Raw genomic sequence first — 144179 nt, 5'->3', positions numbered from 1 at the left:
TTATAACACACTTCCTGTTTCACGTTTCTCGCCATAATTTTGTTTCCTCGCCACGGCCAAACCGTTCGAGATATCAAAAATCCCCTCGCAAACTTTCATCCTCAATGCCTTGACTTCATGCTGACCGAGTTTCGTGCCGTGTGTTTGAATTCTCTAGGATGAGTATTGCACATTCCATTGCGAGCGTTTTACAAACAAACCTCAATAGCCGACTTCCTGTTTGGCTGGGGTAAAAAGTAAGAGCGTGAGGTATAGATGAAACGATGAGATCAACATGTGTACCGAGTTTCTTATTATTACATGCAAGCGTGTTTGATTTATGGACCAAGTGTTCGGACCCCGTTCCAGGGGGCGCTGTCTAGCCCCCCTGCCACACCCAGGTACCATCTTCAGCCCGGCTCTGATGGCTGTGGGATCTGACCTGTGTGCAAAGTTTCAAGAGTTTTCAAACCCGTTAAGGGCCCCAAAAGCCGCTAAGAGTCTCAAAATCATAAAAAAAAAGAATTTTAAAGTTTGATGCGTTGCCACGGCAACAGTATCAAAGATATCAAGAATCCATTCACAGGTCTTCATCTGCTATGTATTTACATTATACAGATTAAGTTTGAAGCACATCGGGTAAAAATAAAAGGGTGAGTTCAAAGCATTTTGAAAGTGACACACTTCCTGCTGCCAGTTGGTGGCGCTATAACTCTGACTCACAATAGTCACATCCATGTGATCGTCCTCTTACAGCGAACATACTGCTGAAGTTTCATCAAGATCAGTTAATGTATGCTGAAGTTATAACACACTTCCTGTTTCACGTTTCTCGCCATAATTTCGTTTCCTCGCCACGGACAAACCGTTCGAGATATCAAAAATCCCCTCGCAAACTTTCATCGTCAATGCCTTGACTTCATGCTGACCGAGTTTCGTGCCGTGAGTTTGAATTCTCTAGGAGTAGTACTTCAAATTCCATTGCGAGTGTTTTATGAACAACCCTAAATAACCGACTTCCTGTTGGGCTGGGGTAAAAAGTAATAGTATGAGGTATATATGAACGATGAGATCTATATGTGCACCGAGTTTCATATTATTACATGCAAGCGTGTTTGATTTATGGACCAAGTTTTCGGACCCCGTTCCAGGGGGCGCTGTCTAGCCCCCCTGCCACGCCCGGGTACCATCTTCAGCCCGGCCCTGATGGCCGCGGGATCTGACCCGTGTGCTAAGTTTCAAGAGTTTTTGAGCATGTTAAGGGCCCCAAAAGTGCCCGAATAGTCGTATAAATAATAATAATAATAATAATAATAATAAATATAGCTGCGAGCAGCGATGGCGGGCCCAAGCCGGTGGCACCGCAACCCCGGTTCCTTTAGTTACCTAAAGGCACCCGGGTGGCGGTGCCGAAGGCTTTGGCCCTTTCATGATTAAATGTTAAAACGGCTTGCCATACTCTGTCATTTCGACTAGTCAAAATTATGTTACAGATATCTTAAATGATAATACAAACTATCCAAAATGTAATTACGACTAGACAGAAAGACGTTGTTGATATCTACAATGTTAATTCCGGATAGGCAAACTTAGCTTTTAAATGTTAAAAGGGCTTGCCATACAGGGACGTAGGCTCAGAGAGAGGCTCACCATATTCAAACCAAAATATCTGACTTCCTCTTGGTCCGAGCTAATGACTATGTAATAGAAAGTTGTCCGGCTTGAGGAGTACAATGTATATACCGATTTTTGTAACTGTAGATAAAACTAACAACCCCACTTTTGTCAAAAGGTGGCGCTATTTAGTCCTTGCACCATGCCCGTTTCTGAAACTTTGCACGTCTACTGGCTAATAAATGTGATGTATCTGTTGAGTTTCAAGCAATTTCAATTTCAATTTGACTGTTGAAAAGAAGTGCGCCGATTAGATACTCAGGATCGGTATCGGCTCTGACACTGCCATCTTTGACGAGGCTGATTCATATTGTGCATATACTATTCTATGTAAGGCACAAAGGCACAAAAACTTTCTAAAGTACCATAAAGTTTTTGTGTACTGTATTATAAGTGTTCTGAAGCTATTATGTGATATAGAAATTAATATTTAAGTCATTAAATTCAAGAACACGTAAACTTTTCCCTCTCTGCGCCTGTCAGTCATTCTCCATTCAGCATTCAAACAGCACGTCGCATTCGGTTACAGTCAATGATGAAACGATCTTCAAGATGATTCAATGTTAATCCTATTATACTGGGTCTTTAAGATAAAGGTCTAAAGGTCTATATTTTCGAATGAAGAAACTTTTTCTTGCTGGACTTTATTGCTGTAACTTAATCGTGTTACTTTCTACCGGGTGTCAGACGCTGTCGGTTAGATCACAACACTAGAGTCAGAGCACTATAATTGTTCTTCACGCACACAGTAACTGAAATTTAAAACCTTTAAAAGAAAAGGCTCAATAAACTATTGCATAGATAGATAATGTATAATACACTGTTCATAAATATGTATTTCCTTTGTGCTTTGAACTTTTCAATACGGACTCAATGCGCTGTAACTTCATGTGGCTTCAAGCACATCATTCTCCGCTCGGGATGCACATAAGTGCTTTGTGCTGCACCGTATTAGAGCCGTAATATCATAATGCAGTGACGTAATGACAGATTATTAATTGCCTTTCAATTATATGTTGCTGCGTCATTAAACATCTGTCCTATGCATTTCAAACATTTATAGCAGCCATGGCTTTATCTTTTTATGATTTTTGTTATCTTGTTTTTCATGAATGTATTTTTTAAAAATAAGAGCAATGTGTATTATCTATTATTAATATAGTTTATAATAGCATTTTTGTCATAGATTATGACAAAGTAATCATATGATCCACCAGCGAGGAACCAGCAGAACAGAGTGAACATTCTTTCTGTTTAGTTCAATCCTACTTAATAGGAATTTATTTAAAATGCTCGCTCTACTCCACACCATTAATGTCTTGTGCGGACATCCGTATTTTGACTTTCGGTTTTAAGTAAGCGATTTAAAAGCTCCCAAGTCCCAGCAGAGTCACACGTTGATTAACCGGTGGGAATATACACAATAGGCCTACCTGATATTGAACACAAGAGGGCAGTATAGCACTACGTATGACTCAGATTATTATTTTTTTCTGAATTTTACAACAATTCTGGCTGTTTTTGAACGTAAACATAATTCTTAAATGAAAAAAAGGAAAAATTGGGGACGTTATAATATTTGTATAATTTAATTTAGAAACAAATGATGTATAATTACATTTTTAGAAGATATGAGGCTTTTAGTGTTTACTTTTTTGACATTACTTTAATCTTTTGCCATAGTTGCACATGTCTACTGGCTAATAAATGTGATGTATCTGTTGAGTTTCAAGCAATTTCAAGCATGCTAAGAGTCCCAAAAGCATCAAAAAAGAATGTTAAAGTTTGTTTCGTTGCCACGGCAACAGTATCAAAGATATCAAAAATTCATTCACAGGTCTACATCTGCCGTGTATTTACATTATACAGATGAAGTTTGAAGCAAATCGGTTAAAAATAAGAGAGTGATTTCAAAGCATTTTGAAAGTGACACACTTCCTGCTGCCAGTTGGTGGCGCTATAACTTTGACTCACAATAGTCACATCCATGTGATCGGTCTCTTACAGCGAAAACACTGCTGAAGTTTCATCAAGATCAGTTAATGTATGCTGAAGTTATAACAGACATCCTGTTTCATGTTTCTCGCCATAATTTCGTTTCCTCGCCACGGCCAAACCGTTCGAGATATCAAAAATCCCGTGGCACTTTTTCATCCTTAATGTCTTGACTTCACGCTGATCGAGTTTCGTCGAATTTGGTTCAGTGCTCTAGGAACAATAATTTAAATTCCATTGCATGTGTTTTAAACACAACCCTAAATAGCCAACTTCCTGTTGGGCTGGGGTAAAAAGTAAGAGTGTGAAGTAGGCTATATATGAAACGATGAAATCTATATGTGTACCAAGTTTCATATTATTACATGCAAGTGTGTTTGATTTATGGACCAAATTTTCAGACCAAGTTTATTGACCAAGTTAATCTGATTAATAAACTAATTATATAAAACTATTGTCAATTCACTACAATTAAACTAGTTATATGCCTTTACTTATAAAAAATAAAAATAAAAACTTATTTAAAAAATACCAGGCTTGAGAAATGTATTTTCTTTATGCAGGTCATACACACAGCAGTGAAATGGTTAAGCCCCCTCCCCCTGCACACACACACAGACAGCCAGCCAGCCAGCCAGCCAAAGACACATGTAGGCTCAGAGTGGCCATATTCAAACAAAAATATCTGACTTTCCGTGGGTCCTAGCTAATAAGTGTCAATTAGAAAGTTGTCCGGCTCGAGGAGTACAATATACATACCAATTTTTGTAACTCTAGTTAAAACTAACCACCCCACTTTTGTCAAAAGGTGGCGCTACTGAGCCCTCACCACGCCCGTTTCTGCAACTTTGCACATGTCTACTGGCTAATAAATGTGATGTGTCTGTCGAGTTTCATGCAATTTGAAGCATGCTAAGGGTCTCAAAAGCATCCTAAAAGCATCCTAAAAGAAGGGTAAAGTTTGATGCGTCGCCACGGCAACAGTTTCAAAGATATCAAGAATCCATTCACAGGTCTTCATCTGCCGTATGTTTCCATTATACATATGAAGTTTGAAGCAAATCGGGTAAAAATAAAAGGGTGATATCTAAGCATTTTGAAAGTGACACACTTCCTGCTGCCAGTTGGTGGCGCTATAACTTTGACTCACAATAGTCACATCCATGTGATCGTCCTCTTACAGCGAACACACTGCTGAAGTTTCATCAAGATCAGTTAATGTATGCTGAAGTTATAACACACTTCCTGTTTCACGTTTCTCGCCATGATTTCGTTTCCCCGCCACGGACAAACCGTTCGAGATATCAAAAATCCCCTCGCAAACTTTCATCCTCAATGTCTTGACTTCATGCTGACCGAGTTTCGTCGAATTTGGATCAAAGCTCTAGGAGGAGTATTTGACATTCCATTGCGATCGTTTTACAAACAAACCTCAATAGCCGACTTCCTGTTGGGCTGGGGTAAAAAGTAAGAGCGCGAGGTATAGATGAAACGATGAGATCAACATGTGTACCGAGTTTCATATTATTACATACAAGCGTGTTTGAGTTATGGACCAAGTGTTCGGACCCCGTTCCAGGGGGCGCTGACGAGCCGCCCTGCCACGCCCGGGTACCAGCTTCAGCCCGGCTCTGATGGCCGCGGGTTCTGACCCGTGTGCAAAGTTTCAAGAGTTTTCGAGCACGTTAAGGGCCCCAAAAGTGCCCAAAAGGTAGTAAAATAATAATAATTATAATAATAATAGTAAAGAAAAATAATCCTTAGGAAAACAATAGGGCCTTCGCCCTTTCAGGGCTTGGGCCCTAATAATAATCCTAAGGAAAACAATAGGGCCTTCGCCCTTTCAGGGCTTGGGCCCTAAATATAGCTGCGAGCAGCGATGGCGGGCCCAAGCCGGTGGCACCGCAACCCCGGTTCCTTTAGTTACCTAAAGGCACCCGGGTAGCGGTGCCGAAGGCTTTGGCCCTTTTATGATTAAATGTTAAAACGGCTTGCCATACTCTGTCATTTCGACTAGTCACAATTATGTTACAGATGTCTTAAATGATAATACAAACTATCCAAAATGTAATTACGAATAGACAGAAAGACGTTGTTGATATCTACAATGTTAATTCCGGACAGGCAAACTTAGCTTTTAAATGTTAAAAGGGCTTGCCATACAGGGACGTAGGCTCAGAGAGAGGCTCACCATATTCAAACCAAAATATCTGACTTCCTCTTGGTCCGAGCTAATGACTATGTATTAGAAAGTTGTCCGGCTTGAGGAGTACAATGTATATACCGATTTTTGTAACTGTAGATAAAACCAACAACCCCACTTTTGTCAAAAGGTGGCGCTATTTAGTCCTTGCACATTGCCCGTTTCTGAAACTTTGCACGTCTACTGGCTAATAAATGTGATGTATCTGTTGAGTTTCAAGCAATTTCAATTTCAATTTGACTGTTGAAAAGAAGTGCGCCGATTAGATACTCAGGATCGGTATCGGCTCTGACACTGCCATCTTTGACGAGGCTGATTCAAATTCTATATTGTGCATATACTATTCTGTTAGGCACAAAGGCACAAAAACTTTCTAAAGTACCATAAAGTTTTTGTGTACTGTATTATTAGTGTTCTGAAGCTATTATGTGATATAGAAATTAATATTTAAGTCATTAAATTCAAGAACACAAACTTTTCCCTCTCTGCGCCTGTCAGTCATTCTCCATTCAGCATTCAAACAGCACGTCACATTCGGTTACAGTCAATGATGAAACGATCTTCAATGATTCAATGTTAATCCTATTATACTGGATCTTTAAGATAAAGGTCTAAAGGTCTATATTTTCGAATGAAGAAACTTTTTCTTGCTGGACTTTATTGCTGTAACTTAATCGTGTTACTTTCTACCGGGTGTCGGACGCTGTCGGTTAGATCACAACACTAGAGTCAGAGCACTATAATTGTTCTTCACGCACACAGTAACTGAAATTTAAAACCTTTAAAAGAAAAGGCTCAATAAACTATTGCATAGATAGATAATGTATAATACACTGTTCATAAATATGTATTTCCTTTGTGCTTTGAACTTTTCAATACGGACTCAATGCGCTGTAACTTCATGTGGCTTCAAGCACATCATTCTCCGCTCGGGATGCACATAAGTGCTTTGTGCTGCACCGTATTGGAGCCGTAATATCATAATGCAGTGACGTAATGACAGATTATTAATTGCCTTTCAATTATATGTTGCTTTATAGCAGCCATGGCTATATTTTTTTTTAATGATTTTTGTTATCTTGTTTTTCATGAATGTATTTTTCAAAAATAAGAGCAATGTGTATTATCTATTATTAATATGGTTTATAATAGCATTTTTGTCATAGATTATGACAAAGTAATCATATGATCCACCAGCGAGGAACCAGCAGAACAGAGTGAACATTCTTTCTGTTTAGTTCAATCCTACTTAATAGGAATTTATTTAAAATGCTCGCTCTACTCCACACCATTAATGTCTTGTGCGGACATCCGTATTTTGACTTTCGGTTTTAAGTAAGCGATTTAAAAGCTCCCAAGTCCCAGCGGAGTCACACGTTGATTAACCGGTGGGAATATACACAATAGGCCTACCTGATATTGAACACAAGAGGGCAGTATAGCACTACGTATGACTCAGATTATTATTTTTTTATGAATTTTACAACAATTCTGGCTGTTTTTGAACGTAAACACAATTCTTAAATGAAAAAAAAGGAAAAATTGGGGAAGTTATAATATTTGTATAATTTAATTTAGAAACAAATGATGTATAATTACATTTTTAGAAGATATGAGGCTTTTAGTGTTTACTTTTTTGACATTACTTTAATCTTTTGCCATAGTTGCACATGTCTATTGGCTAATAAATGTGATGTATCTGTTGAGTTTCAAGCAATTTCAAGCAAGCTAAGAGTCCCAAAAGCATCAAAAAATAATGTTAAAGTTTGTTTCGTTGCCACGGCATTTTGAAAGTGACACACTTCCTGCTGCCAGTTGGTGGCGCTATAACTTTGACTCACAATAGTCACATCCATGTGATCGGTCTCTTACAGCGAAAACACTGCTGAAGTTTCGTCAAGATCAGTTAATGTATGCTGAAGTTATAACACACATCCTGTTCCATGTTTCTCGCCATAATTTCGTTTCCTCGCCACGGCCAAACCGTTCGAGATATCAAAAATCCCGTGGCACTTTTTCATCCTTAATGTCTTGACTTCACGCTGATCGAGTTTCGTCGAATTTGGTTCAGTGCTCTAGGAGCAATAATTTAAATTACATTGCATGTGTTTTAAACACAACCCTAAATAGCCAACTTCCTGTTGGGCTGGGGTAAAAAGTAAGAGTGTGAAGTATATATGAAACGATGAGATCTATATGTGTACCAAGTTTCATATTATTACATGCAAGTGTGTTTGATTTATGGACCAAATTTTCAGACCAAGTTTATTGACCAAGTTAATCTGATTAATAAACTAATTATATAAAACTATTGTCAATTCACTACAATTAAACTAGTTATATGCCTTTACTTATAAAAAATAAAAATAAAAACTTATTTAAAAAATACCAGGCTTGAGAAATGTATTTTCTTTATGCAGGTCATACACACAGCAGTGAAATGGTTAAGCCCCCTCCCCCTGCACACACACACACACACAGACAGCCAGCCAGCCAGCCAAAGGCTCAGAGTGGCCATATTCAAACAAAAATATCTGAGTTTCTGTGGGTCCTAGCTAATAAGTGTCAATTAGAAAGTTGTCCGGCTCGAGGAGTACAATATACATACCAATTTTTGTAACTCTAGTTAAAACTAACCACCCCACTTTTGTCAAAAGGTGGCGCTACTGAGCCCTCACCACGCCCGTTTCTGCAACTTTGCACATGTCTACTGGCTAATAAATGTGATGTGTCTGTCGAGTTTCATGCAATTTGAAGCATGCTAAGGGTCTCAAAAGCATCCTAAAAGCATCCTAAAAGAAGGGCAAAGTTTGATGCGTCGCCACGGCAACAGTTTCAAAGATATCAAGAATCCATTCACAGGTCTACATCTGCCGTATGTTTACATTATACAGATGAAGTTTGAAGCAAATCGGGTAAAAATAAAAGGGTGATTTCAAAGCATTTTGAAAGTGACACACTTCCTGCTGCCAGTTGGTGGCGCTATAACTTTTACTCACAATAGTCACATCCATGTGATCGTCCTCTTACAGCGAGCACACTGCTGAAGTTTCATCAAGATCAGTTAATGTATGCTGAAGTTATAACACACTTCCTGTTTCACGTTTCTCGCCATGATTTCGTTTCCTCGCCACGGACAAACCGTTCGAGATATCAAAAATCCCCTCGCAAACTTTCATCCTCAATGTCTTGACTTCACGCTGACCGAGTTTCGTCGAATGTGGATCAAAGCTCTAGGAGGAGTATTTCAAATACCATTGCGAGCGTTTTACAAACAAACCTCAATAGCCGACTTCCTGTTGGGCTGGGGTAAAAAGTAAGAGCGCGAGGTATAGATGAAACGATGAGATCAACATGTGTACCGAGTTTCATATTATTACATGCAAGCGTGTTTGAGTTATGGACCGAGTGTTCGGACCCCGTTCCAGGGGGCGCTGACGAGCCCCCCTGCCACGCCCAGGTACCAGCTTCAGCCCGGCTCTGATGGCCGCGGGTTCTGACCCGTGTGCAAAGTTTCAAGAGTTTTCGAGCACGTTAAGGGCCCCAAAAGTGCCCAAAAGGTAGTAAAATAATAATTATTATAATAATAATAGAGAAGAAAAATAATCGCAAGGAAAACAATAGGGCCTTCGCCCTTTCAGGGCTTGGGCCCTAATAAATATAGCTGCGAGCAGCGATGAAGGGCCCAAGCCGGTGGCACCGCAACCCCGGTTCCTTAGTTACCTAAAAGCACCAGGGTGGCCATGCCACTGGCTTTGGCCCTTCATCGCGGATCACAGCTATATATATATATATATATATATATATATACTGTATATATATATATATATATGAAGCCGGTGGCACCGCCACCCTGGTGCCTTTAGGTTTATTGTGCACGACATGCAAAATGTAACCCTGCTTTGACTGATGCAAGCTCTACAGCACAGTTTATAGTAAGAAAGAATATAGTAAGAAAGAAAAGTAAGCTGTTACTCTGAGATGGTTTGGGAAACAAACATTCATCATGTCGCATTGGTTTTAGTTACTTGTCCTCGAACAGAGCCCTAATCTGTTTATATTTCAGTTACACATTCTACATTGATTAAAAAAGAAAAATCAAATGTGTTTTTAATTCATACAGAAATAAAATATTTATAATTCAGCTGAGAATAAAGTTAGTTCAAATTTTAAGAAAAACAAATATATGATCTGAAATATAGCACATTCATTTTTAAATTCATTCAGGTTCAATTACCAAAAATACAATCTTAATTTAATTTAAAGCAAATAATAAATCTAAAATATATGGGTTATATGCATATTTTGTAAAAAAAAGAAAAAAAAAGAAAGAAAGATATATATCCAAAAACACAAGGCCTTAAACTTTAACAAGGGTGCAACTCTTATCACTACAACAAACATAGTCACACACACAAGTCAAGTCACTTACATTTTAGATGCAATATTGACTTTTTAGATGCAATATTGACTTTTTTCTGTTTCAGCAGAGAAAATAGTTAAACAAAGATCACAGCGACCCATCGCGCATCTCAAAGCAATGTGTTTTCTCATTACTGAATGATTCAGCATTTTGAATCCATGACTCGTTCATTAAGACGGTCATCTGGCGACACCTTATGGTGATTTAGGGTTATGTTTAAAAGTATCGTTCTTTACAGCGATTTTTAATTGACTCCTGTTAAACCAATCTCGTAACATTATTGTGTAACCGATTTAATTTGATCAGCCTTACCTAGGGTAACAGCCCTATAGTGTCTTATTATTCTAAATTATTGAATTTATTGATCAAATTTACTAATGAAAAATGAAGCATACATTTATTAAGACTAGGCTGCCCTGCAGATATTAGGCTACAATATGCAGATTTAAATATACCATTTATCAAATAATCTGTTTATTTTTAGGTTACACATTACATTGTTTAAAAAATAAAAATCAAATGTGACCCGCTCTGGCGAAATGAGTCGGAAGTTGCAACCTTCCATTTTAAGATATGGGCCGATTATGTGGAAAAACCATGAAATAACAAAAAAAAAAAAAAAAAAATTTTTTTTTGCTAATTTCAAAGAACAGACATTCAAAAATAATCTCACAGGGTTTCGTAGTCGAGATAATTGAGTAAAGGTATTTAAATAACGATTAAAGTTGTCAAAGCTTTAAATTCGCTGAAATAAACATTGCTCTTCTCAACTCCCCTCGTCACCTCTGAGCATTTCCCGGGTATCCCCTGAAACGTTGAACTCACTGGAGGCTTCTAACCTAAACTGCGTGAGTATATTTATCTGCAAGAAGAATATAGCCTATGTAAGGCTGTAACGATCGCGACACTCAGATCCACGAACCTGTGTCGCGGTGTGAGAAGACAGAATCACGACACCGACACGTCCCTTCAACTCCCGAAGTTATCCTTCACGTCCAGACCCAATGCTAGCTACAACATCTTTAAATTACTATTAGTATTATTTGAAGTTAACATTATAAAATACGTAGACTTACACCACAAAACTTAAATTATTACTATTTTTTTTAAATTGGGCAATTTCAGCATTATGGAGGAGATCCAATTCCCAGATAATTAAATATTTTAATAAATTGGCCTATGTGAACCACACTGCACAAACCAAAAGTAATACTCACCCGATGAAGAAGGGTTGACTCTCTCCAGAACATAAAATCTTTATTTTATTTTCCGTGTTCGCATTTATGAGGAAAAACAATCCGAACGTGACCGTTCTCTGGAAGCAGCACTAAAACTTTCACATAGCTTAAACATGCAAGCACAAAGCCTTTCTTTAAAGTAAATTTCGTTTTAAAATAATTATCTTAATTTAAATCAATGTTTCATCAACCAATTACTAGGATTTAATAATAAGAAATAAATTGCAGACAATAGGCTAGGCCTAATCAACGCGGAGACGCGCGGCACGTGAACTGAAGCTTGTCTCATGAACCGAAAGTCAGCGTATAAGGTATCCTCACAGACATATATATTGAAATGTCTACTTTTAAACACAACCATTCAAAATGAAAGAAAACAGACTGCTCTCTGCTTATGTGGGCTAATCCGTATGAAAACTGAATTTCTCTCTGACTCCTCTTTAATCTTTCTGATTTTAGAACATTTTTGTAAAAGTGACTTTTTAATTATTTATTTCAAAAAAATTAAAAATAAGTTGAGTTTCAGCCTCGTTAAATTGCATTTATATATGTTAATCTATTTGGTCAAATTAAGCTATATAAAATAAATAGTTTATCCCTTAAAATGCTATGGATTTTGAAAGATATCAAAAAAAAAAAAAAAAACGGGCAAAAAAACTTTAAAAGCGATTTTCTTAGGTTTTCAATTGGAAAAAAAGGGCAGACGACCAGAATTCAAATCTGTATATCGTTACAACCATTCAAGGTATGACCAAGGTATCATTTGAAAGCTTACAGTGTCCTCTTTCCATTAATATCAAAATCTCAATTTTTAAATTTGGGTCACTGTGACTAATTTTGCTGGATCAGGTCGGTCACAAATGTGTTTTTTATTGTAGTATTATTGTATACAGAAATACATTATAATTATATATAATATACAAAATATAACCGTGGGCGCGATTAAACAGTGTTACAATAAAACTCAACATTGTGTTTTTTAAAAATAAATTCAAAGAATACAAATCCCGAAATTGCGCTAATTTTAAAATTAAACTAAAACTCATGGCTGCACAAGCATTCATAACTGTGCGCGCCAACAGCGAGGAACCAGCAGAACAGAGTGAACGTTCATTCTGTTTAGTTCAATCCTACTTAATAGGAATTTATTTAAAATGCTTGCTCTATGTATTAGCCATGTATTTCTCCTAGGACAACTATTCAAACAACCCATAATTCTCAACTTCCATTTTAATTGTCGTAAAACTTAGAGCACGAAAGTTGTTTGGCCTGATGTGATCTATAATTGTACCGAGTTTCATATTAATTCACGCAAGTGTGTTTGATTTATGGACAAATGTTCGAATCCCAGTCCAGGGGGCGCTGTCGAGCCGCCCTGCCACGCCCGATGACCAGCTTCAGCCCGGCCCTGATGGCCATGGGTTCTGACCCGTGCGCAAAGTTTCAAGAGTTTTAGAGGATGTTAAGGCCCCCGAAAATGCCAGAGAAGTCGCACACAGCAAATAAAGGGTTAAAATTAACCTGACAGGCGCCCCTCCTCTCACTCACACAGAGAGACACTGAGAGACTGGCAAAATTCTAAGATTTTCTCTACATTCAAACAAAGATATCTGACTTTCTGTGGGTCCTAGCTAATGAGTGTCAATTAGAAAGTTGTCCGGCTCGAGGAGTACAATATAGATACCGATTTTTGTAACTCTAGTTAAAACTAACAACCCCACTTTTGTCAAAAGGTGGTGCTACTGAGCCCTCACCACGCCCGTTTCTGAAACTTTGCACATGTCTACTGGCTAATAAATGTGATGTGTCTGTCGAGTTTCATGCGATTTGAAGCATGCTAAGGGTCTCAAAAGCATCCTAAAAGAATGGTAAAGTTTGATGCGTTGCCACGGCAACAGTTTAAAAGATATCAAGAATCCATTCACAGGTCTACATCTGCCGTATATTTACATTATACAGATTAAGTTTGAAGCAAATCGGGTAAAAATAAAAGGGTGATTTCAAAGCATTTTGAAAGTGACACACTTCCTGCTGCCAGTTGGTGGCGCTATAACTTTGACTCACAATAGTCACATCCATGTGATCGTCCTCTTACAGCGAACACACTGCTGAAGTTTCATCAAGATCAGTTAATGTATGCTGAAGTTATAACACACTTCCTGTTTCACGTTTCTCGCCATAATTTCGTTTCCTCGCCACGGCCAAACCGTTCGAGATATCAAAAATCCCCTCGCAAACTTTCATCCTCAATGCCTTGACTTCATGCTGACCGAGTTTCGTGCCGTGTGTTTGAATTCTCTAGGAGGAGTATTGCACATTCCATTGCGAGCGTTTTACAAACAAACCTCAATAGCCGACTTCCTGTTGGGCTGGGGTAAAAAGTAAGAGTGTGAGGTATATATGAACGACGAGATCAACATGTGTACCGAGTTTCATATTATTACATGCAAGCGTGTTTGAGTTATGGACCAAGTGTTCGGACCCCGTTCCAGGGGGCGCTGTCTAGCCCCCCTGCCACACCCAGGTACCATCTTCAGCCCGGCTCTGATGGCTGTGGGATCTGACCTGTGTGCAAAGTTTCAAGAGTTTTCAAACCCGTTAAGGGCCCCAAAAGCCGCTAAGAGTCTCAAAATCATCAAAAAAAAGAATTTTAAAGTTTGATGCGTTGCCACGGCAACAGTATCAAAGATATCAAGAATCCATTCACAGGTCTTAATCTGCTATGTATTTACATTATACAGATTAAGTTTGAAGCAAATCGGGTAAAAATAAGAGGGTGATTTCAAAGCATTTTGAAAGTGACACACTTCCTGCTGCCAGTTGGTGGCGCTATAACTTTGACTCACAATATTCACATCCATGTGATCGTCCTCTTACAGCAAACAAACTGCTGAAGTTTCATCAAGATCAGTTAATGTATGCTGAAGTTCTGACACACTTCCTGTTTCACGATTATCGCCATAAGTTCGTTTCCTCGCCACGGCCAAACCGTTCGAGATATCAAAAATCCCCTCGCAAACTTTCATCCTCAATGCCTTGACTTCATGCTGACCGAGTTTCGTGCCGTGTGTTTGAATTCTCTAGGAGGAGTACTTCAAATTCCATTGCGAGTGTTTTATGAACAACCCTAAATAACCGACTTCCTGTTGGGCTGGGGTAAAAAGTAATAGTTTGAGGTATATATGAACGATGAGATCAACATGTGTACCGAGTTTCATATTATTACATGCAAGCGTGTTTGAGTTATGGACCAAGTTTTCGGACCCCGTTCCAGGGGGCGCTGTCTAGCCCCCCTGCCACGCCCGGGTACCATCTTCAGCCCGGCCCTGATGGCCGCGGATTCTGACCCGTGTGCAAAGTTTCAAGAGTTTTTGAGCATGTTAAGGGCCCCAAAAGTGCCCAAATAGTCGTATAAATAATAATAATAATAATAAATATAGCTGCGAGCAGCGATGGCGGGCCCAAGCCGGTGGCACCGCAACCCCGGTTCCTTTAGTTACCTAAAGGCACCCGGGTGGCGGTGCCGAAGGCTTTGGCCCTTTCATGATTAAATGTTAAACGGCTTGCCATACTCTGTCATTTCGACTAGTCAAAATTATGTTACAGATATCTTAAATGATAATACAAACTATCCAAAATGTAATTACGACTAGACATAAAGACGTTGTTGATATCTACAATGTTAATTCCGGATAGGCAAACTTAGCTTTATACAGGGACATAGGCTCAGAGAGAGGCTCACCATATTCAAACCAAAATATCGGACTTCCTCTTGGTCCGAGCTAATGACTATGTAATAGAAAGTTGTCCGGCTTGAGGAGTAAAATGTATATACCGATTTTTGTAACTGTAGATAAAACTAACAACCCCACTTTTGTCAAAAGGTGGCGCTATTTAGTCCTTGCACCATGCCCGTTTCTGAAACTTTGCACATGTCTACTGGCTAATAAATGTGATGTATCTGTTGAGTTTCAAGCAATTTCAATTTCAATTTGACTGTTGAAAAGAAGTGCGCCGATTAGATACTCAGGATCGGTATCGGCTCTGACACTGCCATCTTTGACGAGGCTGATTCAAATTCTATATTGTGCATATACTATTCTATGTAAGGCACAACGGCACAAAAACTTTCTAAAGTACCATAAAGTTTTTGTGTACTGTATTATAAGTGTTCTGAAGCTATTATGTGATATAGAAATTAATATTTAAGTCATTAAATTCAAGAACACGTAAACTTTTCCCTCTCTGCGCCTGTCAGTCATTCTCCATTCAGCATTCAAACAGCACGTCGCATTCGGTTACAGTCAATGATGAAACGATCTTCAAGATGATTCAATGTTAATCCTATTATACTGGGTCTTTAAGATAAAGGTCTAAAGGTCTATATTTTCGAATGAAGAAACTTTTTCTTGCTGGACTTTATTGCTGTAACTTAACCGTGTTACTTTCTACCGGGTGTCGGACGCTGTCGGTTAGATCACAACACTAGAGTCAGAGCACTATAATTGTTCTTCACGCACACAGTAACTGAAATTTAAAACCTTTAAAAGAAAAGGCTCAATAAACTATTGCATAGATATATAATGTATAATACACTGTTCATAAATATGTATTTCCTTTGTGCTTTGAACTTTTCAATACGGACTCAATGCGCTGTAACTTCATGTGGCTTCAAGCACATCATTCTCCGCTCGGGATGCACATAAGTGCTTTGTGCTGCACCGTATTAGAGCCGTAATATCATAATGCAGTGACGTAATGACAGATTATTAATTGCCTTTCAATTATATGTTGCTGCGTCATTAAACATCTGTCCTATGCATTTCAAACATTTATAGCAGCCATGGCTATATCTTTTTATGATTTTTGTTATCTTGTTTTTCATGAATGTATTTTTTAAAAATAAGAGCAATGTGTATTATCTATTATTAATATAGTTTATGATAGCATTTTTGTCATAGATTATGACAAAGTAATCATATGATCCACCAGCGAGGAACCAGCAGAACATAGTGAACATTCTTTCTGTTTAGTTCAATCCTACTTAATAGGAATTTATTTAAAATGCTCGCTCTACTCCACACCATTAATGTCTTGTGCGGACATCCGTATTTTGACTTTCGGTTTTAAGTAAGCGATTTAAAAGCTCCCAAGTCCCAGCGGAGTCACACGTTGATTAACCGGTGGGAATATACACAATAGGCCTACCTGATATTGAACACAAGAGGGCAGTATAGCACTACGTATGACTCAGATTATTATTTTTTTCTGAATTTTACAACAATTCTGGCTGTTTTTGAACGTAAACATAATTCTTAAATGAAAAAAGGGAAAAATTGGGGAAGTTATAATATTTGTATAATTTAATTTAGAAACAAATGATGTATAATTACATTTTTAGAAGATATGAGGCTTTTAGTGTTTACTTTTTTCACATTACTTTAATCTTTTGCCATAGTTGCACATGTCTACTGGCTAATAAATGTGATGTATCTGTTGAGTTTCAAGCAATTTCAAGCATGCTAAGAGTCCCAAAAGCATCAAAAAAGAATGTTAAAGTTTGTTTCGTTGCCACGGCAACAGTATCAAAGATATCAAAAATTCATTCACAGGTCTACATCTGCCGTGTATTTACATTATACAGATGAAGTTTGAAGCAAATCGGTTAAAAATAAGAGAGTGATTTCAAAGCATTTTGAAAGTGACACACTTCCTGCTGCCAGTTGGTGGCGCTATAACTTTGACTCACAATAGTCACATCCATGTGATCGGTCTCTTACAGCGAAAACACTGCTGAAGTTTCATCAAGATCAGTTAATGTATGCTGAAGTTATAACACACATCCTGTTTCACGTTTCTCGCCATAATTTTGTTTCCTCGCCACGGCCAAACCGTTCGAGATATAAAAAATCCCGTGGCACTTTTTCATCCTTAATGTCTTGACTTCACGCTGATCGAGTTTCGTCGAATTTGGTTCAGTGCTCTAGGAGCAATAATTTAAATTCCATTGCATGTGTTTTAAACACAACCCTAAATAGCCGACTTCCTGTTGGGCTGGGGTAAAAAGTAAGAGTGTGAAGTATATATGAAACGATGAGATCTATATGTGTACCAAGTTTCATATTATTACATGCAAGTGTGTTTGATTTATGGACCAAATTTTCAGACCAAGTTTATTGACCAAGTTAATCTGATTAATAAACTAATTATATAAAACTATTGTCAATTCACTACAATTAAACTAGTTATATGCCTTTACTTATAAAAAATAAAAATAAAAACTTATTTAAAAAATACCAGGCTTGAGAAATGTATTTTCTTTATGCAGGTCATACACACAGCAGTGAAATGGTTAAGCCCCCTCCCCCTGCACACACACACACACACACACACACACAGACAGCCAGTCAGCCAGCCAGCCAAAGACACAGAGACACAGAGACATGTAGGCTCAGAGTGGCCATATTCAAACAAAAATATCTGACTTTCTGTGGGTCCTAGCTAATAAGTGTCAATTAGAAAGTTGTCCGGCTCGAGGAGTACAATATACATACCAATTTTTGTAACTCTAGTTAAAACTAACAACCCCACTTTTGTCAAAAGGTGGCGCTACTGAGCCCTCACCACGCCCGTTTCTGAAACTTTGCACATGTCTACTGGCTAATAAATGTGATGTGTCTGTCGAGTTTCATGCAATTTGAAGCATGCTAAGGGTCTCAAAAGCATCCAAAAAGCATCCTAAAAGAAGGGTAAAGTTTGATGCGTCGCCACGGCAACAGTTTCAAAGATATCAAGAATCCATTCACAGGTCTACATCTGCCGTATGTTTACATTATACAGATGAAGTTTGAAGCAAATCGGGTAAAAATAAAAGGGTGATATCAAAGCATTTTGAAAGTGACACACTTCCTGCTGCCAGTTGGTGGCGCTATAACTTTGACTCACAATAGTCACATCCATGTGATCGTCCTCTTACAGCGAACACACTGCTGAAGTTTCATCAAGATCAGTTAATGTATGCTGAAGTTATAACACACTTCCTGTTTCACGTTTCTCGCCATGATTTCGTTTCCTCGCCACGGACAAACCGTTCGAGATATAAAAAATCCCCTCGCAAACTTTCATCCTCAATGTCTTGACTTCACGCTGACCGAGTTTCGTCGAATTTGGATCAAAGCTCTAGGAGGAGTATATGACATTCCATTGCGAGCGTTTTACAAACAAACCTCAATAGCCGACTTCCTGTTGGGCTGGGGTAAAAAGTAAGAGTGTGAGGTATAGATGAAACGATGAGATCAACATGTGTACCGAGTTTCATATTATTACATACAAGCGTGTTTGAGTTATGGACCAAGTGTTCGGACCCCGTTCCAGGGGGCGCTGACGAGCCGCCCTACCACGCCCGGGTACCAGCTTCAGCCCGGCTCTGATGGCCGCGGGTTCTGACCCGTGTGCAAAGTTTCAAGAGTTTTCGAGCACGTTAAGGGCCCCAAAAGTGCCCAAAAGGTAGTAAAATAATAATTATTATAATAATAATAATAGTAAAGAAAAATAATCCCAAGGAAAACAATAGGGCCTTCGCCCTTTCAGGGCTTGGGCCCTAATAATAATAATCGTTAGGAAAACAATAGGGCCTTCGCCCTTTCAGGGCTTGGGCCCTAATAATAATCCTAAGGAAAACAATAGGGCCTTCGCCCTTTCAGGGCTTGGGCCCTAATAATCGTTAGGAAAACAATAGGGCCTTCGCCCTTTCAGGGCTTGGGCCCTAATAATCCTAAGGAAAACAATAGGGCCTTCGCCCTTTCAGGGCTTGGGCCCTAACAATAATAATCCTAAGGAAAACAATAGGGCCTTCGCCCTTTCAGGGCTTGGGCCCTAATAATCCTTAGGAAAACAATAGGGCCTTCGCCCTTTCAGGGCTTGGGCCCTAATAATCGTTAGGAAAACAATAGGGCCTTCGCCCTTTCAGGGCTTGGGCCCTAAATATAGCTGCGAGCAGCGATGGCGGGCCCAAGCCGGTGGCACCGCAACCCCGGTTCCTTTAGTTACCTAAATGCACCCGGGTGGCGGTGCCGAAGGCTTTGGCCCTTTTATGATTAAATGTTAAAACGGCTTGCCATACTCTGCCATTTCGACTAGTCACAATTATGTTACAGATATCTTAAATGATAATACAAACTATCCAAAATGTAATTACGAATAGACAGAAAGACGTTGTTGATATCTACAATGTTAATTCCGGACAGAAAAAACTTAGCTTTTAAATGTTAAAAGGGCTTGCCATACAGGGACGTAGGCTCAGAGAGAGGCTCACCATATTCAAACCAAAATATCTGACTTCCTCTTGGTCCGAGCTAATGACTATGTATTAGAAAGTTGTCCGGCTTGAGGAGTACAATGTATATAGCGATTTTTGTAACTGTAGATAAAACTAACGACCCCACTTTTGTCAAAAGGTGGCGCTATTTAGTCCTTGCACTATGCCCGTTTCTGAAACTTTGCACATGTCTACTGGCTAATAAATGTGATGTATCTGTTGAGTTTCAAGCAAGTTCAATTTCAATTTCAATTTGACTGTTGAAAAGAAGTGCGCCGATTAGATACTCAGGATCGGTATCGGCTCTGACACTGCCATCTTTGACGAGGCTGATTCAAATTCTATATTGTGCATATATACTATTCTATGTTAGGCACAAAGGCACAAAAACTTTCTAAAGTACCATAAAGTTTTTGTGTACTGTATTATTAGTGTTTTGAAGCTATTATGTGATATAGAAATTAATATTTAAGTCATTAAATTCAAGAACACAAACTTTTCCCTCTCTGCGCCTGTCAGTCATTCTCCATTCAGCATTCAAACAGCACGTCACATTCGGTTACAGTCAATGATGAAACGATCTTCAAGATGATTGAATGTTAATCCTATTATACTGGATCTTTAAGATAAAGGTCTAAAGGTCTATATTTTCGAATGAAGAAACTTTTTCTTGCTGGACTTTATTGCTGTAACTTAACCGTGTTACTTTCTACCAGGTGTCGGACGCTGTCGGTTAGATCACAACACTAGAGTCAGAGCACTATAATTGTTCTTCACGCACACAGTAACTGAAATTTAAAACCTTTAAAAGAAAAGGCTCAATAAACTATTGCATAGATAGATAATGTATAATACACTGTTCATAAATATGTATTTCCTTTGTGCTTTGAACTTTTCAATACGGACTCACTGCGCTGTAACTTCATGTGGCTTGAAGCACATCATTCTCCGCTGGGGATGCACATAAGTGCTTTGTGCTGCACCGTATTGGAGCCGTAATATCATAATGCAGTGATGTAATGACAGATTATTAATTGCCTTTCAATTATATGTTGCTGCGTCATTAAACATCTGTCCTATGCATTTCAAACATTTATAGCAGCCATGGCTATATTTTTTTATGATTTTTGTTATCTTGTTTTTCATGAATGTATTTTTCAAAAATAAGAGCAATGTGTATTATCTATTATTAATATGGTTTATAATAGCATTTTTGTCATAGATTATGACAAAGTAATCATATGATCCACCAGCGAGGAACCAGCAGAACAGAGTGAACATTCATTCTGTTTAGTTCAATCCTACTTAATAGGAATTTATTTAAAATGCTCGCTCTACTCCACACCATTAATGTCTTGTGCGGACATCCGTATTTCGACTTTCGGTTTTAAGTAAGCGATTTAAAAGCTCCCAAGTCCCAGCGGAGTCACACGTTGATTAACCGGTGGGAATATACACAATAGGCCTACCTGATATTGAACACAAGAGGGCAGTATAGCACTACGTATGACTCAGATTATTATTTTTTTATGAATTTTACAACAATTCTGGCTGTTTTTGAACATAAACATAATTCTTAAATGAAAAAAAGGAAAAATTGGGGAAGTTATAATATTTGTATAATTTAATTTAGAAACAAATGATGTATAATTACATTTTTAGAAGATATGAGGCTTTTAGTGTTTAGTTTTTTGACATTACTTTAATCTTTTGCCATATGTCACAGTCTTCGTCTTCACCTGTTTGTCCCGTCAGCAGCACTACACTTCCCAGGATCCTCTCGTCACCCTATCCCGTGTTCACTCCCTCATCAGCCACCTGTTCCTCGTCATCATCATCTGTTTCACCTGTTCTCACCCCATTATGTTTGATTATTCTGTGTATTTAGTTCTCTCTGTTTTACCCATGATTGTCGGTCGATGTTGTATGTTACCCGGTGTTACCCTGCCTTCCAGCCTGTATTCCCATTAAATGTTACCTTCATTGTGAATTTGGACTCCTCCCGTTCCTTCCGCTTGCACTCCTGCATTCCTGAACCTTACCCCGTGACAGATCGACCGACCTCAAACCAACAAGGATGGACGACCAGATGGAGGCTTTCCTCTTCGATCAGAGTGGGGCCTCTTTGGAGGAGTTCGTGGAGGTTTATCTGCACCTACACCAGGACATATACTGGGAGGAAGATTTCCTGAGACTACGGTTCTGGAGAGGTTTGGACGACCCATTAGACCAAATTCTGCTGCTCGAAGACCTCCATCTGCCGATGTTCGAGTTTTTGGACAGGGCTCTATGGGTCTGTGGTTCGTCCCTTACAGTCACACCAGTCCAGCCCGAGTCCAGTCCTCCCGAGCATGACCTCCCGTTTCGGCGCCCCCGCTGGATGCTTGTCCCCAGAGAGCCCGCGCTCACCGTCAGCCCTGCCGAGCCCGCGCTCACCGTCAGCCCTGCCGAGCCCGCGCTCACCGTCAGCCCTGCCGAGCCCGCGCTCACCGTCAGCCCTGCCGAGCCCGCGCTCACCGTCAGCCCTGCCGAGCCCGCGCTCACCGTCAGCCCTGCCAAGCCCGCGCTCACCGTCAGCCCTGCTGAGCCCGAGCTTGCCACGCTGGTTCCGTCCAGCTCTCCAGAGATTGAATGCTCTTCACCGCTGGTTCCGTCCAGCTCTCCAGAGACCGAATGCTCTTCACCGCTGGTTTCGTCCAGCTCTCCAGAGACTGAATGCTCTTCACCGCTGGTTCCGTCCAGCTCTCCAGAGATTGAATGCTCTTCACCGCTGGTTCCGTCCAGCTCTCCAGAGACCGAATGCTCTTCACCGCTGGTTTCGTCCAGCTCTCCAGAGACTGAATGCTCTTCACCGCTGGTTCCGTCCAGCTCTCCAGAGATTGAATGCTCTTCACCGCTGGTTCCGTCCAGCTCTCCAGAGACCGAATGCTCTTCACCGCTGGTTTCGTCCAGCTCTCCAGAGACTGAATGCTCTTCACCGCTGGTTCCGTCCAGCTCTCCAGAGATTGAATGCTCGTCACCGCTGGTTCCGTCCAGCTCTCCAGAGATTGAATGCTCTTCACCGCTGGTTCCGTCCAGCTCTCCAGAGACTGAATGCTCTTCGCTGCTGGTTCCGTCCAGCTCTCCAGAGTCTGAATGCTCTTCGCCGCTGGTCCCGTCCAGCTCTCCAGAGATTGAATGCTCTTCACCGCTGGTTCCGTCCAGCTCTCCAGAGACTGAATGCTCTTCGCCGCTGGTTCCGTCCAGCTCTCCAGAGTCTGAATGCTCTTCGCCGCTGGTCCCGTCCAGCCCTCCAGAGACTGTATGCTCTTCACTGCTGGTTCCGTCCCACTCACCAGAGAATGTATGCTCTTCACTGCTGGTTCCATCCAGCCCTCCAGAGACTGAATGCTCTTCACTGCTGGTTCCGTCCAGCTCACCAGAGAATGAATGCTCTTCACTGCTGGTTCCATCCAGCCCTCCAGAGACTGAATGCTCTTCACTGCTGGTTACGTCCAGCTCTCCAGAGACAGTATGCTCTTCACTGCTGGTTCCGTCCAGTTCACCAGAGAATGAATGCTCTTCACTGCTGGTTCCGTCCAGCTCACCAAAGAATGAATGCTCTTCACTGCTGGTTCCGTCCCACTCACCAGAGAATGAATGCTCTTCACTGCTGGTTCCGTCCCACTCACCAGAGAATGAATGCTCTTCACTGCTGATTCCGTCCAGCCCTCCAGAGAATGAATGCTCTTCACTGCTGGTTCCGTCCCACTCACCAGAGAATGAATGCTCTTCACTGCTGGTTCCGTCCCACTCACCAGAGAATGAATGCTCTTCACTGCTGGTTCCGTCCCACTCACCAGAGAATGAATGCTCTTCACTGCTGGTTCCGTCCCACTCACCAGAGAATGAATGCTCTTCACTGCTGGTTCCATCCAGCCCACCAGAGACTGTATGCTCTTCACTGCTGGGTCCGTCCAGCTCTCCAGAGAATGAATGCTCTTCACTGCTGGTTCCGTCCAGCTCACCAGAGAATGAATGCTCTTCACTGCTGGTTCCGTCCAGCTCTCCAGAGACTGTATGCTCTTCACTGCTGGTTCCGTCCAGCCCTCCAGAGACTGAATGCTCTTCACTGCTGGTTCCGTCCAGCCCTCCAGAGACTGTATGCTCCTCACTGCTGGTTTCGTCCAGCTCCCCAGAGACTGTATGCTCTTCACCGCTGGTTCCGTCCAGCTCTCCAGAGACTGAATGCTCTTCACCGCTGGGTCCGTCCAGCTCTCCAGAGACCGTATGCTCTTCACCGCTGGTTCCGTCCAGCCCTCCAGAGACTGAATGCTCTTCACCGCTGGTTCCGTCCAGCCCTCCAGAGACTGAATGCTCTTCACTGCTGGGTCCGTCCAGCTCTCCAGAGACTGAATGCTCTTCACTGCTGGTTCCGTCCAGCTCTCCAGAGACTGTATGCTCTTCACTGCTGGTTCCGTCCAGCCCTCCAGGGACGGAATGCTCTTCACTGCTGGTTCCGTCCAGCCCTCCAGAGACAGGATGCTCTTCACTGCTGGTACCGTCCAGCCCTCCAGAGACTGAACGCTCTTCACTGCTGGTTCCGGCCAGTCCTCCAGAGACTGAATGCTCGTCACTGCTGGTTCCGTCCAGTCTCTCCGAGCCCGAGCTCTCTTCTTCGCCAGGCTCGACCAGTCCAATTCCAGAGACCGTCCAGCCTGTGCCGGAGACCGTCCAGCCTGCTCCGCCCTGGCCACGCCCTCAGCCTGCTCCGCCCTGGCCACGCCCTCAGCCTGCTCCGCCCTGGCCACGCCCTCAGCCTGCTCCGCCCTGGCCACGCCCTCAGCCTGCTTCGCCCTGGTCTCGCCCTCAGCCTGCTCCGCCCTGGCCACGCCCTCAGCCTGCTCCGCCCTGGCCACGCCCTCAGCCTGCTCCGCCCTGGCCACGCCCTCAGCCTGCTCCGCCCTGGCCACGCCCTCAGCCTGCTCCGCCCTGGCCACGCCCTCAGTCTGCTCCGCCCTGGCCACGCCCTCAGCCTGCTTCGCCCTGGTCTCGCCCTCAGCCTGCTTCGCCCTGGTCTCGCCCTCAGCCTGCTCCGCCCTGGCCACGCCCTCAGCCTGCTCCGCCCTGGCCACGCCATCAGCCTGCTCCGCCCTGGCCACGCCCTCAGCCTGCTCCACCCTGGCCACACCCCTCTCAGCCCCCAGTTCGTTCCCCCTCCTTCCTCTGTTCTGCGGCGTGAGGTCACGCCTCCCGGGAGGGGGGAGTTCTGTCACAGTCTTCGTCTTCACCTGTTTGTCCCGTCAGCAGCACTACACTTCCCAGGATCCTCTCGTCACCCTATCCCGTGTTCACTCCCTCATCAGCCACCTGTTCCTCGTCATCATCATCTGTTTCACCTGTTCTCACCCCATTATGTTTGATTATTCTGTGTATTTAGTTCTCTCTGTTTTACCCATGATTGTCGGTCGATGTTGTATGTTACCCGGTGTTACCCTGCCTTCCAGCCTGTATTCCCATTAAATGTTACCTTCATTGTGAATTTGGACTCCTCCCGTTCCTTCCGCTTGCACTCCTGCATTCCTGAACCTTACCCCGTGACACCATAGTTGCACATTTCTACTGGCTAATAAATGTGATGTATCTGTTGAGTTTCAAGCAATTTCAAGCATGCTAAGAGTCCCAAAAGCATCAAAAAAGAATGTTAAAGTTTGATTCGTTGCCACGGCAACAGTATCAAAGATATCAAAAATTCATTCACAGGTCTACATCTGCCGTGTATTTACATTATACAGATGAAGTTTGAAGCAAATCGGTTAAAAATAAGAGAGTGGTTTCAAAGCATTTTGAAAGTGACACACTTCCTGCTGCCAGTTGGTGGCGCTATAATTTTGACTCACAATAGTCACATCCATGTGATCGGTCTCTTACAGCGAAAACACTGCTGAAGTTTCATCAAGATCAGTTAATGTATGCTGAAGTTATAACACACATCCTGTTTCATGTTTCTCGCCATAATTTCGTTTCCTCGCCACGGCCAAACCGTTCGAGATATAAAAAATCCCTTGGCACCTTTTCATCCTTAATGTCTTGACTTCACGCTGATCGAGTTTTGTCGAATTTGGTTCAGTGCTCTAGGAGCAATACTTTAAATTCCATTGCATGTGTTTTAAACACAACCCTAAATAGCCGTCTTCCTGTTGGGCTGGGGTAAAAAGTAAGAGTGTGAAGTAGGCTATATATGAAACGATGAGATCTATATATGTACCAAGTTTCATATTATTACATGCAAGTGTGTTTGATTTATGGACCAAATTTTCAGACCAAGTTTATTGACCAAGTTAATCTGATTAATAAACTAATTATATAAAACTATTGTCAATGCACTACAATTAAACTATTTATATGTCTTTACTTATAAAAAATAAAAATAAAAACTTATTTAAAAAATACCAGGCTTGAGAAATGTATTTTCTTTATGCAGGCCATACACACAGCAGTGAAATGGTTAAGCCCCCTCCCCCTGCACACTCACACACACAGGCACACACACACACACAGACAGCCAAAGACAGCCAAAGACAAAGAGACATGTAGGCTCAGAGTGACCATATTCAAACAAAAATATCTGACTTTCTGTGGGTCCTAGCTAATAAGTGTAAATTAGAAAGTTGTCCGGCTCGAGGAGTACAATATACATACCAATTTTTGTAACTCTAGTTAAAACTAACAACCCCACTTTTGTCAAAAGGTGGCGCTACTGAGCCCTCACCACGCCCGTTTCTGAAACTTTGCACATGTCTACTGGCTAATAAATGTGATGTGTCTGTCGAGTTTCATGCATTTTGAAGCATGCTAAGGGTCTCAAAAGCATCCTAAAAGCATCCTAAAAGAAGGGTAAAGTTTGATGCGTCGCCACGGCAACAGTTTCAAAGATATCAAGAATCCATTCACAGGTCTACATCTGCCGTATGTTTACATTATACATATGAAGTTTGAAGCAAATCGGGTAAAAATAAAAGGGTGATATCAAAGCATTTTGAAAGTGACACACTTCCTGCTGCCAGTTGGTGGCGCTATAACTTTGACTCACAATAGTCACATCCATGTGATCGTCCTCTTACAGCGAACACACTGCTGAAGTTTCATCAAGATCGGTTGATGTGTGCTGAAGTTATGATACACTTCCTGTTTCACGTTTCTCGCCATGATTTTGTTTCCTCGCCACGGCCAAACCGTTCGAGATATCAAAAATCCCCTCGCAAACTTTCATCCTCAATGTCTTGACTTCACGCTGACCGAGTTTCGTCGAATTTGGATCAAAGCTCTAGGAGGAGTATTAAAAATTCCATTGCGAGTGTTTTACGAACAACCCTAAATAGCCGACTTCCTGTTGGGCTGGGGTAAAAAGTAAAAGCACGAGGTATAGATGAAACGATGAGATCAACATGTGTACCGAGTTTCATATTATTACATGCAAGCGTGTTTGATTTATGGACCAAGTGTTCGGACCCCGTTCCAGGGGGCGCTGTCTAGCCCCCCTGCCACGCCCGGGTACCATCTTCAGTCCGGCCCTGATGGCCGCGGGTTCTGACCCGTGTGCAAAGTTTCAAGAGTTTTTGAGCATGTTAAGGGCCCCAAAAGTGCCCGAATAGTCGTATAAATAATAATAATAATAATAAATATAGCTGCGAGCAGCGATGGCGGGCCCAAGCCGGTGGCACCGCAACCCCGGTTCCTTTAGTTACCTAAAGGCACCCGGGTGGCGGTGCCGAAGGCTTTGGCCCTTTCATGATTAAATGTTAAAACGGCTTGCCATACTCTGTCATTTCAACTAGTCAAAATTATGTTACAGATATCTTAAATGATAATACAAACTATCCAAAATGTAATTACGACTAGACAGAAAGACGTTGTTGATATCTACAATGTTAATTCCGGATAGGCAAACTTAGCTTTTAAATGTTAAAAGGGCTTGCCATACAGGGACGTAGGCTCAGAGAGAGGCTCACCATATTCAAACCAAAATATCGGACTTCCTCTTGGTCCGAGCTAATGACTATGCAATAGAAAGTTGTCCGGCTTGAGGAGTAAAATGTATATACCGATTTTTGTAACTGTAGATAAAACTAACAACCCCACTTTTGTCAAAAGGTGGCGCTATTTAGTCCTCGCACCATGCCCGTTTCTGAAACTTTGCACGTCTACTGGCTAATAAATGTGATGTATCTGTTGAGTTTCAAGCAATTTCAATTTCAATTTGACTGTTGAAAAGAAGTGCGCCGATTAGATACTCAGGATCGGTATCGGCTCTGACACTGCCATCTTTGACGAGGCTGATTCAAATTCTATATTGTGCATATACTATTCTATGTAAGGCACAAAGGCACAAAAACTTTCTAAAGTACCATAAAGTTTTTGTGTACTGTATTATAAGTGTTCTGAAGCTATTATGTGATATAGAAATTAATATTTAAGTCATTAAATTCAAGAACACGTATACTTTTCCCTCTCTGCGCCTGTCAGTCATTCTCCATTCAGCATTCAAACAGCACGTCGCATTCGGTTACAGTCAATGATGAAACGATCTTCAAGATGATTCAATGTTAATCCTATTATACTGGGTCTTTAAGATAAAGGTCTAAAGGTCTATATTTTCGAATGAAGAAACTTTTTCTTGCTGGACTTTATTGCTGTAACTTAATCGTGTTACTTTCTACCGGGTGTCAGACGCTGTCGGTTAGATCACAACACTAGAGTCAGAGCACTATAATTGTTCTTCACGCACACAGTAACTGAAATTTAAAACCTTTAAAAGAAAAGGCTCAATAAACTATTGCATAGATAGATAATGTATAATACACTGTTCATAAATATGTATTTCCTTTGTGCTTTGAACTTTTCAATACGGACTCACTGCGCTGTAACTTCATGTGGCTTCAAGCACATCATTCTCCGCTCGGGATGCACATAAGTGCTTTGTGCTGCACCGTATTAGAGCCGTAATATCATAATGCAGTGACGTAATGACAGATTATTAATTGCCTTTCAATTATATGTTGCTGCGTCATTAAACATCTGTCCTATGCATTTCAAACATTTATAGCAGCCATGGCTATATCTTTTTATGATTTTTGTTATCTTGTTTTTCATGAATGTATTTTTTAAAAATAAGAGCAATGTGTATTATCTATTATTAATATAGTTTATAATAGCATTTTTGTCATAGATTATGACAAAGTAATCATATGATCCACCAGCGAGGAACCAGCAGAACAGAGTGAACATTCTTTCTGTTTAGTTCAATCCTACTTAATAGGAATTTATTTAAAATGCTCGCTCTACTCCACACCATTAATGTCTTGTGCGGACATCCGTATTTTGACTTTCGGTTTTAAGTAAGCGATTTAAAAGCTCCCAAGTCCCAGCGGAGTCACACGTTGATTAACCGGTGGGAATATACACAATAGGCCTACCTGATATTGAACACAAGAGGGCAGTATAGCACTACGTATGACTCAGATTATTATTTTTTTCTGAATTTTACAACAATTCTGGCTGTTTTTGAACGTAAACATAATTCTTAAATGAAAAAAGGGAAAAATTGGGGAAGTTATAATATTTGTATAATTTAATTTAGAAACAAATGATGTATAATTACATTTTTAGAAGATATGAGGCTTTTAGTGTTTACTTTTTTCACATTACTTTAATCTTTTGCCATAGTTGCACATGTCTACTGGCTAATAAATGTGATGTATCTGTTGAGTTTCAAGCAATTTCAAGCATGCTAAGAGTCCCAAAAGCATCAAAAAAGAATGTTAAAGTTTGTTTTGTTGCCACGGCAACAGTATCAAAGATATCAAAAATTCATTCACAGGTCTACATCTGCCGTGTATTTACATTATACAGATGAAGTTTGAAGCAAATCGGTTAAAAATAAGAGAGTGATTTCAAAGCATTTTGAAAGTGACACACTTCCTGCTGCCAGTTGGTGGCGCTATAATTTTGACTCACAATAGTCACATCCATGTGATCGGTCTCTTACAGCGAAAACACTGCTGAAGTTTCATCAAGATCAGTTAATGTATGCTGAAGTTATAACACACATCCTGTTTCATGTTTCTCGCCATAATTTCGTTTCCTCGCCACGGCCAAACCGTTCGAGATATCAAAAATCCTGTGGCACTTTTTCATCCTTAATGTCTTGACTTCACGCTGATCGAGTTTCGTCGAATTTGGTTCAGTGCTCTAGGAGCAATAATTTAAATTCCATTGCATGTGTTTTAAACACAACCCTAAATAGCCGACTTCCTGTTGGGCTGGGGTAAAAAGTAAGAGTGTGAAGTATATATGAAACGATGAGATCTATATGTGTACCAAGTTTCATATTATTACATGCAAGTGTGTTTGATTTATGGACCAAATTTTCAGACCAAGTTTATTGACCAAGTTAATCTGATTAATAAACTAATTATATAAAACTATTGTCAATTCACTACAATTAAACTAGTTATATGCCTTTACTTATAAAAAATAAAAATAAAAACTTATTTAAAAAATACCAGGCTTGAGAAATGTATTTTCTTTATGCAGGTCATACACACAGCAGTGAAATGGTTAAGCCCCCTCCCCCTGCACACACACACACACACACAGACAGCCAGCCAGTCAGCCAGCCAGCCAAAGACACAGAGACACAGAGACATGTAGGCTCAGAGTGGCCATATTCAAACAAAAATATCTGACTTTCTGTGGGTCCTAGCTAATAAGTGTCAATTAGAAAGTTGTCCGGCTCGAGGAGTACAATATACATACCAATTTTTGTAACTCTAGTTAAAACTAACAACCCCACTTTTGTCAAAAGGTGGCGCTACTGAGCCCTCACCACGCCCGTTTCTGAAACTTTGCACATGTCTACTGGCTAATAAATGTGATGTGTCTGTCGAGTTTCATGCAATTTGAAGCATGCTAAGGGTCTCAAAAGCATCCAAAAAGCATCCTAAAAGAAGGGTAAAGTTTGATGCGTCGCCACGGCAACAGTTTCAAAGATATCAAGAATCCATTCACAGGTCTACATCTGCCGTATGTTTACATTATACATATGAAGTTTGAAGCAAATCGGGTAAAAATAAAAGGGTGATATCAAAGCATTTTGAAAGTGACACACTTCCTGCTGCCAGTTGGTGGCGCTATAACTTTGACTCACAATAGTCACATCCATGTGATCGTCCTCTTACAGCGAAAACACTGCTGAAGTTTCATCAAGATCAGTTAATGTATGCTGAAGTTATAACACACTTCCTGTTTCACGTTTCTCGCCATGATTTCGTTTCCTCGCCACGGACAAACCGTTCGAGATATAAAAAATCCCCTCGCAAACTTTCATCCTCAATGTCTTGACTTCACGCTGACCGAGTTTCGTCGAATTTGGATCAAAGCTCTAGGAGGAGTATATGACATTCCATTGCGAGCGTTTTACAAACAAACCTCAATAGCCGACTTCCTGTTGGGCTGGGGTAAAAAGTAAGAGTGTGAGGTATAGATGAAACGATGAGATCAACATGTGTACCGAGTTTCATATTATTACATACAAGCGTGTTTGAGTTATGGACCAAGTGTTCGGACCCCGTTCCAGGGGGCGCTGACGAGCCGCCCTACCACGCCCGGGTACCAGCTTCAGCCCGGCTCTGATGGCCGCGGGTTCTGACCCGTGTGCAAAGTTTCAAGAGTTTTCGAGCATGTTAAGGGCCCCAAAAATGCCCAAAAGGTAGCAGAAAAATAATAAAGAAGAAGAATAAATATAGCTGCGAGCAGCGATGGCGGGCCCAAGCCGGAGGCACCGCAACCCCGGTTCCTTTAGTTACCTAAAGGCACCCGGGTGGCGGTGCCGAAGGCTTTGGCCCTTTCATGATTAAATGTTAAAACGGCTTGCCATACTCTGTCATTTCGAGTAGTCATAATTATGTTACAGATATCTTAAATGATAATACAAACTATCCAAAGTGTAACGACTAGACAGAAAGACGTTGTTGATATCTACAATGTTAATTCCGGATAGGCAAACTTAGCTTTTAAATGTTAAAAGGGCTTGCCATACAGGGACATAGGCTCAGAGAGAGGCTCACCATATTCAGACCAAAATATCTGACTTCCTCTTGGTCCGAGCTAATGACTATGTATTAGAAAGTTGTACGGCTTGAGGAGCACAATGTATATACCGATTTTTGTAACTTTAGATAAAACTAACAACCCCACTTTTAAGTATATATATGGTGCCTTTAGTGTTATACTGCACGACGTGCAAAAACTTAACCCCCGCTTTTTTAAGTATATATATATATATATATATATATATATATATAAAGAGGGTTATTCTGCACGACGTGCAAAAACTTAACCTCCGCATTGACTGTCGAAGAGAAGTGTGCAGAAGAGCTTGCATCAGTGAGGGCTTTGCAAAATATATATACATACAAACACACACACACACACATATATAAATGAGGTTAGTGTTTTACAATATTAAGGAAAGCAAATGTATTGAAATATAGCACATTAATTTTAAATTCATTCAGCTTCAATTACCAATTTGTAGTTTACCAATTTATCTTACTTTTATTTAAAGCAAACTATACATTTAAAAGATTAGGGTTATATGCATATTTTGTCATTTAAAAAAATACAAAATTGTTATGCAAAAAGACAAGGACTTGCAGAAAAAATCTACAGTCAGCAACACACACACACACATAAACGCAGACACCAGCCCCCCCCCCCTCCCCCCCCTCCCTCTTCCCCACACAGACACTGATAGAGACAAGATACACATCCAAACTGCAATATCTGACTTTCTTTTGGTCTGAGCTTCTTACTGTTAATTAGAAAGTTGATCGGCTTGACAAGAACAATATACGTGGCATGTTTTGTAACTGTAGGTAAAACGAGCAAAGTTAACACATTTTATGTGTCCTTTTTTAGTCATAAAATTATTTTCCTCGCCACGGCCAAACCGTTCGAGATATCAAAAATCCGTCCGGAATTGAGCATCCTCAATGTCTTGACTTCATGCACACCGAGTATGGTGGTGATTGGTAAACACATGCGTTGTAATTTGATGTATTTCTCCTAGGAGATTTATTCAAACAACACATAATTCCCAACTTCCATTTGAACTGTCTTAAAACTTAGAGCAGAGATGGGCGCAGGTCACGCAAGTCTCAAGTAAGTCTCAAGTCTTAACCGTCAAGTCTCAAGTAAGTCCCAAGTATTTTTTTTTTTGGGGGGGGGGGGGGCAAGTCAAGTCAAGTCACAGGCTATGTCAAGTCAAGTCAAGTCTTGTAGTAGGTTAAGTCAAGTGCAAGTCAAGTCACCTTATTATTTTAATTTTACATGCAGAATCTGATCTTAATAAAATGAAAAGACAAGATAAGTATTTGCCAGTAAATTACAATAATTTGCATTGTAAATACTCATGTTCAGTAAAATACACCATGGAATCAAACAAAATTGTAACTTCATAAAATTATTTATTTTTCACTTCTGCCAACAGTGTGTTTGAAATGTTTTAAATTTTCAACATTGAGTCCATAAAACAAATAAAAGCTTAACATCCTACAGACTCTCTGAACACCTTCCTCTCTCTCAAACACAGTTTACAAACAATATTAAACTTTGTTACATTTCTCCTCTCTCTCTCTCTCTCTCTCTCTCTCTCTCTCTCTCTCTCACACACACACACAGTGGCGGTTCTAGACCATTTCAACTGGGGGGGCCAAGCTGGGGCCAGTTGTACTGTTAGAGGGGCCAGTTACATTTAGACCTTATCATTTTCTGCACTGCACTGAATGCATAAATAAGCAAAATACCATGTTTATAATTATCCAACAATTTGCATTTCCATTATATTTTTACATTTGCATTACATATATCAGTCTGTATTTGAATTTCCATTTTATTTTTTTACATTGAATATACAGTATGTATATATATATATATATAATTTTTTACAAATTAATCTACGATTTTTGTGGGTTTTTTTTTTTTTTTTTTTTTTGCAAAAAGATCAGCAAATTATCCTCTAAACTGGCCTTTTTAGGGGGCTTTCCTCTCAGGGTGAATGAGCTTTTTTATAATTGTTTTTTTCCTGACATCTTTGAAAGACAGAAGCAATAATTAATGCATCCTTGGCCAGGATATAATTATAAAATATGACATGATTTTAAAAGTGACCTATAATATCGACTATGCAATACACTTTAATTTATCTAGTGCTAATAAAATTATTAAGCCTATTTGGAGAGAGAGATGTTTTAAAATCGACTATGCATTACACTTTAATTTATCTAGTGCTAATAAAATTATTAAGCCTATTTGGAGAGAGAGATGTTTATAATGTGACAATATGTCAGTCATCGTGATTCGTGTAATAAGATGACTAGGCCTAGACTACTTGTTCTGAGCAGGTGTTGTCAGTGAACAGGCTGTAAAACTGTTGTCTAAGTTACAGACTGATACTAATTAAATGGGAAACGAATCGATTACCTAACGTAACCTCGGTTCTCTCTAGATGAGGGAACGAGCATTGCGTAAGCTAGCTTACGCTACGGGAAAGATTCATCTTACATCAGTCAAGTTGTCATAGTTTTTGTCAAACAAGTTGTGAATTTGTTGTAACATTAAAACAGGAGATCATGACTTACTCCGTGCTCTAAGTGATGTTCGGAGCTCCAGTGATTAGTTTCATCTGTGGGACGGGTGAAGAAACTTTCGGAAGATGTTGTAACAGAATCATATGAACAATTCCAGGATATGCTTTTTTTCATTGGTTGTTTTTTAAATTTTACCCAGATACAATAGTGCCCTTTTCTGATTGGCTATTAAGTAGCACTTCTCTTTTTTTGATTGGCTGATGCGTAGCAGGGTCGACTGCTGAACTCCAGGCGAGACGCGCTTGATTCTCACGTGAGAGCGGCGCGGCCAGAGAAATTGCGTATATTAAATATATTATTAATAGTTTTTCCGCATGAGAAATACAATGTGTGACGGGAGTGTGAGACAAAAGACTGAAACGAGTGACTGTCATGCTCAATGCGTGACACACTATAAAAAAAATATTTCACACTGACTCCACATTTAGGGGGGCCACAAGGGGGTCCAAGCTTGTTGTCGCAGGGGCACTGGCCCCCCCCCAGGCCCCCGCCTAGAACCGCCACTGCTCACACACACACACACACACACACACACTTTCTCTCTCTCTCAATAAGCAAAAACATGACTGCTAAAGGTTGTATCAGCGATGGCGGGGTAACATCACTTAACATCACGAGTGATATTCCCTTAGGCCACGCCCCCTTGTCTCCCCAAAGTATTATAAGCAATCATGCGCATCCCGTGTGCAGAATGATGCACTTGAAGCAACACCAAGTCACAGCACGCAACGCTTCACATTGAAAAGAACATAGCGAAGGGATGGTATCTATAATCTATGTTTAGTAGGGCTGCACGATTTGGGAAAATGTCATATTGCCATTATTGAGCCAATATTGCAATTGCGATTTGCGACTCCAATATAATAAAATGGTTTCATGAGTCCAACTTGCTTGGTTCTAAAGTAAAATGCACACACAGATTAATGTTTATTTCTCAACTCAAACTAAAAACAACAACAACAACAATAAATGATTGATAACACCTATAATGATCAATAAACCATCAACCAAACCAACATTACAGTGATTCCATCAATTGAAAGCCATCAACTTTTTAAAAAATTATTAGGCTTAAAAAAAATATATAACAGCTTTTAAATTAAGTGAACTTCAAACAATCCCCACATAAACCCATAATAAAAAACATATTTACCTGTGCCCTTCCTGTCTTAACAGGTACAGAAATTGAATAAAGTTATCAAACAGTCTGCGCTGCCTGAATCATAAATTATATATATAATAATCCTTATTAAAGCTACAAAAGTTCTTTACTCAAGATCAGTGAGTAATTTTCTAATTTCCCTTTGTTCTTTTAACTTTACTGAAAGAACGCTTTATTCGCTGCTGGCCCTTTAAGAGCACCCGTTGCCGAGACGCGGATCTCACACGCGCCTCATAGCACAACCCTTTAATCCATAGACTTTTCTTATGTTATGAAGATACTAGACAAAACCACATTTTGGCATAATTGTGTGTGCTATTGTTCGTTCAAGCTCGAAAGAGAACTGTTTATTCTGGGCTGGCACACGGTCAGTGCATGCGCAGCTGATGCCAGCATCTCACTTTTTCTTGGCTTTCTGTGCAACAACAAGTGTTTTACAATCACACAGTTACTACAACCAAAGTAAAGTTAAAGTAAGATGAATTGGGACCAAGAGCCCAACTAAAGCAAACACTGATCACCACAATGGTAACTTAAAATGAAACATATCAACATCTAAACCTCATCTAAACAATGTAAGGAAATTACATTGATATAAACATGAGTTTTAAACACGTTGGCCACATTTGACCTAGTTTTTAAACTTGTACGACAAAAAAAGAAGTCATAAAAACTTTAATTCTGGCTCCTCAGTGGACGTCTTTTCAACATCCGACTTTTGTGACGCAGACGTTGAAAAGACATCTTTTGGACATCATGTTGTTTAGTGGGCAGTCTATCTAATGTTGGCCCACCAGTAGATTTGAAATATTTTTGTAGTTTTGGCCAGATTACTAGTTTTGAATGAGTGATCTGAAAGGTTTTCATTCCAAAATGAACGGGTCCAGATCGGATCCGGATAGGGTCTGCCGCGGATCTAATCTGGATCCGCAATCCGGATCTGTTCCGGATCCGTTGCGCTGTGCAAGTGGACTCCGTTCCGGACCTGGTTCTTACCTCCGCGGCAGATCCGTTCCGGATCTGTTTGCTATGTGGGTAATGTCTTATGCAATCATTACTGCATCTCAAACAGTAATACCATAAAGATATTCAAATTACCTTAATAGTCCTTGAAATTGAAGCTGGCTCTCTCATGTACAGGGGAAGACCACGAAGAACAGCAGACCCATAAGTGGTTAGATCTGTGGTCTGCCAAAAAGACAGGTCATCAATAAGACATTTTAACCCATTTAATCCCAAATTTTGCAAAAAACACAAAAATATCCAAATCAAGTATCTTTAATGTGCGTGTGGGGTGTGCTTGCGTGCAGGGTTGTGTGGTGTGTGCGCGTGTGTGTGGGTGTGTGATGTGTGTGCGTGCAGGGTTGTGGGGTGTGCGTTGTGTGGTGAGCATGATTTGAGTGTGGGGTTTGTGGTGTGCGGGTGTGTGATGTGTGTGCGTGGTGTACGTTGTGGGGTGTGTGGTGTGCGCGTGATGTGAGTGTGTGGGGTGCGTGCGGGGTGTGTTGCGGTGTGTGTGATTTGAGTGTGTTGGGTGCGTGATGTGTCTGGGGTGTGTGTCTGAGTGGGCTGTCTATTTTAGGATGTGCTCTCCATAAATGTTTTTTTAAGGGCCCTGTTGTTGTAAAAATACAAACACAGTCTGGATGAATGCAAGGAAAATAACCTTTACCTGCTTGCCAATGATGAAGCATTGCATATGTGCACTGCAGATGTGAAAATGTACAAAAGCAGCACTGCATTTAGCTTTAAGTCTGAAAAAAATAAAAAAAATAAAATAAAAAATATTAGTCTTTGAAATTGAAGTTGGCTCTCTCAAGTACAGGGGAAGACCACGAAGAACAGCAAACCTATAAATAGTTAGATCTGTGGTCTGCCAAAAATACAGGTCATCAATAAGACATTATTAACCCATTTAATCCCATTTTTTCCAAAAAAACACAAAAATATCCAAATCATGTGTCATTAGTGTGTGTGTGCGCGTGTGTTGTAAAAATACAAACACAGTCTGGATGAATGCAGGGAAAAGAACATTTACCTACTTGCCAATGATGAAGCCTGTAGCCTGTGTCTTGCTGCAGATGTGAAAATGTACAATAGCGACACTGCATTTAGCTTTAAGTCTGAAAAAATACCTGAAAAACAAATAAATAACGTTACAAATGCATAAATAAAACATAGTTCTATACACAGAACAACCATACTTCAGTATGTATTAGGGTTTTCTAAAAAGTACTTGTGCAAAGTACTAGCTGCTAACACGATGGCACACGTGCTTTGAATGGAAACTAACTCAGAACTAGCCTAAATGATCAGTCACTCTGTGATAGCAAAAGCACTAAGTTAGTTGTCAAGACTAGCTGTCTGTTGCAGTCAATTATCACACATATATAAAGAATGCAACTGGAATTTAAAAATATTGAACATTTAAAATATTAAACAGGAACATAGGGTTGCCACCTATGTCTGATAAAAAACCGGGACATATCGACAACCCGCCCACCGGGAATTACATTCGTTTCTAACATGTCGAGTGCGAGGTCTCCCCTCTGTGCCGTGCACGCGGCCGCGCGCTACACAGTTTGAACATTCACGTAGCCTTTCGGTTTCGGAAACGAACGAGTGCTTAAATTTCCCGAGGCAAGTTATTAAAAAGAAGGACAAATGACAATCCTGGTAAAACCGGCACAGGTGGCAACCCATGCGATGCTTAACCGTGTGGTTCAACGTTAAAACCGCATGCCAGTTGGAAAGGAATGCTAATCACTTAACGTTACTCACAAGATATATTCGTAACCTAAATTTGCTAATTACCTCACAACACAAATAAAGAAACTAACTTTGATTCACTCACCAATTCAATGTCGTGACTCGTGGCAGGGGAAATTCAAAAGCCTGGTAGAACTCCTTTGCGCATGCTCAGACGATTGACGCTGTTCCCTCTTGCTCGGCCAACATAATATTTTTTGTGCAATGTTAAAAATTCTGTGAACACCGTTATTTATTTTCTCCTGATGAACATTTTGTAGTACAGTCATGGAAATCATGTAATCATTGACCAAACATATTTTTCTTTTTTGACACAACCATTATGTTGATCCAACATGTATATCCTCATTTGTACAACTATTTGCATCAATCATTTTTTACAGTGTATGAAAGCAAACTAATTTTCGATTTCATTTAGCTTTGAAGAATGCCGCGTCTGACGTTGGTTCAACGTTAATTCGATGAGCAAATCAACGTTGTTTCAATGTCATGAGAGACGTCGTTTCCACATTGATTCAATGTCAGTTTGCTGTCTGGGTTGTTCAAGTCCTTTGCAACCAGATCAACTAAACGGTCGTGTCTGGCCACATACAGTCCTTTATAATTGTAGCATCCATTTAATATGTGAGCAACCGTTTCATGCTCCTGCTGAGTTGGATGTAATATGCAGTAGGGTTCATGCTTTGATGGGTACCATGTTGCCAGATTATACTTTGTTGGGAGACACTGTAATCTTGCTTTAATCATGAATACTTTTAATATCATCTGAGATTGAAGAGTTTTTCAGTACAGAATGAGACACTGAATGGTCAGCGAATTGAAGTAATGCAAGTTTTCCTTGTAGTCTGAGGCCCGTCCAGCGCTGTCCGTTCTGGGTTTGTCTGAGATGAAGAATTGAAGCTCTCGCATGCTTAATCTGTAGTTGGTGAGGTGTACTGTCGTTATTGAGGATCGCCAAGGTGGAAACCAGCGGATTGGTGATTATGTTATCGTCGAGTGCAACTACTTCTCCGTCGAGTCCAAGCCAGGACAGCTGTATTCCTATACGGCCACAGAGCTTGTTTAAGTCCAGCCAATCAGAGCGCGCTCCAAATCCGTCTAACTTTCCGTTCTGCTTTAGTTTAAATCCAAGAAACTGAGGCTCGTTGGTGGAAGCGGCAGACGCTGTAGACGTAAAAACAGCGATTCACGTGCTAATTCTCTAACAGTTGTATCGTCATTATTGAGCATATTTAGAAGATGTCCTGTTCTAGAAGCGGTGTAAAGCCATTCGATGTCTATTCCCGTTTTAAGACAGAAGACATGTTCATTCATCCCCTGCCTACCCACATAGCAAACAGATCCGGAACGGATCTGCCGCGGAGGTAAGAACAAGGTCCGGAACGGAGTCCACTTGCACAGCGCAACGGATCCGGAACAGATCCCGATTGCGGATCCAGACTAGATCCGCGGCAGACCCTATCCGGATCCGATCTGGACCCGTTCATTTCGGTCTGAAAACCTTTCAGATCACTCATTCAAAACTAGTAATCTGGCCAAAACTACAAAAATATTTCAAATCTATTGGTGGACCAACATTAGATAGACTGCCCACTAAACAACATGATGTCCAAAAGATGTCTTTTCAACGTCTTTGTCACAAAAGTCGGATGTTGAAAAGACGTCCACTGAGGAGCCAGAATTAAAGTTTTTATGACTTCTTTTTTTGTCGTACAAGTTTAAAAACTAGGTCAAATGTGGCCAACGTGTTTAAAACTCATGTTTATATCAATGTAATTTCCTTACATTGTTTAGATGAGGTTTAGATGTTGATATGTTTCATTTTAAGTTACCATTGTGGTGATCAGTGTTTGCTTTAGTTGGGCTCTTGGTCCCAATTCATCTTACTTTAACTTTACTTTGGTTGTAGTAACTGTGTGATTGTAAAACACTTGTTGTTGCACAGAAAGCCAAGAAAAAGTGAGATGCTGGGATCAGCTTGTTGATGATGATTGCTAAGTCACAAAGTGAGCATTTGATGTTGTGTTTAGACTTTAGTCTTTATTTCTGCCATTTATAACCACCTATCTTGTGGAACTGTGTTATTTGAACCGGTACCATTAAAATTAGAACTTATTTGAAGGTGAATAAAAAAAAGCTTGTTTAAAAAATGTTATTAGGAAATTTACCATATAGTCACACAAAGACATCAAGATTATGCGTATGTATCACAAGAACGGTGACAATAAAAAAAGCTTCATGCTGCAATGCATGATGGGTAGTTTTCAAAGTACAAAACATTCTTGATTCCCAAGCTATTTTGTTTTGGTTGTCACCGTTGTTGAGAATCATATGCAAAATCGTGATGTCTGTGTGTGACTATGTGATATATTTGCTCAAAACATTGAGTACACATGATTTTTATTGACCTTAAAATAAGCGATAATTTTAATGGTACTGGTCCAAATAACACAGTTCCACAAAATAGGTGGTTATAAACAGCAAATATAAGGACAAAAGTCTACACACATCATTAAAAGCTCGCTTTGTGTTTTTGTCATCATCAACAAGGAGCCGATGACAGCCGATTTTACTTTTTCTTGGCTTTCTATGCAACAACAATAGTGTTATACAAACACACAGTTACAACAACCAAAGAGAAGTTAAAGTAAGAAGAATTGGGACCAAGAGCCCAACTAAAGCAAACACTGATCACCACAATGGTGACTTAAAATGAAACATATCAACATCTAAACCTCATCTAAACAATGTAAGGAAATGACATTGATATAAACATGAGTTTTAAACTCAATGGCCAACATTTGACCTAGTTTTTAAACTCGTACGAAGGTTCGATGAACGTCTATATCGGACGTGCAGAACACGTCAAAAAAACACGTCATAAAAACTTTAATTCTGGCTCCTCAGTGGACGTCTTTTCAGCATCCGACTTTTGTGACACAGACGTTGAAAAGACATCTTTTGGACATCATGTTGTTTAGTGGGCAGTCTATCTAATGTTGGCCCACCAATAGATTTGAAATATTTTTGTAGTTTTGGCCAGATTACTAGTTTTGAATGAGTGATCTGAAAGGTTTTCAGACCAAAATGAACGGGTCCAGATCGGATCCGGATAGGGTCTGCCGCGGATCTAGTCTGGATCCGCAATCCGGATCTGTTCCGGATCCGTTGCGCTGTGCAAGTGGACTCCGTTCTGGACCTTGTTCTTACCTCCGCGGCAGATCCGTTCCGGATCTGTTTGCTATGTGGGTATTGATATAAGCTTTTTGCTTTGGTATTCCCGTTTCTACTAGCCAAGGAAGTATTCTTGCCAGTATACACTTCAGATAGACTGCAGGTAACAGGGAAATATCTCTCCAGGTAGACGGATCGTCAGGAATATCATCTTTTTTGGGAATACGGTGGATCAGGGCCCCTTTCCATGATTCTGGAACTTTACCATTTTCCAGACAGATGTTAAATATATTGGTCAGAATTGGGCACACCGTTATTTTTCAGTGTTTCACGCCATCAAGTCCACTTGCTTTATTATTGGGGAGATCATTGACCACTTTCTCCACTTCAGTGACAGTGAACAGCGAAGTGTTAGGTTGGCTAAGTTGTACAGGGAAGAATGACCCAGCCCATGATAGACACACCTTCAAGCCTCACAGGTGCGCATTTAGAAGTGTAGTAGTTCTGCACAGATGGCACATTATCCGCGCTAACTGGTACACTTGGGTATGTACTGTTGTTAAGAATAATCTTGATTGCTCTAGATTTTCTATTCTGCCATAGATATGTAAGTTTATCTTTGCCCACCTGCTTTTGTGTATGGGTTTCACTCCGTGGCGCTCCCAGTGCTGGCTGAACAATGTCCCGTAAAAAACGCAACTCCGCCTCGATCCAGCCGGCAAGGGAGTCCGCGGTTTGGGTCTCAGGGTGGCCTCCGCTGACTCGCAGCATTCTCTTCAATACACGGACTGTGAACTTCAGGAAAGGTAGTCCAAACTGTCTTTCATTTCACACACACACCAGCAATGATAGATCCAGTCTTCTGTACGTGTTCTTTGGTCACAGTTATGTCTTCAGTAGTGCTTCTGCTCGATCTTGTACGTCGGCCAGGTTGAGGTCTCTCGTCTGCTTGTTACACAGGTTGGTGAGGGCTTCTGGTAGATCCGGCATGACAGCCTTTGGCACACAGGACGCTGCGTACTCTTCCACAACAGACAGGACTACTGGTTTGATGATCTGCTCCTCTTGTGTGCAGCATCGCGAGAGGTTGTTGTAGAGTTGGGCTTGCTCAGCAGCGGTCAGAGGGGGGCAGAATGACCTTTCCAAGATTTTCCTTTTTTATATTGTTGAGAGTTGTTAAAAATGATGTCCTTGCCCTGGTGATACTCCACTTTCTTTAAAGAGTCCTCTCTTGGGGTGGCCCACGTGCACTTGTTGGATGTTACAGCTATCTCTTCTTTTCTTCATTGTTATGCTGCCATATGCTGAACAACACACGACACATGGGAGCCGCTCTCACCAAGTCCAGCTGAGCGATTGCAGTCGGCTCCCAACACAAACCCCTCAGATAACAGATCACTCGAAATTGTCTTTTAGACGCATGCATTTTCTGTAAAGCTGCTTTGAAACGATATGTATTGTGAAAAATATACTACAAATAAATGTGTATAAAGCTTGCCGCAAAGCAAAAGAAAAAATGTGTCCGGGAAAAAATACTCGAGGAGATATTTTAATTGTTTCAAGTGTTTCTGAGTGTGTTGGCTGCAAAGATGATTATGCACTCAAAGAAATGGTTTTGTGGCAATGTTCTTTTTACCCAAATATGTTTTGTTAAAGTAACACACATATATTTCTTTTACCACCAAAAAACTATTGTATTGCATTTAATGAACTTTTCCACTTTACTTAATTATCAACTGTTAAATAATGTAAAGGGTTTAATTTCACGATAAAAAACCTGGATGAGACCATTTCCAGTGTATTGGATGAAGATGGAGTGTGAAGAAAGTAGCAGGTGCATGGCCTCAGAGAAAATATAATGCTAATCTAAAGGCTAAGTCTTTCATTTCTGTGAGTATTTCGGGAAGTCTGTTCTGGAATGCTTTAAATATATTTCAATGAAAAAAAAATATTTTGTCTGCTTGTTCAAACTTCTTCGAATTAGCTCAAGCAACACAAATGCTGTACATTTTGTCCAAACTTAATTTGATTGAGTTCAATCTGCTTAAATATATAAAATTAAAGTTTACTTAATCCGTTTGTGTTGGATTACATGAATTATTTGTGTTGCATTAACTGAAACTGGGCGGTGCTTGTTAGTTCCCAGCATGCTTTGCATTAATCTGAATTTAGACAGATTAAATGTTGATTAACTGTCATTTGATGTGTTTTTTAGAAAATGAGGTGAGAGGAAGACTTTATAGTGTGTAAATGTGTTTAACCCCTTAGGTATCGAAATTTGGTACTGAAAAACAAGACATGTTTCGATACTCGATAGTATCGATGCAATGTATCAAACAGCAAGCCAACATTGAATAAACATTGTTGTTTCATCTGAATCATCATTATGGTTGATATTGACATTTCTGAAATTTCTTAGCCCCACGTTACATACTTCATATAGAAACATCTCACAGCACGAATGTACCAATGTCTCCTGTTTAACTTAAATGCTATTTTTTTGCATTGTGATTTTATTTTCTGTTTTAGGTGCTCTTACTCAGCAGATGGGGACAGACGCCGTCACCCGATTCACATGTGCCAGACCGGGCAGGAGGGACTGGACCACAAAATATATTCAGGCGTCAGAGGACATTGAAGTGAAGTGTAAATAAAGAGGCTAATAAAAATGAATTTGTTTGTGTGGTGTGTTCAGTGTTTTACACAAGATTTCAAATGTTCCATTAGGCTACTTTTTAACATCCTGGCTGTAGGCTAGATAAAGCAGGCTATTTAATTTATGGCATTACATTTTAAATTAACATTTAAAAACGATTGAAATTCCATTGAAATCACGTTGATCCTTAGTTCAGTTGAAATTTCAACATTGTTTTAATATTCCTGATAATTGAAATACCATTGAAATTCCGTTGATCCATGGACAGGATTTCAATGTGGTTTCAATATTAAATCAGGGTGCAAAGTGATGTAGAAACAACATCAGAGTTCAATACTGATTTAATGACTTAGCTTAATGTTGACAACAGAATGTTGATTTAACAGTTTCAATGACTGTTTGCTATTCGGTCGGTACCTAAAATAGCCGAGTACAAATCAGCATAAAGTTTTAACATCTACTCTCGTGTGACGGAAATCATGCTGACACTTGAATAAATTATGAGAAATTATCACAAGTTATTGTTGAATTGAATAGATGCACATTTTAAAACATTAACGCTGTTTAACGTGTTTAATAAAAATGCTCTTTATTTATCAAATAGCATCAAGCAGGGCTAGACGATGATTTTTAGTCACTGCAGTAGAGGTGGGTCGTATAGCAGCAACACACTGTGAGATGATCATGACTCTCAGTAAATGATCAGGCTATCTTTGATCAAAACACCGTTTAGGAGCCGCAACCACAGAAATCTCCACGAGTGTTTCACGATGCTCATCTTTCATCTGGAACAAAATCATACAGTGTGTGCCAGCATTAGATATGTGACCTCTGCTTCTTATCTGACCTGGGTCATCCAGGTAAGTTTGCAGATCTTATACATGCACAAAGAGCTGCATAACACACTAAAGAAAAAGAAAACATGAAAGTGCATCATATGATCCCTTTAATACAAACATAATGAAGCTATTATTAAAAACATGATTATACACTCAAGCTTCCATTGTTTGTTTTCCAAAAATGAGCTTGAACTGTTTTTTTTTTTGTCTGATAATTATGAAAAATGAATCTTTCATTAGTGTTTGTCTTCCTCTGCCAGGCCCGGTTCTACGGGGGTTTTTAAGCACCCTCAGACTAAATTTGTATTAGCGCACATGTAAACGAGATTCTGCCGACAAAAGAAACACAGACGGATTTCACACTCATACATGTAAGGCCTTGTCCACACGGACACGGGTATTTTTATAACCGGAGTTTTTCCCTCCTGCGTTTAAAAAAAAAACCTCTGTCCACATGAAAACGCAAAAACCCGCTATTAAGCGCTGTCAAGAGCATGCAACACCAGCAGGCGGCGATATAAACCTAACCGTAAAGCCACGTTAGCCAATCAGAAGCCGTCAGTGCTGCAAAAACTCCGGTTTCACTGTCTACACGACAACACTGCAACCGGCGTTTCAGAAAATACCCTGGCAGGGGTTTTCAAAAATGTTCAGTTTCAGTGTCCTGATAATGCGTTTCCGCGTGGATGAACGGCCGAACCGCGTAAAAAAGTCAGTTATAACAATACCCATGTCTGTGTGGACATGGCCTAAATCATAACGTGATTTTTCAAATCAGAAATTATTTCATTATGCTTTCATGTTTAATGCACTGGATTGGTTGTGTCCTTTCGCGATCGTGATACATAGGTGAAGCTCTTTAATTGCCCACTTTGCTTGGGTGTGCGTCCCGCTCAGGAAATTCGATAGCTGACTTTTTAGAGGCCTTTAGGTAGCCTAAAAATATTAATAATTCATTTTTAATCATGGACATACGACATTGGCTGAAGAAAGCTCAAAGCTCTACATCACAACAAGACGAAATGACACCGCCTGCCTTCACTCTCAGCGCAGGACACCCATTCAAACACCGACGATAAATCCCAGCAAGTGCTGCGGCCGATCGAGTGACCAGCATTTGACTGTCTTAATGAGTGAGTCATTTAATCTTTAAATCAGCTGTTTAAATGGACTGATTCATTGTCGTCAGAAACTAGATGTCTAAAATGTAGTCAGTTTTAGTTTCAATACTTCACACATTTGCAATACTGCTGATATTTGGGGGAAAAGCACTCTGTGTGTAACATTTCTTAACTATATCATATGATATAAATGTAAAGCACAAAAGCTTGTTCAGGGACATAGGCTAGTCGATCATGCAGATCACATATCGTTTAACATAACAGCAATTACAATATTGTCGTAGACACTAGGTATTGCTCAGCCCTATTTTGAGCACCCTCACTATTTTCAGAAGCACCCTCAGTGAATTTGGTTCTAGAACCGGGCCTGCCCTCTGCTGGTACAACACACACACTTTCAGGCTCTATAGTTACTCTAAAACTCCAACATTTTTGAGTTTATACTGTGCGTTTATACAAATAAAAAGGTTAATCTATGAATGAGAAAGTGTAATTTGCTGTGAAATAAAAGGTGTTTCACTGCCGCCTCATCAGGTCTGTCAGAGGATGGTTGAAATCTAAATGAAGTCTTAATTTCTAACAGTGAAGTCACTGTATCTTCAGTCTCTGTTGATTCGGTTGACCGTGAGTCTCTGTAGTGGATCCTTATTCGCCATCAGATGATCAGCAGAACATCAGACTGTCATCTATAAATCCTAAAATAAAACACACACACAGTCACATATGCAGTTTGAGATATTACATCTGTCACATCTTTTCATAAGAAAACTAACTAGATAATCTATATTAATTCCTTCTCCAACATGATAATATAGCTTCTATCTGATGCTCAAAGTCACTTTACAAAATCAAAAGCACATGAAAGGTCACTTTCACACAACGGACAGCTGATCCAGAACCAGCTGAAATCATCATTACACTCACTACAGATTTAATATCAGTTAATAACAACCCAAATCTCAGATTATCACACACAGTTAAAGACAGTTAAAGGGGAAAAGCTGAAAATAACATTAATATTACTCTCACAATCAGTCACAACAGTATGAGCAGAATTAAACTAATTTATATTCTCTCACACACACACACACACACACACAGTTACTGAATCTGAACCATTACTTTTATTTCTAGTGAGTAAATCAGCCATTTGAACTTTAAATGAAAATGATGATGAAAATCGTAAAGAACTATTCTTACTGTAGTGTCTCCAGTTTATAATGCGAATCATCCCTCAGATCCTCCAGCTGCTTCACTCCTGAGTCTCCTAGTTTATTCCAAGACAGATCCAGATCTGTCAGGTGTGAGGGGTTTGATCTCAGAGCTGAAGCCAGAGCAACACAACCTTCATCTGTGACTCCACACTTACTCAACCTGTAGAGAACAATGACACACATTAAGCCTATATCCAGAGATAAACACAACACTTAAACTATAAATAACATAATGCTGTCCAGGGGCGCCATAAAGGGGGGGGTAAACGATGACGATTCTCGGGGCCCATGACTAAAAGGGGGCCCAGAGAAGCCCTCAATAAAATTGTGGTTCTAAAAAAATATATATGATTGTTAAAATTATTAACTTTAAATTACTATATTTGCTGTTTCTTGGTGTCAAAAAATGATTTTGTTTAGGAAACAAACGTCCATGGCCCCTCTCCCCCTCTCAATTATCATAAAATGGTTCAGTCCGCCCAAATTGTATCCAGGCAACGTATTTTTACACTCTGAGTGTACACTCTGAGGGCTTGAAATCGTTCATCCTCGGATGCTAATCTTGCGGTGCCACGCGCTGTTACAAAAAAGCTGTGCACACAGCTTAGACACAGCTACAGGTAAGTGAAACGAAGTCTTGGCGGTCTTGCGCACCGATCCGTTGAGTTGATCCGTTTCAGCGCACGCTCTGATCGCACTAACTTCGCCTCCGTTTCCCTCGTAAGCTGATATTAGTATTTAAACATTCTCTATGATATCAGTCTCTTTCTCTCTCGAACATATGTAAGCTAGTTATAAATTATTTAGACTTTTAATAATTATTGCTTTATTTTTAAAGTTTGTGGTTAAGAATCGTGTAAAAAAATCCCTTATTTTGGGGATGGAATCCGGGAAATCTTCCTTATTTTCAATGTTCAGTGTTGACAGCTATGGCGTACGCACGCTTTGTAGATAGATAGTTTCAGATAAAAAACTTAGTCTCAACACAGTTGAGCTGACAAACAGCAGTATATTTACAACAGTCTGAAACAGGTGTAGGCTGAAGCTCTTGCTTATAATGCCTATCCTTTTTTGAAAATATCTCTTATTTAAAAAGTAAAAGTAAAATAATTATTGTCTTACATTATAATCTTGACAAACAAATCTAAAAAAAATTTATTTCCTAAGCAATACATTTGCACCATCCCAAATACAACAAAAACAGTTTGTTAATTTATCGCTCTTTAAATTGTTTCATTTAGTTTCATTGCATTATTTTTAAATAGTTTCTTTAACATGCTAAGTGTCCCTTCCAATTTAAATTATTGTCTATAATCACTCCAAGAAATGTAATCGCTGACACCCTTTCTAATTTAACTTCATTAATCATTCATTTACCTATTTTATTCGATAAACGATTACCAAATACAACACATTTTGTTTTCCTTAAATTTAATGTTAGTTTATTCAAATCAAACCAATATTTAGCAGTACCATTTATTTTTCCATTGTATCTAGAAGTTGTTTCAGATTGTCACCATGACAAAATAAGTTTGTATCATCTGCAAATAATATCAATTTTAGTACTTTGGAAACCTCACATATATCATTAATGTGTAACAGAAAAAGCAATGGGCCCAGCACAGAGCCTTGGAGAACCCCACATGTTACCTGCACCAATTGTGACCTGCAATTATCTATTTGGACATATTGATGCCTTTTCTCTAAATAATTACTTATCCAAGAGTGAGCTACCCCTCTTGCTTCATTTTTTTTTCCAGTTTCTCTAGTAAGATCTCTAGATCTCCTTTTCTCTGGAAAAAGTCAAATGCTTTTTAAGATCTAAAAATACCCCAACTGTGTATTGGTTATTTTCTGTTGCGTTAGATATTTTCTCCACAAATCTTTCAACACATGTGAGGTTGTTCTAATACTTCTAAACCCATATTGTTGCTTGCTTAGTATATCATATTTTATAAGAAAATCATTTAATCTTGTGTAAACTAATTTCACCAATATTTTTGAAAATTGTGAAAGCAAAGAAATGGGCTTATAATTTGAAAAGGTATCTATCTCCAGTTTTATATATGGGTATAACTTTTGCGATTTTCTTTTTTTTTAAGGAAATATGCCATTTTAAAGAGACAAATTGCATACATGTACCAGGGGTTTCTCAACACACTCGATAATATGTTTTACCACAGACATATCCATGTCATTCCAGTCAGTTGACTTCTTATTTTTAAATGATCTGACAATATCAATTATTTATTTCCATCTGTTCCTCTTATAAACATTGATTGCTTATTTACACTACTCATTTCTCTTACCATTCTACTTTTTTTTATTAATTCCTACGTATCTCAATACGTTTCAATTGAGCAGGGTGCAGCGGGTGCACGGCTTTGCATTACAGAGGACAAATTACGAATGTGTGGACATGGGATGGAGTTCAATTGTCTGATTGACTTAAATAGATGGGCATGATTTTATGTAAATGAATATGAAAAAAACAGCTGTGTGTGTGTGTGTGTGGGGGGGGGGGGGGCTGTTAAGATTCTTTTCATAGGGCCCAAAATCCTTAGCAGCGCCCCTGCGGTCAATATGAAATATATACAAATACTCATCAGTTCACTTTGTTAAATTGCATCAGTTAGGATTAGGGGATTTAATATACAGTTTAAAATCATTATTTCTATGGAGAGTCCTCATAAAACATGGAAACACAATGTGTGTGTGTGTGTGTGTGTGGTTAATGTATTTGTAAAAACTAATCACATTAGGTCTGCCATATAATAATATATAGGCCTATACAAATATCTCTGTATGAACTACATATTGTCACACAGTGTGAACAGTGGCAGAGTTTGTGAAACAGAAATCTCTTTATTTCAACAGAAACATGAGTGTGACTATATACTGGACTGTTTCAGTGCCTTCAACACAACCAATACACTTTATTAGTCATTGTAAAAATTGCAAAAGAGGTGAATGTAATGAACAATCCGTGAGATATTTGGCATGCTAAATATCTGGACCTGTCGGCGATTCAAAATCCTGCTGTGTGAAAAGTGTTTTGACTGAAAACTACATCGGCGATCACCGGCAGCCAGTGAGAGAGCAAGATACAGAGCAGCAGGGAGTTCGGGGAGGAGTTATAGATCACATATCAACATGATATGGCATTGTTTCAACAAAAAAAGCTTCTTCTCGGTCTATTTGGACACAATAAATGGAAGAAAAATTAGTAGAAATTTGGCAGGAGCACTCGTGTCTGTTTCACCAGCTGTACCACAACCGGTTCGAAAAAAAAGTCTCACGTGAGAACTCCGGTCTTGCACGTGTGGTGTCGCGCGTTGTTTCCTTTTCATATCTCACGCGTGTTTGTTGTGAAATGTAGTTTGCGTGCAGCGTGCTAGACAGAGTCTGTCGGCGATTTTTCTAAAGTCATGCAGTGTGAAACCTTCTGTTACCGATCAATCGTCCAGTGTGAACACAGCAGTGACTGAATGCTGGCCAAGATAGTCATGCAGTGTGAAAAGAACAGCGTAGGGGTGGGCGATATAGCCTAAAAATTATATCACGATATTTCAAGAATATTTGCGATAATGATATTTATCACGATATAGAAAAAATATATATGAAACAATGTTTTATTGGTGATTGCAGCTGGCTGGCAGCAGCATTAGTGCAAAAAAAGTATAACATAACTCCTTATCATTTTATTTTAACAATAACTACAGTAATACATTAACAATATTAACAATCACTTTAGAAGCCTGCACAATATTGTCACCTAATAAAATTAACCTAAACTTTGAAGTACAAAAAATTTAAACAAACAGCGGCAATCCAAACAAACCTTCAAAATGTAACAGTTGCCTTGCATAGTTTTTGGATTAGCATCAAATGAGGTATACAATACCTAATTTATACAATAATTGTATAAAATCGGAACATTTAGGGAAAAAAAACATTTAGTGGGGAATAAATAAGAGACAATTGTAACACTAAATCTGGTAAAACTTTACACATTGCTCTTTGTATTGTACATTCATGAAAAAAAACAAGGTAACAAATCAAAAGGATTAATTATTATATAGCCTAGTCTACTATAAAATTGAGGCATGTTTAAAATGAATAGCACAGCTGTTTAATGAGGCAGCAACTGTCATGGTTGGTTAACCATGATCCATTCGTGTGTGCGTGTCTGCACTGATTGTCATCACCTGGACTGATTACCTGATTATTACTTCATGATCATTGTTACATCTGTTAGTCGTTAGTTCTGTCTATTTAAGCATTTCCTGTTGGGTTGTTAACTGTCGGATCATTGTTATTGTCACCCGGTTCTTTGGCCAAGAGGCCTTTTGTGTATCTTGTTTTTCTGTTTCTCCTTCTACCTAGGTTCCTGTTCCCTCCAGCGCCCCCTTGGATTGATTACCGGGGGCTGAACAACATCAGTCCAGGTGATGACAATCAGTGCAGACACGCACACACGAATGGATCATGGTTAACCAACCATGACAGCAACATATGATCGATAGGACAGAACAAAGGCTATTAATAATCTTTCATTGCGCAAAAGTATTATGATATGAAAGGCTCCAATATATCGCACAGCGCTTATGCGCATCCCGAGCGCTGAATGATGCGCTTGAAGCAACACGGAGTCACAGCGCGCACGCGCAGCGCGTCGAGTACTCCGCACTGAACAGTTCAAAGCACAAATAAGGAGAAAAAAATATTGATGTGTAGCGTCGTGTATAATATACAGCATCTAGCTATGCAATCGTTTATCGAGTCCTTTCTTTTAACAGTTTTACATTTCAGTTACTGTGGGCGTGATGAACAATAGTGCTCTGACTCTAGTGACAGACACCCGGCCGGTAGAAAGTAACATGATGATTTAGTTAACGTTACAGCAATAAAGTCCAGCAAGATAAAGTTGTTTTATGCGAAAGCATAGAACTTTTATTTACAAATATAATAATAGTAACATTGAATCATCTTAGAAAGAGTTTAATCGTGTTGACTGTTGTACCCGAACTGCGGAAACTCTGAAGGAAGATTAGGCGAATGCAAAATGTACGCTAGTAGGGAAGTGGTGAAACGAGTTTTCATGCATATTTGACAAAAAAAAATAATAATAATTGTGTTGTTGGAGATCTGACCTCTTGTACTCAAACAACTTCCATACTATTGAAGTAGCGCCCTTTTTAGGAACTAAATCTTGATCTGATCCGGAGGCTGACATGCTGCTGTGTTGTTGTGCACGCGCTAAGTAACGTAAATACGCCATACGTCATCATATCATCAATATCGCGACATGACAATTTTTTATCATGTAAAATTTTATACCGGTATTATCGTGGACGGTATGATATGGCACAGCCCTAGAACAGCGACCCGACTACTTTGAAAATCATGCAGTCTGAACTCGGCATTAAATGTGTGTGTGACTGTGAGGAAAACTGGAGGATTTTACAGCTGACAGTTCTACTCCTATCAAATCATTGAACACAATCTGTATTTTCCCTTTAACAGTATAAATGTTTATATACATTCACTATAAATGCATATATTTGATATTTTCTCATACAAATGTCATAAAACCGGTAGCGTAGAACACAAATCTCTGTATCTTCAGGACACTGACAATAAAGATGGAGAGTGACAGAGAAGACAGAAACTCTCGTAGCTCTCCTCAGAAAAACGCTTGTTACACACACACACACACACACACACACACAGTTTGATTGTGTCGGTAGTTTCTGGCCAACCAAACGCCCGCAGCGAGTCTCGGACTGACACATCATGGGGGAAGCCTGACACACCTCAGCTCTTACACCATGGACACACACACACACACTTGCGACCCATGAACGCCTCTCTAAACTACTGCGGGATTTTACAGTTTGAAGCGTCTGTCACAGAAAAACACCATGTGCTGTCATGAACAAGAGGAATGTCTTCTCATAGGATAAGAACACACAGTCTCATTGATAACACACACACTGACGTGTCATCGATGGACTATAGTGTTTCTCCATGTCTTAATCTGTGACTTTGACATGATGTAGATTTTAAACCTGGAGAAAAATCTCCACAGTATCCAGTTTCCTCCTATAATTAAAATGAATGGACTGTTAATCCTGACTGTGCTGAGATTGAGTGTGTTTAAAGTAAAGGGTGTTAAATGTATGTCATGATGTCAGAGTGTGTTTTTCAGTGTGACTATCAGTCCTGCAGTTTCAGCTTAATGAGGAGCAGCTCATGTGTTCAAGCATTTACAGATCAAACACATGAACTCACAGTGCAGGAGAAACACAGCAAACGCTTTATACATATTAATCCTCTTACATCATATGAACAGACGTCATCATATGAACAGAATTCATGAATTTAATAAGGATGAATTTAATAAGGTGAATTCATGAATTTAATAAGTTTGTTTCAATAGCTTTGCTTGTAATTAATGTAATAGTTATTTCCCTGAATTTTATTCCATTTGATTATAATTTATGAATTCACAGTGACAGTTTAATGTGAGAGTTGTGTATGATCTTACCTCAGTGTCTCCAGTTTACAGTGAGGATTCGCCAGTAGATCAGAAAGCTGCTTCACTCCTGAGTCTCCTAGTTTATTATATGACAGATGCAGATATCTCAGGTGTGAGGGGTTTGATCTCAGAGCTGAAGCCAGAGCAACACAACCTTCATCTGTGACTCCACAATCCATCAACCTGTACAGAACAATGACATACATTAAGCCTATATCCAGAGATAAACACAACACTTAAACTATAAATAACATAGGCAAGGAAAGTTTATTTATATAGCACATTTCATACACTATGGCAGTTCAAAAAGTTTCACATAGAAATGAATTATAATAATCACACTATAGCAATTTATAGAGCTTTGCATTGAAAATAGATAAAATAAAAGCATGGTTAATAATGTATTTGTAAGCATTTTAAGGAATGTGTGTATGTGTGTGTGTGCGTGTGTGTGTGTTAGGGCTGAGAGAAAAAAAAATCAATTCACCAAACTATCGTTATTGTTTTTCTCTGGTAGCTCTCAAAGACACTCCAGCATGTGACGTTACAGTCGCTATATCCCTTTCAAGTGGACCCGTGGAAGCAGAGTGAGACTTTACTTTAAACACACTCAATCTCAGCACAGTCAGGATTAACAGTCCATTCATTTTCATTTCAGGAGGAAACTGGATACTGTGGAGATTTTTCTCCAGGTTTAAAATCTACATCATGTCAAAGTCACAGATTATGACATGGAGAAACACTAAAGTCCATCAATGACATGTCAGTGTGTGTGTGTTATCAATGAGACTGTGTGTTCTTATCCTATGAGAAGACATTCCTCTTGTTCATGACAGCACATGGTGTTTTACTGTGACAGACGCTTCAAACTGTAAAATCCCGCAGTAGTTTAGAGAGGCGTTCATGGGTCGCAAGTGTGTGTGTGTCCATGGTGTAAGAGCTGAGGTGTGTCAGGCTTCCCCCGTGATGTGTCAGGCCGAGACTCGCTGCGGGCGTTTGGTTGCTGTTTGGTCTCACTGACGCGTCACTTATCTGCTGCTCTTTTGTTTTACATTTAAAGAATTTAGTTTGACCATTTAAATTTTCTGCTTATTACTTGTAATACTCGCTATCACAGAGCTTTAGTCCATCCAGTTCCCGAACTCTTAATTCAAATCATTTACACATATAAAAAATTTAGTCATTCACTATATCATTGCTACTCGTTCTATTGTCTGACAAAAAAAAATATAGGAAAGGAGAACATCTTTATTGGACATTCAGCTATTTTACATTATATTAAAATACTGTATGTGAGCATGAATTTAGAGAGAAAATATTAGTCAGAACACAAGAATGACGCAATGAAGTCATGAATAAGCTAATTGACATATTACTTAATCTAGCGACATTTAGGGAAGGCATTAGCTACTTTCCTTTGGAAATAGTTGGCAACAATGGGGGGGGTGTGATGCATTATATGAGCTGATCAGCTAATCTAAAATTAATAAGACCGTAGAAAATAGTAAAAAAAAACAACAACGACATTACATTTACAATAATCTCTCTGTGTGCACGGGTCAGTGTTTGTTGCGTTAGTTATATTAACACTATAACGCAACACATGCAGGTTACGTTTCTCAACACTGAGAATGAATAAATAAACACCTGCTTCTCCAGACTCGCGCTTATCTGTAATCCACAAATCACAGCACTTTCATAATCATCTTTCAAAAGCCATAGGGTAGCGGTTTCAAATTTATCCAGATTTATTGTTCAGCATTGCTTGAGCGTTTTATAATTTGCATGGCTGAATTATTCTTCCTCTTATCTAAATGACCATGAATGAGAGTATTTTAAAGGGGTGATGAACTGAGAAATCAAATTTTCCTTGAGCTTTTGACATCTAAGAGGTCATCATATTATAAGAATATCCTGTAAGTTTCAGAACTGAAAACGTCCTTGTTAGTCCAATAAAAGCTTTTATTGACACAGCCTCAAAAAACGACTCGTTTTTAAAAGTGGGGAACTATGACGACAAAGAGGATAAAACACCACCCCCGCAGAAGAAGATCAACGCCTGCTTCACCACGGCAGGTTTAGCGCCACCCACCGATTCGCGCATTACACACATAAGTATCATACATGTACATGCTTACCTCGTGATGACAAACTGGATCGCTACCGAGCAATACAGAATATTGTGCAGTGCCTGGTTGTGCAAGACAGTCGCTGCATAAGCTTCCTGTGGATTCCAATAGGACTGCATGGATAAAATTTATTTTTAATGACGTTCCAGCTGATGAGGGTAAAACATCGTCGTCTGTTCGCTTCATTTCCCCGAGGATTGTTTTGTCAAATAGACTGGATTTTCAGACCGATTAAGAGTAAAGAACGGTGCTGTGCCGTCTATATTGGATCTGACAGGAATATTGTGCAACACACGGACTCTGGGTCGAACATGTATGGGCGAATCCGGTTGCCATTTGACAACATAGGACGTTTTCCCCCACGTACACCGACGGGTGAGTGAAACTCATTACAATATGCAAAACTGTTCTCCACTCACAGCAGTGGGTGTTTACTTCCAAGTCTTCAGTGCGACACGCCCATAAAAACCGACTGTTTTTTAGGTAGGCTCACAACCAGGGTACAAAATAGCCTATTACTTGTTCATTTTGATGTTTTTGAATGCAAAAACCAAGCGAACGTTATAAGTTGACCTCAGACAACAATATAATAACATTTAAAAAGCCAGTTCATGACCCCTTTAAGATAATCCATGCGATCAGAAGTACCGTGACTACTGTAGAGTTACTATCCTCGCTTATGAACTCAGTCAGACGGCGGGAGTGGAAGGGGATCGAGCGGGATTCTTTATTGCTGCCGATATTCAGTCTCTTTTTAATGATAGGTCTTACGCATCTGTCAATCATCCCCGCTTGCTATTTGGGGAATGAACCGAGCGCTATGATTGGTCGAACTCTTCTTCTTTTGCTGTTGCTTGATTTGAGGACTGTGCGTGCACAGAGGCGTCACCAGGTTATTGCGTAGTTTAGAGTGACAAATCGTACCAAAGTACTTTGAGGTCAAATTGCGAAACAGGTTGTTAGATCTGCAGTAGAGCTGCACGATTCATCTTTAAAATACTGTGATCTCCATTCAAACACACACACGATCTTCTTCCAGTTCCTCTGTCTATTAAACCTTTGCTTTGACCAAATCATATCGCAACATTTTAAATCTGTGTTGGCACTGCCGCTGACCCAGAGAGAGTTGTCATGAAACAGCTTCACAAAAGGTCTTTTAAACCTCATAATAGTATCAATATTTCTGTGATACAATAGTTCAAATTATCATGGAAGTACTGGGATAAAAGTTTAAAGCTCAAATATAAACACTGATGTCTACGGTAGCGATCACAATAGAGTAAATCAGCTTTCAATAGAAACTTGGCGCTTAAAACAACACATTTATCGATTACATTGTTTCTCCACTAGGTGGCGACAAGTGACTTAAAAATGTATTTGTTATTGAATTATTTATTCAAGAGAATGTAGAACTGTATGATGATCCTGAAATAAAACTCAGAAAGATGTGATGAATTGTTTTTGTAAATATGACTCATCTAACACATCATGTAGGGGAGAGCGGGGCACAACCTAACGCGTTTTGATTTTGGCTCAATTAATTAAAAAATAATTAGGTTAGATTAATATTTTTTACACAAGCAACATACACATCTCTGCTACAAATGAACACTTAAAGTTTTTTTCTAGGACCTACCATTTTCGTACAGTTGCACTGAAAGTGTCAGAAGTGCAAATGTTACAACTTACCCCATATGCGGGGTTAATTCTAACAGACAGAGGGGTTAGTTGTAACACTTGTGTGTAACACACATAATTCAGTACAATTTTATTTGAATAGTTTGATATTGTTTGTGCATCTGTATAGACAGATATTCATACATCCATCCCGCACCCAATCATCCTTCTATTATGGATCAATATCATGAATAGAGACATAGAAAGGGGCTGCACAGTTTTGCGAAAAATAATAATAAAAAAAATTATAAAATATTGTAATTGCAATTAAATTGGATTTGTGTGTGGCAGCTGCATACAATTATTATTATTATTAATAATAATACAAATGAGCTTAAAATAAAAATTTAAAGGGTTTATTGCATTAAAAACAGGCCATATTTTTATCATTTTTATCAAGTTATCATTCATAGTACACTAAATTTTAAACATTTTAAATTCCAACATTGTTTGTGAACGTCCAACAAAGTTAAATGTATACTCAAACCTGAAAAGTTGTGTGTCTCCCTGTTTTCATTTGATTATCATTGTACACTTGGCGACTTAGTTGTAACACTGTGTTACAACTAACCCCGCTGTGTGTATTACATATTTTAACTCTAGCTAACAGTTGCTAGGAATTGCTGACATGTTTCAAAACGGTGCTATGTTTGAGCCAACAAAACAGTGATTAAGGCAATATAAAGTTAGATTCAGAAACATATACACCTAACACAGAAACCGAAAAAAATCTATGATGAAAAAATGTACTTGCATGGTGTCAAAACACTCTTTGTCCAGTATCTTCACGAAATATTAGCAAAACTTTCCGCAAATTTGCGGGACACCGTCTTCTGGCAGCGAGAGAAAAAGATCAGAAAGACATCCTGCTTGATCCTGACGAACTATGTAAAATGTCCGTGCTACATTTAACCCCGCGTTAGGTTGTGCCCCGCGCTCCCCTAAAGTCTGTATGAGTGTATGATTGAACTTTTCCCCATAGTCTAGTGTTAAACACAAATCACAATACATTTCAATATCGAATCGCAATATTGTAGAATCGCAGCAGTATTGAATCTGGAGATAGACGCATTGTCCCAGCCTTATTGTGTGTGTGTGTGTGTGTGTAATGTATTTGTTAATATTTTAAAGAACTCTTAATATTGATGTAATTAATGTCCAATAAAGGCTGTATTAAAGCACTTAATGACATTCTCTGATTTTCAGTGACCTCATTTATTCACTCAGAGTCTTTATGGTAGAGATGATCTTACCCCAGTGTCTCCAGTTTACAGTGAGGATTCGCCAGTAGATCAGAAAGCTGCTTCACTCCTGAGTCTCCTATTTTATTCCCAGACAGATTCAGATATCTCAGGTGTGAGGGGTTTGATCTCAGAGCTGAAGCCAGAGCAACACAACCTTCATCTGTGACTCCACACTTACCCAACCTGTAGAGAACAATGACACACATTAAGCCTATATCCAGAGATAAACACAACACTTAAACTATAAATAACATAGGCAAGGAAAGTTTATTTCTATAGCACATTTCATACACTATGGCAGTTCAAAGTGCTTTCCATAGAGAGGAAATAATCACAACATAAATGCAAGGAAAATTCAAACAGTAATTCAAAAGCTTTACATAGAAAAGGAATTATAATAATCACACTATAGCTATTAAAAAAATCATTATTTCTATGGAAAATCCCCATAAAACATGGAAACCCAACAATGTGTGTGAGCGTGTGCCTGTGTGTGTGTGATTAAGTGTGTGTGAGTGTGGCGGCGTGGTTCAGTGGTGTCTGCAGCGGGAGAGCGAGTGAGGAGCCGAGCGGGAAGTAAGTGGGTCAAGCTCAAACGATGAACACCTGTCTGTGATTTCAGTGATTGGCGGAGGAGAGCGCATTTAAGCGGGCCAGGTGGACAGTGCTGTGAGAGAGATCCTGGAGCTTGAGTGGCTGTGTGCGGAGCTGTGTACGAACAATCCGAATCGGTCCGTGACCGTGTCTGAGGAAGCTGTGAACAGCGGGACGAGTTTGATGTCTGAGACGGAGAAAGCTGTATGCAGCGGGAAGAGTTTGATCTACAGTGTTTGATTGATTTTGTGTTTGATGTTAAGAGCGCTGAGGCGCCGTGGACTGAGTTATTGAAATAAAGCACACAAGCTCCAGTATTCGCTGACCCGTTGTCTTCTTCCATCACCCACACTGAACCAAGATTCACTTCATCACAGTGAGATTAAGTGTGTGTGTGTTTACTGTATTTGTAAACATTTTAAAGAATGTGTGTGTGTGTGTGTGTGTGTGTGTGTGTGTGTGTTAGGACTGGGAAAAAAAAATCGATTCACATAACTATCACAATTTTCTGGTTCACAATTTTAAAATATTTTTTGTATTTATTCCAGAATTGATATTGATTCAAATTAAATTACTTTATACCATGGTCTGGGTGAATACTCGATTCTGATTGGCTGCAGGGTGTCCGTTAAAAAGTGATAGCGGACACCTAGTAAAGTAGTTCTGGTGAAACTGCCTGTTTACCATTCGAAATTTATAAATAAATGCGCTGCCTACAACAGCTGTGAGTAACCATAGCAACAGGCAGTCACATGCTCTATCAAAACAAACATCTAACGTTAGATATTATAGCCTAATACAACAATGAGCGACTTCGTGCTATTTCTTTTAACATTTATGGAGAATATGACAACTTTGACGACTGGTATGCTGCCGAAGAAAGAAAAAAATTTAAATAAAACGGAGAAATGACACAAAGAGTTAACACCGGGAGAATTTAATCAAATAGAAGACGAAAAAGATGAGATCAACACTAAAAAAAAAATACAAAATGGGCAGTAAATACACTCTTTATTGTTCAAAAAGAAATGGACTCCAGCTTTGAAAATGACACCGCTGCTGCTCTGAATGAGACCCTGCGGGAGTTTTACGCAGCGGTCCAGACAACCAAGGCAGGAGGAGAGTACAGCGTTTCAAGCCTATAAGGAGCCTGAGAGCAGGTATCAACCGCCATATAATTATTATGTGTAATAAAAAAAAATAACTATGCCTACCTTTGTGTTTCATGAAAAAAAATAATGCGTTTTGAACCTGAAGGGTTCTACAAGCTGAGCGGACTATAAATATCTCCGGTTGCTAAATAAACCGTCAGGCAAGTTATTATGTGTAAAAACTAGATTTAGCCTAATTAAAATATAAACTAATATTTCAAAAATGTTTTATTTGGCAAGTGACCATGGTCGTCGGGCATTAACCCTTACTTAGGGGCCAAGCACCGAAGGTGCGGAGGCACCTATTGTATCTGTTCCGGTTCTTATTATTATTATTATTATTATTATTCTTCTTCCGACTGGGCGTCTATGGCAGCCCATAGACCGGTTTGCGGGAAAGTTGTTTTGGTTTGACATTCTGATAGAGGACAGTCCCAACTTTAAATACACCAATTTTGGTGTCTCTAACTCATTCCCTCTAGCGCCACCAACTGTCCAAAGTTTCACTTTTATTATGCTAATAACTTTTGAACCGTAAGGCCTATCAACAAAATTATTTTTTCCTCTTGTTCCTGAGCTCATGCCGATTCGATCGCACCCTATGACGTCATTTTCCGTCATAAAAACATGGCCGCCATTTTGAATTTTCTAAAAAACGTACTTTTGCGAACTCGTCCTAGACGGTTTGTCCGATTTTCACCAAAATCGCACCGGATCATCTCCAGGCAGTGCTGACAAAAAGTTATGGAATTCAAGATGATTCGCCTAACGGTTTTTGATAAACACACAAACTAATTTTACGTAACGCTTGCGAAAACAGACGTAAGGCTGTATCTCCGCAACGCTTCATCCTATTCAGACCAAACTTGGTACATGTAATCACAAGCATGACCTGAGGCTACATGCAGCGTTTCGGCGCAGCGCCACCTAGTGGTCCGGAGATATGAAAAATGGCTATTTTTGCTCGTAACTTCTGAACGGGTTGTCCAAAAATCATAAACTTCATCTTGTTAGATTCAGGGCATCATGCCGAGTCGACTGATATCCAATTTTCCCAGATCGGCCATTTTGGCTGTCGGCCATTTTGAATTATGTGCTAAAATGCTGTAGTTTTTGAACGCATGAACGAATTGTTACGAAACTCGGTATGGGTCATCAGTACGATGCCCTGAAGGAGCCTGAGAAGTTTCGAAACAGCGCCACCTAGTGGTGAATTTTTTTCTTCAAACGCTTATAACTTTGGGTGTGGTACACTTATTTTCATGGGAGTCATCTTTCTGAGGTCCTGAATTGTTGCCGAGTCCAACGATACCAAATATGTCGGGTTTCGTCTCACGGATGGCGTAGCATAGCGATTTAGCGCGAAAAAAACACGTGGCGTTATCTTTGAAACCGCTGCTCCGATCGAGACGAAACCACCGTCAGAAACACGGAATCATAGCTTGTTAACTATACGCTAATGCCCAAATGCGAAAATATTGATAGTAAGGGGTAGTAAAATTCAAACAAAGTCATGTGTCAGTCATTTTTTACGTGTTTTTTCATATAAATGTTTATAACTCGGAAGCGAATTGAGATATTTTCACCAAAATCGACACACATATGTATGGGTTCACTCTGAGGACACACACAAAAAATTGTGGGACTGAGCCTCTTGGTGGCGCTATAATAGAACAAAACGTGAAATTCCCATTGACTTCAATACAGTTTTGTGAAATACAATGCTATACTAAATAAATGCTTTGGTATAACATTACGAAACTCGGTGTGTGCCATAAGCAGCATGCCCTGAAGGTACTCAAAAGATTTTGAGACAGCGCCACCTGTTGGTCAAAAGTTATAAATAATTTCTGTGAACACTAATAACTTTTGAATAAATTTGCCTATTGCAATGAAACTGATCTTAATAGATTCCTTGGGTTATGCTGAAAACATAGATATCAGGTTTGCCATAATCAGCCAAACTTCCTGTCCGCCGTCTTTATTTCTTTGAAAAACCTTCTTTTTCGAACTCCTCCTAGACCGTTTGTCCGATTTTCACGAAAATTGAATGGTATCATCTCCAGACCGTGCCGACTAAAAGTTATGAATTGCATGATGATAGACAAAACCGTTTTTGTATACCACAGCATCAAAGTTCAGGCATGCTGCCAAAATTACTATTTAGGCTTTATCTCTGCAATGCCTTCACATTTTGACACCAAACTTTGCATGTGTCATTGTCACCTCACTCTGACCACATCACATCTATTTCGTAACTGCGCCACCTATTGTTCGAAAGTGATAACCCATTAAATCATCTTATAAGTTAATGTTTATGTGATTTTCTTAGCCATTTGCCCAAAGTTCTCTCAAAATGCCCTTAATTGCTCCTTGCTGCAGTTGGTCTGCCACTCCTTGCCATTTTGGCATATGTTGCCGCTTCTTGCGCTTGGCCCCGGTAATAGCTGCTTGCAGCTATATTTATTATTATTATTATTCTTCTTCCGACTGGGCGTCTATGGCAGCCCATAGACCGGTTTGCGGGAAAGTTGTTTTGGTTTGACATTCTGATAGAGGACAGTCCCAACTTTAAATACACCAATTTTGGTGTCTCTAACTCATTCCCTCTAGCGCCACCAACTGTCCAAAGTTTCACTTTTATTATGCTAATAACTTTTGAACCGTAAGACCTATCAACAAAATTCTTTTTTCCTCTTATTCCTGAGCTCATGCCGATTCGATCGCACCCTATGACGTCATTTTCCGTCATAAAAACATGTCCGCCATTTTGAATTTTCTAAAAAAACGTACTTTTGCGAACTCGTCCTAGACCGTTTGTCCGATTTTCACCAAAATCGCACCGGATCATCTTCAGGCAGTGCTGACAAAAAGTTATGGAACTCAAGATGATTTGCTTAACGGTTTTTGATAAACGCACAAACAAATTTTACGCAACGCTTGCGAAAACAGACGTAAGGCTGTATCTCCGCAACGCTTCATCCTATTCAGACCAAACTTGGTACATGTAATCACAAGCATGACCTGAGGCTACATGCAGCGTTTCGGCGCAGCGCCACCTAGTGGTCCGGAGATATGAAAAATGGCTATTTTTGCTCGTAACTTCTGAACGGTTTGTCCAAAAATCATAAACTTCATCTCGTTAGATTCAAGGCATCATGCCGAGTCGACTGATATCCAATTTTCCCAGATCGGCCATTTTGGCTGTCGGCCATTTTGAATTATGTGCTAAAATGCTGTATTTTTTGAACGCATGAACGAATTGTTACGAAACTCGGTATGGGTCATCAGTACGATGCCCTGAAGGAGCCTGAGAAGTTTCGAAACAGCGCCACCTAGTGGTGAATTTTTTTCTTCAAACGCTTATAACTTTGGGTGTGGTACACTTATTTTCACGGGAGTCATATTTTTGAGGTCCTGAATCGTTGCCGAGTCCAATGATATTAAACATGCTGGGTTTCGTCTTACGGTTGGTGTATCGTAGCGATTTAGCGCGAAAAAAACACTTGGCGATATCTTCAAAACCGCTGTTCCGATCGAGACGAAACCACCGTCAGAAACACGGAATCATAGCTTGTTAACTATACGCTAATGCCCAAATGCGAAAATATTGATAGTAAGGGGTAGTAAAATTCAAACAAAGTCATGTGTCAGTCATTTTTTACGTGTTTTTTCATATAAATGTTTATAACTCGGAAGTAAATTGAGATATTTGCACCAAAATTGACACACATATGTATGGGGTCACTCTGAGGACACATACAAAAAATTGTGGGACTGAGCCTCTTGGTGGCGCTATAATAGAACAAAACGTGAAATTCCCATTGACTTCAATAGAGTTTTGTAAAATAAAATGCTATACTAAATAAATGCTTTGGTCTAACATTACGAAACTCAGTGTGTGCCATAAGCAGCATGCCCTGAAGGTACTCAAAAGATTTTGAGACAGCGCCACCTGTTGGTCAAAAGTTATAATTCATTTCTGAGAACGCTAATAACTTTTGAATAAATTTGCCTATTGCAATGAAACTGATCTTAATAGATTCCTTGGGTTATGCTGAAAACATAGATATCAGGTTTTGCATAATCAGCCAAACTTCCTCTCCGCCGTCTTTATTTCTTTGAAAAACCTTCTTTTTCGAACTCCTCCTAGACCGTTTGTCCGATTTTCACGAAAATTGAATCGTATCATCTCCAGACCGTGCCGACTAAAAGTTATGAATTGCACGATGATAGACAAAACCGTTTTCGTATACCACAGCATCAAAGTTTAGGCATGCTGCCAAAATTACTATTTAGGCTTTATCTCTGCAATGCCTTCACATTTTGACACCAAACTTTGCATGTGTCATTGTCACCTCACTCTGACCACATCACATCTATTTCGTAACTGCGCCACCTATTGTTAGAAAGTGATAACCCATTAAATCGTCTTATAAGTTAATGTTTATGTGATTTTTCTTAGCCATTTGCCCAAAGTTCTCTCAAAATGCCCTTAATTGCTCCTTGCTGCAGTTGGTCTGCCACTCCTTGCCATTTTGGCATATGTTGCCGCTTCTTGCGCTTGGCCCCGGTAATGGCTGCTTGCAGCTATATTTATTTTTGTCGTTGCTTACAGACGAGGTTGACAGAAGTTCGCCACTCTTGCTCCAACAGAGGATTAACTTTTCGTTATCTATCTGTGTTGGCGCTGCTGCTGACCCAGAGAGAGTTGTCATGAAACAGATTCACGAAAGGTCTTTTAAACAGGGCCGGATTAAGAGTTCAGAGGCCCCTGGGCACAATGTCTTGTAGGCCCCCTCTTAAGCAGGCCAAATGTATATTTTGTCCAAGGACATTTTTTATATGGCATTTCTACATACAGTTCTACTGACTTAAAATTAACTTTGTTGTACTATACTGGAGTAAAGTTAATAAATGGTTGTTCTTTATATGAATTTGTAAAACTATGTTGGGTCGACCCTTAATATAGCATTTACAGTTTTACTGATTTACTGTTCGTCTAGAGTGGTTCGGGGGCATGCTCCCCCGCAAGAAAATTTTGTAGATTTTAAGGTTAAATGCATCAATCTCGTGCTCTTTGAGAGATCAACATTAAGAGCTTCAACCCATGAACTGCTCGTTAAACAAAGATAAAGCATTGATTTGTACCAGGACAATAAAGACGGCTCAAACATCTTTTTAGTTATGAGAGTCTCAGTCTACATTACATTATCAATGGTGTTTTAGGATGCCAAACAATTATTATAATAATGTAATAATGATTTATATAATTATTACTATGATGTAAAATCCATATAGCCTATAAATGTACTATATGAAGGAAAATGAATATTTCAAACTATATTTTAGTCTAAATTTGTCACGACAAATGATGGCCAGGAAGCAATGTGCAAGTAACTCAGTTTATTAATATAAATGACTGGTCAGACAAGGGTGGACACAGGGTGCAGCGCAGGGACGTCGATGATCAACAGGGTGGTGATGAGAGGTGAGAATGACGAGGTAGAAGACTTGAGTAGATCCAGACACGGAGACGAGAACACGAACGGAATCAGGAACGAACCAAGGCACAAGGAAGAGACGTCAACCGGGACACAGGAACTCACAACAAGAACATCAAACAACGATCTGACAAAGAGAAGACAAAACAGTGAGTATATATAGACCAGCAAACGAGCTGCAGCTGGTGACCGTAATGAAACCAGCTGCGCGCTGATCAGCGCTGATAGATCAGCCGCGCCCTCTACTCACACACCCACACACGTATAACAACAAAGACACGAGACACGAAGAACACAATGAATTCGTGAAACGTGACAGTACCCCCCCTCCTAGGAACGCCTCCTGGCGTCCCCAGACTCTCTTACCTGTTGATTGTAATCATCAATAAGAGAGTGATCCAGAATGTCTCTAGCAGGTACCCAACTTCTCTCCTCCGGACCGTAACCTTCCCAGTCCACCAAGTACTGGAATCCGCGTCCCCTCCGTCTGGAGTCCAGAATACGATTGACCGAATAGGATGGTTCCCCATCTACGAGTCGCGGCGGTGGGGGAACCGGGGCTGGCGGATTAATGCGAGTATAAAACACGGGCTTGACTTTGGATACATGGAACACGGGATGAATTCTCCTGTACGCCAGAGGAAGTTTGAGGCGGACTGCCACCGGACTAACGATCTTGGTGACAGCAAACGGGCCAATAAATTTAGGAGCAAGTTTATTCGAGACGGATCGGAGAGGAATTTTCTTGGTTGAAAGCCACACTTTGGAACCGACGACGTATACGGGAGGCTTCCGCCGGTGGCGATCGGCTTTGGCCTTGGTGCGTGCCCCCACTTGGAGTAGAGTCTCGCGGGCTCTAGTCCAAGTGCGGTGACACCTCTGGACGAAGGCGTGAGCGGAGGGGACCGCGACTTCGGATTCCAGACTAGGAAAAATTGGTGGCTGGTAACCTACACTACACTCAAACGGAGATAGGCCCGTAGATGACACCGGTAACGTATTGTGGGCGTACTCCACCATTGACAGTTGCTGGCTCCATGAGGAAGGATTCTTGGAAACCAAACATCGCAACGTTCTTTCCAAATCTTGGTTGGCTCTCTCAGTTTGACCATTGCTCTGGGGATGAAACCCTGAGGACAGACTAACAGTCGCCCCCAGTAATCTACAAAACTCTCTCCAAAATTTGGACACAAATTGGGGTCCTCTGTCGGAAACCACGTCTATCGGGAGGCCATGTAAGCGAAAGACGTGGTCTACAACGGTCAACGCTGTCTCCTTGGCTGAGGGTAATTTGGGCAAGGGAATAAAATGGGCCGCCTTCGAGAACCGGTCCACCACGGTCAAAACTACCGTGTGCCCCTGAGAGGGTGGGAGGGCGGTAATGAAATCTAGCGCAATATGGGACCAGGGTCTTGAAGGGACCGGCAGCGGTTGAAGTAACCCATCAGGGGGCCGATTGGAAGTCTTACCAGTGGCACAAACTGAGCAAGCCAAAACAAAATTGTGAATGTCGCGAGCCATAAGTGGCCACCAGAATCCTTGCTTCACTAAAAATCTAGTACGACTGACTCCTGGATGACAAGCTACATTGGAACAATGCCCCCACTGGACGACGTCGGACCGTAGTCCCTCCGGCACAAATAAGCGGTTCGGTGGACACCCGGGCGGAGGCGTTACCCCTTCTAAGGCCGTCATGACCTTCGACTCGAGCTCCCATGTGAGTGTGGAGACAAATAGATTCTCGGGTAAAATGCACTCGGGAGTAGACGGGCGTTCGGAAGGATCAAAAATGCGCGATAAAGAATCGGGTTTTATATTTTTGGAACCCGGACGGAACGAGAGAGAAAAATCAAAACGACCGAAAAAAAGTGCCCACCGAGCCTGCCTGGAGTTCAATCTTTTAGCAGTTTGAATATATTCCAGATTCTTGTGATCAGTCCAGACTAGGGTTGTGCCGATAGACGATAGTATCGTGTATCGACGATAGTCTGACATATCGCCGATGGCAGATGCCTTTGACGATATCAATACGATAATTGGCTCGTTTTACCATAATGTATTAAATTATTATTATTAGGCCTATTATTATTATTATTATAAAGCTAGTATTGTTATTAAATGAATATTAGGAACTACAATTAATTTGCCTTGCCTAAATTTACAACGACATCACCTCATAACAATTGCAACAACACACGCACTAATGAGGACTCCTCTAAGAGAATGTTTTTAAAACAGACTAAAAAACATCCCACATCAAAATTTAATTGCAAGGCGATCCATTCACAAATTATCAAGTGTGCTCGTTTTAACAGACGCAAAATTCAATTTCCTACAGATCCAAGATGAAAACGGCATCGTTGTTCGTCAGTATTAGTTTCCGTAACACATTAACAAAACGTTTAATGACACTAACACTAAAAACAATACAATTACTAAATAGTATTAATAATAATATCACTAAAATAGTATTATAGTTACCGTTATCATCGTCGTCTCTGAGGGAACGCGGCGTTAATGCAGATGCCGAAAGCAGTCCGTTTTTACTTTCACTTTCAGAGATTGAGCGCGTTTACATGCGACGACGTTCTTAACCTGATTATGTTGAATAAACTTGACAATGCACGTGGTCATGTAAACGTTTCCTTTATCAGAGTCAAGTCATAAGTATAAGTATAAACCGATCGACTCAGCTAGACGTTTGGCCCTTGCTCTTCTATCGGCATTTAAAACACATTAACCCGCGTACTTCGTGCTTACTGTGCGCATGTGAAGTGCGCAGAGAGCGCACTGGTAGGGGGGCACATATCGCAAACTCCGACTTTTTCTGACCCAAGAAATTATTAAAACGTGTTTTCATCTCGTGCAGAAATAGACCCTAGTCAAAATGCTGCATGTAACGGCATGAGGATAGGCTAATGTGTCCGTAAATTTCCCGTTGACAAACAAAAGGATTAGGATCTCTTTTTTTTACTTCACTATACCAGGAAATAACCTGATCCTATTAATAAACACTCCACCTTTGCTAGCAAAATAGAAAAAAGATTCTCGTATATAAAACGAAGTAGGCTAATAAAACAAGCAAATTAATGAGTAGGCTCAATAATCAAGTTAATAATCAAATAACTTAGCCCCGCCCCCTCACGATAATATCGTGTATCGCCGATCTCACAGGCTGACGATAGGACGATATGAAAATGGAGCATATCGCCCAACACTAGTCCAGACAATAAAAGATACCCCCGACCCTTCCAGCCAGTGACGCCATTCCTCCAATGCAAGCTTGACGGCCAACAACTCTCTGTTACCAATGTCATAGTTACGTTCAGCAGGAGATAAACGATGAGACAAAAACGCGCACGGGTGCATCCTATCGTCTAAGGGAGAACGCTGGGATAGTACTGCACCTACCCCCACCTCTGACGCATCGACCTCCACCACGAACTGCCGTGAAGAATCAGGGGTAACAAGGATTGGGGCTGAAACAAAACGGCCTTTGAGTTTGGCAAACGCAGTCTGGGCTGCGTCTGACCACCTGAACGGAGCTCGGGGGGAGGTCAAGGCGGTCAGAGGCGCGGCTAGTTGGCTGAAATTGCGAATGAACCGCCGGTAGAAGTTAGCGAACCCCAGAAACCTCTGTAGGGCCTTACAGGAATCTGGACTTGGCCACTCCACCACAGCCTTAACCCTCTCAGGATCCATACGCACTCCCTCAGCCGAGACGATGAACCCTAAAAAAGGGACAGACTGTGCATGAAAAGCGCATTTCTCCGCCTTGACAAAAAGCCCATTCTCTAGCAGCCTCTGAAGCACTCGTCTGACATGCTGCACATGTTCCTGGAGAGAAGAAGAAAATATCAATATGTCATCCAGGTAAACATATATGAACTGATCGACCATATCTCGCAGCACATCATTGACCAGTGCCTGAAAAACCGCCGGGGAGTTGGACAAACCGAAAGGCATGACCAAATATTCAAAGTGCCCCCTAGGGGTGTTAAAGGCGGTTTTCCATTCATCCCCCTTCCTGATGCGGACCAAATGATAAGCATTACGTAAGTCCAATTTTGTGAAGACTGACGCTCCCTGCAACCTCTCGAAGGCTGAAGATATCGACGGCAAAGGGTAAGTATTCTTTACCGTTATGTTGTTCAACTCTCGGTAATCAATACAAGGTCGCAGAGATCCGTCTTTCTTCCCCACAAAAAAGAACCCCGCCCCCGCTGGAGAAGAAGAAGGGCGGATGAATCCGGCTGCCAGAGAATCAGAAATATATTTCTCCATAGCCTCCCTTTCCGGAACCGAAAGAGAATATAACTTGCCCTTAGGCGGAGACTTACCTGGCAATAAGTCTATAGCACAGTCATAGGGACGATGCGGAGGAAGAGAAGCAGCACGAGACTTACTGAACACTTCCTTCAAGTCTTGGTACTCTGCGGGCACGTTTGACAACTCCACTGTCTCCTCCTGCAACATAGGAACAGAAACAGACGCACAGGCAGACACAAGACAAGACTGATGACATTGATTGCTCCAGGACACGACAGTGCACTGCTGCCAGTCCACACGGGGGTTGTGCTGAATGAGCCACGGATGTCCGAGAACGACGGGTGCTAGAGGTGAGTCCATAATATAGAATGACAGTCTTTCAGTATGATTTCCAGAAGTGATGAGATGGTTTCCGTGGTGAATTCGATAGTGGGGAGCTCCTGACCGTTGAGTGCATTAACTGAAATCTTGTGTGAGAGGGGTTTGATGGGAACATGAAACTTAAGTGCAAACGAATAGTCCATAAAATTACCTTCGGCTCCCGAGTCCAACAGTGCCCGACAGTCCTGGGTGTGTGTTGACCATCTAAGTCTTACCGGGAGGAGCGTAGATGTTGATGAGGTCTTCGGAGCGGAGATCCCACCCGATAGTAGCCTCATAGTTACTATCGGGCTTGGCCTTTTACCGGGCAGCTGTAAGCATGATGACCAGTCCCTCCACAGTAAAGGCATAGTCCATGGGACCTCCGCCTTTCCTTCTCCTCCCGGGAAAGCCGAGCTCGCCCTACCTGCATGGGCTCATGATCGTAAGTAGCGCTGACCGCATCCGCTCCGCTGTACCGCTGACTCTCGGAACCACTGGCCAACCGGCTGGGCAGACTTCTTCTCTCCGCTCTGGTCACACGAGCATCCACCTTTAAGGCCAGATCAATGAGTCCATTAAGAGATGTGGGTAGCTCCAGTGTATAAATCTCTCTCTGGATGCGGTCAGCCAGCCCATGCAGGAACATGTCCCACTGCGCCTCTTCGTTCCATTTACACTCAGCCGCTAAAGTTCTGAATTCGATGGAAAAATCTGATACAGACTTATCTCCTTGACGTAGATCCGCAAGAATTCTAGCTGCCTCTCTCCCGGCCACCGCCCGATCGAAGACTCGCTTCATCTCGTCGGCGAGTGTCTGGAACGAAGCACAGCATGGGTCTTGGTTTTCCCACACCGCCGTCCCCCATAGTGCCGCCTTCCCAGACAATAGCGTCAAAACAAACGCCACTTTAGATTGTTCAGTACTGAAGGTTCTGGGTTGAAGTGCAAAGTGCATTGAACACCGAGTGAGGAACGCTCTGCAGAAACTGGGCTCACCAGCATATAGCTCAGGCACCGGTAGACGAGGCTCCGTCTGGGAATGGTTAACTGATGGTATGAGGGGAACAGGCGGCGTGGGGGGCACAGTGGGCACACGCAAAAGCTGGATCTTCTGGGTGAGCTCGGACACCTGCGCTACTAGAGCTTGGACAGCTCTCTCTGTGTCATTGATGTTTTTCTCACAGGAATCCATCCTCTGTATGCTGCTGTCGACGAAATCCTGAAGAGACGCTGGCGATCCACCTGCTGCTTCCATAATGGTCAGATCGTTCTGTCACGACAAATGATGGCCAGGAAGCAATGTGCAAGTAACTCAGTTTATTAATATAAATGACTGGTCAGACAAGGGTGGACACAGGGTGCAGCGCAGGGACGTCGATGATCAACAGAGTGGTGATGAGAGGTGAGAATGACGAGGTAGAAGACTTGAGTAGGACCAGACACGGAGACGAGAACACGAACGGAATCAGGAACGAACCAAGGCACAAGGAAGAGACGTCAACCGGGACACAGGAACTCACAACAAGAACATCAAACAACGATCTGACAAAGAGAAGACAAAACAGTGAGTATATATAGACCAGCAAACGAGCTGCAGCTGGTGACCGCAATGAAACCAGCTGCGCGCTGATCAGCGCTGATAGATCAGCCGCGCCCTCTACTCACACACACACACACGTATAACAACAAAGACACGAGACACGAAGAACACAATGAATTCGTGAAACGTGACAAAATTACACTAATATAGGCAAATTAAAATACTTTTGTCCTTATTTCTTCACTTGCAAGAAATAAACCCTTGAAATAGTATTTAGGAGAAAACACCAGATGACCATGATGATCGCATCAGCAAAGTGCACACTTTTCTTTAATTCACCCAGCACGGATGCCTATTCTTAAAGTCTTGTGCTGTTTTATAACGGCAAAAAGCCATATCATGGTCTCGATATTAGTTCATTGGCAAAACATAACGCTAAAGACCTTTATGTTAGGTTATACATTTTACATCTTCTCATATGTGTTGGGAAAAGGGAGAAGAGACTTCGGCAAAAGGCGGATTCAAACTTGGGTCGAGCGCATCAAAAGTTGATTCACGCGCTTTGCGTAAAAGTTTAAAGCTCAAATATAAACACTGATGTCTACGGTAGCGAACACAATAGAGTAAATAGAGCTTTTAATAGAAACTTGGCTCTTAAAGGAACACTCCGACTTTTTGGGACTTTAGCCTATTCACCTTACCCCCCAGAGTTAGATAAGTCCATACATACCTTTTTCATCTCCGTGCGTGCTATAAGTCTGTTTGACGCACCCACCGCTAGCCTAGCTTAGCACAAAGACTGGATGTGAATGGTTGCAGCTTTCATACTAATCCAAATGAGTGACAAAATAACGCAAACGTTTTCCTATTTACATGTTGTGGTTTGTATAGTCACAGAGTGTGCAAATATCAAGGCCATATGAGACACAGACATCTTTTGACCGTATAAATACTATATTTTCTGAAGGGGAAGCACTGCTACTTGGGCAGAGTGATAACAATCACCTGAGACGCAATGTGACGAAGAGCAGAGAGTTCGCTTCGCTCAGCGTTGGAATAAAGAGTCAGCAATTACTAATGTTAGATAGAAAAGCATAGTTTATCATGGGTGTTTGCTTTATTGTATGAGCTGTGACAATAAACAGGGGAGACCAGGTAATACAGTACCATGTTTCATTGATTTCCAACCAAAAACGCACCCAGATTTATAAATATCACATGAATAAATAATTATTATTACAGGAATCAATATATTTTAAATGCAATTTATTAGCTGAACCAAATGTATTCAACAGTAGCCTATATATACAGTATTGCATTACTATAGGATAGAATAAGGGGAAAGTAATAGCACAAATTGTTTTTGCACAATGAACTCACAGCCTATCGTACCCTTTTGCACGCTCAAGTTTGTTATTTCCATGGTTATTTCAAATTTAGGCTACTAGGCGCGCCGCGCGCAGGGTGCAAGTTCAACGCGGTGAACGCGCTCGTTTTTTTTTCCCAAGCGCGTCCGCACCGCATCAAGATAAAAACACATTCATACCCTAATCATATAATAGTGTCACTAACGTTACATTAGATCTGGCTAATAATGGCACTGTTACAGTAGGTCATCTAAAAACATAACGGAGCACTTACCTCAGCCGCAGGTGATCCACTTGTCCTGTCTGTGCTATCGATGGGATGGCCGTATCCTTCAGCACATTATGGTCCGTGTGGCAAATTCCATTTTTTCAAAATAGTCGTCCTCATTGAAATGTACCGAGCAAACATAATGTCCCTTGATAATCTTAGGTGTGTTTGGATAAATATCCAGAGTAAGTTAGCCATTTCTTCATCCAGTCAGCGTTTTTAGTTGGAATTCTGTGAAACATGGTATTACCTCCCCTGTTTACAGTCGCAGCTATTTACAATAGAGCGAAAACCCATGACTCTAAACTACGCTTTTACTATTTATAAATTTCTGACTCTATTACCCAAACACCGAGCGAACTCTCCGCTCCTCACCACGGCTTGTCTCGGTGATGCGGTTATTACGCCGTCAAAGTAGCAGTGCTTCGCCTTCAGAGAATAGTTCCCAGGTTTTATTCGGTTAAAAGATGTCTGTGTCTCATTTGACTTTGTTATTTGTACATTATGTGACTATACAAATCACAACATGTAAATAGGAAAACGTTTGCGTTATTTTGCCACTTATTTGGATCAGTATGAAAGCTGCAACCAGTCACATCGAGTCTTTGTGCTAAGCTAGGCTAGCGGTGGGTGCGTCAAACAAACTTATAGCACGCACGGAGATGAAAAAGGTATGTATGGACTTATCTAACTCTGGGGGGTAAGGTGAATAGGCTAAAGTCCCAAAAAGTCGGAGTGTTCCTTTAAAACAACACATTTATCGATTACATTGTTTCTCCACTAGGAGGCGACAAGTGACTTAAAAATGTATTTGTTATTGAATTATTTATTCAAGAGAATGTACAACTGTATGATGCTCCTGAAATAAAACTCAGAAAGATGTGATGAATTGTTTTTGTAAATATGACTCATCTTACACATCATGTACAGTCTGTATAAGTGTATGATTGAACTTTTCCCCATAGTCTAGTGTTAAAAACAAAATCACACTACATTTCAATATCGAATTGCAATATTGTAGAATCGCAACGTATCGGCACCAAAGTATCGAATCTGGAGATAGATGCATTGTCCCATCCCTAGTAGTGTAATGTAGACAGACACTAAGGTTTGAATTTTTCTTTGTTTAATTTGCACCCTGAATATGGGTTGGAGCTTTTAATTTTGAACTCTCAAAGTGCACCAGACTGCTGAATTTAACCTTTAAAGAACACAAAATTTTCTTACAGGGGAGCATTCCCCCCAACCTCCCTAGAGAAACAGAGGTCCACTTCTGACACTGGGTAGTTGCACCCCTGAGTAACTCAGTAGTCTATGTATTTGAATAATGTTTAAATGTAGTCATATTTGTGAATTTAATTATGTAGCTAATTTTCATTATGTAGGTAATTTTCATTTTCTCACGAGTGCCGTCAGGGTTACTCTCTGGCCCTGTCCCAAATGGCACACTCCGAACTTGTGGACTTCCTCAGAGTCCACACTTCGGTGACGTCATGTAGTGCAGACCTATAGGGCCCTTAGCGCGAGTCCGCGAGGGTGCATTGAGAGGTATTTTTGGGACAGACTCGATCGTCACGCCGGAAACAGGAACTCACGCCTGTGAAAGCCTTATCCCTCTCCATACGGAGCTGAATAAACTTAAAGATCATCTCATCAGTCCCTTTATTAGAAATATATAATAATTATTTTTTAATGATATAAACAAATATCATTAAAAAAAATTCCAGTCATCGAAAACAGGATTTATTTTATTTTCCCAAATCTTATCCATGTGAACTAAACAGCCTGCTTTTACAGTTCTATAATTGTATATAATATATAATTTATAATGTTTAAGTAAGAACTGTTGTAATGTTTTAGCAGTGATGCTTGTTCTCAGTGTTACTTACTCAGCGCGTCTAGTTGCTGAAACCACAGGCATCAGCTTCTGAAGAACTTCATCTGCAGTGTTTTGTGGGACACTAATAGAAAATAACAAATAAACAATTATTAACGCTAACAATAATAAATCATATCATAAGTAAATAATACATTATACCTTTTTTAACTAAACACAGCTTTATAAAGGACGTGTGTTAAAGTTGTTTAGTGTCTATAACTGTAGAAGCCTCGTATTCAGCAACACAGATTTGTTTTCTCTTTTTCTTGTCAATGTCGTTTGTCAAGGTCTATTAGTCTACATTTACACTACAACACTATTCAACATATCAGATTTTGTTGAGTCAAATGTGTATATTTTCATGAATCAAGAAGTATTTTGTGTTAAATAAGTTGTTTTTGAAATGAGAAGTAATAATGATAAAGTCACATTAGCTGGGGAAGCAGCACTGGCGCGCACACACACACACACACACACACACTCACACACACACACCTCATTCATCTTCGTCTTGTACACACAACACACACACACCTCATTCATCTTCGTCTTGTTCACACACACACACACACCTCATTCATCTTCGTCTTGTTCACACACACACACACACACACACACACACCTCATTCATCTTCGTCTTGTGCACACACACACGCACACACACACACACACACACACCTCATTCATCTTTGTCTTGTTCACACACACACACACACACACCTCATTCATCTTCGTCTTGTGCACACACACACACACACACACACACACACACACACGCACACACACACACACACACACACACGAGATGCTGATCGACATTCACCCTTTACTCCACTCTTCCTTCCAGATCCATTTCCTGGTCATTTCATACACTTAGACTGCACTGTCTCGTCGTTTTGTCCCTGTTTCATCTGTGTGTGTGTGTGTCCGTCTGTGTCTCCCAGTGTCTTACATTAACACAAAATGATCTGAATTAAAGACACAAAATGAAGTCTGTCTTTAAAAGATCCTTCAAACTGAGACGGCCTTCAGAGGCGCTTGATGACGTGGCAGTCGAGATATGCAGCCTTACTAGGACACAGCCATGGTTTGAGAAACACCCGCAAATTATGGACAATATCCCAGAAATCAGTCTGAGCCCGTGATTTAAACACCTCTGATCTCTGAGTTTCTCTTTCTTCATAATGTTTTAGACTGTAATGATTGCACTCAGTGTTACTTACCCATCAGTACTGTCTCCAATTAAGCTCTTCAGGTCAAACACCTGCAGTGTCTTCTCTGAGGACAACAACACAAACACTAAAGCTGACCACTGAGACGAGGAGAGTTTCACATCACGTAATCCTCCATATGAGCTCGCACGAGGTTGAGCTTCGTTGACTAGAGAAAGATCTCCCAGTTCATTCAGACAGTGAAACAGATTGATGTATTTCTCTGGAGAGGGATTCTCCCTGATCTTCTCTTTAATATAGTCAACTGTTTCCTCATTGTTGATCTTCTCTTTAATATAGTCAACTGTTTCCTCATTGTTGATCTTCTCTTTAATATAGTCAACTGTTTCCTCATTGTTGTGAGAGATGTTTGCTGTCTGTGTCTTTAGTTCTTGTAAGAGACTCTGATTAGACTCCACTGACAGACCCAGAAGGAAACGAAGGAAAAGGTCCAGATGCCCATTTCTACTGTGTAAAGCCTCATCCACAGCTCTCTGATGGAGATCAGATAGGGACACTTTGCCTCCATTAGTTGGTTTGGTAATCTGGTCAAACACATTGATGTTATTGTTGATAAAGGAGAGATGCACATATAGAGCTGCTAGATGTTCCTGAATGCTCAGATGAACAAAGCAGAAGACTTTCCCCAGACACAAGCCCAACTCCTCTCTGAAGATCTGAGTGCACAATCCTGAGTAAACTGATGCTTCTGCCACATCAATGCCACACTCACTCAGGTCTTCCTCATAGAAGATCAGGTTGCCTTTCACAAGCTGCCGATACGCCAGTTCCCCCAGTTTGACGATCATGTCTTCATCTTTCACTTTCTTCTCATAGTCCTTCTCATGTTTGATGTTGGTCTGAATGAGCAGGAAGTGTGTGTACATTTGAGTGAGAGTCTTGGGAATCTCTCGTCTCTCTGCTTCACTGCACATCTCTTCTAGAACAGTGGCTGAGATCCAGCAGAACACTGGGATGTGGCACATAATAAAGAGGCTCCTTGAGGACTTCAGGTGTGAGATGATCCTGTGGGCCAGACTCTGATCACTGATCCTCTTCCTGAAGTATTCCTGCTTCTGTGTGTCACTGAAGCCTCGTACCTCTGTCACTCGATGGACACACTCAGAGGGGACGAGATCCGCTGCTGCTGGTCTGGAGGTGATCCAGATGAGAGACGAGGGAAGCAGATTCCCCACAATGAGGTTCGTCAGCAGCTCGTCCACTGAGGCTGATTCAGTCACATCACACAACCTCACATCGCTCTGAAAATCCAGAGACAGACGACACTCATCCAGACCATCAAAGATGAACAGCACTTTATACTCATCACTGGATATGGCCATTTCTCTGCTTTCAGGGAAGAAGCGATGAAGAAGATCTGAAAGACTGAGTGTTTTGTCCTTCATCAAGTTGAGCTCTCTGAAAGCCAGTGGAAATATGAGCTGGACGTCCTGATTCTCTTTCCCTTCAGCCCAGTCCAGGATGAGCTTCTGCACAGAGACTGTTTTTCCAATGCCAGCGACTCCCTTTGTCAGCACAGTTCTGATGGGTTTGTCTTGTCCAGGTAAAGGTCTAAAGATGTCACTGCATTTGATCGGTGTGTCCTCTGTTTCTGCTCTCCTGGACTGTGTCTCAATCTGTCTCACCTCATGCTCATTATTGATCTCTCCACTTCCACTCTCTGTGATGTAGAGCTCTGTGTAGATCTCATTCAGGAGTGTTGGCTTTCCCTGCTTTGATATTCCCTCACACACACACTCAAACTTCTGTCTCAGATTTGATCTCAGTGTGTTGAGGACTTCAGCAGCTTTAGAGTCATGGCTGGAAGATTACAATAACACATTATTACACAAGTCAGAGAAGTAAATAACCATGAATTACAAAATTGATTATCTGTATTATGGGACACATCAATAGGTTTCTGAAATATTTCTATCATTAATCATGTGTTTGAGTGATAGAAATGATATACCTGAGATCAGACTGTGTTTCTCCACTCTTAAACACTTGTGGTTTCTCCATAGACCAGTCACTCTTCACAGACACACAGCTGGACTCTGGGTTTGAGCTCTTCTGCTGGACTGAACTGGGTTCAAAACTAAGTAAAATAAAAAAAACATACATACTTATAAATGTTGTGCACTTTTACTGGAATCTTCTGTCTTTAGGAAAAACCAGGGAGTGTTGTAACACTTTTGCTTTAGCGTCTGTAAGTGTGTTTTGCATATAACTTTGATTATAATTATTTTCAGGAATTAAAGGAGCATTTCACCCATTGCAAGATTAATCTTTATTGAAAGTGGATCATATATGTAGTCGAAATGTAAAATAATTTTTTTAATTTGGTGCCCTCTTGGCCGAGAAAAGACAGAAAATAACCAAGGGAAGCCTATATATGAAAAAACTATATGTCCCACAATCCACAGCTCCGCAAGCCACACCCACTAATCCGGAACAGCGCAAACAGAGAATTCACTCTTCCGTCTACAAGGCTAACATTAGCTGTCACCGGAGTTTGACATTCATTTCACACAAAATGTCTAGTTGGCTGTGGCGAGCAGGACGATCGAGGGCGAGGGATGTAAGAGGACGGCGTGAGGCCGGTGGCGTGAGTTATAACAGAGACTGATAATGAAAGACACCTGTGAGGGGCGCGCCGGTCTTGCGTTTCTCACGGAAAAGCGAAAGCATAAAACGGGGAGCGACGACGGCAGATCGAGAGAGAAACAGGCCTGATTTTATGCTGTGTTTTGTTTCTGTTGTGTGTAACGTTACAGCAGTCGTCAATGAGGAACTTTCGTTTTGTATTTGTTCATTTTACTATTAAAATGTTTAAATGTTCGCCGGTTCCTGCCTCCTTCTTCCCACAACAACAAACCCTGTTAACGTTACCTTGGCAAACTCATTAGTGAATTACTCCTCGTTTGTATTTATTTCTGTTTGGTGAATTACTGCATGATATAATGGATGTTTAGTCAGGCGAAACTATCACAACACAAACGTCCGTGTGCTCGTCTGATTCAGAGATTTCCTCCAGGAGAAATTGCCATCGTTGAAATTCTCTGCAGCAGAAGGACTGTGTGTCCGTAGGCCGTAGCACGCAGCGAGAGTACAGGCAACAGCAGTCCGCCTCAGCTCGACCCAGTCCGGGCGTCTCGACCCAGTCCGGGCGTCTCGACCGACGGGCAGCCGCCTCCTGTTCCTCCATCAGCCTCAGCTGCTCTAAACTATACTGCAGTTCGTAAAGATAGTCACGAACATCGGATTCGAGCAGCAGAACTTCAAAATCCTCTTCTTCCATATCATGTTTAGTTTCTTCCGTCATTGTCATACTTACTATCTCCACAGCGCTTGTTAGCTTAGCTTCCAAACAAGATGGCGGATATTGATTTCAGTTTCTGCAAGTGAAGTCCCACCCACTGATCTGTAATAGGGTGAGTGGGTCCAACACCCTGGAATAATAATGAGCTAACATATGTAGTTCTAAAGATTTTAATGAAATATGACTTCCTGCTTATCGTGACGCAAAATGAGGATTTCTACGTCATAATAAGCAGGAAGCTAAACACTTAAATCCTTATTTCTCCCATCTCAGGGAAAATAAGGGAATAAACAATGACCCTTCAAAAATATGACTGGGTTTCTAAAGATACAAAGCTTAATGCAAATGGGTGAAGTGACCCTTTAACTAACTGTTTTTTTAAATGTTAAGCCTGATTTAAAAAATGAATCAAAGCAACTGAAAAAATAAATGGTTTTATTCGGCATTAGGAATAAAAAAAACATTGAAAACAACTATAGAATTATAGAATAGATTAAACTCAGGTGAACATCAACCTGTCACGGGGTGTGGTGCAGGGGTGCAGGAGTGCAGGACGAAGGAGCGGGAGGAAATCCAGTTTACCATCAAAATACGAATTTATTACAAACATACAGGCAGGAAGGCAGGGAAACAGGAGCACACATCGGGTAACATCAAACATCGACTGACAAAGACAGACTGAATCAGATGGAACTAAATAGACAGAGGAATCAAACTAAATGGAGTGCAAACAGGTGAAAATGATGACGAACAGACGAGGAACAGGTGGCTGATGAGGGGGTGAGATCAGGAGAGGAAACAAAAGGATCCGGGGAAGCGTGGTGCAGATGACGAGACAAACAGGTGAAGACGAAGACTATGACATCACTCCCCCCTCCCGATAGGCGTGACCTCACGCCGTAACATCAGCGGGGAGGGGGGGTGGGCGCCCTGGAGGCCGTGGAGGACGTGGTCAGGCGCAGGAGGCCCCCCAGGGCGGAGCAGGATGAGGGCGTGGCCAGGGCGGAGCAGGAAGCGGACGTGGCCAGGGCGGAGCAGGATGAGGGCGTGGCCAGGATGGAGCAGGATGAGGGCGTGGCCAGGGCGGAGCAGGATGAGGGCGTGGCCAGGGCGGAGCAGGATGAGGGCGTGGCCAGGATGGAGCAGGATGAGGGCGTGGCCAGGGCGGAGCAGGATGAGGGCGTGGCCAGGGCGGAGCAGGATGAGGGCGTGGCCAGGGCGGAGCTGGATGCGAGGACCCTTCGGGTGGCCACGGCGGAGAGAGCCCTTCAGGAGGCCGTGGCGGTGAGAGCCCTTCGGGAGGCCACGGCGGTGAGAGCCCTTCAGGCGGCCGTGGCGGTGAGAGCCCTTCGGGAGGCCACGGCGGTGAGAGCCCTTCGGGCGGCCACGGCGGTGAGAGCCCTTCGGGAGGCCACGGCGGTGAGAGCCCTTCGGGCGGCCACGGCGGTGAGAGCCCTTCGGGCGGCCACGGCGGTGAGAGCCCTTCAGGCGGCCGTGGCTGGGACACTGGGCCCCCCCCCAAAAAATATTTGGGTTGAGGCCCCGGGTGAAGGGCAGATGGGGAGTGGATGGTCTCGGGCTGGACGGTCTGGACGGTCTCGGGCTGGAGGGTCTGGACGGTCTCGGGCCGGACGGTCTGGACGGTCTCTGGCCGGACGGTCTGGCCGGTCTCTGGCTGGACGGTCTGGCCGGTCTCTGGCTGGACGGGCTGGACGGTCTCTGGCTGGACGGGCTGGACGGTCTCTGGCTGGACGGTCTGGACGGTCTCTGGCTGGACGGTCTGGACGGTCTCTGGCTGGACGGTCTGGACGGTCTCTGGAGGGCTGGACGGAACCAGCAGTGAAGAGCACACAGACTCTGGAGGGCTGGACGGAACCAGCAGTGAAGAGCATATAGTCTCTGGAGAGCTGGACGGAACCAGCAGTGAAGAGCATACAGTCTCTGGAGGGCTGGACGGAACCAGCAGTGAAGAGCATACAGTCCCTTGAGAGCTGGACGGAACCAGCAGTGAAGAGCACTCAGTCTCTGGAGAGCTGGACGGAGTCAGCAGTGAAGAGCATACAGTCTCTGGAGAGCTGGACGGAACCAGCAGTGAAGAGCATACAGTCTCTGGAGGGCTGGTCGGAACCAGCAGCGAAGAGCATACAGTCTCTGGTGAGCTGGACGGAACCAGCGGTGAAGAGCATTCAATCTCTGGAGAGCTGGACGGAACCAGCAGCGAAGAGCATACAGTCTCTGGTGAGCTGGACGGAACCAGCGGTGAAGAGCATTCAGTCTCTGGAGAGCTGGACGGAACCAGCAGTGAAGAGCATTCAGTCTCTGGAGAGCTGGACGGGACCAGCGGTGAAGAGCATTCAGTCTCTGGAGAGCTGGACGGGACCAGCAGTGAAGAGCATTCAGACCCGGGAGAGCTGGACGGGACCAGCAGTGAAGGGCATTCAATCTCGGAAGACCTGGACGGAACCAGTAGGGAAGAGCATTCAGACTCTGGAGAGCTGGACGGGACCAGCAATGAAGGGCATTCAGTCTCTGAAGAACTGGACGGAACCAGCAGTGAGGGGAGTTCCGACTTGGGAGGGCTGACGGTGAGCGCGGGCTCGGCTGGGCTGACGGTGCGCGCAGACTCGGCAGGGCTGACGGTGCGCGCAGGCTCGGCAGGGCTGACGGTGAGCGCGGGCTCGGCAGGGCTGACGGTGAGCGCGGACTCGGCTGGGCTGACGGTGACCAGAGAAGATGAGGGTTCAGGGTTTGGAGTGGTGCTGGTGACTTCTTCCACGTAGAATGGGGATTCACAGCACACCAGCACCCACTCCACACAGGCGAGGAAATCATCTGCTGGACCGCTCCCTGGGAGGCGTGCCCGGGTCCGCTCGCTGAGGCTGGAGATGTAGAAAACACACAGCGAGCGGTCCGAATAGTGAGTGTGGAACGCCAACTCCAGAAAGTCCCTGGTATGGGACTCCAGGGAGCGGTCTTCCTGGTCCAAACAGAGGAGGCTTACCGCTGGAAGGTCCATAATTCTCAGTGATTGTGGTCAGTCGATCTGTCACGGGGTGTCAAAATACGAATTTATTACAAACATACAGGCAGGAAGGCAGGGAAACAGGAGCACACATCGGGTAACATCAAACATCGACTGACAAAGACAGACTGAATCAGATGGAACTAAATAGACAGAGGAATCAAACTAAATGGAGTGCAAACAGGTGAAAATGATGACGAACAGACGAGGAACAGGTGGCTGATGAGGGGGTGAGATCAGGAGAGGAAACAAAAGGATCCGGGGAAGCGTGGTGCAGATGACGAGACAAACAGGTGAAGACGAAGACTATGACACAACCGACTCTTCTGAACGGCCCAATGGAGGACGAAGACTCAGCGACTAAAGAGACCAATGTGTTTCTGAGCTTTAAAGATAAACCAGCTTTACTGTACTCTAATAACGGTATCTTCACTGTGAAACATCACCGTTCTGACCAGACAATGTGAAGCTCTCAACAAATCTGAACCAGCGCTTACTAACATCTGCTCAATTTTACACCGACTCCATTATATAAAGGTAATAATAATAATAATTAAAGCTGCAAGCAGCATTTATCGGTGTTCAGGTCTTTAAGGCATTTAAGCACAAAATCATCAAAAGACATTAAGTTGTATGTAGCAGGCATGATTTATCATGATATACTACATTTCAGCTTGATATTACATAATTAACCATGTTCCAATATGATTTATCATAATTTAACATGTTAAAATATGATTTACTACAGTTTAGTTAACACACTCATTTTCAACTTCAGGATAATAGTCATTTTTTACTAAATGTGGTTGTAAATGTTAAAAGATTGAATTGATAAAGTTATACTATGAATTATAGTTGAGTATTGTGAAAAAAAAATAATTTAAACAGCAGTGGGCAGTACAACACCACTCATTGACCACCTATAATCCGATCCTCACGGAACTTTGTGGAGGAACTTTGGTTGCTGTAGCGCCACCTATCCACCTATGCACCTATGCAACTCGTAATCTGATAGCTTTGAGATATACAAATCCGAGATATACATCTTGTCCGTCTTGAGCCAGGGATTACAGTGGTGTAAAAACATTGAAGCTAAGTCAAACGGTCTTGGAGTTATGAGCAATTTAGTACTTTTGGTTGCTGTAGCGCCACCTATGGGCCAATCGGGCTCATACTCTGATAGCTTCTCCACAATTTGAGGCCCTACCATCTGACAAAGTTTCAGAGCTCCAGCCATTACGGTTTGGGCTGCACGATGCGTTTTAGGGGATTTTTTTTCCATCTTTAGGACCTTTGCGTAGCTTCTCCTGATCGGAAAGATGTCGCACACTAAAATAGCACAGCACACCTCATTACAGATGAAAAGGTATTTAAATAAAATTGATACTTAAGGTTTAGATCCGTGTTTACTTTCAAACGAACTGCTGACTTGTAAAAATTTGACGTTCGCTGAGATTTACTACCTCGTCCACAATCCCTATCCATTCACCGGAAGGCATTTAAAAGCACTGAAGCCTACCGCTACTTCACCTCAGGATGGGTTAATGATCCCGGAATCTATCATCTGGAGATGAAGAAAATGTTCTTGATAACAGGAAGGGTAAGTGGCACTCTTTTATTTGCTGGACATAAAAGTATTGTTGAAATAAATTGACCGTTCGCAAAAACCCGCCCCCCGCCATGTCCGATAAGCTCATTTATTTTTAGCACTCACAATATTTCAAAACATCTTTACTGAAAATGCATATGTACATTACAATTTAGAGTGTCAAAGTTATGAATTTCAGAAATGTAGACAAATCACTGTCTATTAATTTAAGGCAAACATTGAGCACAGCACATTCAGCCATATGTATAAGGTTACTGATGTCAATATAGATAGCTGTCTAGAATGACGTTATACGTGTTCCAATTGTAAAAAATGTTTTATCAAGCTAATCTGTAATTTGCTAATTTTACTTTTATTTACATTTTCAGGTGAAGCATTCACAAAGCCTCAGTTTAACACCAACATACCACTGGATAACAGTACAGGAAGATGGGACAGTTCTCAGATATTTTGAAGAATGTCATCAACCAAACAGTAAACTGGAACCATTGACTTCCATAGTAGGAAAAAAAATTACCATGGAAATCAATGGTTCCAGTTTGGTTACTGACATTCTTCAAAATATCTTCCTTTGTGTTCTCCTGTAGAAAGAAATGCATGCAGGTTTGAAACAACTTGAGGGTGAGAATGATGACAGAATTTTCATTTTAAAGTGAACTATTCCTTTAATGAAGTTCATATCTTCATTAAGTGTTAGTTTTCAATCAGTAGTTTAAAATGCCTTTTTCAATAACATTCGGTTAAGTTACTATTTGTGAGCCGGGCACAGGGTTTCTGGTAGGAATAAATATTTGCACAGTAGAAATGCAGTTTGAATCTACAACCTAATTACCCATGTGGTTTATAATGTATATGGGATTTTTTATGAATGATTTGATTATTACAAATGATTAACAATAAACAGAATGAGAACAGAATTTTACTGTCACCTTTTTTTATTGCAAATATAAAACAGACTTGTATCAAAACAAACATCAGTTCATATAGTTATGTGTTACACTGGGAACACAATGTTACGTAGTCTTTATTCTGAGGGCACAACAGATGGGCAAATGTTACACAAAGGGAGTCAGCCCAGGTTCCCCCTTTAGGAATCCCGACAAGAAGGTGAAGACGACCATCATCTTGGAATAGGATGGAAGTCCAGTTAAGTCCTGGACCATCTCATCATTGTCTTTGAACACCTCCTGCTGGAAAGATAACTTGCTTACCCTGTCCCTAAGTTGATAGACCTCTGCCCTCAGTCTGGTACACTCTTCTGTCAGTTTCTTCACAGTTTCTCGACAGGCTTCATCGGAGCATGCTACACTGCTCTCAGTATGGATAGGGTCTTTACAGTAGCTGTGTTCCCCACTCTGCCCGCTCTCAGGAAAGCTGTCACTGTGGTCCATCTCATTGCCAGTATATTTACCATGGGGTAACATTGACACATCACTGGTACAACTTCTCTTCCTCTTGACAGCTTGTGTTTGCTCAAATTTCTTGTAGCAATTGGTTTTTCTTTGTCGTTGCTCAGGTGACAGGTAGGCAAACAGATTTGGCACATAATCGGGGTTCAGAGGATTATCACTTTTCTTGCCTGCAGTGGTATAATGAGACACCAATTAACATTACCAACTCAGAATTAGTGATTACACTTTTATGATAACTGCATGCTATTAACAATTAGTTAAGCATGAGTAAACAGTTAATACATAATTTTTTAAGCATTAATAGACAATAAATAGTTTATAAATACAGCTATAAATGCTTTTTACTAGATTTTATGAACAAACTAAGTATTACTGTTTGTCTCAATATAAGATGTATGAATGTGAATTTAAATACTTTTAAGTAATCTTAGACAACTCCATTGAAAACTCTTAAATAACTGGTTTATAAATAATGCAATATTTCATTTAGAAATGATAAATTGGTCATTAATAAAGTAATCAAGAATAAAGCATTTATAGCTGTATTTATAAATTGCTTTTTTATAACTATTAATGACTATTAATGCTTTATATGTGATGGAATATCTATTTACTAAAGCCTTAGTAAAGTTTTACCGAATTAGTTAGTCTAAAAGTGGATAAATTAACGTTAACATAACGTTGATACACAGATGACGATCAAGTTATTTTGTTAGAAAATGTAAGCCAGTTACACATTACCTAATTGAATTTATCTGCAAAGGCTGATTGGTAAGCAACAGGTGCTAATGTTACAACAGTTCACATTAGCTTACATTCCTTACCTGAAATAAAGTGCTCACTGCAGAGTGTTCTGTAGGTGTCCAGTTATCCCTCTTGATAGCAGAAATCCATTTCTTACAACGTTCAGGGTTTTTGGGAATGTTATTAAATTTTAGTTTATCATTTCTTTGTGATTTGCTGTTGTCACAGCTTACAGCACTGCAGATAGACGGCACGTTAGCAATCGCGATTCGGTCCTACAAATGGCGGCCGCGCCACTGTGTGACGTCACATGAAATCCATGAATAGGTTTTCAGCACTTCGTGCCTGAACACCTAATAATGAGAGACCTTTTTGACGATTGTAGCGCCACCTATGATCCGATCCTCACGAAACTTTGCATGCTTCCTAACCATGTTAGGACACATATGCTCGTCGATTTTTGTGAAGTTGTGACTTTTTGGGGGGATTTAGGGGTTTTTGACTGAATTTTTCCACAGACCACTATCTAAATGACCCTGTTACAGCCAACCAAATGCAAAATTTCAACTTTTTTTCGATAATTATTGATCTAGAGAGTCCAGAGAATAGGCCTAGACTGGTTTGGTCCCGATCGGGCAAAAATCCAGGGACTAGTTCGCAAAAGTGGGTTTTGGACAAAAACCGAAATAACATTTTTTTTTGCTCCAAATGGAAATCCGAGATATACATCTTGTCCGTCTTGAGCCAGGGATTACAGTGGTGTAAAAACATTGAAGCTAAGTCAAACAGTCTTGGAGTTATGAGCAATTTAGTACTTTTGGTTGCTGTAGCGCCACCTATGGGCCAATCGGGCTCATACTCTGATAGCTTCTCCACAATTTGAGGCCCTACCATCTGACAAAGTTTCAGAGCTCCAGCCGTTACGGTTTGGGCTGCACGATGCGTTTTAGGGGATTTTTTCTTTCTTTCTAGCAAATACAATAGGTTTTCAGCCCTTCGTGCCTGAACACCTAATAATGAGAGACCTTTTTGACGATTGTAGCGCCACCTATGATCCGATCCTCACGAAACTTTGCATGCTTCCTAACCATGTTAGGACACATATGCTCGTCGATTTTTGTGAAGTTGTGACTTTTTGGGGGGATTTAGGGGCTTTTGACTGAATTTTGCCACAGACCACTATCTAAATGACCCTGTTACAGCCAACCAAATGCAAAATTTCAACTTTTTTTCGATAATTATTGATCTAGAGAGAGTCCAGAGAATAGGCCTAGAATGGTTTGGTCCCGATCGGGCAAAAATCCAGGGACTAGTTCGCAAAAGTGGGTTTTGGACAAAAACCGAAATAACAATTTTTCAGAGCTCCAGCCCTTACGGTTTGGGCTGCACGATGCGTTTTAGGGGATTTTTTTTTTCTTTCTAGCAAATACAATAGGTTTTCAGCACTTCGTGCCTGAACACCTAATAATTCATTACATTTATATAGCGGTTTTCTCGGCACTCAAAGCGCTTCACAGAGAGAGGGAGAATCTCCTCAACCACCATCAGTGTGCAGCTCCACCTGGATGTTGCGACGGCTGCCATAGTGCGCCAGAACGCCCACCACACACCAGCTTACTGGTGGAGAGGAGACAGTGATGAAGCCAATTGGTATAGATGGGGATGATTAGGAGGCCATGATGGCGGAGGCCAATGGGCAAATTTGGCCAGGATGCCGGGGTTTAGGGGTGTCCCCGACTAAGGATTTACACATTCGAATCAGAATTTTCGAATCTTTCTATAGTCGACTGATAGTCGAATCATCTGTGTGTGTGTGTGTGTGTGTGTGTGTGTGTGTGTACTTGTCTACCTATCTAAGAGGGGACTTTGGTGTCGTTACACACTCACCAACAGGGGACCGCCGAGGGAAGTGGGGACATTTTTCAAGTCCCCTGTTAGCTATGCCTTAAAACATGTTAAAATCAACTAAAAAACGCTCTGGTGAATTTTTTTAACTTTTGACCAAGTGGGGACTAACACACGTGTGTGTGTTTAAGCCCATACTCAGCAGCGCTCCTGTAGGCTGGAGCAGGAACTGCAGTGGCCCATTAACACACGTCGTTCACACTTCTCTATTGTCTGAATGGCTGGCTGTCCCAAAGCCTCTGAGACTGTAGAGCTGCTTAGTTAAGGTACTTTCAGTAAATTTAATAACCCCACACTAGTAATCATTAGTTAAGCAATAGTAAATGCTTAACTAATGAAAATACAATTATTAAAACACATTATAGATATGCTTTTAAAACAATATTAAAGAATTTATAGCTTTATAGCTGTCTTTATAAATTGCTGATTATTGGTTTAAAAGCATATCTATAATGTGTTTTAATCATTTTAATTCCATGCTTTATTAATGAACAATTTATGATTTCTAAATGAAGTATAGCATTATAAACCATAATAATAAACCAATATAAAGTTATTTAGGAGTTGTCAGTGGTTTATAAGATCACTTAGAAAGTGAGTAAATGATTAATAAACTATTTCAATGTGCATTCATGCATCTTATTATTCAGACATATAGTAATAGTTACTTAGTGTGTTAATACATTTTTAACATGTATTTCTACTGTAATCCAAGGTTAATTCAGGTAGTTATCAACCATTTAGTAGTGGTCAGTTTACTATTTTGTGAGCTCATCTAAAGTGAGGACCTGTTATGCCTTGTAATGCATTTATAAAAGAGATTTCAAAGGCTCAGTTAAATATTTGTATGTTCTTTTATGTTCAAAGTGTTGTGTTTGTTTCCTTTTTCTGTTTAGAAGAGAACTGAGCCTTTAAATCTAATTTATGAATGCTTTACAAGATATAACTATTCCTCACTTTAGATGAGCTGCCAAAAAAAGTTAACTGACCACTACTAAATGCTTAACTTCTTGCATTTACTACATTTAAATACACTTAAGTGATCTCATGAATCACTGACAACTCCTAAATAACTGGTTTGTAAATAATGTTATTCTTCATTAGGAAATTATAAATTGATCATTAATAAAGTATGAAAATACAATGATTAAACACAATATTATGCTTCTAAATAAAGAATAAATCATTTACACAAGAATAGAGCATTTATAGCTGTATTTATAAACTTCTTATTAATGTCTATTAATGCTTTATAAATTACAGATAAACTATTTACTAATGATTAACTAATGATTAATAGCATGCAGTTATTATGAAGTGCCCAGCGGCAACAGTTCGAAAGCAGAGGCGAGAAGACGCCTCTTATCATTCATAATATTATTTTTTTCTTATTTAACGCTCTCTCTTCATAGATACTGTCTATGCTTGGTTATAGCAGTCCCTAACAATTTACTTGCCATTGTTACTTTTCTTAATAATTTTGTCTGTACCTCAGTAGCAATTCCATACTAACAAATAATACAGAATATCATAACACTTTTGATGAAATTCCTATAAAACATCAGAAGCTTTATGTTGTGGACAATACAGGAAAGTTATTGCTTTAAAAAATTAATTCTCTGTTGTGGCTTTATACTTACAGTATATGATTGGTCCACATATCGCATTTAAGCTTATTGCCTACTGATAAGTTGTATTTGACAAATATACAAATAGTTGTATTTGACTATATTTTACATTTTACAAGCAGTTTTGACTGATATGTGTGCACTGTAAAACAATTATTGTTGGTTTAACTTAAAAAATGAAGTTACCTGGTTGCCTTGAAACTTTACGTTCATTGAAATTGAAAAATTGACTTAATACAATGAAGGAGATTGATTTTATAATCAGAAACTCAAAATATTATGTCATCTGAACCACATACATTATCTAAGTTGATTTGACAGAAGAAACAACGTTATGATAACAAATCATGATTTTTTTTTTTTACAGTGTATATTACTTTAGTTTGAAAATTACTTCAATTATCTTTTTAACAGTTAACTGGTTTCAATCTTATTTATGGAACAGAAAGTTTTTGTTCAGGATAGGTCATTTCTTCTGTTCTGTCGCTCACCTCCACAGGGATCGATCTCGGCGCCCTCCCTTTACTCGTTCTACATGCTACCATTGGGTTCTATATTTTAATAAGACATGGTGTTGCCTTCCATTCTTATGCTGAAGACACCACAATATATATACACCTATTGAGAGAAATGATCCGTCTGCTTCCATTTCTCTTTTATTATGCTAAGATGAGGTTACATCTTTGCTTGCAAAAAAATTGTGTCTTTAAATGAACACAAAACTGAGGTGATAGTTTTCCCCACTGATAATTTTAAGACCACCAGCATCGCTTTGAGGAGCTTCTCTGCATTCAGATCTATGCGGGATTAGGTGTGCTTTTAGATGGGCCTTCAAAACGTGATAAATATCTTCCGTAACTGCATCTAGTTTATCAACTCAATAAAATCAAGCAGAAATATCTCTTTAAGGTATAATTGCAGGTCTCCACACAAGCTAAACTGTACATGATCTAGACTCTAGATAAATAAAATGCAATGGCAGCAGTAAGTCTGGGGAATGCTTATAATTCTCCTTTTGGTTTCAATTATGAACATGTTTCAATTCTTTTTAACAAGGCATATATTTCATAATACAATTATAAAAAGATATAACATTATTTGATATTAGCATATTAGCAGCAGTATATAACAGTATATTAGCAGCAATTACACATTGTTCCCTTTACCATCAAACTGGAGAGCCTCTTTTCTGTAATGAAAGACCAATCTTATGGGTTGTGGTCCCTCATATTGGCCAATATCAGTAAAAAAAAACAACAACCTTGTTTCCCTTAGGGCTTAAATTACCCAGATTTGTTTATTTTTTATCATTACATTTTTATCCTGACTGACATCAGGTGATGCTTGTAACCCAATCATAATCTGTTAACCCACAACATTAGAATGTTATATTCCCATTAAATTAAATTAAATTAGAATGTATTTATTTCTAAATACTTATCACTTTTTTAAGCTCTTCACTTCAGCTTCACTGCAGTACATTTCACATTCAAAACGCATTAAAACTACCAAAACACATCATTCATATATATAATAAACCAGACCGTTCTCATCCTTTAACGTCATAGAACGCTATATGCAAAAACGGCATTTATCATTAATAACGGCTTTATCATTAATATAACACGCGAACCCAAGTCGTCATAAATCCTTTAGCGTAAATATGATACGCAGACCCTACCCCACACCTAAACTTAGCTCTCACAGCACGTGTTATATTAATGATAACAGGTGCCATGTGCGTAGTATAGCGCCGTTTTTGCATATAGCGTTCTATATGACGTTAAAGGATGAGAATGCGTTGAATAAACACACACACACAACAGGCAGCAATATGCACTATTTTTTGCTGTTCAGAATTCGTTGGTTCATGTTTATATGGAAGACTTAGACTTGTTTTCGTGTTTAGTTAATTCTTAATTTTTAAGTGAGTGAAGAGTTTTGAGAAGTTGTTCAATGTTCTATTATGTTCAGAGTTTTAGCAGTGTTGTGTCAAAGTGAAATATGTAGTTTGGAAGATGTAGTCACTGAATGCATTAATACAACTCTAAAAAGAAAAACAACAACAAAAAAGCAACCTGTAATAGCAGCTGCAAATGGGGCCTTATTTATCACTCAGAAAGAATTAGTGTTAAACACATTTACACAAACTCTAGACACAGAAGGATCATATGTTCCCCACATCACACCAGGATATTTCACTCAAAATTGTGAAATATTTCACTCATTAAGTGTTTGATTTACTCATTCAACTGATGTTCAAAACAACTGTGTAGTTACAGTGCTGCAAAAAAATGCAGACATGTTTCTTTATAAAATAGCAGACACAATACCACTGATATTGAAAAAAAAAGATCTAAATCAACTTCTAGGTTTGGGTGAAGTGAGAGGGTCACAGAGACAGAACTAAAAACCTAATTTGTCAAATAAACTCTAAAAATAAAAGATATTCAAGACTGTGGTATAAATAATTGGATGATCTGACCATAACTCATACTATCCTTGATTTTCTAACTTAGGACATTTCCTTTGTGTGTGATTACACCGCCCTCCCCCACACTAATTTACATTTCAATGCAGGATGGCTTGGTCTAGTGTCTAGGTGTCAAGGTGTCTAGGTGAAGTGGCCTGAGTGCTAACAAATACAGCTACCAATGTTCAAGAATCTGTGCAACTTCTCAAATAAACTACAATAAACTAGAGAAAACGTTGGGATTTACCCTTCCAAATTTATTTTGTAACATATTCTTTTGTAAAAATGTATTTAATAAATAAATAAAAACAAGAAGTAAACTACTGTTAACTGCAGTTTGTTACATTATCCATGTTTACAATACTGTAATCCCTGGTACTGTCGATGAACAGAAATCAAAAGATCAAGGGACAAATTATCAGTATATTTTCTAGAATCTCGGAGTGAAATGGGCTTATGTGACAAACTGTGGATCATTTAATTTTGCTTTGGAATTTTTTTATTCAATGGCGTCTTTCAATTTACATGAATGTATTTCACACTTAACACAAACACCAACAGAACTTTATGTTCTATAAAGACCAAATTGCACATCTTTACATTCTCCAATCAAAACTGATGTTCAAAACCTAACACAACATGAATAAGACCAAAATTTGCAATATTTATACAGTAATACCATTTTGAAATATAATCTGAATTAAAAACAAAACAAAAAAAAACAATTATATTTAACTAAACACCTCCACAAGTGTTTGTGTTAGTCTCAGTTTAATCACCAATTTAATCTATACAAAAGGGGAAAATTAGGAATAATTTTGTGCAGTATTGTAAACATGGATAATGTAACAAACTGCAGTTAACAGTAGATAGTCTAATTCTTGTATTTATTTATTTTTTAAATACATTTTTACAAAAGAAAACATTACAAAATAAATTTGGAAGGGTAAATCCCAGCATTTTCTCTAGTTTATTGTAGTTTATTTGAGAAGTTGCACAGATACTTGAACATTGGTAGCTGTATTTGTAAGCGCTCAGGCCACTTCACCTAGACACCTTCCAGCCATACTGCATTGATATGTTAATTAGTGTGGGGGAGGGCGATGTAATCACACACAAAGGAAATGTCCTAAGTTAGAAAATCAAGGATAGTATGAGTTATGGTCAGATCATCCAATTATTTATACCACAGTCTTGAATATCTTTTATTTTTAGAGTTTATTTGACAAATTAGGTTTTTAGTTCTGTCTCTGTGACCCTCTCACTTCACCCAAACCTAGAAGTTGATTTAGATCTTTTTTTTTCAATATCAGTGGTATTGTGTCTGCTATTTTATAAAGAAACATGTCTGCATTTTTTTGCAGCACTGTAACTACACAGTTGTTTTGAACATCAGTTGAATGAGTAAATCAAACACTTAATGAGTGAAATATTTCACAATTTTGAGTGAAATGTCCTGGTGTGATGTGGGGAACATATGATCCTTCTGTGTCTAGAGTTTGTGTAAATGTGTTTAACACTAATTCTTTCTGAGTGATAAATAAGGCCCCATTTGCAGCTGCTATTACAGGTTGCTTTTTTGTTGTTGTTTTTCTTTTTAGAGTTGTATTAATGCATTCAGTGACTACATCTTTCAAACTACATATTTCACTTCGACACAACACTGCTAAAACTCTGAACATAATACAACATTGAACAACTTCTCAAAACTCTTCACTCAGTGATCACACGATCAGTCTTGGCTAAACTAAGATCTTTCGATTTACATGAATTGATTTCTGGCAAACAAAACTTGATTTACTGTACAGGCACATGCTTACATATTATTTCCAAGACTGTTATTTAAGTTCAAAACTTATCAACACAAAAATGAATAAGATATTTCTACCGTATTTCACACTGAAACATATTCTGAATCTAAAAAAAAAAACTGAAAAATTAAGAAGTAACTAAACACATACACAAGTCTTAGTCTTTCATGTAAACATGAACCATGTAAAATGCTTGACATTCTGTCCCCCTCACTTTTGAAATGATTGCTACGCCCCTGATTCCAAATCCCCCCACACTCATTTACATTTCAATGCAGGATGGCTGGAAGGTGTTTTAGGTAAACTGGTCTGAGCGCTTACAAATACAGCTACCAATGTTCAAGTATCTGTGCAACTTCTCAAATAAAAACTAGATGCAGTTGATAAACTAGATGCAGTTACGGAAGATATTTATCACTTTTTGAAGGCCCATCTAAAAGCACACCTAATCCCGCATAGATCTGAATGCAGAGAGGCTCCTCAAAGCGATGCTGGTGGTCTTAAAATTATCAGTGGGGAAAACTATCACCTCAGTTTTGTGTTCATTTAAAGACACAATTTTTTTGCAAGCCAAGATGTAACCTCATCTTAGCATAATAAAAGAGAAATGGAAGCAGACGGATCATTTCTCTCAATAGGTGTATATATATTGTGGTGTCTTCAGCATAAGAATGGAAGGAAACACCATGTCTTATTAAAATATAGAACCCAATGGTAGCATGTAGAACGAGTAAAGGGAGGGCGCCGAGATCGATCCCTGTGGAGGTGAGCGACAGAACAGAAGAAATGACCTATCCTGAACAAAAACTTTCTGTTCCATAAATAAGATTGAAACCAGTTAACAGTTAAAAAGATAATTGAAGTAATTTTCAAACTAAAGCAGTGTTCATTTTGACAACAAATTTTGATTTAGTTTTAGTCTTTTGACTAAAATGCCATTTAGTTTGTCATATTTTAGTCATCTGAATTGTTTTAGTCTAGTTTTAGTCAACGAAATTCAATATGATTTTAGCAGCCTGGTCTCATTGTTAATACGTAGGTATTTTAATTTTTTTGCAAAGATAGAAAACATACTTTTTTGTACGTTTGGATAGATGCTGAAATGTATAATATATACGTATTTGCAACATTTAAAAGTAACATTATTATGTTTTTACAGCTACAAAACGTTAAGTATTTACGTATATTCTATGTCATAAAGATATCTGTATATATCCCTTTTTACCATTTTATGTAAGATCCCATAACCCTAATCCCAAACCTAAACATAACTACACTGTATACGATTTCTGTTGTTTTCACAGGATTATACAGTTTTTGTCAACAGTTTCTTACTGTATAATCTATGTACAGTAAGTTACAGTAGAATTTAGTTGTTTTCACAGTATTATTTTGTTTTTTCAACAATTATGTACTGTGCACACAGTTGACAGTATGTTACTGTAGAATTTCAATGCATTCTGGGAAATTATCAGTTACTGTTAATCTAAATACAGCAGTGCAAACTGACCGCGAAAAACTCGACACACAGTTCCACGGGTAAAATTGCTAGACCTCTAATGTTATTATTCTTACATTAAAAAAAAAAGAAATGTAGCACTGGGCCAGTGACCATTAACAGCCTTAATTCAGTGTGCATGAGAGCGCATTTGAATTTTGAAAGAGTTTGTCGTGTCAGTGGTGCCGCTGTCTTTTCTGCCGACCAGGAACTTCTTCATCTGGTAAGTAATAATTATTATGGATTCTTGCTATAACTTTAAAGTTATATAGAATAGCTGACCACAATTTCTGTATTCAATTTAATCTATTCTAGACATTTTACTATAAGATGTACAATTTGACACTCTTCAATGTAACCTAGGGACATGTTACTGTCAATTTAAATACATAAGTACGAAATGACTGCGAAAAATAACCACAACAAGCTGCCATTTTATGAAGAACTCTTCAGTTCCCTTATTCCCTCTGTGAGAGCGCGCAGGCCATGCATCGCGCCGCTGTCGTCTGCAATGTTTTCGCCATAGCCTACATATGATATATCTGGTTAGTAATTTTATATTTTATGCAAACCATATCAGTTACTTACATTAACGGATTAAGGTTAGAACTGGCCGCGGCATGAACTATATGAAGTTACTTGATTAAATGTGATTTTATTAACATGTATATCATATATAGCCTCTTATAAGGTCAAAATGGTCTAATCAGTTTTGTTATTTACCACGTTATGTCGGTGGAAACGCCTGCACGTTCATTATTTTATAACTTTATAGGGTTGGGAATTGAAAATCGATAAATGTATCCTTAAATCTGATATCCAAGGTTAGGATTCGGATTAGCCTGTTGTTATAAAATTAAAGTTTCGATTCCTCTTATTGATTTTTTCACGCTTATTTTTGTGTAAATCCTGACCTGGCAATCTGCTATTTAAGTTAACGTTAATGTTTACCTCAGTGACAGTCTCTACCGCAGCGCCCAAAAAGTGCAGTTTTGTCCAAATACAAAGCTATGTGTGACATTTACAGTATTGTCTGATATCGTAATTGTTTTTATAACTATGTGTAAACTGACATGTAACGTTACTTATTTGAAGGGAAAGACGCCCTGTCAAGCTTCTTTTGTCATACGATGTAACTTAGTATCACACAAGCAAGATTGACGTTTTCACGTGACCGTAAATGAATTGATTTTAAACAGTCCAACAAACAAGACAGTATTAAGTGAACTACACTTTAGACATCATTTTGTCTGTTTTTGCTGTTTAGCTAAAAAAAAAACAACAACAACAAAAACGCTTTTACTGTAAAAACGTCTCGTCTGTTCTCCTTTTCCACAGGTGTGAGCTGTGCATATTAAGAAGACCCCATCCATCTTGACGACCGATGAATTGTAAATCTAATCTAATTTAATTATTCTATTTATCCAACTACTACTACTATACCTTGGCCAAATACTGACCCACTGAGAACATTTTAAACAGATTATTTGCTATCTGTGAATTTTGAACAGATAATTGCCTATCTGCAAGTTGTTAAGAATTGTTCTGGTTCAGTTGCATAAAAGCTTGGATAGAGAACTTCCTATTGCAAATGTTAGAACATTAAGTCTGCATATAAATGATTATTAATACCGTAATGCAAGTTTTTCATGGCACATGTGCATGATGATATTGTTTTGTGTTTAGATTTTTTTAAAGGACACTGGATAACACACTCTAAAAAATGCTGGGTTGTTTTAACCCAACTTTGGGCCAAATATGGACAAACCCAGCCGTTGGGTTAAATTTTTACATTGCATTTTTAAGCCAACATTTGGTTTTGTCCATATTCTACCCAAAAATTGGGTTAAAACAACCCAGCATTTTTTTTTGAGTGCAACTTGTCATTTTGTAATACTCATCTGTATTGGTGGTTTACTCGTCAAAGCTAGTTTATACATTTCTCCCAGCCCTGCAAATCTGGTCCTCTAGTTATAAAGGAGCCCAAAACCCTTTAAAATCAGCAACAGACCAGTCTGACCAGTTAGACAGTCTATCTCAAACCAATAGACTATCTAGTTTAAGCCCCCCCCCCCTTTCTAATAGATTGATCAGATAGCGCCCCTTTAATCTTTTCTATTTTACCTGTTCATAATCATTTTTGCATGAATTGAAACGCATGATTGTTCATGATTTTCATGCATGATTTAAATTGTATTATATTACATTATTATTATTCATGTATTTAATTTTATTCATGTATTTAAATGTATATATGTAAATGTAATTTGAAAATACACAATAAACCTTGAGCAGTTAAAGCTTCATTTGTTCTTTTTTCTATTTCCTATAGTGCTACTGTGCAAACATGTAGAATATGTAGAAAATCCATAGAAATATTATTTTAACTGTTAAATAATACTCTATTTCTACGGATTTTCTACATATTCTACAGGTTACACAGTAGCACCAAATAAATACAATAACATTTCATAACTGTATAATACTATACAGTATTATTAAAAATTAACAGTGTAATACTGTACTTTAATATGGTAAGAAATTACAGTAAAATAATTTTATTTGATTTTACAGTATGCTTAACAGTACTGTAGTTAGTGTTAAAGTAATTTTATTGTTGAATGAAATACAGCAAGTACTGGATAATTGTTGCCAGTAAGTTACTGTTAATTTGACAAGACATTTTTTTACAGTGTATTTTATACAGAATATAAAAAAAGGATAAAACATAATGGACAGATGTGTTGGGAAATGGCAGTTGTATTAACAATATGGCATTAAAATATATTTTGAGCCACCAATCCTACTCCTACCCCTAAACCTACCCCTAACAATTCGTTAAAACTACGTAAACTAACGTTACAATTATGAAGAAAAACGTGACTAACAGACAAGTATAATCACAATAATATATTTATTGCGAAAATGTCAAAACCGCTACCAAAAGCCGTTCACATGAAGATGCTTTGCAGTCGCAGTCCTCTCTGGCAACATTGTAATAGTTTTGTATGAAGTACAGAGCAGAATTTAAATTAATAATCAATGAAAATGTTCATCCGGCTTCAGTTCGCAGCTTCGCACTATTTCAAAAGAACTAAACCAACCGTCACAGAGTCCTTCATGTCTCAATCTGTGATGAGGCAGGGAAGAGCCAATGACCATTTGATATCTCTGCCGTAAAACACGACGTATCGCTTCTCAAGGGCGCGATTTTTGAATTTGAATTCATCACCAGCGCGGGATTTGACGTGTACGGTTGCTGCTGAGAATGGAGGCGAAGATCACGACTGGATAAAAGGTTGAATTAGGATTTTTTTTCTTGTAAACAACGTAGGCTATGGATTCTAAAGATTTGGATTACATCAAACTAATAAAATTGATGTCTTTTGTGAATTTATGTTTTGTTTTATAGGAGAAAACACTTTCTGTGCCTCACGACAAATAAACTATATTACAAAATGGTTAAACGAGTAAAGTTAAAGAATGTATTTTTAAGGTTTTATAGTGTATTGTTTAACACCATGCAGGCGAAACGAGCAAAATGTTAATATTTATGAGTATTATATCAATAAATGAGACTGAAAACGTAATGAATAAGACAGTTGAATGCAATAGAGTCAAAACATAATGCTACGATTTTAATTTGCATAAATTGTGATATGTACAAATGTGTACATCGGTGGATTTGTTCAAATGTAAATAAATTACGTTTTTGTGCTGTCAATAACGTAAATATTTTACATTTTAGTTCTGTAAATACGTCAGTATTATACGTTTCTGCGCATATAAAACGTAATTATATGTACGTATGATAGAACTACACTTTACGTACAAATGCATACGTATTCTCATGAGATCACATTGGATTTTAGTCGACTAAAATATAATGGGTTTAGTTAAATTGTAATGCGTTAATTTAGAATTTAGAATAGAATAAAATGTACAAACCCATACACTCCCGAAGAAAACATCTATTAACCTATTAATATAAATGATTTAAAAGTCTGAACATGCAATACAGATACGGATTTAACTACTGTGATTTAAAAAATATTTCTTAAAATTAAATAAAAACCACTTTTCCTAAAGTACAACACAGCCTTTTCAATGGATGATATACAGTATGCATTCTTTATAACCATGCATACATCCTTCTTTATTCTTTCAAGCAGAAATATTCTTTGTGTAAATTAAATATAATTAATCCTTATTATACTAAAGCTATTAACAAACTGTGATTGCTTTTCTCTTTTTCTTTGGTTGCTTGATCAATATTAAGGACACAGACCACATTATGTTTGTTGCCACTTTCACTTTAAGACGTCGGATTATTTCCAATGACATACGGATCCAATTGCACTGATGCACATCCGATACACTCACAACTGTTTAAGACATAACCGACATAATTTACATGAATACTGTCCAAAGCGGACATTTAAAGCACTCAATAACCTTGCCCCTTCATATTTATTGGACCTTCTTAATATCTATATTCAATCTCGGACTTTAAGATCGTCTTCCTCGCTCACTCTTGTTCTCCCTAGAACCCGCACTACTTCTATGGGGTCCCGGGCTTTTAGTTTTGCAGCTCCTTATTTATGGAACCTGCTGCCACAGGATGTGCGAAACAGTGAAAGTATTCATGTTTTTAAATCTTGCCTTAAGACCCATCTTTTCCGGCAGGCTTTTATGTTTTATGTCATTTATATATATATATATATATATGTGTGTGTGTGTTAGGGCTGGGCAAAAAAAATTCATTTTTCGATTAATCGGTTTTTAAAATGTGGCCGATTCAAAATCGATTCTCAACGGCCTCGAATCGATTTTTTCCATATAAAGGGCTCGCGGACGCGGTGCGGCGTCTTCTCGTCTCACTGCACTAGGCAAGCACTAAGCTAGGGCTGAAACGATTCCTCGAGTTACTCGAGTTACTCGATTACAAAAATTCCTTGAGGCAAAAAATCTGCCTCGAAGCCTCGTTAAATGACGCAGTTCCTATGGCGCATGCAGGGATCTGATTGTTTCACACGGACCGTTATTCAGGAAGCACACCACAGCGCATGATACATATGACTTCATAAATTGCAGAGAATGTCTAAAGTTTGGGATCATTATATGTTTATAAAGGGAGAGAACAAGATGCAATGTGTCTGCAAAGTATACCTGGCAGGGCTGCCAACTCTCACGCATTCAGCGTGAGACTCGCGCAATTCGATTTTTCAGGCTGCGTGTATATCCCTTCGGTCAAATGCCTGAAAGATGAGTTCGTCTATAGATCTACCTGTTGAGCCACTCGTGATCGACTAGTTTTACCGCCGCATATTAATTCGCAAGTTAAAATATCCTGTAATCTAGTGCGAGCGCGCATGCGAGATGTTGAGCTCCTAACCGCGGCTCGCGCACGACGGCAGAGAGGTAAGCGAGCGCGTGCACCCATGTCTCTCTCACGCGCCAGTCAGACCAATTGCGGCAATTCATCATATGCTTAAACTTTTATGTAGCCACGCAACAAAAATTTCAGCATACATTCACCGGGACGTGATGGAGGAACAAATATTGTGAGACACACAGACACACACACTCTGATGTTTGTCTTGAGATTACAGTTGAAAAAGTCTGATTCTTATTTATAATTGTTTTATTTCCATTTATTTATTTTTTATAAATTGTACACATTTGTGTACCTGTTTGGGTTGATATTTTATATTAATATATTTTTGTTTCCAGGTGGGTAATTTGCAGAAGGTGCAATCCTTTTTTTGTAATGTTGTATTAAGAAGACAAAACTAAGGCCAAATGGGCTTTACTATTTAAGTTTGTATTCAAAGTTTTACATGTTATGGGCTACATGTAACAGGTTTTACAGTAAATTGTTTTAACTGTATTGTTATATAATTGTTGGCACTGGCACTTATAAACACGGGTAAAAATTGCAATAATTAGTTGTGGAGCCAAATGTTGCAGTTGGAATAAATACCTCTATTTTTTTTTAAATAAATAAAAGCCAAACACCTTATCATTTTCGTAATACATTATTTGTTTTGGTTGCTTAAAAACACACATAAACAAATTATCCGATTACTCGATTAATCGATCGATTAAGTGCTAGATTAATCGATTACAAAAAGAATTGATAGCTGCAGCCCTACACTAAGCGCTGCAGCTGTCGATACACACTCGCGTTTAGGAGTCGGGACACGACGAAATATTCACTTGCACAATCGGGCCAGCATTGCATCGTAACCTATGATGGTAACTAACGTTTATAATTTTCACGTCTTTTTAAGTTTTAGTTTAAACATTCAAGCAATATTAAACCATCCCGTGCTTGCGCACTCTCAGAGATGTCTTTCACTGCGTGCACATACAGTAAAGCCAATCCGCCTCAAACAGCTCGCCTGAAACAAACGTTTTATCCCTGGATTATATCGCTTTAACAGTTAAAAACACGCGACATTATGTCAAAACTCTGGTATTGGTGAGTAACCTCGTAAAGACAGTCTAATGTCTTAAATAAGCATTAAACGCGTGTGACAGACAGACAGTACAAATGAGACAGGGATCCGTTCTTAAAGTGAACGCAGCCATATGTGTCATTAATTCTGTTGAATTAAAACAACAGAATATAGCATTAATTCTAAGCAATCAGAATTAATAGCCTTTGTATTTAATTCAGTCTGGACTAAAAAGACTATCCAGTGTTATTTTACATTGGATTACTTTATTCAGTTTCTGTAGTATTTCTGACATACCAAAAAAAACTCTTTATTCTATTCTATTTATTTGCTACTTTTTTCAGTTTAATTCGAAGATTGAAATCAAGCTTCCATGTGTTACTTAAACTCTTAACAAAAAAAAAAAAAAAAAAAAAAACATTTAGGTAAGATCGACGTAAAAAAAATGTCTAAATATTTATATTTTTATTTATCTATATCTATCTCAAACATAAAATAACATGATCCTGTTTGATCAAGCTGTGTGACTGTTCTGACTTTTTTTGCATATTGCATCAAAATCCTGTCTATTCTTTGTATGCATTTAGTGTATCTAGAATAAAAAGAGTTTTATATACAGGTTTGTGGCTCTTAAAAAACTTTTGCTGGTAATTTACTCACCCCCATGTCATCCAAGATGTTCATGTTTTTCTTTTCTCAGTCGAAAAGAAATTAAGGTTTTTGATGAAAACATTCCAGGATTTTTCTCCATATAATGGACTTACATGGGAACCAGACGGTCCAAGGTCCAAAAGACGGTTAATAACAGTTTCAGATGCAGCTTCAAATGTCTTTAAACGACACCAGACGATGAATAAGGGTCTTATCATGCAAAACGATCGGTTATTTCAAAACTTATTCCAAAAATGTAACTTTTCTAAGGACAAATGCTAGCCTAGCTCTATTCTGTCAGGCGCGTTTGTAACGTCACGTATTACGTAATTACGTTCAAAAGGTCACGGGCGACGTAGCCGGAAGTACAGAATCAAAATCGTCCGACATCGTTGTTTTACCTTTTAATTACTTTTTTGTAAACAGCGTTTGAGTTAGTTTGCACGTTCAACCTATGCGTTCAACTTGTAAACACTGACTCTGTACTTACGGCTACGTCGCCCGTGACCTTTTGAACGTAATCCTGCTGCCGCCACAGAGTGCCATTTAGTTTTATATAAAGTTTAAATTATTTTATTGTCTCAAATCGTTGATAATGTATACTGACTTTGCCCTATGCTGCAATAAATTTAGTTTTGCATTCATTTACATAAATCAGCTGCTTGAATGACAATTGCTGATGTAATTGGGTTTTCATGTGAGATTCTCAATTCATTCAGTTAACTGATGCTCTGAGGTAGTTTTCAGACTGCAGACTCAGCAACGATTGTATTTAATTGTACAGTACAATTATAACATAGAACAAACATCTTCATTTCATGTCATTAAACATAACAATATTGCTGGCCATACACTGATGAGAAAGTGTGAGTCCGGTGTGCGATACTTGGAGTTGTCCTAGACGTGGCGCAGCGCTGCGCTTCTCATTCGGTGTGCGACCCTCTTTACGGATGTGTATTTCACTGCCACTTCAATTCACTGTTCACACACACACACACACAAAGTCCCCACTTGGTTGGATAGATATCATTCAGAAAGTTCCCTCTTGGCTAGTGTGCAGCGACACTTCTGTGTTAATACATGTATATGTTAGTAATATAGACGTGTGTGTGCAATGGCACATAACTATGGCAAGTAAATTGTTAGGGACTGCATAACAAAGCATAGAAAGTATATGAAGAGAGAGCGTTAAATAAGAAAAATAGTATATATATATACATAATGTATATAATAGATATATAATTTAACTGTAATGAAGACATATTTCACTGCCAGTTCACACACACAAAGTCCCCACTTGGTTGGATAGATATCGTTCAGAATGTCCCCTCTTCGCCAGTGTGGAGCGACACTGCTGTTAGTAATATATAAATATATAGTTTTAGATCGGTAAGATTGTTTATGTTTTTAAAAGAAGTCTCTTCTGCTCACCAAGGCTGCAATTATTTGATAAAAAAAACCCAGTAATATTGTGAAATATTATTACAATTTAAAACAGTGTTTTTCTATATATATATATATATATATATATATATATATATATATATAATGTATATAATATATATATATAATGTAAGCGTAATTAAGAAAGCTTTCACTGCCAGTTCACACACACACACACAAAGTCCCCACTTGGTTGGATAGATATCATTCAGAATGTCCCCTCTTTGCCAGTGTACAGCGACACTGCTGTTAGTAGTATAGAAATATATAGTTTTAGATCGGTAAGATTGTTTATGTTTTTAAAAGAAGTCTCTTCTGCTCACGAAGGCTGCAATTATTTGATTAAAAAAACAGTAATATTGTGAAATATTATTACAATTTAAAACAGTGTTTTTCTATGTGAATATATTATATATATATATATATATATATATATATATATATATATATATATATATATATATATATATGAAGAGTTCAGATGCAAAAGCCTCTAAATGCCATTTGAAATTTTCTTCTAGAATGATCATTTTTTTCAAGCTTGTATATTTAAATTCAGTACTTTCACTTAAATTACAATGAAGGTTACCTATTAATTGTCATTTAAGTGAAATTACTGAACTTGAATATATAAGTTTGATACAAAAATGATCATTTTTGAAGAATATTTCGAACGGCACTTAGAGGCTTTTGCATCTGAACTCTTCATATATATATACATATATATATATATATATATATATAATGTATATAATAGATATATAATGTAAGCGGAATTAAGAAAGATTTCACTGCCAGTTCACACACACACACAAAGTCCCCACTTGGTTGGATAGATATCATTCAGAATGTCCCCTCTTTGCCAGTGTACAGCGACACTGCTGTTAGTAGTATAGAAATATATAGTTTTAGATCGGTAAGATTGTTTATGTTTTTTAAGAAGTCTCTTCTGCTCACCAAGGCTGCAATTATTTTTTTTTAAAAAACACAGTAATATTGTGAAATATTATTACAATTTAAAACAGCGTTTTTCTATGTGAATATATTATATACTATATATATTTCTATATCTATATATATATCTATATATATCTATATATATATATATATATATATAATAGATATATAATGTAAGCGGAATTAAGAAAGATTTCACTGCCAGTTCACACACACACACAAAGTCCCCACTTGGTTGGATAGATATCATTCAGAATGTCCCCTCTTTGCCAGTGTACAGCGACACTGCTGTTAGTAGTATAGAAATATATAGTTTTAGATCGGTAAGATTGTTTATGTTTTTAAAAGAAGTCTCTTCTGCTCACCAAGGCTGCAATTATTTGATAAAAAAAAACAGAAATATTGTGAAATATTATTACAATTTAAAACAGTGTTTTTCTATGTGAATATATATATATATATATATATATATATAATGTATATAATAGATATATAATGTAAGCGTAATTAAGAAAGATTTCACTGCCAGTTCACACACACACACAAAGTCCCCACTTGGTTGGATAGATATCGTTCAGAATGTCCCCTCTTCGCCAGTGTACAGCGACACTGCTGTTAGTAGTATAGAAATATATAGTTTTAGATCGGTAAGATTGTTTATGTTTTTTAAGAAGTCTCTTCTGCTCACCAAGGCTGCAATTATTTGATAAAAAAACCAGTAATATTGTGAAATATTATTACAATTTAAAACAGCGTTTTTCTATGTGAATATATTATATATATATATATATATATATATATATATATATATATATATATATATATATGAAGAGTTCAGATGCAAAAGCCTCTAAGTGCCATTTGAAATTTTCTTCTAGAATGATCATTTTTTTCAAGCTTGTATATTTAAATTCAGTACTTTCACTTAAATAACAATGAGGATTACCTATTAATTGTAATTTAAGTGAAATTACTGAACTTGAATATATAAGCTTGATAAAAAATGATCATTTTTGAAGAATATTTCCAACGGCACTTAGAGGCTTTTGCATCTGAACTCTTCATATATATATATATATAATGTATATAATAGATATATAATGTATATAATAGATATATAATGTAAGCGTAATTAAGAAAGATTTCACTGCCAGTTCACACACACACAAAGTCCCCGCTTGGTTGGATAGATATCATTCAGAATGTCCCCTCTTTGCCAGTGTACAGCGACACTGCTGTTAGTAGTATAGAAATATATAGTTTTAGATCGGTAAGATTGTTTATGTTTTTTAAGAAATCTCTTCTGCTCACCAAGGCTGCAATTATTATTTTTTTTAAAAACACAGTAATATTGTGAAATATTATTACAATTTAAAACAGCGTTTTTCTATGTGAATATATTATATACAGTATATATATATATATATATATATATATATAAATATATATATAAATATATATATATATCTATATATATATAATGTATATAATAGATATATAATGTAAGCGTAATGAAGAAAGATTTCACTGCCAGTTCACACACACACACACACAAAGTCCCCACTTGGTTGGATAGATATCATTCAGAATGTCCCCTCTTCGCCAGTGTACAGCGACACTGCTGTGTAGCAATATAGACATGTATATGTTTGAGCATTATATAATGACACACCCACACACACACACATATATGTGTATAAGTATGTATAAGTTACAATATGAAGACAAGATTTCACTGCCAGTTCACTTCACTGTTCACACAGACACACAGTTCAATTGCAGGCTATATGAGTCCCCTGTTGGTAAGGTAGACATCGGCCAGAGTTTCAGGTCCCCACTTGGCATGTTTTTTTAAAAATAAAAAAATGCATATTTAAAGTTATATTATGAAAAAAGACCTTAAAAGAGAATTTTGTACGTCATTTTTGTTTCTTCAAAATGACCAGAAACACTAGTCCCCTCTTGGCCAGTGTAGAGTGATAGTCCCCTTTTAGTAATATAGACGTGTATGTGTGTGTGTGTGTGTGTGAATGTGTCGGGAGGGGCACGAGGTAGTCAGCAGGAGGGTAAAACTATTTTTATTTTATTTTACACACTGCACACAGCAACCACTTTTAATAAAGCGACCAAAACTGCCTGGCAACTAACAATGGCTTTCTTATTTACGTTTAATAAAAGGTAATGTGGTGGATAAACATTCGTAAAACGTTCTCTCATAACATTTTAAAGCCGCGATCGAAATGCAGAACATCACACAAATATCTAAAAGAACATTTTGATAAATAAACCTAAAAAAATACCTGCCTAGAGCGGAAAAGAACACACTGACTGCAGACAGGATTTGCATTTCACATTTTGCGAAATTAAATTAAATCGGCAAAATTGCCTGTGCTATCATGTTTCAGTGCAGCGCCAATCGACACAACGAAAAGCAAAAAAAGCATTAATTTACAGAATTAAATTAGAACAGGATATACATTTCTTATAATAAAAAATAAATACAAACGAAATAGTCAGAATCAAGTCACAGGGAGCATAATAAATGTGTGCAAAATGCCAAAGTACAGGGGAACATATATTTTTTTTAAAAATACAAGTTAAATTAAGTAACCCTGAGTGATCAATAAATAAAATTAAAATAAATAAATTATTAAAACAACGAAAGTTTAGCCAGAATTGTGAACTTTCTCCTTTTAACTGCCAAAACAATAAACGCTAAACTGGCAGGTTTTTTTAGCTAAACATGTTCACAGCAAATTAAAATTAGAAACGGCTGAAATGTTTGAAAACACTTGTACCCTACCCGATCGAAAAAAATCCAGTCTTTCACTCTGCTTGTGTGTTAATATTAAACATATTTTAAGTCCCAACATATGATATTGCTATTCGTAAATTAAAAGCGCCAGTTAAATGAAAGAGTGAAATATCCTTATTGGAAGCTAGCTTCCGAGGCTAAGAAACTTACCCGTTTTAAGTGGAAAGCCATATTTGTTGTTGATGAGTGGTAAGACATGAGCTGTTGGCACAACTTGCATTTTACTTTTTTTGGATCATCTTTTACCATTTCAAAGTGCATCCACACTTTAGATTTTTTTATTCCAGACATTGTAATCCCTGCCGTCAAGATGCTCCCCGTCTGTCACGGATCAGGGAAAGTGAAACTTAAATCTGTCACAGCGGTGAGCGGTGGTTGGATTTATTCACACACACAAACGTTAAAAATATTTATTGAACGCTTCTTTCTTTTCACGTTTTTTTTACAGCATTATCATAATTAAAGGCTGTATATAACTTACTATAACCGTACAAAATCAGTAGTTCTGTGTGAAATTAGACATTGAGCACCCCCGTATTGCCAAAATGGTATGATCCACGTTTCATAAAACCCGCGAACGAAGATTCGAATGTGAGATCGGTGGTCGAATCAGGCTCCGCATATCGATGCATCGAATCTTCGACTATTCGGGGTCACCCCTACCGGGGTTACACCCCTACTCTTTATCAAAGGACATCCTGGGATTTTTAATGACCACAGAGAGTCAGGACCTCGGTTTAACGTCTCATCCGAAGCACGGTTTTCGCCGAACAGAGACGCCGTCCCGAAAACCTCAGCTTACATTTACTTGATGTCATTGCTAGTGTTAGACTGACTGAGATAAATGGTAAATGGCGCTTTCACAGACCCAATGGCCACCAAAGCGCTTTACATTTTTGCCTCACATTCACCCATTCATACACCCATTCATACACCCATTCATACACTCATTCATACACCCAATTAATACACTCATTCATACACTCATTCACACACTCATTCATACACTCATTCATACACTCATTCACACACTCATTCATACACCCATTCACACACTCATTCATACACTCATTCATACACCCATTCACACACCCATTCATACACCCAATTAATACACTCATTCATACACTCATTCACACACTCATTCATACACCCATTCACACACTCATTCACACACTCATTCATACACTCATTCATACACCCATTCACACACCCATTCATTCACACACCCATTCATACACCCATTCACACACTCATTCACACACTCATTCATACACTCATTCACACACTCATTCACACACTCATTCACACACTCATTCACACACCCATTCACACACTCATTCACACACCCATTCACACACCCATTCAAACACTCATTCACACACTCATTCACACACTCATTCACACACTCATTCATACACTCATTCACACACTAATTCACACACTCATTCACACACTCATTCACACACCCATTCATACACCCATTCACACACTCATTCACACACTCATTCACACACTCATTCACACACCCATTCACACACTCATTCACACACTCATTCACACACTCATTCACACACTCATTCATACACTCATTCACACACTCATTCACACACCCATTCAAACACTCATTCACACACTCATTCACACACTCATTCACACACTCATTCACACACTCATTCACACACCCATTCATACACTCATTCACACACTCATTCACACACTCATTCACACACTCATTCACACACCCATTCACACACTCATTCATACACTCATTCACACACTCATTCATACACTCATTCACACACTCATTCATACACTCATTCACACACTCATTCACACACCCATTCAAACACTCATTCACACACTCATTCATACACTCATTCACACACTCATTCATACACTCATTCACACACTCATTCACACACCCATTCACACACTCATTCACACACTCATTCATACACTCATTCACACACTCATTCACACACTCATTCACACACTCATTCATACACTCATTCACACACTCATTCACACACTCATTCATACACTCATTCACACACTCATTCATACACTCATTCACACACTCATTCACACACTCATTCACACACTCATTCACACACTCATTCATACACTCATTCATACACTCATTCATACACTCATTCACACACCCATTCACACACTCATTCAAACACTCATTCACACACTCATTCACACACTCATTCACACACTCATTCACACACTCATTCACACACTCATTCACACACTCATTCAAACACTCATTCATACACTCATTCACACACTCATTCACACACTCATTCAAACACTCATTTACACACTCATTCATACACTCATTCATACACTCATTCACACACTCATTCAAACACTCATTCACACACTCATTCATACACCCATTCACACACTCATTCACACACTAATTCATACACCCATTCACACACTCATTCACACACTCATTCACACACCCATTCATACACTCATTCATACACTCATTCACACACTCATTCACACACTCATTCACACACTCATTCATACACTCATTCACACACCGAAGACGGTGTCAGCCATACGAGGCGTCATCCAGCTCGTCAGGAGCAGCTGGGGTTAGGTGTCTCACACACACACCCACACACGCACACAGCTTGAGTTAGGTGTCTTGCTCACGGACACCGTGACACTTGGTCAGGTGGAACCGGTGATTGAGCCACCAACCTTCCAGTTTGTAGTTAACCTACATGTCCCGTAATATAAGATAATGAGTCTAATTCAAAGATCAATTATGAGTCTAATTCAGAAGTGTCACTATTGCACATCTTTTATATAAATGATATACCTGAGATTAGGCCGTGTGTCTCCACTCTTAAACACTGGTGGCTGATCCATAGAGGCGTCACTCTTCACAGACACACAGCTGGACTCTGGGTTTGAGCTCTTCTGCTGGACTGAACTGGAACAGAGAACAGATTCAGTTTAATCCTCTACATTACTGTGTTCATTCGTTATGAGATTAACCATATGAGATGCGATCTGGGAAAACCCACCACATGGTGAAATTTGACATATTACAGGATTTGAGACCCTATTAAGACCCTATTATTTTATTTATGTTATTGTTTTTCTGTAACAGACGTTGTGGTTATCTGAAGTCGGCTGATCGCTGTGATTTTCAGAAACGGAATTGAGAAAAAACTGTTTAATTTACTGTGAAGTCCTACTAGTGAGACGACTGGTGCTCTTTATTTATTGCCTTTTTTCCATATCACATATTTTAGTTATCATCATAGATTAGGTATCATTCGAAAGCTTATGAACTCAAAATTCATCCAGTGAAACCCGTTTTGAAATTGAATGATTGAGAGGCGAGCAAGATCTTTTAAACGAGCAGCTTCAAACTCTGTTCTCTTGTGCTCCGCATCACGCCACACGATAACGCTGGATAAAAATAAATAAAACTTGCGTGCCGTTGTAGTTCACCCAGGACTGGACTTTATTCTGTTGTGTGGTTTATTTTTATAGGTGAAATGTCTTTGGACCCAGATAGCAACAAAGTCTGGGCCGAGTCTGGCTTATATTCGGCACTTCTGGCTTAATTCTGGCACTGTTGTTTTCACACTCTTGTGTCAAACAGTACTAGGCTAAGCTCTGGCTGGAGTCTGGCTAACCAAAAGAAACAAATCAAATTGTTTCTGTTTGGCTAAGCTTTGGCTTGAGTTCGGTCTGCCAGAATAAGGAAATTTTTGGCTGAGATCTGGTTGGGTTTTGGTTGGCTGAGCAAATAACAGACCTCATGAAAGTGCTGTACTGTAAAATAGCCGTGTAAGATGTGGTGTTAAATTGGTTCATATTTTAGACATAATTATAATGCAACCTCATAAATAGGGTTAATTTTGTTAAAAATAATAAAATGAAATAAGTTTGTTATAGACCTAGTTAAAAATACATATAGATATGTATGCAAATAGTTCTCTTTTACACATAAGTAGGCAGGTTTTAAGGAAAGAAGCCTTGATTATTCTATTGGCAAGATTATTTTAATGGGGGGGTTAAGGAGGTAATAATGTGCAGATTGCAGAATGGAAAAAAAAGATGTTTGCAAAATGACTGAAGACAAATGGTTCAGTCTGCAGCATAGACAAAAGATTGAATGGAACTGAAAGAGTACTTTGTGGTTATCCAAATGGTAATCAATATGCCACACACACACACACACACAAAAATTCACTTTTTGGGGAATTTATTAGGTAGCCTACAGATGTACTACAAAAACCCATGGTTAAACTATGATTTTTTGAAGCAAAAACCACCCATGCTTTGAGTTTTCACAATTCCTCAATAAAAAAATTATATAATCTCCATAAAATAGCCTATACATAGCCTATTGTAAGTATTTGGAGAAGAAACATTTATGTTCTCCACGTAAACCATTGAAATCGGTTAAATAAAACGTGGTTCTGTTTTTAAAAATCTCCGGGAAACTTACGTGTTTTTAGAGCAGTGTGAGCAAACCACGCGGCAGTCGATGCGACGTCTGTGGCTGCTGATACAATCTGGTTTGCAATGCATCATGGAAATTGTAGTTGATTTACATGTACAGTGTTAAATCCACTTTGCAAAAAGACTACTTTTCCCAGAATGCACCCAGTGACACCATCCCGCCTACCAGAGGATCCGGAAGTTGCGTAGCAGCTATTCAGCAACTCAACGCAGTCGCGGTGAAATTCAAATAACTAAGTTAGTTGTTCTAACTTCGACAATCACGCTGTGTTGGTTTTATCTTTTGAAGTTTTAATACATGATCAAGGTAAGTTTATAGTTTTTCACTATCTTAACACGTGGATTTTAATCTCGCATTACTAGATACGATTTTTTGGGGGGTTTGTGTGGTTAGATTTTATTTGTTTTTATGTTGGAGAGGAAATAGACGATGTTTGAATTCTGTTTTTCATTGAAAATTAACATTATAGTGAAGAACATCGGAAGCTGCTTCTTGCTGAACAACAGCTGATCTTTCTGAGGCCACCAAAACGGAAAATAAAGTAAGATTGATTATTTTTTAACGTTAATTCATTAACATAGACCTTTCTTACAGGTCCTTATATATTTGTGCAGTTTAACACATTATAATGCACATTTCTTTTCTCTGAATTGCAAAAAGGGAATTTGTCACTGAATAGTCTTTACATGACCATACCACACTTTCTTAATCAAATTTAGTAATCATTAAAAAAATGTACCTTTCCTAAAGATGAAACAGGCGACTAATGTAAGCAAACTAATGTAATGTAATGTAAGCCAGAGGAGAACTGGCCCCCGACTGAGCCTGGGTTCTCCCAAGGTTTTTTCTCCATCCAATCTGATGGAGTTTGGTTCCTTGCCACTGTCGCCTTGCTTTTGGCTTGCTTTGAGCTTGCTCAGTTGGGGTTATTTATTTAGTGTTTATCAATGTTGTTGATCTGTGTTGTGCTACTTACATGTTATCACTGTGAAGCTGCTTTGATACAATCTGTATTGTGAAAAGCGCTATATAAATAAATGTGACTTGACTTGACTTAATGGATGAAAATGACCCCGATGAGGAGGCTACTGCAGCCATGGCAAGTAGAGAAGTTCACAAGACCTCACAGAACATCGCAGGCAACAGGATTTAACTTTACAGTCTCACAGACAGGCAATACAGTCACCATGGCATCATGAAACACCCAGACCACAGAGAAAAAGCCTCTCAAGTGATGACCGATTAATAAGATGTAGGATTTCATTTAGTATTTTTAATAAGATGTAAGATTTCATTTAGTATTTTTCATCATATATTCACTGTTAGTGTAAGGATACTATAGCATGTGTCATAGCAGTGGTGGTGTGGCATGCATGACAGGCTCTCGTGTGTCATTTACGATTACTCCTGCTTCTCAACCAACGAAGAGGTTCTCCATTCAAGGCGCATTCACGGGTGAACACTTAGGCCTTTCTCAGTACAGCTACCCAGCTCCAAAGAAGATATCGACATCTACGAGGTCTGACAATTCCAGCCATTGATGGAGCTCAGCCAACCCTCCTGATTGGATCAGATAATGCTGATCTGATCGTTCCAATTGAGCCAGTGCATTTAGGTCCCCCTGGTGGTCCTGCAGCGGTCAAGACTAAGCTCGGTTGGACACTACAAGGCCCAGCAAAATACCTGCAGCAACAGCTTCCCACCACACAGTGCTTGTTCACCACAGTTTCCTCCCCATCTGTTGAGCTGTTCAGTCAAGTTGAACGGTTGTGGCAGTTAGATACACTGCCTTTCAAAAGTGAGAGGTTAGTGACCAGATCCAGACAGGACAAGTACTCAGTGGACTTATTAGAGGCAGAGACCATCCGTGTAGAAGTGAACGGAGTGCATCGGTACGCTACACCCCTTCTACGAGTCCCAAACATGCCCAAGCTGAAAGTTTCAAAGGAAGTTGTGATGAAGAACCTGAGAAACACAGAGAAAAGGTTAGTGCAAGACCCACTGCGTGCATCTACCTACCGAGAGGAGATCAAGAAACTGGAGATTGCTGGGTATGTCAACAAGATTGACTCCTGTGAAGCAGACTCATCAGAAGAGTCATGGTTTCTGCCCCACCACATGGTCAGACACAATGGCAAGGAACGGATTGTTTTCAACTGCAGTTTCCAGCTTGGCAGACAAAGTTTGAATAACTACCTCCTTCCTGGCCCAGCCTTAGGACCCTCACTCCTTGGAGTCCTCCTGCGCTTCAGAGAGCATCGAGTCGCAGTAAGTGGTGACATTAAAGGGATGTTTCACCAGATCCGCCTTCTAGACAGAGACAAGCCCTTGTTGAGGTTCCTTTGGAGGGATCTAAAGACAGACGAACAGCCATCAGTGTACCAGTGGGAGGTCCTGCCATTCGGGACAACGTGCAGCCCCTGCTGCGCGATCTTTGCTCTACAGAAACACGTCAATGAATCAAGTCAACCAGGGGAGAATGTCCGCCACAGTGTCGAACAGTGCTTCTATGTTGATAACTGCCTGCAGAGTTTACCCACTGTAGTAGAAGCAAGTAACCTTGTGACGAGGCTTAGAACCCTTCTAGCTGCAGGTGGCTTCGAAATTCGTCAGTGGGCCAGTAATCAGCCAGAGGTGATTTGCAACCTGCCTAAGGAGGCCAAGTCTGATAGCAGCGAAAGATGGGTTTCTGAGATGCATGGTGAAGCTCAAGAGATGACGCTAGGCCTCAGTTGGGACTTCATGGAGGACACACTCCATTACAGGCATCGCCCGGTTGCCCCAAGCCAGACCACCATGCGACATATCTATAAGATATTAGCAAGCCAGTATGATCCCCTAGGTCATATCCTGCCGTTCACCACAAGGGCCAAAGTTTTGGTCCAGAGACTGTGGGCCAAAGACCGCGACTGGGATGACCCAAACTTACCGGTCGACCTCCTGCAAGCCTGGACTACATGGGAAGAAGAGCTCCCTCAGCTCCCAAAGATCAGTCTCTCCCGGAGTTATTTCCCACTGGACGTGGATGTTAGTGCCATCACCCTCGAGCTTCACGTCTTTTGTGATGCATCAGAGTCCGCTTATGGGTCGGTTGCTTACCTACGTGGTGAGGATCCTCAAGGCCAAGTCCATGTAGCCTTTGTGCTGGCACGCTCAAGAGTGGCACCGAAGAAACAACAGTCAATGCCACGCCTTGAGCTCTGTGCGGCCCTTACCGGAGCTCAGCTTGCCCAGATGATCCAGAGGGAGCTCACCCTTCAGTTGAGGGACACAGTGTTATGGTCTGACTCCACCACCGTACTTGCCTGGATACAGTCAGAGTCCTGCAGATACAAGGTGTTTGTAGGAACTCGTATATCTGAGATTCAGGAGCTAACAGATCACCGGGCATGGAGGTATGTGGACACTCAGAATAACCCTGCAGATCCTATCACAAGAGGGATGACATTATCCAACTTAGCCAAACCGAACCAGTTCAGCCAAGGTCCAGCCTTCCTCCGGTTACCACGTGAGAGTTGGCCAGCTACAAATTCTTTCGTGGAGGTCCCAGATGAAACAGAGATGAAGAGGTCTGCTTTCTGTGGGTTCATGTCAGCCATTACTGCTCCAGAGATCCCAGCCCCTGAAGACCACTCTACCTTTGAAGATCTCCTTGAGGCAACAAGTAAGTCCCTTCACGGGGCGGCCTTCCAGTCAGTGCGGATGACTACGGAGAGGCTGAACTCCGAATCCTTCAGAGAGCACAATATGATAGCTTTCCGGATGAAGTTAAGTGCCTAAAAGCAGGGAAAGCACTTCAATCTAGCAGTCGGCTCTTGTCACTTGCTCCAGAGTACGACGTCTCTATGGGCCTTATCCGAGTAGGTGGTAGACTGCGCCGTTCTACTAGTCTGGAAGAAGATGTCGTACACCCAATTGTGCTAGAACCGAAGCACCATATTACCAAACTTATCATACGACAATATGATAACAAGTTACTCCATCCTGGATCAGAGAGGGTCTTCGCAGAGCTCCGACGCAAGTTTTGGATCCTTCAAGGCCGCGAAGCTGTGCGTCGTCATCAGAGATCCTGCCCAGAGTGCCAGAAATGGAGAGCAAAGCCTGTTATTCCTAAGATGGCGGATCTACCCCCTTGTCGTCTCCGCCTCCTGAAGCCTCCATTTTACTCGACAGGAGTAGATTGCTTTGGCCCGTTCCAGGTCAAGCGAGGTCGGAGTACGGAAAAGAGATGGGGAATTGTTTTTAAGTGTATGACGACCAGGTGCGTTCACCTTGATGTGCTGTCTAACATGGATACTGACTCGTTCCTCATGTCACTCAGAAGGTTCGTGGCTAGACGAGGAACTCCCTTTGAGCTTCTCTCTGACTGTGGGACCAACTTCCGTGGAGGGGAGCACGAGCTTAAAGCAAGTTTTGAGGCCATGGGTGAAGAGCTGCAAATCAAGTTGGCTAAGCAACAGATCCGTTTCCAGTTCAATCCACCAAATGCACCTCACTTTGGTGGAGCCTGGGAGCGGGAAGTCAGATCCATTAAGGCTGCACTCTACGTCACTCTGGGAGCACAGACAGTGACCGAAGAAGTTTTGCAGACAGTTCTGATTGAGGTGGAAGGAATCCTCAATTCCAAGCCACTGGGCTACGTGTCAACAGATGTAGCCGATGCGGATCCCGTAACTCCCAACTACCTCCTCATGGGGCGGCCTGACTCTTCGCTTCCTCAGGTGGTGTACCCTGAGTCTGAGATTCTAAGTCGGAGAAGATGGCGGCACAGTCAGGTGTTAGCTGACCAGTTTTGGACCCATTTCATTCGTAACTACTTGCCTTTCTTGCAGTCAAGGCAGAAATGGGTAAAGGACACTGAGAATCTCACTGTTGGTACGGTGGTAATGGTAATTGACCAAAGGTTTCCTCGGGCATTGTGGCCAGTGGGACGAGTAACGAAGACCATTAGGAGTGTCGATGGTAAAGTGAGGACTGCTGAGGTACAGGTGGAAGAGAGAACCTACACCAGACCGGTGGCCAAGCTCATTGAGCTGCCGGCCATCCCGGATAATGTCTCGACAACAGCTCCGGTGGATAGTTGAGTCTTTCTAGAAGATAATTCACATCGTGAATTATGGGGCGGCTGTGCAAAAGGATCAAGTGATGTGAACTGGACAGAGCAGTACAGCGAGTGATCGATCAGACCACGCCCCTTTTCTGACATGTTGAGACATGCCCTGGTTTGCAGAGAACAGCATTCAGTTTAGTTTCACTTTGCAAGATAAGCTTCAGGTTGTGTTCGTGTGCGTCAGTGACCACAAGTAAGTTGTCATTAGTTATAAAGTATTATAAGTTAATCAGTGACTTTAGCATTTGATGGTTAAATGTCAGTAACAGCCTTTTTCTCTATTATGTGTAGATTGTATGGCATTCTTATTGAAGTTCACATTTCAGAATATGTTTAGCCCTGTTTATTTAAATGACTAGAGAGAGTATTAGCCTCAGTTGTGTTATGTTAGTTGACATCAATGTTTATTTCCTTTTCTTTAGAACCACACCTACCACACCTACACAGTAAAGTTTATACATAGAAATAGTGCCTGTGCATCTGTATTAGGAAAGTATACATTAAAGCTTTCAACAAGTATTCCTGCCTTCCGTGTCCTGACTAGACACCCCATATTGGTGACTAATTTTCGCAACCAGTAGAGCCCCATTACATCACAGTGAATTGACGTGGCAACAGGATTCAACTTTACAGTCTCACGGACAGGCAATACAGTCACCATGGCATCATGAAACACTCAGCCCACAGAGAAAAAGCCTCTCAAGTGATGACCGATTAATAAGATGTGAGATTTCTTTTAGTCTTTTTTTTAATTTTTTATTTTATCATATATTTACTGTTAGTGTAAGGATACTCTAGCATGTCATAGCAGTGGTGGTGTGGCATGCATGACACATTTACACTTTTGCTTTACTGGTTGTATCAATTTAATTTATTGCTTGGTTTCTGTTGCTTTTTAGTACGGTGGCTGAGAGGGCTCAACACGCTGCAACAGAAGAAAATGGATGCAAACAGAAAAAACCCTGTAAAATAAGAACATCTTTATCACATGTGCTAAAACACAACCAAATACAGAAACGCACTCCAAATGTCTGACCACCCACGCAAATATCTACTCAACAGTGCTGTTTATTGTTTTATTTATTATTATTTATTGTTTGCATTGTATTTGCAGCATGTGTGTTGTGAAACTGATGTCTTGACTTGCTGGTGTTTTTCTTGTTTGCATGTTTTCTTCTGTTGCAGGACTTTGAAGTCTCTTGCCTTTTGCAGCGTGTTTTTGTATGTGGTTGCGCTAAATATTTGCTGCATGTGTGTTGGCAAACGGATGAAGATGTTTTATTAATTTGCTGGTGTTTTTTACTGTTTGCATGTTTTGCGTTGAGATCTCTCGGAGACGTATTTTCGTTCATTTTTGTATTTCATTATTTAAGCATGCCACATACACTTTTTTAAAATTGCATAATTGCATTATTTTTTGTAACATTTTAATTTATTGCTGTCTTTTTATTATTCTTGTAATGCGAGTAATAGTTATTTTTTTAGTCTTACTCTAGTATTGGCTTGTCTTTTGTTGTTTTTCCTTTTATCTGGCTGAGATTTTCTTCCCTTCTCAATAAAATATTGTTCATTGCATTTCTGTAGTGTCGGTTTTTTTATTATTCCTTGCACAATACATAAGTATTACACAGGGATAATTTCTGGTTCAGTTTTGGGGACTCTGGTATAATATTGGCCCAGTTATGGCTGTTTTCTGCAGCTTCTGGATAAGATGTGGCTGAGTTCTGGCCTAAAGGTGGTGGCGGTTTGGCTTTTGTCTAGCTGACATATGGGGATTACGGTGTTGTTTTGGCCCAGTTCTGGATAATATCTGGGTACATCGGAAAGCTCTGGGCGAGTTTTGGTTTGCTCCCGGCATTGATCTGGTTGACTTACGGCAAACAGGACTCGGGCCAACCTTGGGCCGTAATTCCATGCGGTATGTGGGCCAAAATCTCAGCCGAAATTAAGCCAGATCCGGCCCAAAGCCAATTTGCTATCTGGTGTTTTTCTTGTTTGCATGTTTTCTTCTGTTGCAGGACTTTGAGATCTCTCGGCCAACATATTTTTGTTAATTTTTGTATCTCATTATTTAAGAATGCCACATACACATTTTTGTAACATTTTAATTTATTGCTGTCTTTTTATTATTCTTGTAATGTGAATTATAGTTATATTTTGTTTTGTCTTACTCTAGTATTGGCTTGTATTTTGTTGTTTATCCTTTTATCTGGCTGAGATTTTCTTCCCTTCTCAATAAAATATTGTTCTTTGCATTTCTGTAGTGTCATTTTTTTTTATTATACCTTGTTTTACACAGGAATAATTTCTGGTTCAGTTTTGGGGACTGTGGTATAATATTGGCCCAGTTATGGCTGTTTTCTGCAGCTTCTGGATAAGATGTGGCTGAGTTCTGGCCTAAAGGTGGTGGCAGTTTGGCTTTTGTCTGGCTGACATATGGGGAGTACCGCGTTGTTTTGGCCCAGTTCTGGGTAATATTTGGGTACACTGCAAAGCTCTGGGCGAGTTTTGGTTTGCTCACGGCTTTGATCTGGTTGACTTACGGCAAACAGCACTTGGGCCAACCTTGGCCCGTAATTCCATGCGGTATGTGGGCCAAAATCTCAGCCGAAATTAAGCCAGATCCGGCCCAAGGCCAATTTGCTATGGGGAGTGTTAAGAGAAGGAGAGCTCAACGGGAGATATTGTTTTTTGCCGTGCGTGTTCTTAAAGAGAAACACAGTCTTGTCAGCTGGCCAGTATAAATCGCTATTTTTCTGCACTAATAGTGAATTTTCCAAAGATATATTCAGAGATGATAAACAAGATGTTGTAGAATAATCATTTAATAAAAACCCAATTTTGACCAAAAAAAAAAAAAAAAACTGACATTCAATCTATATTTAGACCTTACTAAAAAAAACGTACGGGTTTACCGACAGGTTTTCCCAGACCGCAAAACATATTAATATAAACACATTCATCTTTCATCTTAAAGCACTTTGAAGAAACTTTATGATCGTTTTATTTAATAATTCATGTTAGTTTCAAAACAAAAACACAAGAAAAATTAGGCACAAAACAAAACTGATATTTTTCTGAGATGTGACACAATATTTAACAGTGTTAGTTGAAAGTACCTGTGTCCTGGAGAGAAATCTCCATCTCTGGATGCTTGTGAATCAGCCATGATGAAGATCAGGAGAATCTGTTGAGTTTGATCTCCTCCACTGACTCTGATGAACAAACATTCAGACACAATATTAAATGATTAAATTAAACGACCTTCATAATTTATCTGGACATATCTGGAGTGTGTGAGAAAAGGGATCGTGTAATAACTTCGTTAACTCACGCCCATTTGGGCCTTTACACACACGCGCGCACACACACACACACACACAAGTCGGCCGTTTGATTTCATGGAAAATAACGGACACCGGAAACGCTGAACATGTTCGGGTGAAAGAAAACAAACCCCGACCCGCATCGACAGACTCTCATGTTTAAAAAGCGTTTGTCTGTGAGCTGTGATTTGGCCTATGAATGTTTACACATATAAACTTCTGAAGAATCACAAACAATACGAAACACAAAAGAAACCTTGGAGTGAAAGAAAACCTTTAAAGATTTTATATCAAACAAACAATCACGAACACTCACCTTGATCAAACTTTTACAAGATACAGGATCTCAAATCCTCCAGCTTTAACATATAAAACTACAAGTAAATTAATTCTTAAGCGTTGATAAACACTTGATGCTCTGTTTTTCATGTCGTATTGTATTTTTCCAGCTCAATTGGCGACAGGAAAACTAACTTTCACTTTCTGTTTGTGACGAGAGAGAGACGCGCGTTCACGAGAGGACCACGCGGCGCATGCGTGAGAGCAGATGAACGCGCGTTGGAGACAGGTTGGAGATTAATATTTTATAAATAAAGTGGTACCGTTTTGCGCAAAGCATTCACGTCTTTTACAGATTGTTTTTTTATGTGTTACTTTTTTATCCTATTTCGTTTTTCTCTCTCTTCTCTTTACTTAATTTATTATTACTGTTCATCCTTTTTTCTTCATTATTTCTGTTTTGTTTATTCTTTTGGTTCTCTTTTTTATTTGTTCATCCTTGCCTTCATTTGTTCAGTTTTGTCTTTCATTTTTCTTTCTGCAAACTCACAGTTCCTGATAATAAATCATAAAGAGGACTTTGTTAGATCACATCTGTATGATATGAAATAAGTTTGTCATCATCCAATCATGTTAATAATTACATTTAGTCATTTAGCAGATGATTTTATATTAACCTTTAAGACAATCTACAAATGTGGAACAATGCAATGTGACATAAACCTGAAAGAATCAGATCAATCATAACCATACTGTAAAAATACTGTATTGTAAACTTTATAACAGTTTAATGGTTGGTTTAATTCGTTGTTCCTGATAACTTTACTTCACTTTGGACTACTTTTAATTTAATAAGTGAAATGGCCAAAAGTCATTAAGAGGAAAGGACAGTTCGTGATTGGGAAATATGAATGAATAAATGGTGAAGTTGTAAAGTGATCTCTTCTGTCGGCTCTCGATACGGTTCACTCGTACTGCGTCACTAGAAGCAAAACTCCTGTTTCCTCTGATCACTGAAGCCTTATAGAGTCACACAGAGAGAAACATGTTCCTTTACACAATAGTCAGTCCAGTCTCCTTCACTTATACAGCGCTTTAACAATATAGAGCCGCTTTACAGTGACAATAGGAAATTACAGTAGCAGATTGTGTTGGTTTTACAGCAGCTCTAGAATAAAGTTATTGTCCAGCTAAAGTTAGTTTTGATTGATTCACTTCCGTTGCAGAGATCATTAGTTATGAGTTGAGAGGGCAAGATGGCGGATCGGGTGCATTGCATGGTTTGAGCTCTCTAGGCCTGTCCCAGATTTCGCTATCCAAATTGCCATATTGTGCTCCTTTTGAATCTACAAATAAAACGGAACCTCCGGAAAAGTTTGTACACCATGACATCGAAGAAAAAGAATCTGGCTTTATCACGCAGCAACGAGACACCTGTCGACCACGAGTATGCTGGAAGGATGGAGGTGAGTCCACCGAGAAACCATAAAAGAAAAGACCCGTTCTCACCACTAAAGATCACACCAGCTGCGGAAAAGCGGGATACTGGGACAGAAGGGAATGAAGCTATGAATACGGTCCTGGAAGCCATAAAGCAGCTAACTGATAAGGTGGATACACTAGACACCAGCTGTAACATAACTCCATCATGTTGACCAGCATTGCTAAGGCTGTCGAGTTCAATGCAGCAGAAATGAAAGGTTGTAAAATGCAGTTGCAATCGACTGTTCGTGATGTGTCGGCTGTAAAGAAAGACAGCGCGGAGCTAACGGAGCGTGTCTTGGAGCTAGAACGATACAAACGCCGGAGGAATTCGAGGATTAAAAGAAAAAGAAGGTGAAGACATACGTCAGGCGGTCGCTGATTTACTCGTTAAAATCTCTCCATCATGGTCCTCGAGTATCAATCAGATTGTGGACTCAGTTCATCGAATAGGGAGACGTGAAGAAAACGTCATAATTCAGTTCACTCAGAGATTCCATCGAGATGCGTTGTGGAGAACGACCAAGGATCACGCGATCTGCAAAGAACTTCGTATCAGCTTCATCGAAGACCTCTGCAAAGCCGACAGGGAGACCCGAGCTGCACTGTGGCCTAAAATAAGAGAAGCAAGACATGCTGGAAAGCGTGCATACTTCAGAGGGGGTGCTGGATACATTAACGGACACTTAGCAGCACACAAGGTAGGCCTAACGTTTAGGATCAAGAGGCCTGTTTTGTTCAAGGTTTGGAAAGGCCGAGTGACTTTAAGATCTTTTTGGATGGTTTTAGTAATCCATTCTGAAGGGACACTGCCTATTTGAGCTTTTTTCTCTTTCTCACTTTTCATTAACGTTTAGTCTGTTGGACATTTATATTTACTGACGGTTGTTAATTTTCTATTTTTTTTTATTTGTTATGGATGGTTTCTTTTTCATGTATTTCACTTAATGTTAGGGGTTTAAGAGAGAACACTAAGAGAAAATCAAAATTTTTGTTTTGTAAGGGTGAAAAAGCGCACTTCACTTTGTTGCAAGAAACTCACTCAACACCAGAGGATGAAAAGTTTTGGGTAAACCAATGGGGTGACAAAATCATCTTTGATCATCAGCAGGTGTCGCCATCTTGTTCTGTAACTCACCTGGTAAAATAGTGACATCTAGATTTAGTAATAATGGTCACTGGCTAATTTGTGTTATGAGAAGATCTCTATTTTATTCAGGTCAATGTTTATGGGTTCAATAATTTAATTCAAAATAGACAGTTGATTTTGGATGTTTCTAATGTCATAGCTACCCTTAAACTCACTTATCCCACTGCGATTATAGTTATGGGTGGTGACTTTAAAATGGTTAGTGATGAATGGCTTGATAGATGTCCATCCAGATGTAATCACAGTTGTTACAACCCTGCTTTAATGGATATTTGTCGCACTCACAATCTTTTGGATCCCTGCTGGAGATTTAAATATCCTAACGTGAAGCAATATTCATGGTTTAAACCAAACAACGTAGCAAAGCCGAGAATAGATTTCTGGTTACTCTCTGTCTCCATTATAAACTCCATCAGTGACTGTGGTATGTCAGCAGCTCCTCTCACAGATCACGCTGTTATTAAGATGCGTTTTAATCCTCCAGGTGTTAGCCGACAGAATAAAGGGTACTGGAAATTCAATTAAAAAGCCATTCATTTTATGAAGGTATCAAAGCCACGATTGCTAATGATGTCTGATAATTCAATAGCATCTTATATCTCCAAATGGGAATTCCTTAAATTTAAAATGAGAGAATATTCTATTCATTTTGGGAAAAACTACTAATAGAAGTAACAGATTATCTGAAATTAATATTATTAAAGATATGTATTATAATAAAACTTCACCTACTGATAATGATGAACAGAAATGACAACATCTTCTAAACAAGCATGATGATATCTATCTTCGTAAAGCGGAAGGGGCCTTTATCAGGTCCAGAGCTGAATGGATTGAGGATGGGGAAAGAAGTACGTCATACTTCTGTCGTTTAGAAAAAAGAAGGCAAGAGAAACTTTCAATGAAAGCTTTATCACTTCAGGATCAGGTAATCACAGACCAAGCTTCAATTACTAAAGAAGTTGTTTCTTTTTACAGCAAGTTATACTCCTCAACATTTTCTCTGGATGGTGAAGTTTTATTTTTCAACCATATTAAAGATCTTATTCCCCATATAGATGATGAAGATATGGTGCGCTGTGATGCTGATATTTCCCCTGATGAGTTAGATAAAGCAGTAAGTAGCTTGGCTTTAGACAAATCTCCAGGCTGTGATGGCCTTACGGCTAATTTTTATAAACACTTTTGGAATTGACTAAAAGACCCTTTTTTGCTTATGTTAAAGGAAGCAACTGAAAGTTTGACTTTCCCTCTCTCAATGAAACAAGAGGTCATAACCTTAATCCCCAAACCTGATAAGGACCCAAAGCTTTTAGATAACTTTAGACCAATCACATTATTGAACACTGATTATAAAACTTCTACCCTCATATATGCTAACAGATTGAAATTATTTTTACATAAAATTATAAGTGATTCCCAGTCCGGTTTTATGAAGGGGAGATCCATACACAACAATATTCGTTTAGTGCTTGATCTTTTAGATTACAGACATCTAATAAAAGATGATGGCTTTATTCTCTTCATTGACTTCTACAAGGCTTTTGATTCAATCGAACACCCATTTATTTTTGATTGTTTAAACTTGGAGATACATTTCGAAATATTATAAAATCCCTTTATGAAAATTCGAATAGTTCGGTTTCCTTATCAGGAGGTACATCACCAAGATTTCCAATCAATCGTGGCATAAAACAGGGTTGCCCTATTTCCCCATTTCTTTTTCTTATAGCAACAGAAATGCTTTCTATCTTCATCAGGAACTCATCCATAGCCCCGATAGATATACTTGGCCAGCCAGTAATCATCAGCCAGTTTGCAGACGATACTACCATTTTCATGAAGAAGCTAACTGAGGTCCCACAAATTTTACAATTAATTAACATCTTCTCTAAAGCCTCTGGTTTGAAAATGAATTTGAACAAGTGTGAATTAATGTCAATTCATCAATGTCACTTAACTGAGGCCTATAACATCCCTATAAAATCAAAAGTCAAGTACTTAGGAATGTTTATTTAAAAAAAATTCTGTTGAAAATGAAAATATGAATGTGTGGAAAATATTAGATAAATGTCAAATGAAACTTAATTCCTGGCTTTTGCGAGATATAAGCTTATTAGGTAGAGTATTTTTGACAAAGATGGAGAGAATTTCCAGATTAATCTATCCAGAGCCATTAACAAAATCAATCAGGTCAACTTTGGTTACATCTGGAGAAAGAAAACCCATGACATCAGAAGGGTAGAGATGACAAAAGACTATAAAGATGGAGGGTTACAAGCCATTGATTTTGATGCTATAAATGGGACCCTGAAATCCTTTTTAAACCACAATCATTTTTGGTTTCATATTCCCAGAGAATTGTTTAAGAAATTAGGAGGAATAGAATTTTTACTAAATTGTGATTTCACCGTTCAACGTCTGCCGATAAAATCATCCAAATTTCATCAACAGGTTTTGTTATACTGGAAGATTTTTTATAATCATAACTTTACACCACACAATACACCATTATGGAACAATAGATATATTATGGTCAGGAATAAATCACTGTTTGACAAGATTTGGTTGGAGAAAGGTATTTGGGCTGTGTCCCATTTAATTGACAGCAATACTGGAATTATATCATATATGAGCATTTTTGTATTAAATATAATTTCAGTTGCAATCGGGCCAGTTTTGAATCTATTACTAAAGCCATCCCTAAAGCTGTCGTGTGTCAAATTAAAGAAATTCTCTCTTATTCTGTCTCTATAATCCCACATCTTCCAGTATTGTTAGTTGAAGGCTGTGATTTTAAAGGAAGCCAACTTTCAAACAAAACTGTTAGAAATAAATTTAATCACATTTCTTATCCTTTATTAGTGTATAGAAACTCAATTTCACATTATTTCTCCAAAGATAGCATTCACAGACTTAGAACTGAGTATTTAAAATCCCCGTTACCCTCCAAAGTTAAAGAAGTTCATTTTAAAATTTTAAATGGCATATATCCATCGAGTGAATTTGCGTCTTAGATTTGGTTTTGACTGAAATAAATGACTCAAATAATTTTTCACTGTATGTTTGTGGACGTCGCATATGTAATGAGTAAAATGTTTGTCTTAAATTATTTTATCATTTAGGCTATTAATTACATACGAAAACATTGATTTTTATTAGTAAACTGTTTTCTATACAGCCAAAATATAATTGCTTCCAGATATTATTTTTGGGGTTGGGGGTGCTATTGGGGTGCATTGGTCTTTCTTGGGGGTGCTGAAGCACCTGCTAGCCCCTCCCTAGCGCCACCTATGGTTGTCCATGAAACTTATGTTGTCCAAATATATGTAGCCTATATATTTCAGTTCTCAATAAATATTGTTAAGCCATATCAGGTTGTTTCCAACATTTATTTCAATGAAATAAAAAGTAATGAACAAGGCACTCAAACAACACTTTTGCATATGTTCGTTAAGGCACACCAAACAGTGAAAAACGTATACTAAAGGCTAAAGCAATCCAAGCAATACCAAGAAAAAAAAAAAAAGCAAACCAAGCAATCCGGCGTCTCCTCGTCAGGTCAGAGACTCTCCCTGATGCTGCTGTGTCCATTTCGGTAACCTAAAAAAATGTATTCCATTGTTCCTATGTTTTCCATATGTATCGTGTGAGTTACTGGAGTAGTTTTTAACGCAGCAGTGACTTCCAGGCATGGTAAAACAGTGCGGTATTGCGAGAACCTCCTTGACTACCGAGCTAAAAACACACGTAAACAATACTGTCTTGCCGTGGGAATCCAACCAACATGGCGGAAAGGGGAGGGGCTCCGTACAATGACGTCAACTCCTCAGGCGATTGCGTGTAGAATAGGTCAACATCCGGGTATCTCTCCACTGGAGCGTGTTAACGCAAACGTGTAAGTTTCACGTTTGAGGGGGTTAAACCATAGATATGTATATAAAGCCAAGGCTAGATGTGTTACGGCGGAGTTTCCATCGTCATCACCGGCGGCCATCTTGTCACAGACAAGCTGATGTAAGATGAGTGGTCAGCACGAACACAAATACTCTTATCTCGTTGAAATCTTGACGGATTTACAAGTGGTTTGGTTTCTTACAAACGTTGTTAACGTGGCTATAATTATCTGGATGATTGAAAATCGGTAGAAAATTGAGCAAGTTATGGTCATTTAAATAGTACATGTACCATTAACACAATGTTACGAGTGAGCGAGCTGCCTGTGACAAGATGGCCGCCAGGTGCAGACGTCGACCTCCATTGGCCAGCAGCGTGGACAACATATCTAGCCTTTATATACATATCTATCGGTTAAACCGTGACATCTACACGTTTTCCAAAGTGGACCATTTAGGCCATAGATATCTATATAAAGGCTAGATATGTCGTCCACGCTGCTGGCCAATGAAGGTCGACGTCATTGAGTATTCAATGTGCGCGGCTCGCTAACAGCAACAGTTGGCTGTTTTGAATGAGACGACCCGGTTACTGTGGACGGGGAGCGCTTTATGCGCGAGCAGCACCGGCGGGGACAGTGTGTCTGTTAAGAGTGAGTGCTCGTGAGCGGGCACGTGATTTACACACATAAAAATACGTACTACTTTTTTTTCTTCGTCATTTTCTTTGCTTTAGTCGGTAGTCCAGTGTTCCCCTTTGTGTTTGCCGGTTTCGCCGGGTTCCGCAGGAAGTTAGAGAAAATAGTGGAGTCAAAGGTTATATGACGGCATACCCTTGTGAAAAAGAAGTGTGCTTAATTGTATTGAAAGTGTACTTTTTGTGTGCTTAAACTCATGAAAGTATACTTTTTGAAAAGTGTACTTGCAGATAATATAATATAATTACAATTAAAGACCACTTAAGTTTAACTTAAAGTAAGTAAACTTTCATCACATTATTTATAAACACACTTAAGTGCACTTTTAAAAATGCACTTTGTAATAATATGTAATTAAGTTTAACTTAAAGTAAGTACACTTTCATGACAATATTTATAAACACACTTAAGTGTACTTTTTAAAAATGCACTTTGTAATAATGTCTAATTAAGTTTTACTTATAGAAAGTACACTTTTGTGATCATATTTATAAACACACTTAAGTGTACCTTTTACAAATGCACTTTGTAATAATATCTAATTAAATTTAACTTAAAGTAAGTACACTTTCATCACAATATTTCTAAATACACCTAAGTGCATGTTTTAAAAAATCATTTTTTAATAATGTCTACTTAAGTTTTAGTTAAAGAAAGTACACTTTCATGTTAATATTTCTAATCACACTTAAGTGCATGTTTTATAAAAATTCCCTTTTTAATTGTGTCTACTTAAGTTTTACATTTTAAATAATTATGATTTTATAGTGTTTTAAAGTTATTAAAGTTATTAAATGAAATGAATTTTGATGAATTGACTAATATACTAAATAAAATAATAATTTTAATGGAAAACATGGAAAGTAATTCATTTTAATTTCAACTCAAGTGTGTTGTCCAAAAACAATTAGTTCATTTATTTTAAATGTGTTTAATCTAGAATATATCGACTGTGTGCATTAATGCACTTGGAATGTGTTTTTCCAATAAATTTGCAATACAGTATAATCCAGGACAACTTATTGTTGACATTTTTGTCAGTTTTCTACATAATATATGACAAAAAAAAAATGTAATTTATGAGAGGAGTCTTAGCATAACAGTAATGTGTGGTACTTTACGTGAGAAAGTCAATTAAACACATAATTGCAATCTACACTGAACAAAAATATTGACTTTTAGTTGGTTGAAAGAGTAGCGTTTTGTGAACTTACAGAGTATAACAACACAAAGAGTTAGAACAACTTCAACTTAAACAGAAAAGTTGAAATAAAAATATACTGTATATGTTCAAGGTGTTTAATGCGCATGCGCCAGACGTCATGATGACGCACTACTTCCCTAGAGTTTGAAAAATGCGCTGTTGTGTTTCTGTAATCGCGATGCATGAGGAAATGAAAACAACAAGAGAACAAAAGGAGCGCTCCACATTTGGCTGTTTGCAGATGAGATGTTATGCTGCAAATAATTAGTCAAGTAAGTATATCTTGATGCTTTCCTTATTGATTTATTTTCCCCCGCAGTTGATATTGCGATGAGTGCTTTTTAATCGCAGATAGTAACGTTGCTATGCGCAATATAGATTCGGGAGCTAAATTGATCATGTTTCCAATAATTTATGTGTGACGCTGATGAGGTAATTCATCACATCACACATTCATCAACAGTTCATTTATGTTAAACTATTTTTGGAAAATCTTGGATTGTTGTCTTTTTGGATGTCATGTTATTGTTTGTATGTTTGTATAATGTCTAATAAAAAAATAAAATAAAAAAAAAACATTCATCAACAGTTAGCAGTCAAAAGTTTACATACACCTTGCAGAATAAACTAAACTGCTTCATCAGGGTAGTACTAAACAAAAAGACAACATATACATTTTTGTGTTCCCTCTTATTGCTAAAATTACTAACATTTTGCAGATAATGCAAGGTGTATGTAAAACTTTAAAGGGAAAATATCTATCACTTTCATTCATTTGAGCCAAATTTAATAATGGACTGGATCTGTTTTATAAACAAATTTTTTCACTTTTTTTTCTCAAGGTATTTTTTCCTGACTTTCCTGCCTCCATTCACATTCACATTTACTTTGGAGAGCACCGGGACATTGACATAAACAGGACTTTCCAACTACTTCAAAACATTTGGTGACAAATGATTTTGGTTTTCTTGTTTTTTTGCCTTTGGATCTCTTCATTTTTATTTTATTTTTGTTTTTTAGACAAAATTATATTCACTGTAATGCTGAAGTAAGCATTTTGTCCTCTTTAACCCTTAAAGACCTATACAGCCGCCGGCGGCTAAAAATAACTGTTGTTCTTAAATGTTAAATAACTTTTGAACCGCTGCTCCAATCTGTATGCTTTAAAAAGTCCCATAAAGAGGAGATTCGCGGCTTTTCTGTGATATCAGGTTAATCGCGTTTGGACATTCAGAAGCTCCGTAGTGAATGTGATTGCGTCATCAAGTTTTGATCAGCATTGATTCGTCAAAGAAACCCGTGCGTTTTTTTCCTCTGAGCCAATCATAAATGACTGTTAATGCTTAGTCCCACCCCATCCCCAGATTGGTTAAAACTATCATCTACTCAACCAATAAATATAGTTCTTGGTCTTTTGCACGACCAATTAGCATCTTTCTTTAGACATTTGAACAGAGGTAAAGTCAAAGTAGTTCATATAGGCTATGTATGTATTTGTGTGTGTGTGTGTGTGTGTGTGTGTGTGTGTGTGTGTGTGTGTGTGTTTATATATATATAAGTTTTATTTATATATAAGTTTTTTTTTTTTGCTTCATTGTTCTACTACAATGTTTCTATTTATGTTACTTCCTTAACTTTTTTGGACACATCTAATTGTCAGTATGAAAAACACTGTTTTCACTGAAACAACGCTTTTCACTGAAAATCGCCTATAATAATGTTGTAATAAATACCTATAACTTGCTTAGGGATTGTTGCATGTAGTCAAAATTACATCTGAAAATGTAAAATATCCAAGTACAGCTTTCTAAAGGAAAAAATCCAAACTTCAGGAGGACTTGTTTGAGTTGAGTAAAAAAAATCACTACAAATATGCTGCCGTTTTTCTTAAATCGGGTAAATTCATCCATTCTAAGACAAATTAAATGTAAAATTTGATTATTTAAATGAGATAGATTGAAACTTCAAGTTCTCCTGATAAAAATGATATATGGCACTTGATGCTGACTGCTATAATGGGTTAGAAAAACAAAGAAAAGAACAAGCGGTGCAGGTGCTCCAAAAATGGTCTAGGTCTTTAAGGGTTAATGTTGGTGCTACAAAAAGGTTTAAGAGCTAAAATTAACCAGGTTTGTTAACACTTTAATTAGGTCTCATTTGTTAATATTAGTTCATGTATTAGCAAAACATGATCTAAAAAATGAGCATTTTTTACAGTATTTATTAATCTTTTTTAGGATTAGTTAATTCAAATATAGTTTGTTAAAGTTAGAACAATTTATAGTTATTGTTCATACAAGTTCACAGTGCATTATAATTTTAGTACACAACTTTTGAATATAATAATGCATTATTAAATGTTGAAATTAACATTAACTAAGGCTAACAAATGCTTCAAGTATTATTCATTCTTAGTTCATGTTAACTGAAGGAGTTAACTAATAATACCTTTTTCATTACCCGTTTGAATCTTAGTGTTCACATTTTGCAGTATAACATCACATTTTGTTTGTATTAATTCATGGGTTGTGTATTTGATGTAATGTGTGATTGCTTCTAAAATGATGTTTGTACTGGTAATCCCTAGGTTATGGAGACCAAATTACCCCAAAAGTATAGTAATACCAGTAATTTACATGGAAACAATCTTATAAATCATACAGAATTATGTTTTCTGAAAATGTCTAAAATTCTGTCATCATATACTCACCCTCAACTTACATTTAAGTGATCTTATGAATAGGGATGGGTATCGTTAAGGTTTTATCGGTATTACTACTCTTACCGATACCGCTTATCGATCCGGTACTTTAACGGTATTCTTATCGGTTCTTTTTTTTTGTTTTTTTTTTAAGAATTAAGAACATAATTAAACTCTATATTTTGAAATGTAAAATAGAAAAAGCAAAACGAAGAAAAATATATTTTTGTTATGCAGCAATGTGCAGGCTTTTTTGTTTTACATACAAAAAGGACAAACACAAGAATGCAATTAATCAAAGATACAAATTATATACAAAGTGCTTTAATTTCAGGAAGGTGTACTAACATATCTTTTCAGGTAATTGTTTCTGTCTGAAAAAAAAACCTAATTTAGTAATCAAATATAAAATAGCACTGTATAGTTTATCATAGATAGATTAATGCTTATTAAATCTAAAGTTACTCATTCAAAAGCTGTGGGTAATTTTCTTTGCCTTTTGTTGTTTGATTTGCATTAATGGCTGAATCGTCAGCACGTTTAGGTTATTAGACTGCTGCCCCTTTAAGACCGAGAGCAAATCTAATAGGTAACTGAAGCACCATCATTTTCTCCCTATTATTTACGTCCATTTAAGACATAATTGTGTTTAAGTGAATAAACTGTGTTTAAGTGAATCTCAGAGCTTTTTGACATTTTTATGTATATTTGATAGTTAAGGACACACGAAGCCCAAAGTATAGGCTACTTTCTTGTCTCGTTGCAGTCCGTTTCGGAGCGCACACCGCCTTGTGAACAGCGTCTCTTGCGCAGGCTTTTGTGTTTTTAATAGCCATTTTTTGATCTTGCAACAGTAGAAGACAGCATTTTGCAACAATCGCCGATCATGCTGATTCTGACGGTATGTTTGGGTTTTAGGAAGAACTGAGAGCGCTCCGCAGTGCTGTGAAGTAGGCTAAAGGACGTTAAGCTGGACAGATCATGCGTCTTGATTTTTAACGGTTTTATCTCAAATATCTTCTTTTTATAATCTTTGGAAGCCGAAATACAAAATATATTAGAATAATATCCCACATCGAAAGTGTAACCATGTTTAGTTCTGTCCTCATTGTCACTCATTCAGCAAAGGCTGTCGTGTTGCGCGTGCTGTGGCTTTGCGTGAGAGATCGCTCTCTCTCTCTTCTGAACTGCGAATTTCAAATTTGCATCACAGACAAATGGTTTAATTAAAATACAGCTTATATATAGAAAAGGCTGGCGATATAAACATGTTCAAGATACGTCTTTATAGGAATGATAAATAATTTCTCCAGTACCGACAGCAGAACCGATAACGTCCGAGCTTATCGATACAGCGGTCTTTCAAAATTCAGTACCGGGGCCCGTTTAATACCGGGTTTCGGTACCCATCCCTACTTATGAATCACTGACAACTCTTACATAACTGGTTTGTAAATAATGCTATACTTCATTAAGAAATTATTAATTGATCATTAACAAAGTATGAAAATACAATTATTAAACACATTATAGATATGCTTATAAATCAAGAAAAAAACATTTATTGGTGTATTTATAAACTTATTATTAATGTCTATTAATGCTTTAAATGATTAACTGTTAACTCGCTTATAATGAATAATAGTGTGCAGTTAAGTGTTACCTTTCTTTCTTCTGCTGAACACAACGAAGATATTTTGAAAAATGTCAGTAACCAAATAGTTAACTGGTCCCATTGACTTCCATAGTAGGAAACAAAATACCATGGAAGTCAATGGGACCAGTTAACTATTTGGTTACTGACATTTTTCAAAATATCTTCATTGTGTTCAGCAGAAGAAAAATTCATACAGGTTTGAAACAACTTGAAGGTGCGTATAATGACAGAATTTTCATTTTAAGTGTTGTAACCGTTTGTTTCTTGGGTTTTTTCTTGTGCATCAACAGAAAGGTTTTTATGTATTTATTTTAGAGATTGTTTTGTCAGTAAATATAGAGGGTTTTAAATTGAATTTGTGTTGATTGTAACTATATAGGTTATTAAGACTTTTTTTGTCCAAATTTGAAATAAATTGCAACTATATATTTTTTTTAATTAAAAAAATGTATTTAATGTAATAAACAAGTACACTATTATATAATTAAAGTATATTTTTGTTGACATTAATTGCTTGTCAGTATATTTGGAAGTACACTTTTACCATATTTCAAAAATAACTCTTAATATCAACTAATAGCATTTAATTTGAGCTTAATCTGTGATACATTTGAAATCAATTACATATAATATGCATTAAGTTTGTCGAAAACATTACACTTAATTCACACTTAAGTGTATTGTTGACTGACATTAAAGTATATTTTAGTTCACATTAATTGCATCATTATATTGTGTAGTGCACTTTAACTGTATTTTAAATACACTGGAAGCAATTGTGAGAGTGTAAGTAAAGTTGTATTAAAGTACCAATTAAGTTGTTCCAAAAAATCACTCTTAATGGCAACTTATTACACTTTATTTCAACTTAATATGTGATATATTTGAAATAAATTACACTTAATGTGCATTCAGTGCCCCGAAAAAATTGTATTTAATTCGCACTTAAGTGTATTGTTGACTGACTTCAAAGTATATTTTTAATCACATTAATTGTGTCATCATATTGTTTAGTGCACTTTAACTATAATTTAAATACACTAGAAGCAATTATGAAAGTATATATAAAGTTGTATTAAAGTACCAATTAAGTTGTTCCAAAAAATCACACTTGCTTGCAACTTATTACACTTTATTTCAACTTAATATGTGATATATTTGAAATAAATTACACTTAATGTGCATTCAGTACCCCCAAAAAATTGTTTTTAAATCGCACTTAAGTGTATTCATTTAAAGTGTATTATTTTTGTAATAAGTACTTTTTATAAAAGTACACTAAAGTGCACTTTTTTTTCACAAGGGTTAGTTAACCGTGTTTGTCTGTCTCCAGTGTCTCGTGACATGCTTGCTCAGATTTGAGGTAGACATTTGACATTCTCCAACGGGGGTCCAGTTTCTAGATCAGGATGCTCTCTGCATAGAAGTCTCTCTCTTGCTCTCCTCGTCGTGCGCGCGATACGAAGTTGGGACTTTGAAACACATTCTCGCGTGCGCGCTCGCTCTAGATTCTGGGAGATTTGAACTAATTTGAGGTATAACTAGTCAATCACAAATGTGGCTCAACAAAGGTTAGATTTATAGATAAACTCATCTTTCAGGCATTTGACCGACGGGATTGACACTTCAGCGCGAGAAATCGGGGGTGTGTCGTGTGGGCGTGTGTGAGAGTTGGCAGCTCGGCTGCTCTCTCCCGCGCTCTAGTTGTCATGTATTTGTCTCTTGTTTTGTGTACAAACACATGGCCGGTTGTTTTGGGCTATGTGTTTGCATTGTCTTTTACCCACGTTTTCTTGTTAATGTTGTATCAGTGTCACCTGTGATAGTCATCATGTGTCCTTACCACACCCCTTGTTCCCTTGTTAGTATTGATGTTCATCAGTGTCGCCTGTACCTTTGTGATTATGTGTTCTATGTAAACCTTCAGTGTTTGTTCCTCAGTGCTGGTTCGTCTTGTTAACAGTTGGTTCTGTGAGTACTGTGATCTGTCTGTGAATGTCCCAGTTCCCTTTCGTAGTCACTTCGAGTTACGTCAGAAGTGACGGAGATTGGGGGTTTCGCATAGAAAGCCAATCCTCTTGAGTATTTAAAAACGAGCCAATGGCATGCAATGCCTTGGGGCTGCGGAAATTTGCATAGCGTACTCCGCCCTACTCCGTGAGTATAAAAGGAGGAAGTGAACGCAACCGCAGTATGTTTTCGCTTCGGAGCCAAGAGAACCTCTTCACTCCTAAAAGCTAATTCAAGACTCTTCGAGAACGAGCGTCCTCTTCAGTGTTGGTGTGACGGCGGTACCCAGCGAGATTCTGCATCGCCTGCGATCTGAGCAGTGGTCTGCCAGACTTTGCACTTCTCCCTGGTAGCCTCAGCGCTGAAAGAGTGAATTTCTCCCTTCTCACAAAAAGTGAAAGAGCTGCACGCGGCACGTCTTTTTAAAGATGGTTCGCCCGTGTCCTTCTGGATGTGGTAGATTTCTGTCGTCATCTGATGGTCACGAACGCTGCTTTGTATGCCTGGGCATTCAGCATGCAGCAGCAGCGTTCGTGGATGACTCATGTTCCTTCTGCGGGAGCATGACCATCTCCACACTGAGGTCGAGGCTCAATGATCTCACTAGAGTGAGAGCCCCGGTCCCCCCTACTCGATCGGCTTCCTTCACGGAAGGGGGCCCGTCGACCCGGGGACCCAGTAGTTTAAGCGTGACGGTGTGGGATAAAGCCCCGACGATTCCTCGGGCCACACCTCCCGCCTCAGTGCGAGAGCCAGCGAGCGTTAGCTCGATTCAGTCGGCTGCCTCTTCGGCGGTGCCGGCTGCTTCGGGCAGCGCTCCAGATGATGATGTAATGTCTATCACAGCATCACTAGGCGGGCTAGAGTCCTCGGGAGATGAGGATGCGGCTGCGTTGCCTCCTTCCGGGGTGCCAGCGTTGTCCGCATCGGATCCCGAGCTGACGGCCATGCTGTCTCGAGCCGCTGGGAGTATCGGGCTAGAATGGAAACCTCCATCCTGCCCCGATCTCTCACGGATGGATAACTGGTATTTGGACAAAGCTGCCGCCGCAAGGCCACGGCCAACTCCAATACCTTTTTTCCCCGAGCTGCATGCGGAGTTATCGCGCTCTTGGGGGTCTCCTCTGTCTACCCGAGAGCGCGATCTCTCCCCCGCCTTTCCCCCCCTCGATGGTGGGGCCGCCCGTGGGTACACTGGGATGCCCCCGGTGGAGCGCTCTGTCGTGATGCAGCTGTGTCCACAGAGCGCCTCCTCCCGTGGTCCTCCTAAGCACCCATCCAAAGCCTGTGGGTTCTCGTCTGCTATGGCGGCGCGTTCCTATAGAGCGGCGGGACAGGCGGCCTCCGCTTTGCACGCCCTGAGCACTTTGCAGGTCTTCCAAGCGAAGATGCTCAGAGACATGCACGAGGGCGGGACTGATCCGACGGCATTTAAAGATTTGCGGTCCGCCACTGACCTTGCTCTCCGGGCAACGAAAGTGGCCGCTCGCGCCGTTGGTCAGGTGATGGCCACCAGTGTGGTCCACGAGTGGGCAGCACCCTGAGTTTGTTAAAGAAAGACTTGACATCATCACTGAGCCCACAGACTGGAGTGGGTGCGCTCGACGTCCCAGTGCGTCAGCCCACACACTCCTCTCTGTCTCTGAGGGCACGGAAGGGTGCGTGTGTCGTCCCCGGGCTACGCCAATCCCTTCCCCCTCTGTCGCCAGACCCCCGGCAGAACAGACCCCCGTGGAACGCTCTGCCTTCCCTGGTCCCTTCTGTCGGGGAGCGGGCTTCGACGGTGCATCCGGGCGGGGTAACTCCTGCGCGCATGCCGGTCGACCCGCCTCGCTGCCCCTCCGGGGGGACGTCTGTGGTTCGTATGACCCCGCTGGCTCACTTCCTGGAAGCCTGGCTAGCGCTTCCTGGGCTGTCCCGCTGGGTCATCAGAACGATCAGATTCGGCTACGCGATTCAGTTCGCACGGTCTCCTCCCCGTTTCAGGGGAGTTCGCTCCACGATGGTCGGTGGCAATACCCCGGTCATGAGAGCGGAGATTGCGACCCTGCTGGCGAAGGGTGCAATCGAGACGGCCCCTCCAGCCGAGATGAGGTCCGGGTTTTACAGCCCCTACTTCATTGTCCCCAAAAAGACCGGTGGGTTACGACCGATCCTGGACCTGCGCATTTTGAACCGTTCTCTCCATCGACTACCGTTCAAAATGCTCACAGCCAAACGCATTCTCGAATGCGTTCGGTCTCAGGATTGGTTTGCAGCGATCGACCTGAAGGACGCGTACTTTCATGTCTCCATCTTGCCTCGACACAGACCGTTTCTTCGGTTTGCTTTCGAGGGCCAGGCATATCAGTACACGGTTCTCCCATTCGGGTTAGCTCTGTCCCCTCGCGTCTTCACGAAGATCGTCGAGGCAGCCCTTGTTCCCCTTCGCGAGCACGGGGTTCGCATCCTGAACTATCTCGACGACTGGCTGATACTGGCTCACTCTCGAGCTCAGGTTTGCGAACACAGAGACCTGGTGCTCCGGCACCTAGCCCGTCTGGGCCTTCGGGTCAACCGGGAAAAGAGCAAACTTTGCCCCGTGCAGAGGATCTCTTTTCTCGGCATGGAGATAGACTCGGTCGCCATGTCCGCGCAGCTCACGAGCGAGCGCGCGCACTCACTGCTGACTTGTCTTCGACAGTTCGAGGGCAAGATAGCGGTTCCACTGAAACTATTTCAGAGGCTCCTGGGGCATATGGCATCCGTGGCCGCGGTGACGCCGCTCGGTTTGCTTCATATGAGACCGCTTCAGCTGTGGCTTCGCGATCGAGTCCCGAGCTCGCCCGCCACCTCTTGATATGGAGTCAGAAGCACCTGAGGTCCCTTCGTGCAGTTACATTCCTGGAGACCGGAACCTGGCAGCCGACGAGCTAACACGGGTCCGTCCCATCTCCGGCGAATGGCGACTCCATCCCCAGTCGGTCCAGCTGATTTGGGACCAGTTCGGGGAGGCACAGATAGATCTGTTCGCCTCTCGGGACTCATCCCACTGCGCCCAGTTTTATTCTCTGACCTGGGGCACTCTCGGCTCAGATGCGCTGGCGCACAGCTGGCCACGGGGCCCACGCAAGTATGCGTTTCCCCCAGTGAGCCTCCTTGCACGGGTGTTGTGCAAGATCAAGGAGGCCGAGGAGCAGGTCTTGCTGGTAGCCCCCTACTGGCCCACCAAGACGTGGTTCTCCGAACTCATGCTCCTCGCGACAGCACCTCCTTGGCCTATTCCTCTGAGACAGGACCTACTCTCTCAGAGACGGGGCACTCTGTGGCACCCTCGTCCCGATCTTTGGAGGCTGCACGTGTGGCTCCTGGACGGGACGAGGCAGGTTTGAGTTCGCTGCCACCTGCGGTGGCGGCAACCATCACTTCCGCAAGAGCGTCGTCCACGAGACACCTTTATGCGTTGAAGTGGAACCTCTTCGTCAATTGGTGTTCTTCTCGCAGAGAAGACCCCCGGAGGTGTTCGATCGAGGTCGTGCTTTCCTTCCTGCAAGAAGGGTTGGAGCGCAGGCTGTCGCCCTCCACCCTTAAGGTTTACGTTGCGGCCATTGCCGCTTCTCATGAAGCAGTGGAAGGTAAGTCCTTAGGGAAGCACGACCTGGTCATCAGGTTCCTGAGGGGAGCGAGGAGGCTGCATCCGCCTCGTCCTCCCCTCGTACCCTCTTGGGACCTCTCGGTAGTTTTAAGTGCTCTGCAGAGGCATCCCTTTGAGCCTTTGCAATCAGTAGAGTTAAAGTTTATGTCCATGAAGACAGCACTCCTGGTTGCATTGGCCTCCATCAAGAGGGCGTCCGTTGACGAAGCGTGCCTGGAGTTCGGGCCGGCTTACTCTCACGTGATCCTGAGACCCCGGCCTGGATATGTGCCCAAGGTTCCCACCACTCCCTTCCGGGACCAGGTGGTGAACCTGCAAGCGCTGCCCCTGGAGGAGGCAGACCCAGCCTTGGCACTGCTCTGTCCGGTACATGCTCTCCGCACCTATGTCGACAGAACGCAGTGTTTCAGGACCTCAGACCAGCTCTTTGTCTGTTATGGAGGGAGCCAGAAGGGAAGGGCTCTATCAAAGCAACGGCTGTCCCACTGGATTGTGGACGCCATTGCTTTGTCTTACCAGCAGCAAGGCCGTCCGTGCCCCCTTGGTGTGACGGCCCATTCCACTCGGAGTGTGGCCTCCTCTTGGGCTTTAGCGCACGGCGTTTCGCTAACAGACATCTGCAGAGCTGCAGGCTGGGCGACACCCAACACCTTCGCCAGATTCTATAATCTGCGAATTGAGCCGGTATCCTCTCACGTACTCGTTTCGGCCAGTTCTGGACCTGCTCAGGTGTCTTCGCTTGCTCGCCACTCCACTCCCCGGACTGGATATTTCCTCAGTTCTTCCATTGAAGTCCTGAGTCCTCCAGCACCGACGATGCGGGCACCACTGCTGTTGCTCTGGATGCTGGGTAACCGTCTCATGTGTATTATCCACTGTAAGCCTCTCTGAGCATGTGTCTTCCCTTGGCAAGCCATCTGCCACCCCTGGAGTTGAAATCTTAGCAGCCACCTGCGGTTGGTGCTCCAGTGTCTCCATATGCGTTTCTACATGGCCATATGAGTATTCTTAAGTCCTCCCTTCGGTAGGCATCTGGTAACATGTCCCTCCCGGGATATGTTTCCCAGTGTACCTTGGTAATCCTGTGTCAAAGTAGAATCCCAAAAAAAAAAAAAAGAGAGGAGGGGTCCAGACTTTCGCAGGGCACTGGAAGACAGCTTGAAGATGGCGTGATGGCACAGACCCCCAATCTCCGTCACTTCTGACGTAACTCGAAGTGACTACGAAAGGGAACGTCTCGGTTACGTATGTAACCCTTGTTCCCTGAGTAGGGAACGGAGACGTTACGTCTCCCTGCCACTTCTGCTGTATCGCTGGGTAGACGCCGAGTTCAGTCTTGGCTCCTCAGCGAAGACATACTGCGGTTGCGTTCACTTCCTCCTTTTATACTCACGGAGTAGGGCGGAGTACGCTATGCAAATTTCCGCAGCCCCAAGGCATTGCATGCCATTGGCTCGTTTTTAAATACTCGAAGAGGATTGGCTTTCTATGCGAAACCCCCAATCTCCGTCACTTCTGACGTAACGTCTCCGTTCCCTACTCAGGGAACGAGGGTTACATACGTAACCGAGACGTTATATTGTCAAGCCTGTTATTATAGTTTCTGTTTGTTTGCCCCATCGTGGGTCTTTGTTTTCTGGTTCTAAATAAACCGTGTTTTTTGAGAAAGTTTCTGTCTGCGCTTGGGTTCTATTTAGTGTAACGTGACACTAGTAGTCTCTGCGCTCATACATTATTTTTATTCACGCACGACTCGAGTCATGTCACGAGACAGTCTGACTAAACAAAATCACGGTTAACTAACGCAGTAGCGCAGGCTGTTTACGGGGAAGTAACTGTAATCTATGTTTTTTCAATTGTAATCCCTTTACTCGTTACTAGAAAAAAGTAATTGGGTTAGAGTAACGCTCACTCCTGGCTTTGCTGTTATTCAAACACATGACCATGCAGTAATGGGCTGAGTCTTAATTTAAGAAGCATGGTGAATTAAATTTCACTAAAATCATATTTTTTTTAATCAAAAGGTTATGACCATTTTAAAAGTGAATCTTTGAAATGGTGGTGGTGGCAGTATGCATATACTCCAAAATGGTCCAAATACTACTCATTATCACTATCAGTGCTCCAAATATCATAATTTTCATATGTTCCATTTATAGGGCTGCCAGAGACTCCCATTCTAAAGGAATAATATTAATAATAAAGAAACGTAAACTACCATGTGCAAAAGGGGCAAGTAGACAACGAACACATCCTGTAACAACTAAGCACATAGATATGTACCCTGGATGAGTACACATACAAAAACAAATAACATTTTTATCCTTCATAATTGTGTTTTCCATGTACAACTTTATTAGCTTTTGCTTATAATTTACTCACCCCCATATCATCCAAGATGTCCATGTCTTTCTTTCTTTAGTTGAAAAGAAATTATGGTTTTTGATGAAAACATTCCAGGGTTTTTCTCCATATAATGGACTTCAATGGGAACCAAACGGTTCAAGGTCCAAAAGACAGTTTCAGAGCAGCCTCAAAGGGCTTTAAATGACACCAGACGATGAATACAGGTCTTATCTAGCAAAACAATCGTTCATTTCAAAAATAAATTATAAAAAAGTTTAAGTTTAAGCATTTTGCTAGATAAGACCCTTATTCATCGTCTGGTGTCGCGTAAAGCCCTTTGGAGCAATGAAACTGTCATCATTGGACCTTGAGCCGTTTGGTGCCCAATGAAATCCATTATATGGAGAAAATCCTGAAATGTTTTCAACAAAAACCTTAATTTCTTTTCGACTGAAGAAAGAAAGACGTGGACATCTTGGATGACATGGGTATGAGTAAATTATCAGCAAAAGTTTTTTAAAAGTGAACTACTCCTTTAAAGTTTATTTAGAACTACAAAATGTAACTTTCACAGGACGTCTGTTGCCTACTGTAGGCATACGTATATAAACTAATGTTCTACAATGTGCAAGGCCATATTTTGTTCAGGTTGTTTACATATTTTTTCGCGCTGTAATGAAGTTAAAAGAACTCACCCGTGTTTCGATCATCGTCGTTTCTTACTCTCGCGCATACACAGGGACACAATAAAAGAGCGAGCAACGAGCAGTAAAGTCGAGCTGTCATCTTGAGGCCTGCGATCACACAATGGACTCTGCTGGAAACGCTCTGAACAAGACAGGTTTTTAAAGACACGACTGGCGTTTTATTGGGTCGACTGATTAGCTCGTTCAGGTGTGGTCAAAGCAAAAGCGTAGCCTGCCGTAATTGGGCGTTTCTTCAACTAGGGGAACTTTTATCCTTGAAGTTGAATAAAAAAAGTGTTCAAAAGTGACTCACAGTCTCATGTTTAATCTAATTTTGTCTAGCTTAAAGACAAACTTAGATTACAAGAGAAATTGTTAATAGACCCTATTTTATTTTTTTCCGACTTGCAATGAATGTTCCTAATTTTCATGCATTCAAATGCATTCCTAATTTCCAATACAGCTGTTATTTTAAAACTGATTAACTTACGCCACTCATGATTAATTGTCTAAGGTCATTTTTATAATTTTTTTATCAGTTTTCCACAGCG

At 39.8% G+C, this 144179-nt stretch overlaps 1 protein-coding gene and 4 long non-coding RNA genes across 7 annotated transcripts; 3 read left to right on the top strand and 2 right to left on the bottom strand.

Moving 5' to 3' along the window:
• Positions 1 to 36790: 36790 nt before the first annotated feature.
• On the bottom strand, positions 36791 to 38559 carry LOC120475724 (uncharacterized). The gene is made up of 4 exons (XR_016168898.1): positions 38536 to 38559; positions 37724 to 37816; positions 37354 to 37435; positions 36791 to 36869 (listed from the first exon to the last, which is right to left on the bottom strand). It is a non-coding gene; the product is annotated as an uncharacterized LOC120475724 (long non-coding RNA).
• Positions 38560 to 45209: 6650 nt separating this feature from the next.
• LOC148997164 (NACHT, LRR and PYD domains-containing protein 3-like) lies at positions 45210 to 122356 on the bottom strand. 3 transcript variants are annotated; one of them, XM_089118571.1, is made up of 10 exons: positions 122202 to 122356; positions 121679 to 121774; positions 111788 to 111901; positions 79164 to 79289; positions 77204 to 79012; positions 75991 to 76062; positions 59055 to 59228; positions 54005 to 54178; positions 47441 to 47614; positions 45210 to 46935 (listed from the first exon to the last, which is right to left on the bottom strand). In XM_089118571.1, exons 2-10 carry the CDS (start codon positions 121726 to 121728, stop codon positions 46923 to 46925), a joined length of 2706 nt encoding a protein of 901 aa, XP_088974697.1. In that variant the 5' UTR covers positions 121729 to 121774; positions 122202 to 122356; the 3' UTR covers positions 45210 to 46922. The 3 variants fall into 3 exon arrangements, with proteins under 3 accessions (XP_088974697.1, XP_088974698.1, XP_088974701.1); XM_089118572.1 differs by lacking the exon at positions 54005 to 54178 and having other exon boundaries at positions 122202 to 122355; XM_089118575.1 differs by lacking the exons at positions 45210 to 46935; positions 47441 to 47614; positions 54005 to 54178; positions 59055 to 59228 and adding an exon at positions 72161 to 72468 and having other exon boundaries at positions 122202 to 122355.
• LOC148997165 (uncharacterized) lies at positions 84817 to 85661 on the top strand. Its single transcript, XR_016168897.1, has 3 exons — positions 84817 to 84901; positions 85031 to 85135; positions 85513 to 85661. It is a non-coding gene; the product is annotated as an uncharacterized LOC148997165 (long non-coding RNA).
• LOC120481056 (uncharacterized) lies at positions 113554 to 114226 on the top strand. The gene is made up of 3 exons (XR_016168893.1): positions 113554 to 113755; positions 113919 to 113990; positions 114200 to 114226. It is a non-coding gene; the product is annotated as an uncharacterized LOC120481056 (long non-coding RNA).
• On the top strand, positions 118363 to 119568 carry LOC120475404 (uncharacterized). The gene is made up of 3 exons (XR_016168892.1): positions 118363 to 118752; positions 118982 to 119283; positions 119459 to 119568. It is a non-coding gene; the product is annotated as an uncharacterized LOC120475404 (long non-coding RNA).
• Positions 122357 to 144179: the final 21823 nt, after the last annotated feature.

The sequence above is a fragment of the Pimephales promelas genome, chromosome 2 (assembly GCF_988280905.1).
Source record: "Pimephales promelas chromosome 2, fPimPro1.hap1.1, whole genome shotgun sequence".
Classification (NCBI taxonomy): Eukaryota; Metazoa; Chordata; class Actinopteri; order Cypriniformes; family Leuciscidae; genus Pimephales; species Pimephales promelas.
Note: the sequence above shows the minus strand (reverse complement) of the source record. Positions and strands in the feature narration are given on the sequence as shown.

Excerpts from the sequence above, each read along its gene's own strand:
- LOC148997164 (XM_089118571.1), bottom strand. The coding sequence starts at position 121,728 with ATGGCTGATTCACAAGCATCCAGAGATGGAGATTTCTCTCCAGGACAC. Across the intron at positions 111,902-121,678 it reads GATTTCTCTCCAGGACACAG|TTCAGTCCAGCAGAAGAGCT; the intron begins GTACTTTCAACT and ends TCTCTGTTCCAG. Across the intron at positions 54,179-59,054 it reads TGTAAACTGGAGACACTGGG|GTTGATGGATTGTGGAGTCA; the intron begins GTAAGATCATCT and ends TGTTCTGTACAG.